Raw genomic sequence first — 144179 nt, 5'->3', positions numbered from 1 at the left:
TAGTTACTACTGACTCATAGGCCCAGCATGATGTTAGTTGGCACTTTACTCCTGGAGGTGACATCTTTCAGGTGAGACATAAAATCAAAGTCCTCCTGATCGCTTGCAGTCATTACAAATCTCATATGGCCATATACACATACTAGTACTGGGTAAGAAAGGAAAGAGATGTAGGTAGAAATGGAGACTGATAAACAAAAGAAAGGATGTGGGAGAAATACAGAGATAAATAATGAAGTGGAGAAAAGAACAATGGTATCCCAAAAATGTCATCAGGCAAATTATGTAGGCCACCAACATTTGATTTAACTGGTATCCCATTGGGATCCCAGGTTGCAGATTGACTTGTTCACCAGTCCCATGACTATGACTGTTTACTTATTATAAGTGCCAAATTAGTCGACAATTAACACCTTAACTTTTGTCAGTTCAAACCATTCCTTGCCCTTCTTTGACTTTTGTGATCCTGAACTCTAATTTTTGCAAAGTATTTGAGTAAAACTTTTGCTGAATAAACTGACGGCAGTTCTAGTTATGCCAACATTTGAGTCCTATGCACAAAGTGACTACTCACTCTCCCAAATGTTAATTAATTGCTGCTTTGATCAGCAGGAGAAGTATTTAAGAACATAGAACATTAAGGTCTTGTGGCACACTGAGCAATCAAAACATAGCCATATTTGAGCTTTGGGGTGTGATAATGGGGGGTGGGGGTAGCTCCCTTTTATGAACACCCAGCCATCCAGCAGTTATCAAATCCCTCTTAGTAGCTGTTCTCTAATTGCTCTACCTGTAAAGGGTTAAAAGTCTCATTGCTATGCATAGGTTAAAGGAAGTGAGTGGGCAACTGGTCAAAAGAGCCCAGGGGAAGGCTAGAACTTTTTAAAATTGAAACAAGATTCCCCTTTTGGCTGATAGTGGTTGTTCTCCCGGAGAGAAGCCACAAAGCAGTTATGCTGTGAGAAGCTTGGGCCAGGTATGAAAAAAATCAGTATCATACTTAGAAACTACTCATTTAAAACCCCAGATATGTAAGTGGATCAGGAAGTGCCTAGGAAGATGTGATTAAGTTTATTCCTTTTATTTCTTTATGACTTGTGCATTCCTCTGTGCTAACCCCCAGGTGCTTTTTCGTTTTACTTGTAACCTTTAAGCTGGACCTCAAGAAAGCTATTCTTGATGCTTAATCCTTGTAGTGTGTTTTTTTTTAAATCCAGCAAATGCCTAAATTCCCAGACTTTTTTTTAATGAAATTTACCCTTTTTTTTTAAGAACAGAATTGGATTTGTGTATCTTAAGAGGTTTGTGCACATCTTTTATTAGCTGGTGGCAACAGCTGATTTCTTTTTTCTCTGCTCTTCCCTGGAGGGGAGGTGAAAGGACTTGAGGGTACTCCACAGGAAGGAATTCCCAAGTGCGCCTTCCTGAGCTCTCAAAGGGGTTCTTCACTTGGGTGATGGCAGCATCTACCAATCCAAGGTCAGAGAATAGCTGTAACCTTGGGAGTTTAATACAAGCCTGGAGTGGCCAATATTAATTTTTAGAATCCTTGCGGGCCCCCACCTTCTGCACCCGAAGTGCCAAAGTGGGGAATCAGCCCTTACGGGGATATTTACACCATCTATCATCTAAATCAGCTGATGAGGACTTTGCATTTAGAGATGCCGGGGCTGTCTAGGGGAGCTTCATTTCCCTTTTTCTCACAAGGATGCTCCTACCACCTTCACTCACTTGTTTCTACACAGGAGGCTGTTTGCTGCTGCTGCTACTACCAGCCCCATGGCTTTTGGCTGCAGCAGACACCATGGACATGGAGTTACCATGTGTAACTGGACTATTCATGGGACCCTGTTCTGTATTTTTATAACTATGTCCCACTAACTAACAACACACTTCTTGGTGTCACGTGCCCAGTGGCCCCTGGCTTTGGCTAAGCCAATTAATATTGTATTCTGTTTGGATAGGATTGCTGAAAGCACTTTACTACACATACTGGTACAGTGGAAGCTGAATTATCCGAATGTAAGGAGGGAAATGACATTTGCTCTGAATCAGGAATTTGGGTAAACGGAAAGCAATTTATAGGCATTGAAAACTTCATCACACAAGTCCTTATGTGCAGACGTCCGGTAGTAGTGTATAATGACTTAATATGCTGCAGACTTTAAGTAAAAAGAGTTTGGATTCCATCCATTATGGAGAAAGGTAACAGATTTGAATCTTTTACCAGGTTCAGTTCTACCCTCGGTTATCCTAACCAAGCCTGAGGACGGGCTCTTTTCCTGCTTTACTGGAAAAAACTGGGTGATGCAGAGCAGATTTTACACAGTATGCTTTGTGATACATCACCCTTTTCTATCACCTTGAGCTTAACCATTTCACAGAAGGAACTGGATATCCTCCAAAGTTATAAGATTAGACATTTTTGGCATTTCATTAGATGTGTTGCAAGCTCTGCATTGCATCTCAGCAAATGTTCAACTGAGGCTCTCAAACGTCAAAAAACTAGTCATCAGACCTCTGCACCTTGCTATGCTTTTCTCCATGGGCTATTTAGACAGTAATATTTCATTGGAGGATAGATAGGTGGAGTTTAAACTCTACTGGAGTTTATCCCTCTCACGCTTGTGTTGAACAGGAAATTCTTCGTGGTCATTGTAAAAATGGAACCCAAAGTTTCGAAAGGGACATCAACTTGAAAACCGTCTGTCTATTCATAGGAGTGCGCATGGGGCGTGCCCAGGCACACCCTAATCAGGGCCGCCCCAAGCACAAAAGAGAAAAAAGGAGGCTGGACTGCCAGCGATGCGGTTTGGGGGAGGCCCGGATCAGCCCGGCCCGGCCCCCTTCTCCGTCCCCGCTCTCGCCTGGTGGTGGTGGTGCTGCGCGCCCCGGGATCTGTGCTGCCGCTCCATGGCCGGTGGCAGCCAAGCTCTCACCTCTTCCCCACAGCATGCTGCGGACTCGCCCCTCCTCCTCTCCCTCTCTCCCCCTGCCTCCAGTCAGCGCTGTGCTGGGCCGAGAGAGGAGGAAGTGGAAAAGAGGGGACAGGGCCTTGGGAAAGGGGTGGAATCGGGGTATCCCCCCTCCAGCCCCCTGCTGTGAACCGCTCAGGGCAGGGGGCTGGGAGCACTCCCACCTCCCCAGCCCTGACCTCTGCACACCCCTGCCCTGACTCCTGCAACCCACAGGCACACACGCAGCCCTCTGCCCTGACTCCTGCACACCACCTCATACTCCCCAGCCCTGACTCCTGCACCTCCACACATACCCAGCCCTCCACACCCCATGTCCTGACTCCTGCACCCCCCCCCACATCCCCACCCCGAGCACTAAACGGGGAGCTTCTGTGCCCTCCCACCCACATATCCACCTGCACCCACCTGAATGAGAGCTGACCCAGGTAAGCAGTCCACACCCCAGCCTCCTGCCCTAACCCTGAGCCCCCTTCCTCATTCTAGCTCCTGGCCAGACCCTGCACCCCAGCCTGCTCCTGCACCCTAACTCCCTCCCAGACCCTGCATCCCCAACCCTGTACTCAGTGCAGAGACAAAGAGAATGGGCTAGAACCAGGGAGAGGGTAGGTACCCGATCTAGGTGGGCAAGAGTGGGGGGGGATCCTGTTTACCCTGCTCCCCAGCCCTGCTGCACTTGCAGTTTACCCCCAGCCCCTCCCTTGCTCCAGGGACCAAGTTCCTGCTCCACTGTGCTTTTGCCCCTGGCCTCTGCCTTGCTCCAGTCAGCAGGGACTAATCCTCCCCACATGCCCCACTGTGCTTCTCTTGCCCCTGGCACCTGCCTTGCTCCAGCTGAGGACCAATCCTTCCCCCCGTCCCCACCATGCTCAGCTGTTAGGGTGGATAAAAATCAATGACTTTAAAAAAAATCAAAAATATATGATTTTTTTTAATTTAAATTGGATTTTTGAGGAAAAAACATATCTAAAGGTAGTTTTAATTAAGATACATTATATCTTATCATGGAATAGGGATTATAAATTCTAATTCTATAGTATGAGACAATATATTAATGTAATGTTTAAGAAAAGTTTTGTAAATGAGTTCTAATAGTTCATGGATTAGGGACCCAGTTTTATGGGGTCCCACAAGCTTCTGTATAGATTATTTAGGTTAATCTTTCTATCTACCCACTGGGACTCAGTGCTCAGTCTAGAAGACACCATCAGAAATGCTTAGTTTTGCAGTTGTATTATGTTGTATTATGCAATAAGCACCCAATTGCATAATATAGATGTTGTAGAAATGTATAGAAAGCCCGCGTTCGCTCACAGCATGCATCCCCACTACTGCAGCGCCGCATTACCATTGGTCCTGCCCTGCCCTTCAGACTACTATTCTAGAAAATTCTTTGACCTATATAAGCGGTCGCATCAGGCGTGCCCAGCACAGTGTCTACAGTGTTTGTAATCTTTATCGCGTGTACTATACTGAAATAGCATAACAAGCCCGTGGCTTTATGTTTTAATTCAATCATATGATACCCCCTTTTAATTTTAAGGGGGATCGGTTCGTTGTTAATATAAGAAAAGGAGCAGACAAATGGAATTATAGTGAATGTGCTGACAGTAGTGCAAATACCTCAGACTCCTTGGTTAAGAACTTACATGAAGATAATGCCGCCACCAGTTCCAGTGCGTGCAATAAACTGAGTAATGATCAACAGAAACAGACTTTGTCTCTTAGTTCAGGTCAATGTAGTTTCTATTCAAAGCCATCAAACATTCCATTTGATGACCTGGTCTGTGATATTCCAAAAAAATAGATTAGAATGCCAGTCTCAATTATCTACAGGTCCTTATCAGCCTAGATTGAGTACGTTTCCTAGAAGTAAAATAGGGAATAAACAAAAGTTTTCAGTCCAATTGGTATAAAAAGTATAGGTGGTTAGAATATAGCCCATCAAAGGACGCAGAATTTTGCTTTTACTGCCGTTTCGTCTCTGCTAATGATGCAGCAAACAAAGGTCACACTGATCCAGCATTTATTGTTAAGGGATTCAGAAACTGGCATAGGGCTAACGAATGTTTTAAAAACCACCAACTGTCAAAATCTCATGTGTTTAGCTGTTCTTCATGGTCAAGTTTTAATGAAGGGAAATCTATTGATGTATTGTTGGATGAGGGCAAGCAGGCTTATGAGTCTAAACAAGAAGAAGAATGGTGCCATAACCGAAGTGTAATGGAGCGACTGATTGACATTGTTTTGTGTTTGGCGAAAGGTGGGAGACCATTCAGGGGTCACAGTGAAAAAGCTCACTGTTTTGAGAAAGGTTTATTTCAAAATCTTGTCAATATGCTCCAAAAATATGATCCCATAATGGCAAAGCATGTGCAACAATCTCCTCAAAATGCTACCTATCTGAGTAATTGCATCCAAAATGATTTAATTGTAGCCTTGCACAACGTTGTGCAACAAAAGATTGTGTCTTCACTAAATAGAAAAATGGTCTCAATAATTGCCAACGACACTATTGACTGGACACCATGAACGGATGTCCATTGTGGTGCGGTATTTTGACAATGAAAAACATAGTCCAGTTGAATGTTTTGTGTCTGTTCAGATACTATTAACAGTTTCATGGATGCTACTCTGAAACCTATTAGCAGTTTGATGCTCAGTCTATTTTTGACCAGTTAAATGATGTCCTTGGCATTCTTAAAATTGACTGGTCATCAGTGATGTCTGTCTGTGTTGATGGTGCATCTACTATGTCTGGATGTATTGTGGGAGATCAAATGAAATATAGAGAAAGAAACAGTGAAATACTCTATGTACACTGCTATGCACATTGTTTGAACCTCGTCCTAGAAGATGCATGCATTGCCAGTAAACAAAACAGAACTGTCTTTGATTTTTTTCATGTTATTCAGACTCTTTATACCTTCATGGAGGGGAATCCTGTGCGACATGCAGTAATGGAGAAGATTTCACAAGAAGTAGGATCTCAGTTGAAGACTTTGAAGTCTCTGTCAAACACAAGATGGGCATGCAAAGCAGAAGCAGAGGCTGCTGTAAAACAAAACTAGTCCATCATTTTACAAGCTTTACAAGAGATTATCAAAACAACTTGCTTTGCTGACTCTAAAATAAAAGCCGGGGCTTATCCATGAACTAAATTCATTCAAGTTCATCTTTGCCCTTCGCATGATGCACCCTATTCTCCAGATGGTGGTAAAAGTGAGTAAGGCTCTTCAAGCTCCAGATCTCAATTTACTTACTGCAGTGACAGGGGTGAAAAGCTTGTGTAACTCTGGCTGCGATGAGAAGTGGCCCAGAATATGTTCAATCTATTTTCAATGACAGTGTGAAAATGTGTGTAGAGAATGATATCAATTCCTTCAGTTAAGAAGAGAAAAACGTCCACTTGTATAGATGACGTGTTGAGTCCCAGCATCACTTGATACAAAAGAGGAGCAAGAGAGAATAACTTCATTTTACCCACTCCTAGACTCAATGATTACCAGCATCGACCAGCGATTTGAACAGGAGACTTGTAAAATTGTGACTGCAATGGGAAAACTGCTGAGCTTAGACATTGGCAGGGACGATATAAGAATCATTGTCAACAAATTTGAAGTGTCCTTGGATGAGTTGGAAGTTGAAATCAGATTGCTTGGGGGTTATGACGGACCTGTTCCTAAAGGTAGCACTACGAACACCACCAGAGAGTGGCTTGCTTGGCTAAAGGAATCGAATCAGTCTTCCATGTTCCATGCCTTTTACAAATCTATTCAATGCTTTGCAGTGTTACCTGTTACAAGCTATTCGTGTGAAAGAGCCTTTTTGAAACTAGCACATGTAAAAAACAAACTAAGAAGTACAATGTCCCAATAGCACCTCGACTCACTCATGATTTTGTACATTGAACAAGAATTGGCTTCATCTGTTAATTACAATGATGTGATTGAGGAATTTAAGTCCATATATTTTCTCTACTCATCTTCCATTTAAAGATGTATAGAGTATTGGTAGTTTTAAAAATTTTTACATAGGTGAGGTTTTTCGTAGGAGTGGGTGGGTGAGATTCTGTGACCTGTGCTGTGCAGGAGGTCGGACTAGATGATCAGAACACCTGGTGAGTGATGTCTCATTCTCTAGGACAGGAAGATGAAGAAACCTTAATCTGTTTTGGTTAGTTTGGGTTAGCTCATTATCTGGTTAAAGATACAATCAATTTTCATGATCTTTATATCCACCTGGTTATCACTACAGCAAAAATTTCCTATTTTGTCTCATTTTTTAAGTTTGTATTTTTAAAGTAAAGTTTAGTTGTTAATTTAAAAAACATTAAGTTTAGTTAAGTTTTAGTTTCTTTAGTTTGATGAATAAAAATAATGTCCTTTTATGATTGAGTATTCAATAAATGTTTGCCTTTAAATAAATAAATAAATAAAATTCCCTGGGTGCACAGCCTAATGGAATGTGCTGTGCATGCCTATGTGTCTATTCAAGAGTCACAATACTCATACCACAAGGCATTCATCACAGTTGTGTTTGTGGTCAAAGTTAGATGAAACTGGATTAGCTCTTTTCATTAGAGGGACAAAAAGGGTGAGGTTATAACTTTTATTCTCACCAACTTCTGTTAGTGAGAGAAACAAGCTTTTAAGCTTACACAGGTTTTTCATGTTTTCCCTCATGGTGTCACTAGAGAGCAGACTAGGGCCTCTAAATGTAACTTTCATACAAATAATTTAATACCATCAGCTACTGTTTAATGACCAATACACAAATTCAGAACTTGAAACCTTTGAGTGAATAAGATCTTATCAAATTTGATAACAGACAATACATCTTATCTCCCACCCCTAGCCTCTCCACCCCCAAATATATGTTTCTCACTTTGGAAATGGAAAGTTATGACGACTAAGTACTGGAAAAAACATCCATTGTTTTAGTTTGCTGAGTACTCAGTGAAATCCCAAGCCCAGACTAGGGTCTAGCGGTGTGTGAGTTACAGCGCACACACTGAAGGGTTGTACAGTAATTGCTCTGTGTACACTTTGCTAGGACTAATTTAAAGGTACCTACAAAAAGAAAAGGAGTACTTATGGCACCTTGGAGACTAAGAAATTTATTTGAGCATAAGCTTTCGTGAGCTACAGCTCACTTCATCGGATGAATCACTGAATGCATCCGATGAAGTGAGCTGTAGCTCACAAAAGCTTATGCTCTAATAAATTTGTTAGTCTCTAAGGTGCCATAAGTACTCCTTTTCTTTCTGTGGATACAGACTAACACGGCTGCTACTCTAAAAGGTACCTAGTTTGCATTAGTGTAGTCTGTACAGGGCCACGTAGACAAGCCTTAAATCTCTCAGTGTGTTCAGAGACCAGAATGGATATGAAATGGATGCAACCTAAAAGAATCTTCTGGGTACTGACATACTAAGGAATTTACACCCCACTTTATTTCAGAGTTGCTGTGCCCACATGCAGTGATAAGCCACTGCAGGCACAACTGTGCCCCAGAGCCAGAGTTCCTTGAGACAGCTTGCAAAGGTTGACTCACCACTAAAATACCTCCTTCTGGTCAGGCATTTCATAAGGACAGTCTCCCTATCTGGCATCCCTTGCTGACAGTCACTCCAGCAGTCTCTCTTCCTGGGACTCAGCCTCCAGTCAGAGCACACTTTACTTTACCCCTTTCAGAATAATAGGAAGTCCAAAATAAATCAGTCTAATGTCCTCACAAGAGAGTCTTCAGCCCCATCTCTGAGCCCTATGGTCCTCATAACCTTCTCTTAGGGCTTTCCAACTATCCTTATCCCCCTCTCTGCCAGGGGCCAGGGCTCTGAGGGCTCCATCCTAAGAGGAATCACAAAATGAAAAGCATACAAAGAACCCCATTACCGCCTTCCTCAGGCTCAGGCTTGACCTCATATACTTCTGTGTTCCTCTGTTCCTCCACTGTGCACCTCCCCAAGGAACCTCAGTGTTCCCTCTCTGGTAGTCCAAATCCTGCCCTTCTATCAGGGCTCACTAGTAAGACCAGTTTCACTCCCAGTAGCTGCTGTCTTGCTTTCCCAGCCTCTTACCAGACTTCTCCCCTCAGGAATTGATTGAAGGACCCACTCTGTCCCCTAGACTTTCTCCTCACAACATCTGATGTCTGAAAGACTAACTGTAAAATTCCTCAAACTCTACCCGCAACCCCCTTTTTGAACTTCCTTTCTTTATAATCACTACCTATCTGGGCTTAATCTCTAATTAAACCTGGAGAACTCTCCCCACATCCCAAGAGCTACAAGGTAACCTAATTGGTTTGGGGAGGGATAGCTTAGTGATTTGAGCATTGGCCTGCTAAACCCAGGATTCTGAGTTCAATCCTTGAGGGGGCCATTTAGGGATCTGGGGCAAAAATTGGGGATTGGTCCTGCTTTGGGCAGGGGGTTGGACTAGATGACCTCCTTAGGTCCCTTCCAACCCTATGATTTTAGGAAATATGCTACTGTCTACACTAGCAGCCAGTGGGTGGGAAATGCTCCCACCACAATTTTTCTCCAGAACAATGTCAGACATTTCTCTTAAGTGGAGGTTGCCAAGGGTGTTTCCATGTGAACAGAGAGGCAGCCTGCTCTTTTCCTAAACTGGTTCCATTTCACCCCACCAGAGTCCCCCACTCCTTCTCTGCAGAGCGGGAAAGTGAAAAGGAGGCTGACAGTGAAGTGAAATGTGGGCAGAGCCTGTATAACAGAATTCTACAAAAGTCCCCACATGAGAGAGGGAAGGAGGCCTTTTTTAGTGATGCATTTGTGTTTTTCAGAATAAAAATGTGCCTCTCTCCATGTAATATTGCACTGACAGAACTCAGAGGGCTCCCAGCAAATGTAAACTGTTCCATTTGTTCCCAGACATCAGCACCACCATAACATTGCTGTGCATTGGAAGAAGATGCTGCTTACTGATTCACAAATGATCATGCTTAGCAGCTAAGGTTTCCATCTCTGAAATACCCCCCCCCCGGCACCTCCACACCAGGCAAGTCCACCGCAACCTCTACCCACAATCACAAGGCAACTCCATAAACCCTCCATCCCCCCCTCCGTCTTCAACAGCCACTAGTATCTGGAAAAATAACACATATAGACAAGATTGGTAACATTGCACATCTCCTCACTTTCGTGTGACTCAAAGCCTCTCTCACACACACACGGTTCACTTGCGTGTTGGTGCGCAGACAGCTGCTGCATTTGCAACAGTTTTGATTTGTTATCCCTTACACTGTGGAAGTGGGAACCCTGCAGCATCTTTAGCTGGACACAGAAACTTTTAACATTATTAGCCCAGTGTATTATGATAATAATGCAAATCTTTAGACCCACATAATTTAATCTGCCAGGGTTTTTTATTTTTTTTTTATTTTTCTGGCAACTGGCAAATCCATTTTAAAAAAATGGCCAGACCAGTCAATACCAGCCAGGTGGAAACCCTATAAGGTTATATATAATAATCCCTCTCTCTTAGGCAGTATAAGCCTTGTGTTTGAACATGGGTACAATACCAAGTGTACACATAAGGCTCTGGGAAAAGAGAACTGAAGAACAGTGACAACTGAAAGTTCACTCTTCTTTGTCCGGGGTGAAAACTGTGAGAGCTTGTCTACATGGGGATGCCCAGGAAAATTAACTCAAGGTGTGAAGTTTTAAAGCTCTTTAAACCCCTGTGTGGACTCTTTTGCTCAGAAGTAAAATGGCCTTAGATTGCTGTAGTGAACTATTCACTTCCAACTGTTTGCTCAGGCACCTCCTGAGATCAAAGCCCTGCCTGTGAAAATGAGAACATAGTGAAGAATTTAATAAGTACATGAGCTTATTCACTTATCCTGGGAAATCCTTGGCCAAATACAAACAACCATGGTTCTCTTCTCACTTACATAGCTAGAATCAAGAGCAGCTCCACGGAAGTCAATGACATTGCCCCAATGGAGTAACCAGGAGAACCTGACCCTACAGTAAAGTTGATCGAAAAATAGGACACATTTTTTAAAGAGGAGCTTCTCTGCTCATATAATAAGTAAATACATTTAACATTTTCATCCATATTATTCCCATTTACACATGGAAAACTGATGCACAAAGCCCTATGTTACCCAGGGAGCGAAGAAAACGCAGATCTCCTAACACCCAGTCTGATGCTTTATCCATTGGCGCACATTGCCTCTTGATGCCAACACAGGCAGCATGACTGATCAACGTACAGTAGTCTGACACACCTTTAGTTCAAACTTGATTTGCTTGTAATTATGGTCAAATTATCAAGTCCCTAATTTCAGGGCACAGTCTGACAACTTACTGCACTACTGCAGCGAGATATTTTTAGATGTCTTTAGCCCAATCCTGTACCACTTACTCTGCTGCAGGATCAGGCCTGTGTTGTGCAGACTGGATATAACTAATCCAAAGCAGTTTCTGGGCAGCTAGTATTTGCTTGTTAAATTCTGCTCACTTATGTTTGATGAACTATCAAAGGCAACCACTCATCTATCCTAGATAATGCTCAATACCTCTGTAAAGTCCAGTTGTTTAACCTTGACCATTGTTCTGATGTTGACTCATTTTCTTTTAGATTGTCCTCTACAAATAAACCTTGCTGTCAGCTGTGTTTGTTGTTTTAGGGCCCCCAGGAAAAATTTACAGGCATATAAAACACTTCTCTTGTTGAAGAAAGTATGTTGGCCTCCGATGAATTATAAGGGTTTTATCTCTGATGTGCAATAGTATATTTTATCATCAATAAAATAAAAAAAATACAGCTGCTAAAAACACACAATATTTCGTGGATGGGCCAGATTCTCCATTGATGTAAGCAAGCTCTTTACTATAGAGTTAGAATTGCACCTGCTTACATTGGCAGTGAATTTGCCCACTGTTGTCTACTTGTAAAAGCATATACAGATTGAACAGGGAAAATCAGTTACTGTTACTGTATAAAGGGTATATAGTTTACATGAGCAAAGCTGCACAATTGTGATTCCTTTACATAGTTTAAGGGTGCTAGGATCCTGGATATCCATCTACTCTGTAGTCGGCCGGTCTACTAAGAAGGAAGAATGAGCTCTTCCCTGGAAAGCCAAGTGTGCATGCTGCTGCTATGTATTGTACACTGGGACCTAAATAGCCAAAGAGATTTAGGAGCCTAAGTCATTCAGGCAATTTTGAATATTTTGCCCACAATATGAAATGGGAGACCATTAGCAAAACTCCATCAACTTCAGTGAGAGCAAGGGAACCCCCTAAGGCCCAGATTCAGCAAACCATCTCTATTCAGCTAAGCACTTAAGCATGTGCTCAATTTCCATTAACATCAATGAGACTTAAGCATGTGCTTCAGTGTTTTGCTGAAATGAGGCTTTCATTTGTGATATACTGAAGCCAGAGCCACTGCAATTAGGTACTGTGCTGAAAACACTGTCCCTGTGGTTGCCAGTACAAAGTCAGTGTTTGCCAACAGTACCCACAGTGGAATCTGAGATACCCAGGGTTTCCCCAGTGTTTAGACTAGATACAACTGCTGTAAATGAAAACCCAGAAGGGTTTTAGAGTTGTCATAAATATAAAGGGAAGGGTAAACACCTTTTAAAATCCCTCCTGGCCAGAGGAAAAACCCTTGCACCTGTAAAGGGTTAAAAAGCTAGGATAACCTCACTGGCACCTGACCACAATGACCAATGAGGAGACAAGATACTTTCAAAGCTGGCGGGGAGGGGAAACAAAGGGTCTGGGTGATGCTTTTGCCGGGGACAGAACAGGAAGGGAGTCTTAGAATATAGTAAGTAATCTAGCTAGATATGCATTAGATTATGATTTCTTTAAATGGCTGAGAAAATAAGCTGTGCTGAATAGAATGGATATTCCTGTTTTTGTGTCTTTTTGTAACTTAAGGTTTTGCCTAGAGGGATTCTCTATGTTTTGAATCTAATTACTCTGTAAGGTATTTACCATCCTGATTTTACAGAGGTGATTCTTTTTACTGTCTCTTCTATTAAAATTCTTCTAAGAAAACTGAATGCTTTTTCATTGTTCTTAAGATCCAAGGGTTTGGGTCTGTGGTCACCTATGCAAATTGGTGAGGTTTTTTTTTTAACCAAACCTTCCCCAGAAAGGGGGGAGCAAGGTTTTGGTGAGGATTTTGGGGGGAAAGACGTCTCCAAACAGCTTTTTCCTAATAAAAAAACCCGGTTAGACGTTTGGTGGTGGCAACGAAAGTCCAAGGGCAAAAGGTAAAATAGTTTGTACCTTGGGAAAGTTTTAACCTAAGCTGGTAAAAGTAAGCTTAGGAGGTTTTCATGCAGGTCCCCACATCTGTACCCTAGAGTTCAGAGTGGGGAAGGAACCTTGATAAGAGTAGTTTCTGTTTCTAAAGGAAATTAATGATAAAATCAGCACTGTTTAATAAAAGTAGCAAACAAAACACCTATACCTGGAACAAATTTTTTTTATAATAATGATCCACCAGTGCCAGGTGTGATGACAGGCTTCACTCTGAAACATCCACCACTGTATTTCACTAAGGAGGAGGTGGGGTGAAAGTGAGGCAATTCGTCAATAGCTCACACAAGTGAGATGAAACCTGCTACTGTTGAAATGAATGGCAAAATTCTCATTGATTGTAATGGGGCCAGGATGCCACTCATTGTCTTTTGGGATCTCTTGTTGCCATATTTAATTTTTCAAAGTTTTCCCCTTTTCCTTTTGGATGCAAGAGTGCTGAATCATAGAATCTCAGGGTTGGAAGGGACCTCAGGAGATCATCTAGTCCAACCCGCTGCTCAAAGCAGGACCAATCCCCAACTAAATCATCCCAGCCAGGGCTTTGTCAAGCCAGGCCTTAAAGACCTCTAAGGAAGGAGATTCCACCACCTCTCTAGGTAACCCATTCCAGTGCGTCACCACCCTCCTAGTGAAAAAGTTTTTCCTAATATCAACCTAAACCTCCCCCACTGCAACTTGAGATCATTACTCCTTTTTCTGTCACCTGCAACCACTGAAACAGTCTAGAGCCATCCTCTCTGGAACCCCCTTTCAGGTAGTTGAAAGCAGCTATCAAATCCCCCTCATTCTTCTCTTCTACAGACTAAATAATCTCAGTTCCTTCAGTCTCTCTCATAAGTCATGTGTTCCAGTCCCCTAATCATTTTTGTTGTCCTCCGCTGGATTCTTTCCAATTTTTCCACATCCTTCTTGTAGTGTGGGGCCCAAAACTGGACACAGTACTCCAGATGAGGCTTCAGCAATGCTAATAGAGGGGAATGATCACATCCCTCGATCTGCTGGCAATGCCCCTATATATACAGCCCAAAATGCTCTTAGCCTTCTTGGCAACAAGGGCACACTGTTGACTCATATCCAGCTCTTGTCCACTGTAATCCCTAGGTCCTTTTGTGCAGAACTGCTGCCTAACTACTCGGTCCCTAGTCTGTAGCAGTGCATGGGATTCTTCCGTCCTAAGTGCAGGACTCTGCACTTGTCCTTGTGAACCTCATAGATTTCTTTTGGCTCAATCCTCTAGTTTGTCTAGGTCCCTCTGTATCCTATCCCTACCCTCCATCATATCTACCACTCCTCCCAGTTTAGTGTCATCTGCAAACTTGCTGAGGGTGCAATCCACACCATCCTCCAGATCATTAATGAATGAATTTTTCTGGGAGGGAGGAGCTGTGATTAGTGCTAATCTATATCCAAGTTTGCTTAAGAATATTTACACAACATACTTATAGAACACTAAAATATTTACACACATATTTACACAATAGCCAAGAGGCAGGCTGGCCTGCTAGCTAATTCATAATCTGCTGGTAAATGCATTAAAAAGCTTACAGAATGCTTTTAACATAAATTATATATTTCTACTGTAATTTTTCTTCTAATAAGTGCTAATATTCAAACACATCTAACACATAGTAGAACTTACCTTAAACACCATGTAAAGTTCCAGCTTTTCTCATGCATTCATGTCCTAAGTAGCACTTCTGGGGCCAGCTAAGTCAGATACGTAAATCTGTTTCTTAAAGCATGGTCAGGAATAATATACTGACAGATAGGAGTCTGTAGAACTTAGAAAACTGTCTCCTAGGCCACAGCTTCAAAGTATTACAGATTCTCCACTTGAGCAGAAAGAGATCCACAGTTTGGTAACATTTATTCCTTATTTGGAGGATCTTTATTCCTCCTGTATATCATGCCAAGGGCAAGGGCTGAAGCTCTAGACCCGCCACTCAAGCCATAGCTTCAGCCCCACCACCAAGGTGTGGTGACTTCACCACTAGCTTGCCCCCCCCCCGAATGATCCTCTGCGCTCCCCTTGGAAGGCATGCCCCACAGTTTGTAAACCTCTGGTTTAGATAATATTTTGGCTCTGAACCTGATGCTTTCTCATTTTGATTCTTCTGTCTTCATTTTATTAATTTAATGCCTGAAAAGGATACTGCAATGACAATACTCTAAAGCAGTGGTCCCCAAACTTTTCAGAGTCACCCCCCTGTCCAGGACTCCTGTGGGGGCGCAGAGCGCCATGGACAAGGGTAAGAGGGCTGAAGCTGGGGGTGGGTCTCAAGCCTGGAGTGGGGCCGGGGCTGTGGCCAGGCTGGAGCAGAGCTGGAACCGGAGCAGAGCTCGGTGGTTCTCCCTCCGTGCACCCCATGGGGCTGGCCCTGGCCCCACAGTGCCCCCCAGAACGTTCCTCCATGCCTGCCTCAGAGGGGCACGCCCCATAGTTTGGGGACCTCTGCTCTAAAATGACGTTGTCTATGGACAGAGCAGGTATAACATAAGAAGCAGTTGTGCAAACTTCCCCACACTGCCTTGCCAACGTGTTCAAATCCTGACCTGAAGGAACTACTACTGTGGACGAAAATTGACCCATAGGTAAGACACCATGCCTATGTTTGCGTTAACTGAGGCTTTATCTTTTGCTCTTGGAAAAGAACATGAGTTCTCAACCTGGGGAGGCTGCAAAAGGGGTGAGGCAGTCATGACCACCACCCTGTCTTTCCCTGATTGCTAAATGCAAAGGACATTTCTGTTAGATTGAGAGGAGCCATGCAAAGGAAGGTTGCTTCAGTATGAAAAGGCTGAGAATTGCTGCAATCGAATATAATCAGGGAAAGTTGTGAATAAATAATTGCTGTGCTTTCATGGTGAATAATTCCAATTTGCCAAAGCTAAGGTCCTTTCCCTTTTTTTCTAATTTGTCAATGTATCCCTTCTAAATATCAACAAGAAGAGAGTTTACAAAAGGGAAATATTCCAACCTAACTTCTTTCCATGCTATACCCCAGCCTGGAAACCAGACCCAGGCATAAAACACTCTCTCTGAGATGAATGCAGACATTCTCTGCTGATGTAAATTGGAGCAACTCCCTTAGGTGGTGTTGCATCCATTTACGTCAGCAGAGAATTAGCCCCAAATATCTATCTATATCTATATCTATCTAAGAGAATTAGCCCCAAATATCGAGAGAGAGAGAGAGAGAGAGAACTAAAACCAGCGCTGTCTTGACCTAGTCAATGTGATGTGCTTTGACATGACACAGAATGGATAAGTGACAAAGAAATCAGTGCTAATATTCTTGTTCTTTTCTACCATTCTATCCAGGTCAAAGCAGAAATCATAGGAACATAATTAAGCTTAGCATGCTATCCTGGTATCAACTAAGATCAGTTATCTAACCAGGTTATCATGCTGAGTAGGTTTTACAAGATCTTTACAGGTTTCCTTAGTTTGTAGTTGCTTAATTTACCTATGTCACAAAACAAACTGCAGAAAATGACAGACTAAGATTAAATCAGACATATGCATACTCCACTAGCCCCCTTTCCATTTCCTCCTCGGAGTACCCTTTAGCTGTGAAACATTAGACATGAAAACCCATGTCACTTATTTAAAAGTGCTAATTATACTAATCATGGGCATGCCCTACTCTGATAAGGGGAATTAGACAACAGCAGCAAATCGCCCTGGCTACTTGTTTCTTTCAGCACTTGTGTGGGTGGACTCTGAGTTTGTTGCTTACATTTTCTATTACAGATTGCAGCTCAGCTGTTTTATGATTACCATTGTCAGTTCTGAGGGTAATTTTATTGGCCAGATGCAGGAAGGAAGCTGCATTAAGCCAATCTCTCTAAGTGTAGCATGTAAGTAAATCTTGTTAATTGATAAACGTTTGAATATCTGGATTGTGAGCAGAAAACCCTTGGAAATGCTTTAAAGCAGGAGCTTTTTAAAGCACTCTCTTTTTTTCCCCCGAACCTCTTCTTTGCCCCTGAAAACACATTTGATCTGACATTCTCTCGTTGAGTATGATTATTTTTCAACCTGTTCTGTATGGTTAAGCTGCCATGTGTTTTCTATACATTTTTAAAATGGTTGTAAGGGTGCTGAAGCAGTAGAAAGTTATTTTAGGTTGTTAAGAGTAACATTTGTGGTGCGTTTTAACAAAGTCTAAAACTGCTTTGCTTTCTCTCCTTAGAAATCTGCCAGGCACACTTGGTGCTTTCTTTCACCATATCATATATGAGGGAGAGAAAACACCCTCCCATGCTGCCGTGATTTGATGCCAGTGCCACTGGTGTAAGTGGCAGTAAAGCAATTGAAGGTCCCCACATTGAGTTCTCCTTGGTGGGGGTGGGAGTGGTGGAATGGCATGTCTGAGGAATAGCCAAGGTATTTCTTCAACCTGCTGCACTCTCCAAAGGAGCTGTGGCAGTGATAGATTCAAGCTGGGCAGCCCTCAAGCTACTCTAACCTGCTCCAACAGCTGATCTGGCCTCCCCCAGTTCTAGCTTCCTCTGTCAGAGCATGACTGGCCTATGGAAGGTTGTGCAGAGTGGTCACCTGCATCCCACATAGAGATAGCTACACTGCATCAGTGCTAGCTTCTCTTATGCTTTTTCGTTTGCTGTTAACCAGATTTGGGAGGAGGCTCCAAGTTCACTACAGTTATGCCACAGACTGGAGTAACTTTTTTGAAATTATAATTCTCCTCCATGACAGGAATGGTGCTTTGACCAGAGCTGCTGCTGCTCCTATCCTCATTCCAAGGGTTGCAGCCACTCTACTCAGCTAGCTGCTCGTTTGGATGGAAATAGATGAACAGCTTAATAATGGATGTCACCAACCAGCACCAAGTTCCTTTCACTGATGGCACTGCAGAAACTAGCAGACATGGAAGCTGGGTTGTAACTCTGGCTCTGCTAAGAGCTGCATGAGCTTGGGCATGCCACTTTACTGATGGGGTTTACGTCAGTAAGCCATGGGGTTGGTTCTGCTTTGAGCAGGGGGGTTGGACTAGATGACCTCCTGAGGTCTCTTCCAACCCTAATCTTCTATTATTCTATGTGGGGGGGGGATAATATTTATCTTGCTCACGGGGGTGTTGAGAAGCAAACCTTCATGAAGTGCTTTGAGAAACATAGAAGAGGCTGGGTAAGTGTACGCTGTGATTTTATTGACTGGAATGCCTCAGTGAGGCAGCCTTCAACCAGCCATTGCTACAAATGTTACTTGAGCCTGTATATTCAGCTACACCTGGAAAATATAGTTGAATGTGCTCACCTCTTTGTCCTGGAAAGAAGTGCTGTGGACAAGTAAATAGCAATTCCCCAACCTGTCATATCTTCTTCCCTAACCCCATCTCCCAACAGTATGAGTTTTGGGACAGGCTGGGCAAACACTTAAGAAAGTGCATCAACTTGAGAAACAACAAATGCCATTGTTGTCAGCTCGAAAGAATGAAGAGAAGTGACACGGCATAGGCAGAGAGTGCACATTTTAGAAAAGTGTGGGAATTAATGGAACATATAAATATCTCCACAGAGAATGTGTCACTGTTACCTCACAAAGATCATCTGCTTCTGACAGCGTGATGCACCATTGACATTCTAGGATCCAGGAACACACGAATCTGGCATGCAGGGAGATGCAAAGCTGGCTGAAATATCTCAATATTTTGAGAAAAGGCAAAGATTCTTTGCCACAATTCTTTGACCAACTCTGTTGACCTATAATCATAATTTAAATCACAATTCAGCAAAATACTTAAGTACTAACTTCAAGCATGTGAACTGAGTCCCCAGTACATTGTAAGATACTTTACTGATTTTTAAAAGCATAGCTATTTGGGACAGCACTTAAGTATATGCTTAAGTCTCTTGCTTAACTGTTGTCCTGCATAGGGATAGACTCACATTATGTGTCTTAGCACCTTCCCAGATGGGTGCATCTAAAACAAGTATTATTCTTCAAACTATGATCTTAACAAAGCATTTGACAATCAGTCCAACAACATCTTCCTTAAAGTGTCTTCTGAAAGGCAGCCAAAGTTTGTCTACACAGGGAAATTTACTGGCATAATTATACCTCTGTAGTTATACTTGTTTAAATCTCCACATGGAGTTATTCCCTTATTCCAGAATTATGCTAGTAAATTTCCCTCTGTAGACAAGACCTTCAGAGTGTGATCCTGAGAAGGGCAGAATTAAATAGGGGGTTGAAGGTGCTCAAGAAGCCTTTTAATAATGGTATTAGCACTTGTCACAAAGCAATACAGCAATTACACCAACAATTCTTTAAAAAGAAAAGGAGTATTTGTGGCACCTTAGAGACTAACAAATTTATTAGAGCATAAGCTTTCGTGAGCTACAGCTCACTTCATCGGATGCATCGATGAAGTGAGCTGTAGCTCACGAAAGCTATGCTCAAATAAATTTGTTAGTCTCTAAGGTGCCACAATACTCCTTTTCTTTTGCGAATACAGACTAACACGGCTGCTACTCTGAAACCAACAATTCTTTAGATAGTAGTAGCTGTAATAATACTTAGTAGATGGCTAAGAATTTATCTTGTAGTTTATATTGTAACCAAGTATTAATAGCCACAATCTTAACAAAAAACAGCTCCATAAAAGTGACCCTTCATAAAGAGTGTGTGTGTGTGTGTGTCTTTATAATTATTTGCAGTGTTGTTGTAGCCTTGTTGGTCCCAGGATATTAGAGAGACAAGGTGGGGGAGGTTTCAGAGTAGCAGCCGTGTTAGTCGTATTCGCAAAAAGAAAGGAGTACTTGTGGCACCTTACAGACTAACAAATTTTAGTAACCCACCCAGCAATATTGTTAATCTATTCAACTATACTCTTAGCCCAGCAGAAGGTGGGGGAGATAATATCTTGTGTTGGACCAACTTTTGTTGGCAAAAGAGAAGCTTTCAAGCCACAGAGCTAGTAAGCTTTATAATTGGGTTATTACATCCCCCATGTATATCTTTTATGAGACTGTCACCAAGCAGACTGTCCCTCCAGCGCCAAAATACACACTGCCACGGTCAGTTTCTTTCATGGAGGCTTATTTTCTTAATAGAAGCAAGTAAACAAACAGAAACACTGTATTTTAATTCAGTCCTTACTTTCAAGTTTCAGTTCCACCCCTCTTCAGGGCCTTGGCAGCTTCCCAGTTCTGTTCCCTCTCTAGGTCAGTAGCCTCAGGGCTGTTTACCTGAGCACCTAGCCCCCTTGCCCTGGCAGGCCCACAACAGTGTCAGGTTGGGCCAACCTGTCTCAGTCAAACCCCATTTTTTCCTGCCTACTAGCAGCTCTTTATAGGCCAGGTATAGCCCAGCCCCCTTGAATTGGCTGCATTAGATGTGCCTGCTCTGATTAGGATAGCTGGGCCTAGACTAGTTACAGAGACCAGCTACCCTGAGGCAGATAATTTGGCAGTACGTCTCTGATGCTTATTCTCACTACTGAAAAATCAGCTTGTAATAGGACTGTAAAAATGTTACAGTTTCAAGACTCTGCTGATGGAGGAGAATGTCCCTGCTGTTATGATTGAAACAGCACATATACATTTAAACAGGGAAGCTTTGGTTGCTGGAATTACTGCTGTTCTGTATAGGTTCTTATACCATCCTCATCACTGCAAGATCTGAGCCCTTTCCGGCCATGCATCTCTCATTTGTGATTCTGCCTCCATTGAAGTCATACGAGTTTTGCCTTGGATTTCAGAGGGTGCAGGATGGCTTGAGCCCTTTACCATAAATAGTACTTGTTCCTTGTACACTGGCCAACCCCTGATTTAGGTTATCATGCCATTTGATAAGCAGGAAAAATAGTGATAACACATTCCAGAATGGTACATGTGAATAGATAACACCACTCTTGGATCACACAGACGTTTCCGTAAGTCAGAGGGCATTGTGGTTATGGAGACCATTTTTAGGCTGTATGTCTATTTTTTCTAAAGGTTTACACGTAAAACGTCTATCAGGATTTCACAGACTGGAATACAGCAGGTTCAGATGGAATTTAAATGTGGTCCCTGGCAACGTTTACCGCCAAACGCTCCATGAGAGAATTGTGGAAGCATTGTGTAACTGTTCAGAAATGCTGAAGAAGAGATCAAAGTCCTGGATGTAAAGAAAAGTTATTTACAAACACAACCACTACTAGTTCTTCCAAGATCAAATGCAAGTCTGCTCACTTAGGGTTATAGATTTGCAACATGCACTCCCCTCTTGCCTCCATACCTATACAGATTTAACAAATAATGAATTTGGCAGGTAGCTTTCAGTATTAGTAAGCACTCTGGAGAGAGAAGGGTTCAGCACATTTATTAACTGCATGAGTGCTCAGTGCTGACTAAGTCCGTTCAGATTTCTGGGAGACATCCTCATACCTGCTCCAGACACTGTATGCTGGGTAAAGGGGCATAAAGAGGACCTAATAGTCCCAGTTCTGGCTGGGAATGAAGGCAAAGACAAATGAAAGGCAGCCTTCCAAGGACCCCTTATAAGCCCTGATGTTGGGGGTGTGTCAGGGCCTGGAGGGGCATAACAGACAGTGCTTCCGAGATTCTGGCAGTGCTGCAGTCCATAGAGCAGCCTATGGGCCTGTCTAAATTATGCTGGGTGCTGCTTCAGAGCAGGCAAGGATCAGAATGTTGCAAAAGAGGACATAGTCTGGGCTGTGAATTCTGAACTGTGCCTTGGTTAGGTGCAGCACACACCTGACCTGTACTTTGCATTGAGCCTGCACAGAGAATTAACAGAGCATTGTAGACACACACACACACACACACACACACACACACACATTAATGTCATGATATCTATCCTTACATTCAATATACTGCCTCTTGTGTTAGTGTCTAACTATAAGTTGTTCAAATGTGAGACTTTGCTTTAAATATAATATATTGAAATATAAATATAATATATGGGAAATATATTGTAAGCTACATTGAATTCCATTTTTTTTACAGTAATACATACAAAAGCCCTATTTTATATTAATAGGTAGATCAGTACAAATCAAACAAATGCTGATCAGCGAAAATGTTGTGCTTGTGTAACACTGACAGACCCCAGTTGGCAGTGGGCGGGATCAAACCTGGGACCTGTGGAGCTAAATACATGAGCCTCAAGGACCGTGGACCTTAGAGATTAATGAGTCTGCTACCACCTTAGCTAAGTGGCCTTGCTGCCACTAGAGGGTACAGACATCCAGGAGGTGAGTGGGTTACACTTGTTGTCCCCTCTGTATTTACAGAGACACTGTCATATTAAGCAGACACACTGCTGGAAACAAGAGGCAGGGATGATGTTAAAATACAAATTAAAAAAAAATTTTTTTAAATGAAAGGTTCTTTGCAGTATTTATATTGTTTTCTTTTTGTGCTGCACTCAGCTTGGACAATGAAATTGGACTGGTGGATTTTCCCTTCATTTGATAGCTTTTCCTAGTCAGTTTTGCTCACTGTAAGATTGTCATGCTCTAACAATATGTTGTTGATTAAATTCAAAGCTTCAGTGGAGTTTTTAAAATCGGCACTCTTTCCCTGTTAGTTATAACAACTTTTGTAGAACCAGTCTCAAATTCTGGACACTTCACAAAACATAAAAGAGGTCATTTTATGCAGAAATTTAGGATCTCATCCAATGTGACATAAAAGCCAACAGAAAGACTGCCACTAACTTCAACTGGCTTTGGGTCAGGCTCTTAACCTCTAACACCAACAGCTTACCGATAGAGCCATTACAAACCAGAAGGAAATAACTTGCCAATTTATCAACAATACAGTATCTCAGCCCAGATGCTCCAGAAATGCATTAGGAAAAAATAGTAGGGTTTGTCATGGGACCAGAAGATTACAGCTGTTAATTACTATTCCCCCCAAACATGAAGACACTTCAAATCATATTAGGCTGTCCATTCATGAATTTGGGACGTTAAAACTAGTACAACCAAAAAGTAACATGTTGATATCTATACTACGTGCTAGTAATGGACACAACACGATTTAACCTCATTCTAATTAAAATATCTTTACTGATTTGCAGACAGCAGATCAAGGTTGCATATGCAGAAGGAAACAGCGCCAGGGGCACAATTACAAACACTTGCCAGAGACAGAAAAAAGGGGAGGGATGGCATAAAAATTGACTGGGATTCTTGTTCAAGTTCTGGAAAAAAAAAAAAAAAAAAAATCAGAGATCAGGATGTTCCTGTAAACGTTTATCCAAGAATAATTTGTCATGGGCTTCAACCAAAGCCAGGCAATTTAGAATAGACAGCAGGAAAATCTTTATAACAACTATTAAAAAAAAAAAAGCAGCATCACCAGGAGTATGCAAAGCTGGATTTGCAGTTCAAAAGGGTAGGTTGGGTTGACAAAATAATCAGCCTCACTGCAGCCAATAATATACTTGTGCTTGGAGTTACCTGAACTTCTCTATAAGAACTCAGGCCCTCTCTCTTTAGGGTGATGAAAGGGACAGGCCACTGGCCTAGAAGTCAGACAGACTGAAATCTGTTATCTCAGATACAGTGATAATGTGGCCCATATCACACATATGCGGCAGACTTAAGCTAGTCACTTCACCTCTATGCTTCAGTTTTCCCAGCAGTTCCACAGATTGTAAAGCTTGTTCACTTTGTGATGTGCTATGAGATCTATGGCTGAAGAATGCTATATACAGTGCCGAGAATTATTTCAGCTGTTGGTGCTCAGCTATTCAATAAGAGGCAAGTTAGCAGACAATTTCTGTTAGTAACTATGCTACATAAGTGCCTGATCTTCTGGGGTTATGAGCTCTTTCCTCTCCAGCTGAAGCCAAGGTACTGAGGATGCTTCCCACTTTACAGGATTGGGCCCCTAGGCACAACGCAGAGAGAAAGACATAGGGAATTAACCAAGTTACAGGGCACAATGGAAATGAGTATTGTTGGCAAGAAAAAAGTCCAGCAAACAAACTAATTACATGCAGGAATAGCTTTAATAAGTCACATAGCTGTAAAATATTAGTAGCTGCATAACAATACACAAAATTTAATTTTATTATGAAACAACAAGCATGTCTTTGGTAAGCCAGTCAGTCTCTCCCCAAATACGTACATATCTGAAAAAAATCATGTGTTTGTTCCTTAGTACCTACCCTAACTTTGTGAAAGATTTCACTATATTTCTGAAAACATTTTTCCTTGAAGTATATACACACACTGTAGGCAAAACAGGATTTTTGTTTCAGGCTAATACATAATCTGAGAATATTTAAAAAACAATATATATTCAGGGATAACAAAGATGATTTCTGCCTCTATTAAACACATTCCAGTATTTTGATCTTATTTGTAAACTTTTTTGTTCAAAACCTGGACTACTGTGTAATGGCTAACACTGGACATTCCATTTGCTTAAAAAGACACATTCAAAAAACTCTCTCTTCCCAGTCAATGATTAAAATGACCCAATTGAGTTATCAGAGAGAAACTATGGGCCTTAAATAAACCCTTCAGGACGTTTATTCTTCTTGGATTTCTAGCGAATGCCTATGAGCAGACTGTTTTCACTTTACATGAGAATATTCTGTGAGAGAAAGTCCATGCTCTTATTACATCATGCAGTGATGCGAGTCCAGCCATTCAAGGTATACTCACATAACAGAACACTTGCCTTTCAGTTTATCCTTCTTTTTCTGCTGCTTGGATTTCTTCCCATCCACCTGTAGACTGACAGTTCTTCTCTTCTCCAGATTCAAGAGTTCTTGGAAGAGCTCCTGTACATTGTAGTTCATTTTAGCCGATGTCTCCATGAAGGAACACTTCCACTTGCTAGCTAAGGCTTCCCCTTCACTGGCATCCAGTTCCCTCTGGGTCTCATCACTCTTGTTACCAACCAACATTATTGGAATCTTTTGGATATCCCCTTTGATCTGACAAATCTGATCATAGATTGGCTGAAGTTCTTCCATGGACTGCCTGCTGGTGACAGAGTACACCAAGATGAAAGCATGACCTTTGGAGATAGACAACCTCTGCATAGCAGGGAACTGATGGCTGCCAGTGGTGTCTGTAATCTGAAGGGTGCAGATGTTCTTATCACAGCTGATCACCTGTCTGTAAGTGTCCTCAATGGTAGGGATGTAGGTTTCCCTGAAAGTTCCCCTTACAAACCGAAGGACCAAGGAGCTTTTACCAACCCCTGCAGCTCCAAACACAACCACCCTGTAATCATTGCTTTGTTCTGGCATGTTCGCTCTGATGTGACCCAAAAAGTGAGGAAGGTCTGAATTGCAAATGCCCAGTTTTCTTGAGTTTACATGCCCTTATGCAGAGATGGCCTGCAGAGAGGAAAAACAAAGGAAAAAAAAAAAAAAAAAAAAAAAAAAACAACCCCTCATCATTCACAGTACACAAGAGAAAAGGAGTACTTGTGGCACCTTAGAAACTAACAAATTTATTAGAGCATAAGCTTTCGTGAGCTACAGCTCACTTCATCGGATGCATTTGGTGGAAAAAACAGAGAGAGATTTATATACACACACACACAGAGAACATGAAACAATGGGTTTATCATACACACTGTAAGGAGAGTGATCACTTAAGATAAGCCATCACCAACAGCAGGGGGAGAAAGGAGGAAAACCTTTCATGGTGACAAGCAGGTAGGCTAATTCCAGCAGTTAAGAATATCAGAGGAACAGTGGGGGGTGGGGTGGGAGGGAGAAATACCATGGGGAAATAGTTTTACTTTGTGTAATGACTCATCCATTCCCAGTCTCTATTCAAGCCTAAGTTAATTGTATCCAGTTTGCAAATTAATTCCAATTCAGCAGTCTCTCGTTGGAGTCTGTTTTTGAAGCTTTTTTGTTGAAGTATAGCCACTCTTAGGTCTGTGATCGAGTGACCAGAGAGATTGAAGTGTTCTCCAACTGGTTTTTGAATGTTATAATTCTTGACGTCTGATTTGTGTCCATTCATTCTTTTACGTAGAGACTGTCCAGTTTGGCCAATGTACATGGCAGAGGGGCATTGCTGGCACATGATGGCATATATCACATTGGTAGATGCGCAGGTGAACGAGCCTCTGATAGTGTGGCTGATGTGATTAGGCCCTATGATGGTATCCCCTGAATAGATATGTGGACAGTGTTGGCAACGGGCTTTGTTGCAAGGATAGGTTCCTGGGTTAGTGGTTCTGTTGTGTGGTTGCTGGTGAGTATTTGCTTCAGATTGGGGGGCTGTCTGTAAGCAAGGACTGGTCTGTCTCCCAAGATCTGAGAGAGCGATGGCTCGTCCTTCAGGATAGGTTGATTCCATCTGACCATCAACCTCAGCCTAGACCAGTCCACACAAGAGATCCACTTCCTGGACACTACGGTGCTAATAAGCGATGGTCACATAAACACCACCCTATATCGGAAACCTACTGACCGCTATTCCTACCTACATGCCTCTAGCTTTCATCCAGATCATACCACTCGATCCATTGTCTACAGCCAAGCGCTACGATACAACTGCATTTGCTCCAACCCCTCAGACAGAGACAAACACCTACAAGATCTCTGTCAAGCGTTCTTACAACTACAATACCCACCTGCTGAAGTGAAGAAACAATGGGCAGAGCCAGAAGAGTACCCAGAAGTCACCTACTACAGGACAGGCCCAACAAAGAAAACAACAGAACGCCACTAGCCATCACCTTCAGCCCCCAACTAAAACCTCTCCATCGCATCATCAAGGATCTACAACCTATCCTGAAGGACGAGCCATCGCTCTCTCAGATCTTGGGAGACAGACCAGTCCTTGCTTACAGACAGCCCCCCAATCTGAAGCAAATACTCACCAGCAACCACACAACAGAACCACTAACCCAGGAACCTATCCTTGCAACAAAGCCCGTTGCCAACTCTGTCCACATATCTATTCAGGGGATACCATCATAGGGCCTAATCACATCAGCCACACTATCAGAGGCTCGTTCACCTGCGCATCTACCAATGTGATATATGCCATCATGTGCCAGCAATGCCCCTCTGCCATGTACATTGGCCAAACTGGACAGTCTCTACGTAAAAGAATGAATGGACACAAATCAGACGTCAAGAATTATAACATTCAAAAACCAGTTGGAGAACACTTCAATCTCTCTGGTCACTCGATCACAGACCTAAGAGTGGCTATACTTCAACAAAAAGCTTCAAAAACAGACTCCAACGAGAGACTGCTGAATTGGAATTAATTTGCAAACTGGATACAATTAACTTAGGCTTGAATAGAGACTGGGAATGGATGAGTCATTACACAAAGTAAAACTATTTCCCCATGGTATTTCTCCCTCCCACCCATTCCCCACTGTTCCTCTGATATTCTTAACTGCTGGAATTAGCCTACCTGCTTGTCACCATGAAAGGTTTTCCTCCTTTCTCCCCCTGCTGTTGGTGATGGCTTATCTTAAGTGATCACTCTCCTTACAGTGTGTATGATAAACCCATTGTTTCATGTTCTCTGTGTGTGTGTATATAAATCTCTCCTCTGTTTTTTCACCAAATGCATCCGATGAAGTGAGCTGTAGCTCACGAAAGCTTATGCTCTAATAAATTTGTTAGTCTCTAAGGTGCCACAAGTACTCCTTTTTTTTTGCGAATACAGACTAACACGGCTGCTACTCTGAAACCAGTACACAAGAGGTTTTGCTATGCCGATAAATACACCCCCTCCTCCCATCCTTCATCTCTCTGCTGTATTACAAAGCCAAGCCAAACCAAATCCCCTGGGCACACGTCCCATACACAGCATCATATTGAAAGCGAAAACTGTAATTCACCTGTGGCCACCAGCTCCAATATCTGGAGAAACGAGATTAAACTCACCCAACAGAGCTGAGATCAGGCAACTTCTCTCATTAAAGTTCTTCTGTGCCCAAGCAACAGAGCCCCGCAGCACTTAGCTCCCTTGCAGCTGGTGCAGAGGCTCTGCTCAGCAAACGCTTTGGAATCACCTCCTGCTGCCTACACCAATCCCAGCGACAGGCTCCCTCACTTCCCATCTTTTGTCGGATGCTAATCCGGGGGGGGGGGGAGAAGGGGGGTTGTTTTTCTCTCTCTAGTTTTTGTGCACTCTCCCAAACTGGCTCTTGCAGAGCAACAGGGACCACAACCTGGCCACCACTAAAGCTGCATCACCTCGAATGATCGATCTAAGCTAATGCAATATTTCAGCTGGTACAAACAGTGAGGCATGCAGGCATGACAGTCACACACTAGGATCATCTATAACCAGGAGTGGCTGCACCATCAGTCCCCTTCAGAAAAAAGGGATAAGGTGGATCTTCCTGGATCCTGCTGATTTTTGCATCCACGCCCCCCTCAATTGGACCATCAGGATAAAAAAATAATCTGCCCCAGAAAGCCTGGACCCCATACATCCTGACACAACAGACTCCCAAAGCCCAAATCCAGCAACTGGACTCTGCTGGATCCTGCCACATTTTGGCTCCTACCTTCAAATTCTACTGAATAAATAGAGAACAAGTATAGAGGTACCTCTTACACCAAAAAGAAATTCCAGACTCTGATACACCACAGAGAAATAGTAGGACAGATACTGAGAGGTGGCACCTGGTTTCTATTAGATCTAGCCAATTTTTGTCCCCAATCATGATAATGCCACTGGTCAAGTATATCAGCAGAACTTCTGTTTGGGTTTTATTCTGGTGGAATCATTTAAAGCTACAGAGGTGAATTGTGATATTAAAAGGAAAAAATACAGCCTTCACCCCCACCCAGTACCCAGTCAAGCCACCAAGCCTTGATATTTTCCAGTTTAGGCTCTGGTGCTTTGATTTTGTTGCTGTTAAGGAAATAATGCCCTATTTAGTTAGGGGGCGGGGCTGGTTGAAGATGCATAGTTCACAACTTGCATGGCTGATCATTTATGGGACATCACAGACTGGAGGATGTTTTCAGCAGTCTGTTTATTTAGAATACATAGACCTAATTTTGTTGCTGTTTCAATGGTATGTTACAGTGTTCTACAGAGTTGTGAAATGTGCATCTCCACCCCCTTTTTGGCAATGCTGTTGCACTAGGATAGGTAAGGATCCAGATTATGCTGGTGATATAGGGGGAAGGTGCATATATATGGTAAGTGTAAGTAGAAAGACTGGAGAGTATGAAGCCAAAAATTATCCAGATTTACAAAGAGACTAGTGCCAAAGCAGAGGATTGCAGTTTCCTTGAAGGAGGATATCTTGGGAGGAATAGTAAAAGCTACACCTGCTCTCTGTTTTGATGGTACAATTTCTGGGTATGAAGCCAAAAGTTGTCAGGATGTGGCTGGATCCCCAGATCCAAGTTTTTGCATCAAGGTCTGGACTTGTTAAAGGTACAGAAGAAGCAATGATATGTTCTCTACTTACATGGTAGATTTGGGGCCCAAATTGGCAGGATCCAGGTGGGTTTTGCAGAGCAGTTGCACCAGGATGTGTCCTGGTCTGGGTGTTTTGGTGGCAGGAAAATATCTATTTTGGTAATACATTTGGGGGTGTGGCTGCAAATATCAGGACCTAGCCAGCTCCATCTTTCACCTGCTTACCTGCCACATTCGAGCCCCAAACATGCACCACTCTCACCCCCTCCACTCCCCAACAGTAGAGCAGACACAACAAGTGCTCCCAGCTCCAGGCAGGCCGCTTCCTCTCATGCAAGTCACACCAGTACTGTTCAGCTATCAAGCTCCATATGCAGGAGAAAGTGGTAGCCCCAGGCCCTCCCAAAGCCAGGAGGCAGCAAGCAACAGTACCACTGCTGGCTTTTTGATGAGTAATAAGATTATTTCAGCGCAGCTGAAGACAGCACAGGGCTTTAGCAACAGCCAATGAGAGCACCCCCCTTCCGCATCCAAGCCTCAGCAAAGAATAAATACGTATATGAATCTTTACCTCATTTTTTGCTCTTCCAAAAAGCTGGCTAGTGCGGGGGGCAGCCCACACCCACCGGCAGCCTGGTGTAGAGCTGGCACTCAATGGAAATACAAATTCCACTGTTGTACTTGTGCCTGATGGAGAGCAGAAGCTGGGAAGCACCACTGCACGGAGGGAGAGAGCAAGCTTAGCTCCCCCTGTGTAGCAGCCCTAAAGCTAGCCTCCAAATCTGTCCTTGCTGGGCGACCTGCCCCACCCTGGCAGCTGGGCCACTCTGGCACACCTGCCCCAGCAGCTGCCTGGCTGTATTTCCAAGGCGATGGAGCTGCACAAACTCGCTCCTGCTTGCAGTCACCCGTATTTCATTCAGTTTTTTCAGGAGTGGAACATCCCATTCATGCTGCTGGAGTGGAATAATAATAGTTAAAGGAGACGAGTCTTCCATGGGAGGGTTATTATCTTGTCTGAGGAAAACAACCTGGGTTTATTAGATCATTTTTCCAAAGCCAAACACAGAGTTTAGTGCTGGTAGAAGCAGTTCTGTATAATGCAAATACTAGCAGGGCTTTCTCTGAGGCAGGCTATTGTCTCTGCTAGGCTCAAGTCAGGTGTTTTGACATTAAAGCGTTTCTCGGCCAGATCCAAAACCAATATTGTTATTCATTTCTTATTTGCACCAAAGTATTTATCCCAGTGGTGGCTAGATCTTTCCCAAATTCTCTTTACACCTTTTATCATCCCGAAAAAAATCAGTTTACTCCCAAGTAAAAATCATTTTAAAAAATTAAGCCAACACTCGAATTGTAGGTATAAGTACTACACGGCTAACTGTGAGTACTTCTATCCCTTCTATTCCACTCCCTCAAACTGAAATCACCTGCTATTAAGATTGGAGATGCCCTCCTCCTTTGACGGCACTGTAAGTAACGTTCAGCCAGAAACTTCCTGACATTCTGCACAGATATCTTGTTCAAGACAAGCAGTCCAAGACTATCTCTAGTAGATCAGCAGTTCAAGGAAGCTATGCTGCCTTATTAGGGGAGCTCAGGTGTTCTTTCTCCTTATAGTTCCAGCCTCATTGCCTGAGACAGGGTGATTTAACCTTCTGTTATCCAGCAGGACCAGTTTTCCAACCCATCACATGCAGCTGTGCTGATCTTCATTATAAAAAGGCTTTTCTGCGCACTTTTTTATACTAACAAATAACAGTGGGAGAAGATTTTTCTATAATTTAGTTGTGCAGTGTGGCACTGCTTCTTTTTTCTAACATCCTGACCTATGGTTATTTATTTGTATTTAAAAAGCAGACAAATTAATTGCATGTCGTCTTCTTGGCTATTTGCTAAAATCTCTGAGTATGTATTGCATAGGGCAGGTGTACATTTGCTTTCGCTAAAAATAGGATTCCTATGTTAACATCTATTGTATTGTCCCCACCGAATGGAGGTTGTTTCCATAGAACTATTCCAATTCAATTTCGTCTTCTTTTCTCATATGTGTAAGAGAAAGGAAATTCCTAATTTTGTTTCAGGATAAATTTTCATATGGAGTTTTTCTTATTTAGATTAGCAAAAGGACCTATCAAAGTGCTAGTTCACAGGTGCCTTGTTACAAATTCTAAAAAATCAAGACTACGCTTTCTCATTGTTAGTGGAGACATTCCCTGTCAGAACAATGGAAACTACATCTGTGTAGCTGAGTGTCTGTGCTCCCTGTGACAGTTTGGATGATATGTCTGTGGCCAATTACCTCTCTTTTATAACTGGCATATAACATTTGCTTTTAACGACTCTGCCAGCAATCCCACATGGAGCTGCAGCATGGAAAATCCCAAGGGAAGGACAGGAACAAAGAAGAGGTGTTGCTTATTTAAAAATGACATGTTCTCTAGCAAGGGCAGCCATTTCATTACCAGAACCAGAGGAGTCAACAGGAGGGACCTGGCCTCCCTGAAGGACCTGGAGCAAACCCCAAGATTCACAAAACAGGGACACAAGATTCCCAAGACTAAGTGGGGATTGTGTTCAGGAGTCTGTTGTTTTGCCTAAGTCTATAACTGGTGCCATCTAAGAGTAAAGCATGAGTGTGTTTAAGAAGCTCCTCTGCAAAGCCTGTGTTCCTCGCTTTAATGGTCACGTGGTTCCCAAAGAGTTAGACTATACACCGGAGTGCACTCAAGGGTGGACTGCTGAAGAGAGCATGCATAAACTATTGGGGGGACTCAGAAGGGCTGAGACACTACTTCAAGTGTAGTTGGCTGTATGGCAAGGGCCTACTACCAAAACACGAGGCCTAGAGAGTGTGCTGAGTAACTCAGAGCTAGGATTCAGAGTCGCAGCCGTGTTAGTCTGTATTCACAAAAAGAAAAGGAGTACTTGTGGCACCTTAGAGACCAACAAATTTATTTCCCCATGTTTATCCCCACCCCCCCACTGTTTCTCAGATGTTCTTGTCAACTGCTGGAAATGGCCCACCTTGATTATCACTACAAAAGGTTCCCCTTCCCCACCACCGCTCTGCTGTTGGTAATAGCGCACCTTACCTGATCACTCTCATTACAGCGTGTATGGTAACACCCATTGTTTCATGTTCTCTGTGTATATAAATCTCCCCACTGTATTTTCCACTGAATGCATCCGATGAAGTGAGCTGTAGCTCACGAAAGCTTATGCTCAAATAAATTTGTTAGTCTCTAAGGTGCTACGAGTATTCCTTTTCTTTTTTCAGAGCTAGGAGCAGCAATTAGGGGCCATCCAGGCCCGGGGAGTTTAGGAGGACATGATTCCAACGGTTAGATCTGACACAACAGACTGGTGACCACCCACAAGGGGAGACCCATCCAGCCTATTACACCCACATTTTCAACCCATTTTTGATCAGAAGTCTGTGGTTTCCATCCTTGTATGAGTAACATTACTAGACTCTGACTTTGGCTGCTTCAGTACCTGCTGCCACCTATTTCAGTGTGTATGCGTATATCTAACCTACAATGGCGCTTGAATGTCCTAAACCTGTCAGGCTGCAGTTTGTTTTTGGAGGGGTTTCCTGGCCAATTAAAGCAGACTGAAGGGACTGTGGGTGATGACAGTGCAGTGGGCACTGCCAAAGCCCATTGTTAATACTTGACTCTTATTTAGCAGCTTTTCATCCACACATCTCAAAGTACAGACCGTAATCCCTGCTACAGTTGGGGAAATTGAGGCACCAGGAGGGGAAGTGACTTGCCTAAAGTCACACAGCAGATCAGTGGCAGAGCCGGGAATGGAACCCAAGCCTCCTCAGTCTCCTCTTCATCCACAGCAGGATGAAGACCCTTCACTAGGCAAAAAGGGAGCCTAGAATGTCCGTCACAAGAGTCTGAGTACATTACTGTTATGCACGCCAGGGTTGGGATCTGCTGCCATCGAGACAATACATATGCACTGTATATGGAACTGATTGACTATAATGTCTCCTAAACTGACCCTTGAACTGTCAATGGAAAGCTTTTCTTAACAAATGTCATAACCAGGTATTTATAAGATAGAGTCTGAGGTGTCACTTTAAGATCAACCAAACAATGTGTTTCCAAAACTCTGCAAGGACATTATTATCGTGCTCCATAAACAACTGTTCATAGCCTAACTTTCCATTTCTCACCTCCCCCAAACTACACAAATGGCCCTTACTCTCTTAGACATCAAACCAGTAGGCATCTGGATTTTTTCCACTTTAAAATATACTAAGTATATGACACGCCTCTGTCTGCACCTTCAAGCACATCTTGTCTATGTCTAACATCAGCTCTCCAAGGAAGGGACTGTCTTAACATGTGTCTTGTACGTACATGCTTAACAGATAATGAATCCTCTATTAGCAAATGGTGTACAGGATATCAAATAACCTGTGGTTTAAAAAGGGCCAGTTTTACTTATTACACTTTAGTCTTATCAGTGAGACATTATTGAGCACTGATGAAGTGTGACTAACACAGCTAGTACAAGTACACCTCTTGATGACTTGGGAGAAGGAAACATACTTTGGTTTACCTGATACAGCTGCTCCTTGCAGGCCACAAGGTTCCTAGTTGCCGAAAATGTTGGATATACTCACAAGTCCCTCCACCAGCTGCAGGACTCTGCTAATTAGTTAAGTCTACAGAATGAGGTCATTATTGCTGCTCCAGCCCCTATAAACTGGTGGTGAAATGTTGTAGAGTAGGGTGGGTTGCCCTTTTAAAGACATGTGGAGCCTGGGGGCAGTAAACCCTGGCCTAAGGAGAGGCTCAGAAGGCACGTGTTGGGAATCAGTGGGTCCACCTAAGCAGCAGCAAATGATTGGCTTGGATTCCCAGCTAGAAGACATCAGTGAGCACCCAGCCCCATAAGAAAGAAATACCTCCGTAAGTGTTAGAAGGTTGTAAGAGGGTAGGCAGGTCCAGTGACACCCTTGAGATTAAGGAGGGTTATGAGCCATGAGCTACTGAGGTGTAGAGGACCCAGCAGTATCATTCCAGGTCAGGACGCTCACTTTTTGGGGAGGGAGGCTTTTATGTAGCAGAAGAATAAAGAGCTTGTATTGAGGGCTAAATGGAGTTAGGTGTGGCTAACTGTTGTGTCCCCCACAGACCTGCCAGCCTATGGGTGCCATCCATAGCAGCATAAAGCCCCAGTTCTAGGGAGGGGGGATTCCCCCAATGCAAGACCTGCTAATGATAAGTGAGGACTACCTTTCAAGCTCTGACGTGAGGGATGCTGTAATAATTGGGCCTATAAATTTACCCTAATTGTGAGCCCAAGTATGAAAAGCGAGTGAAGTTTATAAAATGCCAAAATAACCTAAAAAGATATCTTCTGGTGGGAAAAACTGCAAAAAGAAAACAAAAAAAAGTAGGTTAGTCCAAACAAAAAGTCTATTGCTATAATGGCCAGTTCACCTCGAGTGGTCCCTTGAAATATGTCAGGGGTGGCCAACTTGAGCCTGAGAAGGAATCAGAATTTACCAATGTACATTGCCAAAGAGCCACAGTAATACATCAGCTCCCAGTGCCTCCTACCAGCTGGCAGCCCTACCAATTGGTGCCTTCCCCTTCCTCCTGCACAGCTGTTTCATGGCATGCAGGAGGCTCTGTGGGGGAGGGGGAGGAGCGCGGGCATGGCAGGCTCAGAGGAGAGGGTGAAGTGGGGGCAGGGCCTGTGGCGGAGTCAGGGTTTGAGCAGTGAGCACCCCTGGCACATTGGAAAGTTGGCCCCTGTAGCTCCAGCCCCAGAGTCAGTACCTATGTCTTCCACATGCATTTGAAGAATAAAGCCTTAAATATTGCATTTCACAAAATGTTAAATGAAAAATTAATTCACCTTGGCTTTGATCGGAACAAGGGCATAGATCCATAGATTTTTAAGGCCAAAAGGGACCATTAGATCATCCAGTCTGACCTCCTATGTATCACAGGCCATAGAATTATATCCACTTACACCAGTATTGGGCTTGGGTGAAGCATATCTTCTAGGAAGGATCCAATCTTGATCTGACGACTTTAGGAGATGGAGAATCTACCATTTCATTTCCCTTGACTGGAAGTGGATTGGAAAATATATTCTGCACCCCCAAAAAACATAATGGAAAATGACAAAGTGTCAATGTGGCAAGAGGCGTCTGGCGGAGCCTTACCAGGATCAATTTTAGGTGTAGGTTAAAAATTTCTAAAGTGCCTAAGGAACTTATGCATCTAAGGGTATATTGACACTACAGATGCTACAGCTATAGCATAGTCACTTGTCACACAGAGAACATGAAACAAGGGTTTATCATACACGCTGTAAGGAGAGTGATCATGATCATAGAGTGTATATGATAAAACCCATTGTTTCATGTTCTCTGTGTGTGTATATAAATCCCACTGTATTTTCCACCAAATGCATCCGATGAAGTGAGCTGTAGCTCACGAAAGCTTATGCTCAAATAAATTTGTTAGTCTCTAAGGTGCCACAAGTACTCCTTTTCTTTTTGCAAATACATACTAACACGGCTGCTACTCTGAAACCAGTTTTATTGTGTGCTCCCCTTCAGTAAAAAAGCTGATTCCCCTTCCCCACAGTTCTGCATGGATCTGTTCCAGCTGCTTGATAGTTTGTCTACCAGCGAACTTGACTAAAAATGTGAGTGTTTCAAAGCTCATTAGAGGATTTAGCCATGCAGCTCCCATTCATTCAAGGGATGGATATGGCTAAATTCCCTCAGCAGCTTTGAAACATCTCACCCTGAAGTCTTCCTTTATCCCATATCACAAGCTTTTGGAGGCTGCATATCTTTTCAGGCTCCGTAATAAAATGGCCAGAATATTTATTACAAGAGTGCCGGGGGGCCAATGCAGAATGGCCGTTGTGTTAGATGCTGTACAACCACAGAATAAGATGTGGTTTCCTGCCCCAGGAGCTTACAATCTAACCAGATGTTGGCTAGAGGTATAACAGTGGAATGGTCTGCAAGTGATATGTTAGTGCCACAACTTTGGTTGTTCCTGTCATTTTAGACATTTAAATCTTTCAGGTGAGCTTTTTTAGGAGGGGATTAGAATTGGAAAGACAAAAGGAGGGAGGAGTTTGGAGCAACAGCACAGGGGAGAGAATATTCAGAGTGAAAGCTGCAGAAAAGTAGGGTGACCAGATATCCCATTTTTAAAGGGACAGTCCAGTTTTTTGGGACTTTTTCTTATGTAGGCACCTATTACCTATTCTCTCCCCCTCCCACCCTGCCCAGGGTCCCATTTCTTCACAGTTGCTATCTGGTAATCCTTCAGAAAAGGGTCTGACAACACATTAGTGTCCATCAGTCTCTGCTTAAACTGCTTCTACAGCTGCTTTGCTAGCTTTAGTCTCTGGCTGGTTCCACCCTGCAGATTCTTTCCCATAGGTCACATGGCTGGAGGGAGAGAGATAGGTGCCACACTATGGCCCCAGATATTGTAAATACGTTTCATTTTGGCACAAAGTCACACCCACTGACTCTCACTGATTTAAATGAGAGCCGAATGGGGCACACATTTATGCTTTCCACACCAGGGTTCCTTGATGGGCCCAGCATGGTTGCCTATTACACAGGGACTCCCAAGCAGCACCTGTTCCCATTTTGTCTAGGAGCTCTTGAAAAAGAGTTCATTTCTAGCCACAGAGAAGGAGGTTTTGCCACCAGCTGTGCCTGACTAATTCAAACAAAAACCAATTCTCTTTGCAGTTGTGGCAAACAGAGCTGACTCAGCCAATGACTCAGAGATGGGAGGAATGGATACAGCAGACTGCTAGCAGATGTGCCTCAGGTCTCATTATCTGAGCTAATTCTGTAGGAGGAGGGTTGTTATTAGTGCTACAGAACCTCTCATTCCTTCCTGCAGCTACGGTTGGGGTTCCCCTCACCATGCAGGTGCTGCTGACTAACTGGCATAACCATTCTGCCAGGTGGGGTAGGCAGAAAAACAGGACTGGCTCAAACCCCACAAGTAACTGGGGAAACCTGAATCCTTGGGCACCTTTAAGAGGCACTACTTCACCACTCACAGGCAGAGTCTGTGGCTAACAAAATACACTTCTATTAAAAGAAGAAAACCGCATTAATTTGGGAAAACACTGTAACAATGACTTGAAAGTACACAACCTATCAGTAAAATACCTGCCCCATAGTATCTTGGGCATTGCAAAGAAGGGTTCCCATTAAGACTGGGAGAGTTCCATGAAGCTGTATCTCGTGGAAGCAACAATGGAGTGCATTGCTGTTGAGGAGCTTGGGCCTTTTGCCTAACACAAAGGTTGCCAATCAATATTGGCTAATAGCTAGGGACTAAATTACAAAATGGCTGAGGCTTACTCAATAAGGAACTGAGAGGCCATAGCAGCAGTTCCTTACTAGATTTGGGGGAGGTGAGTTACACACAGCTCAAAGGAGAAACTTTGAATTCAAAGAGTTTCAGCAGGTTTGTGAGATTCTAGGGATCCACACCACCGTATACACCCACAGTCTGATGTGGTGATGGAAAGATTTAATCAGACTCCAGGGATTGAGCCAGCTACTTTTGTAGAACAGCACCAAAGGGAACGGGACTGACGTATCCCAATCCTTTGATGATTTATAGAACAGTAGTCAGAGTACAAAGTGTACTGCAGCAGTCCTCTGGTCTGGACATCAGCTTTGTGTGGGATATGTTGTTTATGGTGTCGCCTTTTTAGGCTCCAGCAAGGTCATGAGTGAAGCTGAGATGGTAGGGAAGGGGGGTTATGGATTGGGCTAAATGTCATTGAAACTGGGGGGTGTAACCACCTCCCTTCATTTAAAATAGTTGTAAGAAACAGTTAAGCTCCTTTGTATAACCAGGTAGTTGAAACAATAGCAGCCTCCACCCCGAAGATGGGCACATGTAATCACCCACAACAAGGCACGTGCCAGGCAGAGGGGCTTCACTAGCTCTTGTTTTGTGAAGGTGTGTCAGTGAGAGAGAGGAAGAAAAACCAGAGAAGCAGCAGAAAACCAAGAACCCAGTCAGCACAAGTGCTGGGAATGTGGCCCTGGAGAGTGAGCTTCTGGGCAAAGTAGTGGCTGGAAAGGGTCTTGGAACTATGACCAAGAAAACTGTCATCTTGTTTGATGCCTGCTGTGTTCAGAGTAACAGGCCTTTACGTACATTTGTTGTAATAAATAGGATAGCATCAAAGAAATACCTGACTCAGTTACCAATATCTCCACAAGACCCTACATTTTTGGAAAAAGAAAAGGAGTACTTGTGGCACCTTAGAGACTAACAAATTTATTAGAGCATAAGCTTTCGTGAGCTACAGCTCACTTCATCGGATGCATTTGGTGGAAAAAACAGAGGAGAGATTTATATACACACACACAGAGAACATGAAACAATGGGTTTATCATACACACTGTAAGGAGAGTGATCACTTAAGATAAGCCATCACCCACAGCAGGGGGGGGAAAGGAGGAAAACCTTCCATGGTGACAAGCAGGTAGGCTAATTCCAGCAGTTAACAAGAATATCAGAGGAACAGTGGGGGGTGGGGTGGGGTGGGGGGGAGAAATACCATGGGGAAATAGTTTTACTTTGTGTAATGACTCATCCATTCCCAGTCTCTATTCAAGCCTAAGTTAATTGTATCCAGTTTGCAAATTAATTCCAATTCAGCAGTCTCTCGTTGGAGTCTGTTTTTGAAGCTTTTTGTTGAAGGATAGCCACTCTTAGGTCTGTGATCAAGTGACCAGAGAGATTGAAGTGTTCTCCAACTGGTTTTGAATGTTATAATTCTTGACGTCTGATTTGTGTCCATTCATTCTTTTACGTAGAGACTGTCCAGTTTGGCCAATGTACATGGCAGAGGGGCATTGCTGGCACATGATGGCATATATCACATTGGTAGATGCGCAGGTGAACGAGCCTCTGATAGTGTGGCTGATGTGATTAGGCCCTATGATGGTATCCCCTGAATAGATATGTGGACAGAGTTGGCAACGGGCTTTGTTGCAAGGATAGGTTCCTGGGTTAGTGGTTCTGTTGTGTGGTGTGTGGTTGCTGGTGAGTATTTGCTTCAGATTGGGGGGCTGTCTGTAAGCAAGGACTGGTCTATCTCCCAAGATCTGAGAGAGTGATGGCTCGTCCTTCAGGATAGGTTGTAGATCCTTGATGATGCGTTGGAGAGGTTTTAGTTGGGGGCTGAAGGTGATGGCTAGTGGCGTTCTGTTGTTTTCTTTGTTGGGCCTGTCCTGTAGTAGGTGACTTCTGGGTACTCTTCTGGCTCTGTCAATCTGTTTCTTCACTTCAGCAGGTGGGTATTGTAGTTGTAGGAATGCATGATAGAGATCTTGTAGGTGTTTGTCTCTGTCTGAGGGGTTGGAGCAAATGCGGTTATATCGTAGTGCTTGGCTGTAGACAATGGATCGAGTGGTATGATCTGGATGAAAGCTAGAGGCATGTAGGTAGGAATAGCGGTCAGTAGGTTTCCGATATAGGGTGGTGTTTATGTGACCATCGCTTATTAGCACCGTAGTGTCCAGGAAGTGGATCTCTTGTGTGGACTGGTCCAGGCTGAGGTTGATGGTGGGATGGAAATTGTTGAAATCATGGTGGAATTCCTCAAGAGCTTCTTTTCCATGGGTCCAGATGATGAAGATGTCATCAATGTAGCGCAAGTAGAGTAGGGGCATTAGGGGACGAGAGCTGAGGAAGCGTTGTTCTAAGTCAGCCATAAAAATGTTGGCATACTGTGGGGCCATGCGGGTACCCATCGCAGTGCCGCTGATTTGAAGGTATACATTGTCACCAAATGTGAAATAGTTATGGGTCAGGACAAAGTCACAAAGTTCAGCCACCAGGTTAGCCGTGACAGTATCGGGGATACTGTTCCTGACGGCTTGTAGTCCATTGTTCCTCTGATATTCTTGTTAACTGCTGGAATTAGCCTACCTGCTTGTCACCATGGAAGGTTTTCCTTTCCCCCCCTGCTGTGGGTGATGGCTTATCTTAAGTGATCACTCTCCTTACAGTGTGTATGATAAACCCATTGTTTCATGTTCTCTGTGTGTGTGTATATAAATCTCTCCTCTGTTTTTTCCACCAAATGCATCCGATGAAGTGAGCTGTAGCTCACGAAAGCTTATGCTCTAATAAATTTGTTAGTCTCTAAGGTGCCACAAGTACTCCTTTTCTTTTTGCGAATACAGACTAACACGGCTGCTACTCTGAAACCTACATTTTGGCTAACCACTTGGGTCAAAAGGGCAACATTTTAGGGCCACATCACCACAGCCATGGTAGGTAGGTGATTAATCAAACAGCTGATAGCACAGCTGTCTTGTCCAATCAGACAATTCTGACAGCATTAGCTTCAGCATTTGTATCATCAGGACAGGTTCTGGGCTTTTTTAATGATAAAAATTCTGTAGTTAGCCTTCCACAGGAGTGGCACCACCCACCAGAAACAGATGTTTCACTTCATAGCCAAGCTTTCATTTTATTGTATCAGATAATATTGTATGTACAGGTGTCTATGACTCTTCTAGAGATGTGTGATTCATGGTGCACAATGATTTCCTATAAACAGAGTACCAACACTGACAATAGGGGCCCAATTGTGCCTTACTTATATCAGGAACTGCATCTGATACAGAATTTAGTCATGGAAGGTTGTTTTATAAAAAGAGATCAGCAGCTGATTTCCACCTAAGACAGTATGTCAATGTAATATAAGATTAACTCTGAGGATTGAAAGCAGTTATTTAGGGTCATACAAGGGTATATAACTAGGAGAAATGGGATGATACTAAGCATGGAACACTCTGCTCTGCATCGAGCATGAATGAGGTGACCTAATGAGTCTTTTCTAGAACTGAGCGAAAATGAGATTTCTATCCCCTGGGAAATTCCAACATTTCAGCATTTATTTTCACCCCAAATTGGGATAGAAAGTTGAAATTTTGAATTATATGGAAATTCTGAAAAAAAAAATAGATTCAGAAATTTCTTTAGACATTTTCAATTGAAACTGAACATTTTGACATTCTCAACATCAAAATGTTTAGTTCTGGTTTATTAACCTGACTTGAAATGCTTTGAGTCAGTTCAACACTAATCTGCATTCCAAATAGCATGCATTGCTTTGTGGGAGTTGTAGTTTGGGAGCCTGATGCCCCCATTAACCACAATAGGCCAGATTATTTGGCTAGTCTACAATGTAATGCACCCTGAGTCATGTAACTCCCATGACGCATCATTCAGTTTAGCCTGAGAAAAATCTACAGTGCATTAGGGGAGATGTAGTGCTTCAGGGAGTCCAGTCCATAGGAGACAATGGGGGCCCAAATTACAGCTCTCTTAAGGCAATGCGTTAATAGTGGAATACAGTTTGATGTTTTGTTGAACTGATTCAAAATAAAACCTTTTGGCTAGTTCAAAAAAAAATTCCAATTTGGGTTGAACAGACCTGAAATGAAATATTTTCTGACAATTTTCGAGACAGAAAAATAGAAAAACATCAGCAAAAAAATCAAAAATTTCCTGTGTAAAACATTGATGTTGTGGAATATGTTGTGCATTTTCGTTTGGAACTCATTCATATGGAAAATTCCCAACTGGCTCTCATAGTTTCTGCTCTAATTTCTAAAATTCTAGGGCAGGAAATTTAAAATGAGCATATGGAGGGAACAGATTTGGGAGGAATGCTCTGCCTCACAGGAGAAAGCCAGCCGAGAGAGCAGACCAAGCTGTGTCCAAGCAGTATCAGGGGGCAGTTAGCAAAAGATATCGGGTTTATGGAAGTTGGGCTTGCAGATCAAAAGTTTATATCTAGCACTTAAACGAGGCAAAATTGCCTACAGGTGGTGCATAAGAAAAGGTTACTGAAGAGGGGAATAATTTACCCATAACCAGCTGAAAGCCCCTTTTTCCCACCCACATTCCTCGGAGATTACAGGCAACCCAGCAGTGGGCTGGCTTTCCTGTCAGATGAAAAAAGTGCAGACAGGCCTGGCACTTGTGCATCTGGGGGGGGGGGGTGCTGCTGCTGCACAGAGGCAGGGTGCTAGCACAATTTTTATAGTGGGGGTGCTGATGAGGGAAATCACATATTTGGTGTTTGTTATAACTACTTCAAGATGGGGGGGGTGCAGCAGCACCCCAGGAACCCTAGTTCCAGCCCGACTTCCCAGAAGCAGAAGGGGCCTGGCTGGAGTCTAGGCTACAGGACCCACCCACTAGGAGCCTGACCACCAGAGAAGAGGACAGGGTGCTGGAACAATGTGTATAGTAGGGGTGCTGAGAGCCACTGAACAAACTGTACCCCCTCTATATGAGGGAAACCACTTCAAGCCACGGGGCCCCCCAGCACTGCTAGTTCGAGCACCTATGGAAGACTATTGTTTAAACACCTGGCAACCCCTTTAAAGCTGGTTTGGGCAAGGGTTAAGCATGCAGCACAGAACTGGAAAAGAGACTTGTGCAAGAAAGAGGGAGGAACCAGGGTGTTTCAGAACTTGGATAATGGTCACTGATGGTCTCTGAGAGGGAAAATGACCTGTGGGGGGCGGAAGGGCTTCTCCTCTTAGAAACAACCAAAAGGAGGTAAAATATTGCTATAGCCACCAACTCAGTTTCTGTAAAAATGTACACAGATAGAAGACATTCATGCTGAATATAAAACTTCTAGAGGGATTTGGCCAAGGTCGGCTCTTACTCCAAACAGCCAGGGGTCACTACTGCTGGAAAATATAAACCAAGGCTCTCCCTTTTTGCACTGGGTTGATGGGTGAAATTTGGCAGACATCTTGTACGTAGCCTTTTCCTACAGGCACCTCGGCATTTCCAGCTAAGCCCTCTGTTCCTTGTAAGGTCTTCTCCAATACTTTACCTATGCAAGCTTCAATGATCCCCCTCCTCCCCCGCCCAAAACCCATTTCCCAGTCTTTCCAGCAATGACCTAAAACCTCATCAAATCTACATTAATACAAATAAAAAAGCCCAAGATCAAAGGGAATCAAGAGGACGCTTAAGGGGTAATCTTCTTTTGTCCTGTGTCTAGCAGCGTCATGGCTAACCTAAGTTGTAAGCTCCCTGAGAGGAGACCTGATTCTGTGCTCTCACCAGGGGAGAATTTGAGTAACTGCATTAAGGACAATGGGAACTGCATATTTCTGAAATACTAGCCTCTTATATAGATGTGAGGGGGGAGGGGGCCTGTCATGTGCAGTGCCTGTGCTGGAGGAATCCTTCCCCAGCTTGAACCAGAGCTTTTGTGGCCCCTTTATGCAGCTCTGGTCCTCTTCTCCAGCGTAAAAAGGCCAGACCAGGGGTGAGAATCTTACCTGTTGTGGAGAACAAGGGAGTTGTGGAGTATTTTTAAAAAAATAAATAGCATATGCCCCTCAGGTTACCTGTGCGATATTCTGCTGGCTGAACAGCTAGAGTTAAATCAAAGGGGCTGTTAAAGGGACCAAGCAGGAAAGACAAACCAATGATGCAGATAAGAGTCCTTAAGGAAACAATAGGGAAGCTGTTATTGGGGAATACCCCTACCTGACTCTATCCGGTTAAGAACAGTTTACTCTTCCCAAGGCTAACGTTAATGCCAAAGGGAATCCTAAACCGTGGAGATGTTGGCCCCAGGAATGAGCAGGGACAGCCTGGGAGTGTCAGTGTCAGGCAGTGCAAGGTGACACAGAGACAGAGGTATGCTGAGAGCATGCTAGCCTGCGAGAGATGAAATGTACCAAAGCTTGACTAAGGTGGAAAATACGTATATAGATTGCTCTTGGTTTTACCCTTGCTTGGCTATGCTATGTACCTGGGGGTGAAAGAACATTTTGTTTTTAAGACACTTGTTTTGTTTCAAACTTATCATGGTCACAGGCTCCTGCAGGGAACCCTTAGGGTTGCCAAACCCAGTTGGGCCTCTCAGGTTGCCACAATTTTTTAAAGGGAGGGCCTATGGGCCAGAGATTGAGTCTCAGAGTTTCTGAACCTTGTAGCCCCACCAAGAGTGAGGTGCTAGCTGCCAGGCCTGTAACTTGAGGGGTGCACTCAAGAGGGGGTGGGAGGGTTGTCTAGGGCGCAGCTTGTGTAGTAACCATGGCACAATGGATTTCCAGTCCTAACTTTAGGCTCCTACTTAGTAAACTCCTGGTCTCTGTTAAGCACATAGCCCTGCTCTACACTAGGCGTTGAGGTCGAATTTAACAGCGTTAAATCGATGTAACCCTGCACCCGTCCACATGACAAAGCCCTTTTTTCGACTTAAGGTGTTCTTAAAATCGATTTCCTTACTTCACCCCCAAGGGGATTAGCGCTGAAATCGGTTTTGCTGGGTCGAATTTGGGGTACTGTGGACACAATTAGATGGTATTGGCCTCCAGGAGCTATCCCAGAATGCTCCATTGTGACCGCTCTCGACAGCACTCTCAACTCAGATGCACTGACCAGGTAGACAAGAAAAGGCCCGCGAACTTTTGAATTTCAATTTTCTGTTTGGCCAGTGTGGCAAGCTGCAGGTGACCATGCAGAGCTCATCTGCAGAGGTGACCATGATGGAGTCCCAGAATTGCAAAAGAGCTCCAGCATGGACCGAACGGGAGGTACGGGATCTGATCGCTGTATGGGGAGAGGAATCCGTGCTATCAGAACTACGTTCCAGTTTTTGAAATGCCAAAACATTTGTGAAAATCTCCCAGGGCATGAAGGACAGAGGCCATAACAGGGACCCGAAGCAGTGCCGCATGAAACTTAAGGAGCTGAGGCAAGCCTACCAGAAAACCAGAGAGGCGAACGGCCGCTCTGGGTCAGAGCCCCAAACATGCCGCTTCTATGATGAGCTGCATGCCATTTTAGGAGGTTCAGCCACCACTACCCCAGCCGTGTTGTTTGACTCCTTCAATGGAGACGGAGGCAACACGGAAGCAGGTTTTGGGGACGAGGAAGACTACGATGAGGAGGCTGTAGATAGCTCACAGCAAACAAGCAGGGAGAAACTGGTTTTCCCGACAGCCAGGAACTGTTTCTCACCCTGGACCTGGAGCCAGTACCCCCTGAACCCACCCAAGGCTGCCTCCCGGACCCACCAGGTGGAGAAGGGACCTCTGCTGAGTGTACCTTTTAAAATACTACACAAGGTTTAAAAGCCAGCACGTTTAATGATTAATTTGCCCTGGCATTCGTGGCTCCTGGATATACTCCCAAAGCCTTTGCAAAAGGTTTCTGGGGAGGGCAGCCTTATTCCATCCACCATGGTAGGACACTTTACCACTCCGGGCCAGTAGAACGTACTCGGGAATCATTGTAGAACAAAGCATTGCAGTGTATGTTTGCTGGCATTCAAACATCATCTGTTCTTTCTCTCTCTGTGTTATCCTCAGGAGCGTGATATCATTCATGGTCACCCGGTTGAAATAGGGTGCTTTTCTTAAGGGGACATTCAAAGGTGCCCGTTCTGCTGGGCTGTTTGCCTATGGCTGAACAGAAATGTTTCCCGCTGTTAGCCATGCGGGGGGTGGGAGGGGGAGACAGGCAAAATGCGACCTTGTAACAAAAGCACATGTGCTATATATATAATGTTAACAGCAAGATTTACGTGAAAGAGTGAACCATTGTTCTATAAAATGTGTCTTTTCAAATACCACTGTCCCTTTTTTGTTCCCCTCCACCAGCTGCATGTGTTTCAAGGATCATAGGATCTCTTCTTCGCAGAGGCTAGCAAACATTAGAAGGCGAAAAAAAGAAAAAAAAAAACAAAAAAAAAATAAAAAAAAAAAACACACCGTGGATGAAATGGTCTCTGAGCATGCTGTCCTCCCACAACTGACGAGCACAGACACGAAGCATGGAGGCAGACAATGTCAGAGTGCAGGAAAGCGCAAAAGACCGGGAGGGGAGAGGTGGTGGGCGGAAGAGAGGGCTGAAACGGAAAGGGGCGGCAGCGTGATGAGAGGAGGCAGGATTCAATGCTGGGCTGCTGGAGGATCAAACATATCTCCAACGTATGGTTGAGCTGCAGGAAAGGCAGCAGGAGCATAGACCGCTGCTACAGCCCCTGTGTAACAACCGCCCTCCTCCCCAAGTTCCATAGCCTCCTCACCCAGATGCCCAAGAACGCAGCGAGGGGCCTCCGGCCACCCAGCTGCACCCTAGAGGATTGCCCAAGTAACAGAAGGCTGGCATTCAATAAGTTTTAAACTTTTAAAGTGCTGTGTGGCCTTGTCCTTCCCTCCTCCACCACCCCTCTTGGGCTACCCTGATAATTATCCCCCTATTTGTGTGATGAATTAATAAAGAATGCATGAATGTGAAGCAACAATGACTTTATTGCCTCTGCAAGCAGTGATCGAAGGGAGGTGGGGAGAGTGATTAGCTTACAGGGAAGTAGAGTGAACCAAGGGGCAGGGGATTTCATCAAGAAACAAACAGAACTTTCACACCGTAGCCTGGCCAGTCATGAAACTGGTTTTCAAAGCTTCTCCGATGCGCACCGCACCCTCCTGTGCTCTTCTAACAGCCCTGGTGTCTGGCTGTGCGTAACCAACAGCCAGGCGATTTGCCTCAACCTCCCACCCCACCATAAATGTCTCCCCCTTACTCTCATAGATATTGTGGAGCGCACAGCAAGCAGTAATTACAGTGGGAATATTGGTTTCGCTGAGGTCTAACCGAGTCAGTAAACTGCACCAGCACGCTTTTAAATGTCCAAATGCACATTCTACCACCATTCTGCACTTGCTCAGCCTGTAGTTGAACAGCTCCTGCCTACGCTCCAGGCTGCCTATGAATGGCTTCATGAGCCATGGCATTAAGGGGTAGGCTAGGTCCCCAAGGATAACTATAGGCATTTCAACATCCCCAACAGTTATTTTATGGTCTGGGAAGAAAGTCCCTTCCTGCAGCTTTTGAAACAGATCAGAGTTCCTGAAGATGCGAGCGTCATGTACCTTTCCTGACCATCCCACGTTGATGTTGGTGAAATGTCCCTTGTGATCCAGCAATGCTTGCAGCACTATTGAAAAGTACCCCTTGCGGTTTATGTACTCACGGGCTTGGTACTCCGGTGCCAAGATAGGGAAATGGGTTCCGTCTATGGCCCCATCACAGTTAGGGAATCCCATTGCAGTAAAGCCATCTACTATGACCTGCACATTTCCCAGGGTCACTACCCTTGATATCAGCAGATCTTTGATTGCGTTGGCTACTTGCATCAACAGCAGCCCCCACAGTAGATTTGCCCACTCCAAATTGATTCCCGACTGATTGGTAGCTGTCTGGCGTTGCAAGCTTCCACAGGGCTATTGCCACTCGCTTCTCAACTATGAGGGCTGCTCTCATCTTGGTATTCTTGCGCCTCAGGGCAGGGGAAAGCAAGCCACAAAGTTCCAGGAAAGTGCCCTTACATATGCGAAAGTTTCGCAGCCACTGGGAATCGTCCCAGACCTGCAACACTATGCGGTCCCACCAGTCTGTGCTTGTTTCCCGAGCCCAGAATCGGCATTCCACCGCATGAACCTGCCCCATTAGCACCATGATGCCCACATGGGCAGGGCCTGTGCTTTGAGAGAAGTCTGTGTCCATGTACTCATCACTCTCATCACCACGCTGATGTTGCCTAATCACCCAGTTTCGCTTTGCCAGGTTCTGGTGCTGCATATACTGCTGGATAATGCGTGTGGTGTTTAATGTGCTCCTAATTGCCAAAGTGATCTGAGCGGGCTCCATGCTTGCCGTGGTATGGCATCTGCACAGAAAAAAGGCACGGAACGATTGTCTGCTGTTGCCCTGACGGAGGGAGGGATGACTGATGACATGGCTTACAGGGTTGGCTTACAGGGAATTAAAATCAACAAAGGGGGTGGCTTTGCGAGAAACTGAATGGCCGCCTTAAGGATAGAACTCAAAACTGGGTTTAGCAGGCCGTCGATTTCACAGGGAGGGAGGAGAAAATGAATACAACACAAATCTGGTCTATTTCTTGTTTTGAGCCACTTCATCTATCTTTATACATCATGCTGGCAGCAGACTATGCAGCACGATCGCTAGCCATCGTCACCTCTTGGGTGCTCGGCCGAAGACAGTGCAGTATGACTACTGGCCATCGACTTCTGCTGGTTGCAAATTAAAAGACAGTGCACTGTCGGTAGGACTCAATTGCCATGAGACAAAACAAGGGAAATGACCTGGCTGAGTCACTCCCATGTTTGCCCAGGCGCCCGGTTTTAAAGAGCACCCAGGACTACGTTGACGACGGCTACCAGTCATATTGCACTGTCTGCTGCCAAAAGGCAATAAACTGCTGCTGTGTAGCAATGCAGTACCATGTCTGCCAGCACCCAGGAGGTATATGGGACGGTTAGCTGAGCGGGCTCCATGCTTGCCATGGTATGGCGTCTGCACAGGTAACAAGAAAAAAGGCGCAGAACGATTGTCTGCCCTTGCTTTTATGGAGGGAGGAGGGAACAGGGGCCTGATGATATGTACCCAGATCCACCCGCGACAATGTTTTAGCCCCATCAGGCACTAGGATTTCTACCCAGAATTCAAACGGTGGAGACTGCAGGAACTGTGGGATAGCTACCCACAGTGCAAAACTCCGGAAGTCGACTGTTGCCTCGGTACTGTGGACACAGTCCACCGACTACATGCACTTAGAGCATTTGTGTGGGGACACACACACTCGACTGTATAAAATCACTTTCTACAAAACTGACTTCTATAAATTCAACCTAATTTCGTAGTGTAGACATACCCTTATAGACACCCACTACATTATTTATGCTGCTGCTAATAAAATGGTGCTAAAACTTTAAAGCCAGCTCTGTCACATTCTGGAAGCAGAAGTACTGTAATATGGTACAGTCTCAGTCACTGATAAATACTAGGTCTGATTCTGAGTTCAACTGTGCAGCTTGTCCCCAGACCACCTGATTAGATCCTTGGCAACACACAGAGGTGGGACTAAGATCAGAATCCAGCCGAAAGTCTGAGGAACCACATCAGGAATTTTCAGAGGGGCCTTAGATAGTTAGATGCCTAATTCCCTTGGTCTCAGAGTAGCAGCCATGGTAGTTTGTATCCGCAAAAGAAAAGGAGGACTTGTGGCACCTTAGTGACTAACACATTTATTTGAGCATAAGCTTTCGTGAGCTACAGCTCATTTCATCGGATGCATTCAGTGGAAAATGCATCTGATGAAGTGAGCTGTAGCTCACGAAAGCTTATGCTCAAATAAATGTGTTAGTCTCTAAGGTGCCACAAGTCCTCCTTTTCTAATTCCCTTGGGCTACCTTGAAAATCCCAGCCCCCCAAAGTAATAAATAAATAAAAATCAGAGGGGAAAAGAGTATATTATATCAAGACAACAGTCAATCAATCATAAAACCCAGGTTATTGTTCTGTGTGGAAAAAAAAAGGGATGGGAATTAGTTCTGGCAAACTGTACCTCTCTTACAATAGTAAAACTTACGCACTACAATCATGCTGAATGAATCACAACTATCTGGAGATTGTGTGTTGTTCAGGACATTTTCTTCCTGTTATTAGTCATCTCTCAAAAAGAAATTTTCTCAGCTCACTGGAGTTAACGTGACAGTATTACACACAGCATAACCACACAATCCGTAGGAGGTTAGACTGCGAACAAATAAAATACCTCACATTGCAAATGTCAGGGGTGGGGGCACTGCTTTTGTAACAAGGTTCCCTGCAGAGTTGCACAATGAAATGTAACTGGAGTTAATAGCATTAGAGAGAGAGGCTGACTCCTTATTTATTCCATTCAGATCTGTGCTGGAATATCAGCTGAGATCCTTTTTCGTTTCCCAGGGTGCAGCTCAGAGCATTAACAAAGGTGTATTTCAAAGTAGAAGCTCACTGAGGCTGGGATAGTCTGGTGCTTTAGTCAAACACAAGCAACTGGGATCAATACAGAGGTGACTGGATGAAATTCTATGGCGTGGGTTAGGCAGGAGGTCAGACAAAATGATCATAGAATAGGAAACCCATTCCCAGTTCAGTTCCAGCTAATAGTTCAGAGTGACTGGAAGCAGTAACCATTTCTATTGGCTATTCAGTATCCTGACTGAAGGGAGCTAGTTGCCTCAGCAAATCTCATTACGACTGTCACTAATTAGCACTTTGGCTAGCATCTGCATAGAGAAATCAAGGATTAAGTAGAACTGGAGAATGAACTCTCCTCTCATCCTGCCAGAAGATCCTTTCAGCTCAGGGGGAGAGAGATATGCTGGCAGGAGAGAGTAGGGAAGCTTGTGTGGATACTGCACACAATAATTATTCTGCAAATAAATAGTATCTTTCAGTATGGAAAAATGGAAGGGAATGAGCATGTCATTTCATGGTAGTGATTAACTATTTCTTCCCCATACTCAGACCCTGCATTAACTCACATTAAGCAGCAGCAATTTTCCCTTTTAGGTAAGAGAAAACAAATTGCCAGCCTGACCTTGTTCACACAAAAGGTGAGTCCATATGGACTAGACTGCATGTCAACTTGTACATCATGCTTGGGACTCTATGGGAGGTTCAACAGGCACATTTGCATCCAACCACGGAAAGGAGCACTTTGTTCTCTCATAGGAGCTATACATTCACCTGCATCCAATGAAGTGGGTTTTAGCCAACGAAAGCTTATGCCCAAATAAATGTGTTAGTCTCTAAGGTGCCACAAGTACTCCTAGTTTTTTATACATTCACCTGACATTCATTCCATGGGAGTAGACATTACCTCTCATTCCAGGAAGCTTAGAAACCAAACCACCAAATAGCTAGTAGTGTGTGATCTTAGAGCCTGAAGAGAAGGGGACATCTGGCTAGAGTGCCCAAGTTCAGACTGGTTTCAGAGTAGCAGCCGTGTTATAAAATTTGTTAGTCTCTAAGGTGCCACAAGTACTCCTTTTCTTTTTGCAAGTTCAGACTAGAAATAAGGCACAATTTATTTATTTATTTTTAAAACAGTGATGGTAATTAACCACTGAAACAACTTACCAAGGGTCCAGTGGATTCTCCTTCCCTAGCGATTTTTAAATAAAGAAAAGATTTGATTTTTTTTTAAATGCCTGGTCTAATTCAAACATGAATTCAGGGAAGTCTTATGACCTGTGTTATACAAAGAGGAGACTGGATGATCACAATAGTCCCTTTTAGCCTTATAATCTATACTCCAGAAGGCCTACTGGCCATATTGACATCATGAGGAACATGCAGGGAAAGGCCCTAGCTCTATTCTTAAAGTGAACACTAAAAGGGAAGAGATGCGCTCTCTCGCGCTCTCTCACACACGCACAGTTACAAAATAAACTGATCGGCACATGGATCTCCAGACATTTGTAAATTATAGAGAAACAATAAGATTTATGGGAGAAACTTACCTCCATTTCAGCAGATGGCAGCAAATAACTGCCACAAATTGGTGAATCACTCAAGTTACGTTGGAAGGGTGGGCGGGGGAAGAGGGAGGGAGAGAGATGTGTGCAACTAGCTCCAGGCTGTGAATTTTAAGAACCCAATGTTTTTGAAGTATGGGAGCTTGGCTTTAGGGAACACAGTCCATGTTAAAGGGGGACCCGTACCTCAAATCAAGTTGGAAGCTAACAAACCCAATCCTACAAACACTTTCACATGCACAGAGGCCTACAGACGTCAATGGAGCTATTCACATACCTAAAGTTAAGCAGGTGCATAAGTGTTTGCAAGATCAAGGCCGACAATACAAATGATCAAAGGCATAATGGTCGCTTTGGTTCCCTGCCTACATACTGTAGCCCGGCAGTGCATCTCTGAGGCAGACTCACACAGGCACAGTGTACTGGACACTTTACTGACATAAGCAAGTCTTATTTTTTCTAGGTGGATTATAGTATGAATATATTCTAAACAAAAAAGGATAAAAACTTTCACAAGACCCAAAAGACTATTGTTGATTCTGTAATTCTTACTTCGTTTGACACAAAAGTTATGCTTTAAAATGGCAATGACCCATATGTAATAAAGGTGTAGATTATTTTTTAAAAAAAAATCAGAGCAGCATTTATATTCTGAAGTACCTAAATATTTATAGAATAAGCTATTTGTAATGTAAACCAAAAAATAGAAATGGTCCTGAACTAGGCATTAGGACTAAGGAATAAACCTGAATTTTGGATTTAATGCCAAGAACACCTACAGCAGAGGAAAAGAGTTCTAGGCTCACAGTTCATTTAATAAGATTTCCATATGGTTAAGATATTTGCTAATCTATAGATTCCTAAACATACAGGGTTCACTAGCTGAGCAAATTCCTGATGGTCATAATGAGATTTGCTGAGGCAACTAGCTCCCTTCACTTAGGATACTGAATAGCCAATAGAGATTAATTATAGAATATTCGACACCTATCCCAGAAAATAAGTAGTAAAAAAGGATCCATGTACCTAACACTCCTGCTCTGCCCACCCACAAAAAATAAAGCTACCACATTAAAGAAAGTTAACAAATGTTGGGCCAACTTGTCTTCTCCTGCAATAAAACCAGCAGGAAGAGGCTTTGGGCTGGAAATCTCTGCAGAAGTCCCCTCAGAGATCCTTCCATGGTTAGGGGTTTGTCCACCATCATGAAAAATCTGCAGGGCCCCCACCCCGAAAGCTGGCTGATTCCACCCAGTATCTCGAGGCACCAACAGCTGGTGTCCAAACCCCTGAGTTTGTGGGGGGGGACCCTAAGCTGTAGTATCTTTGGCAGGTGTTTCTATGGGCTGAGGGGTAGAATAATGGACAAGAGACTATCCAATGCCCCTGCTCAGGGAAGACCAATTATAAACACTGATCATTTTTAAAGTGAGCTGTTTAAGATGTAGCTCCTCCTGGAAATTGTTGAGGAGCCCTGTATCTTGTATTTCAGTTCAGGTTTGTCTTAAAGATGATGGCATAGCAGTTACTCCTAGGCCTCCTTGCGAGCAGGTTACAAACTTCTGTTGGCCCAGCCAGCCTGGTGGTTTAAGCTGAACTGAAGTTTCTCCCCACTTCTCATCCTAAATCACACACACACAAAAGTTTGGAGATTTTTACTTCGATTTAAAAAGGAAAGAGGAAGACTTGGTGATTGATGAGACACTACCAGGTCAAATTTGGCTCAAAATTTTAAAAAAGTGGTGTAAATATCTTTTTTTCAAACCCCAAAACCAATCTGAAGGTCACATTCTCTTTACAATGGATGCTTTAAAATAAAACAATAATAATAATTCCCCATTAATGTTGTAAACCTGAGCACTGTTATGCTAGTGTGGAAGAGACATGGGTCTAGTGCAGTGGTTTTCAACTTGTGGTCCGCTGACCCCTGGGGATCCGCAGACTGTGTCTAAGATCTCCAATGGGGTCCACACTTCCATTAGGAATTTTTTAGAGGTCTGCAAATGAACAAAATATTAAAAACCATTGGTCTAGTGCATGAAAAACTGAAAGTGAAATTGACTACAAAAAAAACAGGTGATAAAACTTTGCAATACATAGTAATTTTTTTCTGCTGACCATTTCAAAGCAATCCCAAAGCTGGGTAAATTTACTTCCCTGTGCCTCCGTTTCTAACCCAATAAAACTGAGGTAAGTGACATGCCCAGGGTCACAGAACAAGTCAGTAGTACAGTCAGGAAGAAAACCCAGGCTTCTTAGTTGTTCTGTCCATTAGAGACCTTGCTTTCCCAGTTAATGAACCCAACTAGTTTATTTTCATTGTCCATGCTGGGAGAAATGCAGAAACTAAAACAGAATTAGATTTTTAAAGGCCTTCCCATTTTAATAATCCAAAGTGTTATTTGTGATGTAGGTTAGGACATTTTTTTTGTTTTTTTTTAATAAAGTAAAAGTAACTTTACAGTGTTCCTTAAAAAGAAAAATATCTTTGTATAGATTCAGAGAAGTTAGAGAAGTAAAATACCTATTGGATGATCCAGTCAGTCATTCCCTAAAGCACATTTTTTAGTGGTTTATTACCCGTGTCTAAAAATGTCAGTAGCACTAAGTGCCATTGAAAGCCAAGGGGCATTTGCAATTTTTACTTTTCAGATCTGTTTTTCATTTGCTGCTGTATGCTGAGAGCTCTAAATCCAGCCAATAACGATATGAATTTCCCTTGGAGAAACAGATGGTCGCTAGACATTTCACCAGCTCTAGGATTCTCTCAAAGGGCCTGCTACTGGTACAGTTCTGCTGGATATGCAAACATCAGTAACCACCACTTTACTTCAATATGCAACAGATTAAGAACAGCTCCACAGCCCAGCTTACTGTTAGTTGCTGATCTTTGCCAAATTTCTCATGTGAAGGTGCATACAGAAACAGAAGAGCGAAGACAAAGGTTCTACATCCCATAGATGCCTGTGAAGAAGGCACCATTCATGTACCCTGTGAAGTTCCCCCATTTCCAGTGCCCTTCAGCCACTGGTCAGTGAGAAAGCAGAGATTCAATAGGCCAGGAAGGTAAGGAAGAGTCTCAAATATGTTGAATGAGCACCTAGATAATCAAAAGTATCTCAATGGGAGTGTGCGCGCGCACGCACTCCCCTGTGTCTGAAATAAAAAGCCCACAAGTTGCTCTGTGGATGGATAATGGACCGAATGTTTGGCTTACCACCCGGAACCGAACACACACACACACACACAGAGAATGGGATGATAATAAAATACAGGACAATGGACAGAACAGGTGGTGGAATTGCTCAAGTAAATTCCTGTAAAATCTATTAGGTAAACAGAAACCCACTGCCACATTTTTAGAATTAAAATATAACCATGCAGCTCACACTGGTGCATTGTTTTCTTTAAACATTTCAAAGGGCTCTATATTAAGACATCACATATCTCTACATCGCCACTGCAGCCCATGAGAAGGCACTTCTCCACACACAACCAGAACATAGGGTTTATAGTTAACCAAGAATCATAACCATTTCTTCCTGAAGGTGTGTCCCCTTTTCTACTCACTGACCCAATGTGCTGCCTTATAATTTCTAGAGCAGAAATCCCCCCAACACTGGAAGACTTAGTTTTTCAAGGACATTGTTCAGCAGAGAAAAGGGGATTCGTCCCAGAGGAAGAATCTGGGATAAGCCTCAAGAAGCTGCGTAGTGTTTGAGATACTGATGAAAATCCATGGCACTGAATGGCCTTTCTGACTATGGCCCTTCTCATTCCAAACTGAGCTTGGATGAACCTGAGGTGTCACAACACAACGCAGGAATGCTTTCATGCAAGATTACCTTTCAGCACACTCACCTACCGAACAACAAAGAAGATTATAGTCATGGCAGCACAGATCAAGGTGATGACCATCAAGTACTTGAACCTGATATTCAGCTCCTGGGTACACAGACAGCATTAAAACACACACCCACACACACAAATAAGACTTGTACACGTCCTCCAAGAGTGACAGCCAATGTTCTTCATTCCCTTACACATCTGAATTCCGCCCAGATGCATGGAGAAGTGGTTTAAGTGTTTGAGATTATTATTGCTTTCCATTACATTTCCTTTTATGAAATGATACAGGATAGAGTGAGGCTGAATTACTAAGTGAATGTGCAGGAGGCAGCACTTCAACTTAATCAAAAGGTTTCATTAAAACAGCAACAAATTTGACAGCCCCAAGCTTTCATGCTTAGCTGGTTACACTCTCACCATGCTTACAGTGTGAGACTGGACAGAATTTTGACTTACATAGTCAGGGACAAAAGAGGCACTTTAGGAATAAGAGTGAAATTTTTAAGTGTGCCTAAGTGACTTAGGAACCAGACTTAAGACACCTAAATCATTGAGTTGCTTTTGAAAATTGTAGCTCAAATTATGATGCATTTCTAAATGGGGAATTAGACTTACCCAACATTTGCCCCCTTTTTTAATAAAGACTTTCCACCATATCTTCCTATAACCAAAGGATGGCAAGACGCAGAATCCTTTATGACATCCACTATGGACCTTGCTATAGTCATTGACTTTCCCTGCACAACACTGAGATACCCCAGAGAAGGGCAACAGAGAAAACCTAGCACTAGATTACAATTGGACAGAGGTAGTATTTGGCTCGTTGTCCATACACTGTACCCTGGCTCCGTTAATTCTTCCTCTTTAGTTAACAAAGAGCTTGGTCAGGTCTTCTGTACTTGTGCTAGGCACGCTCTTAACCCAATCTTTCAGTTAAATCAGTAGGCCTTTTTGTTTGGACTAATTCAGATTTTTTGGCTCACTTTTGCATCTTTTTGAATCAACATTTGTTGTTATAGGTTATTGTGACATTTTATAAACTTTCATTCAGTTGAGCTCCCAATCCGGGTAAATTTGGAGCCCAATTACCACATGTGCTGCATATGATTTTTATTGGAGTAAATAACATATTCCAAGTGAGAGAATCACCTAAGATCAAGATTCTACCTGTGATAATATCTACTAGGAAATGTTCAATAAAGGCTTAAATATTTTTGGGAAATAATCCATCATTAATAATACCACAATGGACATTTTGAGCATGTTCAGAAATCTAGAGGGGAGATTCCTTTTCTCCCCTACAGCAGAAACCAATTGGGAGCAGACCTGCAATCAAATCAGTGGAGCTATGTTGATGTATACCAGCTTAGGATCTGGTCCAGATTCCAGTCTCCCTAGTAAAAGTTATTATCAGAACCGAACCCAACCACCCACCCACCATCTACAGGTAGTTGACAGTATTTGACAAGGGTTTTCCAACCTGATACTGAATCCTGCAAGTCTTCTTCACGGGTGGGAGACATAATGGCTTTCCATGGAAGTTCTGAAACACTTTAAACACCAGGAAGCACAGAAACAGAAGTAGAGGCAGAAACAGATGCCTGCTACTGTAATGAATGCCATTAGCTGAGCATACCAGTTAAAGGAAATGACAGAGTGGTATTTACAGAAACAATCATCCAGGTAAAAAGAAAAGGAGTACTTGTGGAACCTTAGAGACTAACAAATTACTCGTACAGATACAGACAGACATCATCTTCCTCTCCAAATGCAAACAGATGGACATCATACCGAAAGGACTGAAGGTAAAAAATCCATTACAATCTACATACCACACAGACTATGCTGACAGCTTGTGCCACACACTCTCAAAGAAACTGCGTAACCACCTGATCAACATCCTCTACAGCAAACAGGGAAAGATTAAGAATGAGCTCTCAAAACTGGATACTCTCAATGAATGAGCCTTCCACACAAACTTCCTCGTGGCTGGACTTTACAAAAACCAGACAAGCCATTTACAACACACACTTTGCTTCTCTATAAAAGAAAAAGGACATTAAGCTATCTAAACTACTATATGCCACAAGGGGCCACAACAGTGGTTCCCGTAACCCACCCAGCAATATTGTTAATCTAAATTTGTTAGTCTCTAAGGTGCCACAAGTACTCCTTTTCTTTTTGCGAATACAGACTAACATGGCTGTTACTCTGAAACCAATCATCCAGGTAATTAGTCTGCTTTCAGCTATCCTAATTCAGGCTTCTAGTGTGTATTGAATGGAAGCTTCAGACTGCAGCTTCCATCTGAGTGAGGGTGTATGCTTCACGGTTCCCTCCCCAGATCAGTCCCAGAGCTGATGCTTTGTTGTTCCCCCCAAGCACTTGACATGGTGTTAATGAGGGATAAAATATTAAAACTTCTGCAGGCTAAAAAGGCTAAGCTGGAATTGTCACTTCTGCTTCACTGGCATGAAAAGGCAGGGCTTAGCTGAGAAGTAATCACCAACCAATCTTAGGCGACTCCTGCAAGAGGACTGGGATGCTGGAGAAGTGGAACTAATCATGTTACCTTATCTCAGACTGGAATAAAAATTAAGGCAGCTGAAAGAACTTCCAGCATGACCAGGCAACTTTAAACAGAAAAATCATATAAATTCTGTAAAAAGAAAAGGAGTACTTGTGGCACCTTAGAGACTAACAAATTTATTAGAGCATAAGCTTTCGTGAGCTACAGCTCACTTCATCGGATGCATTTGGTGGAAAAAGCAGAGGAGAGATTTATATACACACACACACAGAGAACATGAAACAATGGGTTTATCATACACACTGTCACTGTGTATGATAAACCCATTGTTTCATGTTCTCTGTGTGTGTGTATATAAATCTCTCCTCTGCTTTTTCCACCAAATGCATCCGATGAAGTGAGCTGTAGCTCACGAAAGCTTATGCTCTAATAAATTTGTTAGTCTCTAAGGTGCCACAAGTACTCCTTTTCTTTTTGCGAATACAGACTAACACGGCTGCTACTCTGAAACCTGTGATTATGCAAGGCAATAAATTCTGTAGGATCATGCTCCTGATCAACAATGAGATGAACTGCCCCGGAGGAAAAAACAAAACAAACAAACAAAAAACCCTTATAGTCAGATCAGGAGAGGGAACAGCATAACCGGTGCAATTTAGACAGGATTTGCTCTAGAATCACTGTAATACCCAAACCCTAATTCCAGATGTGCCATTTTCCAGACTTCCTACAGCTTGAAGCAGGTGCTAATTTTTCTAGTTACTTCCCTTATATTACATCAGTCTCAGAATTCATCCTTACAGCAAAATCTACATGCTGCACTAATATTTGACAGAATGTCACTCTACAGAACCATAACACTGTTCATTCAGGAGGACACTCTAGATCATCCACAATATTAAAATAATTAGAAACCAACTATCGGTCCCATTTTATCCAAGATAGGATGCTTTTCATCAGTTAAATAAGAACTTGGAGAAAAATTGTTACTTAAAATATTTCTAGTTTCTGCCACAAGAAACACTTGGTACTAATAGATGGAAGGATACAGGCAGCTTCATGCCAACATCTGTAGTCCAGACACCGTAGAATGGATTTTTCAGTTGTACCTCTCTGAAAACAGGAGAGAATCCATGATAGTCATAGATCACATCAGTATAAAGATGAAAATAGAGCAGATGCAAGTTCTTAAGCATTATTCTTTGCAGCTTGGAAAAACCTAACAGTGAGGATGGAGTGGAGGTAAAGATATCTAGGCATGGCCCAATATCTAAACAAATACTTTGCCTCAGTCTTTAATAAGGCTAAAGAGGATCTTGGGGATAATGGTAGCATGACAAATGGGAATGAGGATATAGAGGTAGATATTACCATATCTGAGGTAGAAGCAAAACTGAAACAGCTTAATGGGACTAAATTGGGGGGCCCAGATAATCTTCATCCAAGAATATTAAAGGAATTGGCACCTGAAATTGCAAGCCTATTAGCAAGAATTTTTAATGAATTTGTAAACTCAGGAGTAGTACCGAATGATTGGAGAATTGCTAATATAGTTCCTATTTTTAAGAAAGGAAAAAAAAGTGATCCGGGTAACTACAAGCCAGTTAGTTTGACATCTGTAGTATGCAAGGTCCTGGAAAAAATTTTGAAGGAGAAATTAGTTAAGGATATTGAAGTCAATGGTAAATGGGACAAAATACAACATGGTTTTACAAAAGGTAGATCGTGCCAAACCAACCTAATCTCCTTTTTTGAAAAGGTAACAGATTTTTTAGATAAAGGAAATGCAGTGGATCTAATTTACCTAGATTTCAGTAAAGCATTTGATACCGTGCCACATGGGGAATTATTAGTTAAATTGGAGAAGATGGGGATCAATATGAACATCAAAAGGTGGATAAGGAATTGGTTAAAGGGGAGACTGCAACGGGTCCTACTGAAAGGCGAACTGTCAGGTTGGAGGGAGGTTACCAGGGGAGTTCCTCAGGGATCGGTTTTGGGACCAATCTTATTTAATCTTTTTATTACTGACCTTGGCACAAAAAGTGGGAGTGTGCTAATAAAGTTTGCAGACAATACAAAGCTGGGAGGTATTGCCAATTCGGAGAAGGATCGGGATATTATACAGGAGGATCTGGATGACCTTGTAAACTGGAGTAATAGTAATAGGATGAAATTTAATAGTGAGAAGTGTAAGGTTATGCATTTAGGGATTAATAACAAGATTTTAGTTATAAGTTGGGGATGCATCAATTAGAAGTAACGGAAGAGGAGAAGGACCTTGAAGTATTGGTTGATCATAGGATGACTATGAGCTGCCAATGTGATATGGCTGTGAAAAAAGCTAATGCGGTTTTGGGATGCATCAGGAGAGGCATTTCCAGTAGGGATAAGGAGGTTTTAGTACCGTTATACAAGGCACTAGTGAGACCTCACCTAGATTACTGTGTGCAGTTCTGGTCTCCCATGTTTAAAAGGATGAATTCAAACTGGAGCAGGTACAGAGAAGGGCTACTAGGATGATCCGAGGAATGGAAAACTTGTCTTATAAAAGGAACTTAAGGAGCTTGGCTTGTTTAGCCTAACTAAAAGAAGGTTGAGGGGAGATATGATTGCTCTCTATAAATATATCAGAGGGATAAATACAGGAGAGGGAGAGGAATTATTTAAGCTCAGCACCAATGTGGACACAAGAACAAATGGGTATAAACTGGCCACCAGGAAGTTTAGACTTGAAATCAGACGAAGGTTTTAACCATCAGAGGAGTGAAGTTTTGGAATAACCTTCCAAGGGAAGCAGTGGGGGCAAAAGATCTATCTGGTTTTAAGATTGTACTTGATAAGTTTATGGAGGAGATGGTATGATGGGATAATGGGATTTTGGTAAGTAATTGATCTTTAAATATTCAGGGTAAATAGGCCAAATCCCTGAGATGGGATATTAGATGGATGGGATCTGAGTTAGCCAGGAAAGAATTTTCTGTAGTATCTGGCTGGTGAATCTTGCCCATATGCTCAGGGTTTAGCTGATTGCCATATTTGGGGTCGGGAAGGAATTTTCCTCCAGGGCAGATTGGAAAGGCCCTGGAGGTTTTTCGCCTTCCTCTGTAGCATGGGGCATGGTTGACTTGAGGGAGGCTTCTCTGCTCCTTGAAGTCTTTGAACCATGATTTAAGGACTTCAATAGCTCAGACATGGGTGAGGTTTTTCATAGGAGTGGGTGGGTGAGATTCTGTGGCCTGCTTTGTGCAGGAGGTCGGACTAGATGATCAGAATGGTCCCTTCTGACCTTAGTATCTATGAATCTATAACCTGAGTAATGTTATTTTCAAATAAGTGGGGAGAGGGATAGGAAGTGTGAAGGAGGGATATACTTGTCCATGTTTCCTAATAATATCCATTTTCGGAAGAGCAGAGTATTTTAAATCAGAGCATGATCACGTTATCACTACAGAGGCCAGTTGGAAGATAGTGTCTCATTTACCTCTTATAAATGACAAAGATGAAGACGCAGAAGGAGCCAACAGCTATTGGCCCAACCCACTTCCAGTACCCGAGAGCCACGTTTGGTCATTTTGATCCTAAGCAAACAAGGATGGGGAAAAAATAATCAAAGGTATTCTTTCCATGCCAGGTACAGCAAAGAACCAAAGTTAGAGGCATAAACTTCATTACAAAAACATGGAGAATTGCACAAGGCAGATTATTCTGAGGTTTTTTATTATTATTATTATTATTTGAAACAAACAGAATAATGACTTCGAAATGACATGTAGCACAATGACAGGTTCCAGGATACTGCACAACACGCAGGATGACACAGGCCTGGTTAAACTCTCCCTGCTGTGCGTTGCTGTGTTTGGATCCAAGTGCTGGATCCGATCCCACAACCCATTGAGACTGAGCAGTGACCATACGCTGTCTCTAACCTCTCAGGTCAATGCAAAAATCCCTCTCTCTAGTATCCTCACCAAGGAGGGAGGCCTTTGGGTTTTGGCCAGTCCTTTCTAGGGATCCCTCTTGCTGCTTAGCCTTCAGGTTCTGGTCTCTCCCCTCCATTGAAATGGCCAGTCCAAAAACCACTCTTTTAGAAGTCGCAGCCCCCTTTGTCAGGTGACCACCATCTTTCACTTCAAGTCCTTTGTTTGGTGATCCTTTTCTTGGCTCCTAGCTCTCATGGAAGGATGGAGTTGTCTGGGCAGTACCCAACTCATCATCCAAGGGTGCTTGTGTTCAGTAGGAGACCCTCCAGGTTAATTACCCTTGGACACTTGGTATTGTTTGCTCTCTGTCAACACCTCTTGAAATGTCAATCCAAAATGGAGGCAAAAAGACCACAGGGAAGGCACAGTACAGTCTTACAACCAAAACAAAATGGAGTTTGTAGTTTGATATAGGCTCCCAAAACAAACTGAGTTTGTAGTTTGATATAGATACATTCAGGCATAAACTGAATTGTCACATAGGACTCTTCTGTTGCATTTTCCTTTCATTTCCTCTATTTATTTGTTGTCCCCTTGTAAAATAGTCTCTTACCATGTATTTATAGAGTGCCTAGCACCATGGAGCCAAAATCCCAACTGGGGCTCCTGAACACCAATGTAATACAATAAACAATAATCATCACTCAACATCCAGGTGGTCCTTTATATTGCCAAAAAGTGAGCCTTTACCAGGCACCAAATTGCAACTTAATCCAAATGGGGGGGGGGGGGGGAAGAAGACCCAGCACTACTATATTTAAAAAGATACTTTTTTACAAAATGGGAAATTATAAAATAAGGCAAACCTTTAGATTTTCCAGATCTCTTGCTTTATTAACCCCTGTCCAAGTATGGCTAGTTACCAGATTGTGCGAGAATCACCTTCATGTACTTCTATATGTATCAGCTTCAAATCCTGCCCAAATGGATGGCAAGTTTTGGAATAATTTCACACCCTGGATGTTGCAAGAAGCACATGTGCATGAATTTGACTGACAGCAAAACTGATTTTAGTGCAAGTCTTCACAATTTATCTATATAAAAGACATATTACTCTATAGTCACACCTACCTTCATACACACTCCACAAAAGATTATCCAAAATGACAGAAGCATGGCATAGAAGATTCCTTGTTGAATATCTTCAAAGAGCAACATCAAAGTCCAGTCAAATCTAATGGAAAACCACCTCTACTGGGATGTTTATGAATATCATGGAGATTCCAAGAGCAAAGATGACTTTGGAGAAGCAGAAACAGAGTTAAACAGAGTTTCTTTTGGATTTCAAAGAAAAAAATCCCAGCTACGCTTGAGGAGGCTGGTGTGGACATAGAGTAGCATGTTTGAGCAGCATCTTCACATTTCTACACCAGTCACAAACTCCACTGTCACCCAATTCTTAGATTTTTTTGTTAAGAAGTCACTTGTCTCCATAGTTTTTCTATCGTAAACGAGGCTTTCCAAATCAAGTCTTAAGCTATTTTTAATATAACCTCATATATGTGTAGTTCCTTTTACTAAAGCTCACCGCTCTATCTGTATCAAGTGAGATGAATCAACTACTTACCCAGAGGCTTGTCAACAAGGCCAATTAGTTTAGTGACTATGAAACAGGGCTAGGATGAGTTAGGTCTGAAGGTCAATGGGATTTGAAAGAGTCATGAAGAGGTAGAGTCTGGAATTTGGGAGAAGGGAAGATATTTACACTTTGCTGCCAAAGCATATCCTTGTTAACACTTCCCCCCGCCTTCATGGCGGCACTGGTATCTGTTTTGTCTTCCGACAAATACCACGACTAAAGGCTCACATGGTGACTGGCAAGTAAGGCATCGCTATTAAAAATCTGTGCCTAGGAGTAGGAGTCTAAATGAAAATAAAATGCTACTTTATGCAGAGGACTGAGAGGTAGTCAAATCCTGATGGGGTAAATCTCGCTTCCCCTCTAGTTATACAGGCTTTGACTGGGGAGCAGCGTTTAGACTGAAGTCCATTGTGTTCACTGGGTCATCAGAGAGAATTACTCTGCTACTCACTTTTCCAGCAGGACAGGAGCACGTGTCAGCACTGTGATCCGTCTCCAATACCAAACCAGGGTGATGAAGATGATGGGTGTGAAGGTTTTCATTGCAAACCACACCTTGGTAAAATATTTGTTCTGATGGATACCCTGAGGGAAGACAAGTTTAAGTGTGGAAACTGTACAATATTTCACACTTTTCCCTACCTGCAGTCTATATAGCAGACTGTCTCTGTGCAGTTTCCTTTGCAGGCCCTGGCAAAGAGCTATTTATATGTTTTAAAGCAAACAGTGCTTGTAAAATACCCTATTTAATACCCCCAGCTACAAGCCAGAGAGTAGCAGAGCAAACTTCACCACACAGCCCTAGCAGTGAGCCTCAGCTCTAATCTTGAGGAAAGCTTAATTCCTGCCCTCTCTGTCTTTTTCTTTCGCATGACTTGGCTAGGTAGCATCAACTACAAATTTATATCTAAGTTTGATAGCCAGAACATTGCCACAGCAGTGAGCTGGTGAATGTCCTTCAGGCTCCTGGCAAAAGAACAAAGGCAACACTCACATGTGATATGCTCCATCGTTTGTGCCTGGTGACCACAGTCACATACCGGTGTTTGCCTCATTTTTCATTTAAAGAGGGTTTGTCCACATCTCCCAGGAGATATCCTGATGCAATTCAATCTGCACCAGTCTTTCTGAAGAAACAAAACCCGATAGTTTCTCAGCAGGGTCAGTGATGAGCAGTTTGTTTTGAGCGGTCAAAATGCTCCATTGACTCTCCATTGAGCCTCAGCAGCGAAGTTGGCTGCAAGTGCAAGTCTTGATACTATTCCATAGAGGGTTGCAGGATTTTAATCTCATTTTTGGGAGTTCTGCAGGTCATCATGCAGTAGGATCCCTGCAGTTGCATTGACATGGTTAAACAACCGAGATGTCTGAGCAGCTCTTCTAATCTGTGGAGGCTGGATGTGTGATAGGACTGGGAGCCAGTCAACTGGAGTCGATCTGAACATCCATGACACTATGCGCATAGCATTATTAAGTTGAGCGTTAAGAGTTCTTGGTCTACTGATCTAGCCATTAAGGTGTACCTTAAAGCGGTGGTCCCCAGTCATTGCTGCCAAGAGGTAGATCATTTGCGGCAGTTGAATGACGTGAGAGATCTTGAGGAGGAGGCCCTGTCTCCAGACAGTGTCGTATGCCAAGGACAGATCAACAAGGGTGATCCCTGTCTTCAACTTAAGTTGGAATACTTCCTCAATGTGGCCAGTAAGTGAAGCTACTTGGTCACAGCAGTTCCTCTTCAGGCAAAATCCTGCCTGCTCCACTGGGAAGATGTCTTCGATAATGTCAGAAAGATAGTGAAGCAGCACCTGTTCCATGAGCTTGCTGATGGCTGAGAGGAGAGAGATGGGTGGTAGCTGGCTGCCTCCTCTGGGGTTTCCCAGGCTTCAGCAGGGCAGCCACAATTGCCAGCTTGTTGGCTCTTCTCCAGTTCTATGTACAGCGTAAAAACACTGCCAGTCATTCCCATCCCCATCTCCCCAGGTTCTTGAGAAACTCTGGAGAATGCCATCAACCCCTGCAGCTTTCTGGAGTTCAGAGTGAACTCTAACATGTTTTAAACAAAAACTTTTCTGGTTCTGTGTGCCACAAAGGTGGTGCTAGACAACTCAATGAATTAGGAATAGGAACTAGGGTATTTTACTTCTAAATCATCAATTACATTTTGTGCAGATTGGCAATGACTAGAAGTTGCCCTGTGAGGCACAGATGAAATAAAATTGATTGTCCCAGTCCACTTGTGGTAGCGCTTAAGATATTTGATGTCGTTTACTGAAGGTAGGCGATAAAAATGTCACACACACTTACCATCAGGCAAACATCCTTTATTTCTCCATTGCCCACATTAATTCCCTGACTTTTGTTCACAGAGAGTCTAATGTTGATGAGGTAGAATAAGTGAGCCACAGTTCCAAGTGATGCAACAGATACATACACAGGGATGGTGGGGGCTTTCAGAAAACCCAGTTTTCCCTGGGACTGGTAAGAGAGACTCGGACAGAATGGGCAGGCTGTGTCTCAGGGGCTTGTTGGCTTTCTAAGAGCATGTGCATGGTTCATGACTTATTCTCAGTGGGTGAAGTTTTGTGTCTCAACCAAGGAGGTCAGACCAGATGATCATGGTCTCTTCTGGCCTGAAAAGTCTATGCAAAGCAAGTCCTGTGGGAAATCTGCTGACCAGCTCCAAGCTGCACAGAAGAGCTGCAGTGACAGCTTAAAGTTGGTCAGAGAAGTGAGGTGAGTTACCTGTAGTCAAACAGGAGGTCGGTAGCAAAGCCAGGAATTGAACTCCCTTACCCTAAGTCCTAGTGCAGGGCCTTAATCATAAGCCCAACCTTCCTCTATTAATAAAGTCAGTTCACACTAGAATTAGAGTCATTATTTCCATCTCTGCAGAACCAAACTGTACACTACATGCTGCTTGCCTCTGAACAATAGCGCTTCACACTCAGAGAGCTCTTCAAATGAAAAGTGCAAGTCATATTAACAGCACAGATTCATGTTGTCTCAGTCTCCTGGTGAGCTGGATATTGCATTCATTTTACCGAAGTATCCATTTACAGATTAGAATAATCGCTAGACAAGATCATCCCTTTTTGGTCCCTGACATGTAAAATGGAAGAGCAGAAGCTGCCACACAGACTGTGCAATTTTGAGGCTAATTGTCTGGAGCTGCCCCTTGCTAGCATGGCATGATCGAGAAAAGAGGGCATGTCAGTGTTACCCTGATCGCCCAGCTTTGAACACTCCCACTTTCTGATATACTTGCACTGGAGGCTAAGATGTCCACTGTAACGTTTTACGTGCATACAACACCGTCAGCCTGAAGGAACACGACAGAGCATCCCTGAACCAATGCTACTGATGGAGGAGAGAGCGTGAGACAGCTGAGCTGATACACATAACACTATAGAACACAGAGTTTAGACTGTAAACTCCTCAGGGCAGAGACCATTTCATGCCATATGTTTGTATAGGGACTAGCAAAATGAGGCTTCTAGGTGCTACTGTAATACAATTAATATTAACCAAGCACATCAAGCAGTAATAGCTCTCCCAGGCTGTCTACTTTTCTCCTCTACAATCATTCTGAAATTCTGAATTGTGCCAGGAGTGCTTCTGTTCAGGACTGTTAAAGCTTTATTGTCACCTGAAGTAGGAAAAAAAATGCTTAAAATGTTATTTAAAATCCATTTAAAAATCCTAAGCCTGCCACAGGTAGATATTTTGATCAAGCAGCATGGGGACAGTTAGTAAATGATTTAGTGATGGCATTATCCATCTTGAACATGACGTCCAGCTGCATGGTGACCATCATGAACTGGAGCCAGGGGTTCATCTCCCTGTTGGGGAGGGGAAAGCGAAAGGCAAACACATATCACCAATGTCATTTCCTCCTCAAGATCTCAGATCTTCTCACACTGGCTGGGTCCCCAGGGCATTAGCCATTTGGATTGGTGGTGGGGTTTTTGAACATCTATGCATTTTATTGACACATAAGGCACAAGTGAGGCACTCAGAGCTAAAATGAAACACAAACCACATTCATAAAATTGAAAATCCATGGCACAATGACTAACTGCTTTTTGGGCAGATATTCACCACTGACTCCTCCTCAGGTGTGCATGTGGGACCAGCTCTGTGCCAGGGAATCTCTTCCAGCAGGTCTTTAAAAAGAAGATGTTCCCTAGTAACCCTTCTGCTTATGCAGGAGCAAGTATAAGTGAAAAGCAACATCTACTTGTGCCAGAGGGACACTCTCTCTAAGCTCCCCTCTGAAGATATTGCTCCAAGCATGAGGTCCTCAGCTGGGATCCTGGCTGCAGTAACCTGTAGAACAAGCCTGTTCACCCTCTGGATGGAGACTCTGATAACTGGACAGATGTGTTCCAGTCATCATATAATTACACATACTGGTACTACCCAGTGGCACCCAACTCTACATCCTTCTGTTTCTTGCTCTGGTAAAGAGGTCTCGTGTACACTTGAGTTCTTTGCCAAAAGTTTCCCACCATTGCTACCATTGGTTCAGCTTTAGCAATGGAAGACAGCAACTATGGGAGCAAAAGTGTAGACAGGACTCTGCATGGCTACATCTTCCTGTTTGTCTAGAGTTGCTTGGCGCAGGGCTAGACAACTTGGGAGAGCCTGGCCTACATGAACACTCCCATCCCATCTACATTCATGTTCACAAGAGTGGAAATTCTTGGCAAAAATTCTAAGATGAAAAAGGCCTTATTGGGTCTGATTTTGACCTCACATTGGTGTAGATCAGGAGCCACTCCCATGAAGTCAAGGAAATTAAAACAGGTATAAACTAGATCAGAATCTGGCCCAGGTACATTTATGATGAGACATCTATAATATGCATTCTTTGTGGCTCCCAGACACCTAGAGCAATAGACAAGGCTCACTCTAGAAGACACGACAGGCAGAGGCAGCACTACCCCTTTGGGGGTCCTTCACAGGAACATCCCCCCCACACACACACATAATAAATAAACAAACAAAAAGCAAATAGGGGGCCCACTTTGAGCTGCTCAGGGCCCTAAGCAATTGCTTAGTCTGCTTATGCCTAACGCCAGCTCTGATTACAGGGTCCCCATTCAGCAGGTAGTTAGGCACATGGGTAATTCCACGGACATTGTGGTATCAGGGCCCAACCCCTTCTTTTCATTAAGGATAATGCAGCAGTAATGAAGCCAGAGTAGAAATGATTTTACACTTCTTGGTTTTACACTTACCACAAGCTGTTTTGATGGGGTTTAGCTGACCAGTAGGACCTGGCCAAGCTGTGCTAAAACCACCGGTCTAGTTCAGATTGCTGCTTTAATAAATAGGTTTAACATTGAGTCCATCCCCACTAGTAGTTAAACCAAGATGAAAACAGGGTTTAGCTGCTTCAGGCAATATGGTTTTACTAGCTGGAAGGCCATCAGCAGGACTCTGCACGAGTAGGAGGGGAAGTGGGGTCACCCTTTGTGACAGCTATGAGCTACTGACAGATTAAAGCCAGAGTAGAAATACTGGCCAGAATAAATGATAAAACTTTAAATCCTGCCTCGTAAAATCAGTGAAGCACAAGCTGGTTTCAAACTTTCTTGCCAGAAGATTGGCAAGGTTCCTTATCAACAGAAGCTGCCATTGATCAACTTAGTCCTCTAGTTTCCAGCAGAGATCATGGATTTGTTGTTGCTTTTGTCCTCTAAGCATCCACCCACACAGCGATTCCCCCCATCCCCCCAAAAATATATAAGGGCATCAGCAACCTGCAATTGGCAGGGTAGATAGGAGTGAGGGCTGAATGTATAATGTCCATGTCACTTCAGCTAGATCCTCTCCTTTTATACCATTACCTCTCCTTTCTTAGAGCTAAAAAGGGACTACTGCATTCCTAGCACCATATTGTTCCCAATAAAGGAGATTGCACAAGCCACACGTAATGGACATGAAACTAAGGAAGCTCTGAAATCCTGTTGAGCAACATTCTAGTTGCAAAACTTTCCAGTAACTGTTGCAAAACTGGCATTGAGTAAAAAGATTTCACCTCAAATCCATCATCTGTGGAAACCAAACATCACACTGCTATTTCCCGCCTTGTCCCCGGCTCCTTATAAAGGCCTGAGACAGAATATTGGTGTCTGCTGTATTTAATATTAATGGCTACAGCAAGAGGCATTAACTCAATATTCTGGAAACCTTCATTAGGGCAGAGAGAGAGAGAGGGACAAAGCCAACAGAATAACATGTAACAACCAACAGGTCTCATGCTCAGAGCTGGGGTGCGCATTGCAGTGAGGGAGCGAGGGGAATAAGATTGGGGGCTCTTATTAGGAAGGAAGTTATGTTTTTTTAAAGGGACATATGCCCTGATACACCAAGGTCTAACCTAAAACTCTGAGCATGCAGATACTCCATGCCATGAAGCAATGACACGAGCCATAAAGCCCCACAACAGCATTTCCCCTGCTGCTGGTGAAGCAGCTAAGCTAGGACCAGGCTCTGTGTTTGGCCGCATTCTATCAACTGACCCAGCACTGAGCTGACATGTTCTGTTTTGTAAACACTCACTGCTCAATAGCTTGTTCGGGTTTTCTTCACTCAACAAGCAGTTTATGAATCAAAAATCAAAAATGTCCCAATTTTTATGATCTATGAAGACACAACAAATGGCAGTCATTTAAAGGACTACACAGTAAGTGGACAGTTGCCCTAAGTAAATGATGTTATCTCCACTCTTTGATAGTATACTGTCAGCACCGCCAATGCAATTTTAAAGTCTGCCCAGCTGTCAATCACTGCCACTCCCTGCAGTGGATGTGATGGGGCCAATTTACCAGGTCATTAAAATAATGCAGGGTGACCCCAATTACTACATGTGTTCCCCTTCAATGCCAAATTGCACATCTGGCCAGGAAGTGATCATGTGGTGAAAAAATGGGACTAGGAGAGCCAGGTGCCATTATCTCCTTTGCAACAGAATCCCTGTGTGATCTTGGGCAAGTCAATCAGATTGATTAAGGAAGCAATTTTTCTCTGCTGCTGTGAGAATATGCTTAGCAGCTTCCATGACCTGGGAAAGGAGCTCTTCAAAAAGCCCAGAGGGGAAAAACAGTCACAAAACCCCAAGTGTCACTCTACCAAAATTCCTCCCAAGTCTCTTCCATTCTCCTCCCACACTGTCAGGAACCCACCTCAGGAAGCAGACCTCCTTCTACTGTAACTTGTACTGAGCTTCCTCTTGGTGGAGTTCCTAAAATGAAATCTGAGAGAGACTTTAAAGAGAAAAAACCCACCATCACAATTACAGATAAACATGATTATTCTGCTGGAGCAGTTCCCAGAAGTTTTTGTTATTATTATTTGTTTAACTAAAGATTAGGTTACTTCCTGCAACTGCTCAGAGAGAAGTTAAATATTTTAGTTTCAGAGTTCTTATTCAATTTTCCCTTCCTCTCCAAGCAGATACTGAAACTAGGAAGTACCACCTTTTTCCCTTCTGACCCTTCTTTCCTGGTAGCCACTAGAATCCACAAAGAAATCTGGGGAAGATGCATGTTCATGGAAGCAATTCAGCAACACATAACTGAACAGGACAGAGGGAAGGAGAAAGTTTGCACCTTTAACACTTATCCATCAGACCTCCCACTAGAAAAGCGATGACTTGGGAAATCAGCAAGATCCCTCCAACAATGCACAGCTGTGTAGTGCTCATGTTTTCTATAACTGCCCCAGCCATACTTGGCCCCCTTCGCCAGCAAAACTGAGGGCTTGAAAAGTGCTGTGGGGATGGGAAGGAGACAGGCTCAGCACTGGCTGCTGAGGCAACTGGATCTGCCTCCCCTCTTCTGAGAGCTGTGATTTAGATTGGTGCTTGGCTGCTTTAAAAGGAGAAGGAATGCAAAAGTGAATCACATGATGCTATCTTCCCCCTCCTCACCTTTCAATTCATGCAGCAGCTATTTATGGCAGTCTCATAGAGCCTCTTCAGCTGTGGGGAGAGCCAAAACTGCCCATTCAGCAGGTGCTTCTTTTAGTTCTTGAGTCACAGAACCATAGGCTAGCTCTATACTACAAACTCTTGCTGGCACAGAGGTTGGTCAGAGGTGTGATGCGTGATCCCTGGCCAACATAGCTGTGCGGGCAAAAGCCCCACTGTAGATGCAGTTGGGCTGGTAAACACTATATCCACACTAGGAGTGCTTTGCAAGCTCAGTATACTGGGATAGCTGTACAGGCAATGTGCTCTTAGTACATATCTGGCGATAGAAGTTGGAGGTGGAAGGGCTAGTCAGATCCACAGGCTGGGGTTAGTGTAGGATTGTCCCCTACAATATATGCTTCAGGCAATTTTAAAGTGACATTGAATCTGGAAGAACATGCAAGCAAACCTACAGGCAACTGTAAAAACACAAGGCCAGGGAACCCATAGGGGGCATTTAGATTTCTGTGCTGTATTTAGCCTATCAAGGCTCCCATCTGTTATAGGAGTACTCTGTATGCATATTAGAGCTAGGAGATTTCATAAACACGGCCTGTTGCATACTGGAAGAATCCATGCGCTTTCCCAAGGTTTTGTGAAAGTTATGAGAGCACGAGCCAGGGCCCAGAATAGCTTCATGGTCAGGGCACTCTCCTGGGATGGTGGAAATCCAGGCTCAGATCCCTGCTCTTCCTAATTCAGAGCAGGGACTTGAACTTGGTTCTCCCATATCCCAAGTGGGATACACAGTCCGTCTCTCTCAGTGAATGCTTAATTATTTATAGCAAGTGGAACAGCTCCAGCAGGAGAGGCAGAGAGACCCAGCCCAGAACAGCAGCAGCCTGGAGAGCAGGGCATTCACCTTCACTGTGGGAGAGTGGCAGAGTAGGGACACACATTTGGCTCTCCCATGTCAGAGGTGAATACTCTCACCCCCAGGTTACTGGCTATTCTGGGGGGGGGGGGTCTCACTCTCTGGTTTTGACCAGAAATTTCTGGGCCTGAGAAACCTTCCTGATGACAGTTTAATCCAAAAGGATATGCTCCCGCCAAAAGTGTTTGTTTTGACAAAACATTTCCAACGAAGAACTCTTTTATTGAAAAGTTCCTGAATACATATGGTACCAGCACTCAGGAATATGCTGAATAGTTTCTGGGTTTTGTAGGCCCAGTAGAACTTCTTGTGCACTGCAAATGGCTTCCTCTAGATTTTAAACTGATGTAAAATGCAGTCAGTTTCACGCCCCATACCTATCCTCTACCAATTTTTGTGGTTTTACAGTCACCTTTTCCTACTCAAAAAACAGTTTCTCTGTCCTGTTGCTGTGTGTAAGAACCTCACAAACAACAGGGGAAATAAACAAGCTAACAAACAAAACAACCACAAACAGTATTCTTAGATGTTCCATATCAGACTAAGTAAAACAATTGTCCAGACATGACTAATTAAATTGATACTCTCCCTCTTTAACCATCCCTGCTTTTCCGGACTACTTCACCTCTGCAGTGTCAACCTGTCTGAATGTGCGCGCCCTAATCTTCAGAGAAGGGAAGCAAATGCAAACTGCATCAGTTTCTATCTACTACCTAGCCAGCAGTTTAAACCAGCTTCACAAACAGCCGTAAGAGACTTTTTAGTTGGTCTTTGTTTTTAAATGTTAATTGCAAACATCTGTTAGAAAAATGACATGGCTTGTAATAAGCCAAATGTCTAAAACTTTGTTCTACAGTTAGCACCGTCTCCCATTAAGCCACTCATTGTCATGCAACATACTCTCCATAGTCTTTTTAGCTGGATAAATGAATATTCTCAGCTCTTTTCACATCTGTCATTCTTGTTAAATATATGCTCCCAGTTTATTTTTCTTAATCCAATAGTCTTTATTTTTAATGGTTTGATGCCTCGTTTCGGTATTCTACCTAATCCATTATCCCAGTTTTCCATTTAATCCTAATGCATAAAGTCATGTGGCCCCTTTTATTGCACTATAAATACAACAGTAACATTTTCTTATCAAGAAAGTGTTCCCCACTGTTGGCAATGGATAAAGTGAAGAGTGATTGTTAAAAGTGTTATGGGGCACTAGCTTAATATGGTTTCATCAACCAAGTGCAGAAGTTACAAAAGAGGTTTGATTAAAGCTTACCAAAAAGCATCACTGTAATTTCATATTCCAACACAGGCAGGGGTGCAGAGGGGGAGCTGGGCCTCATCCTGTCTTTTCTGAGCACCCAGGATTCCCACTGAAGACAAGGGAAGTCTGGGTGCATAAGAAATGCAGGGTTGGGGTCCTATAATGAATGTGGGCCAGATGTAGGGTATCCCAGATGCCTGCAACTCATTGTAGTGGTGCATTAGTGTATAGCTAGTTTTGTAAATTAAGTCACACTACAAATGTGGTGAACTGCACCTAGAATCGTGACAAAACTCAAGGTCCGTGGGATCAAGACAGATAAGTAAAATGTATAAGCCTGCTTGGAAGCACAATGGCTACTACTCATGGCGTAAGTACAAACAAGACTCCACCTCCTTTCCAGGTGCTTCGAGAAGCACAAGTCTCACAGCACAGTTCAGTGCCTCCTGCTATCTTGCCGGTATTGAACAAACTATGGTCTTACGTCTGAAGCTACGTTAACATTTAAAATGCTACAGTATGCAACAAAATGCAACAACTGCAGTGCCACCGCTGAACCGCTCTACTACAGAGTAGACCCTCACTACAGCGACAGGAGGGGTTCTCCAGTTGCTGTAGTTAATCCACATCCCCGAGAGGTAGTAGCAAGATTGACAGAAGACAACTACCAGTGATCCAGCTGCACTGGAGTTTAGGTTGGCTTAACTACATCTCAGAGGTGTGGATTTTTTCCACACCCTTGAGAGATGTAGCTATGGCGATGGAAGTTTCCAGCATAAAGCAGTCCTAACTGACACACTGCCATGAAGTACCCTAAGAAACTTCAATACAGAAGTTTGTACCCTGGTGCTAGTCATTCCTATATAGCCTGTTAATTAGGATAGTGTTAAAACTATTTACCTTCTTCTGTTGAATAAAGGTGGCAGCATGTACTTAGAAAGCTCTGCAGATTTGCTTGCTTTTTTAAAGTGATCATAGAGCAGCACTCTTGCTCATGCTCCATGCTGTTTGATGGCATAGGAAGGGTTCAGAACAGCGTATGTGAGACTGAAATCATGTAACATGAGCATGGTGCCTCGCTGTGTTTGTGCCGTGGGGAGAGCATTTCTAATCACTGTAACCGCCAAGTACCTCCTGCAAGTAAAACTGCCAAGGGCACCTCATGCTTCATTTCCTGCTGGCAAGGAGCAGGCTTGGGAGTGTTTGGGGACACTAGTATGAAAGGGAGGGTACTACTGCAAGAAAGCCTAATCAGGGAGGTAGGTTTTGGTTTTAGCTCTGAACAATTTCCGACCAAGGTAACTCGCTCTTTCTGACAGTTTCCCATAAGTTCAACAGTCCGTTCAAATCATTTCACTGAATACATTAGCTTTCCCTTCACAGAACACCCCTTGGCAGATGCACATGCCAAACTAGTTAGGAAAGTTGGTTTGAAGTACAAGGAAACAGAAGGGGGATTCCAGTTAGCTGTAAGGTCCGATGCCAAATACCTGTGATATTGAGACCAGCTCCGCTTCAGTTCCCATTGACTTCAAAAAGCACTGGATCTGGCCTGGTGTAAGTAAGACCTAAGTTACTTTGATAACGTAACTGCTTCTAAAGTGAGGGATTAAAGAGAGAAGGAGCTCAGCCACTGAAGTACTGCTTTTCAGCATCTCATCACATTTGAAGTGACAAATTGCTTACATTAGCCATCTTGCCTCATAACGAGTTATGCAAAAAAATTCCAGCTTCCAAAAAATCATTGTATTTCTTATGAAAATGCAAAACTGATTAGAAGGCCAAAAAGATATCACCAAGAACTAAGTGGCTTGGTGGGAAATTCAGGTCTCCAGTAAAGTGCAGTTCTGCCCCACTGGTCTATCCACTGTAGTTCAGCAGACAAACCATAAAAAGACACCCCAAAAAAAGGCTACAATTTCTTCTCACCCAATGAACCAACAACAAACCCACAATATTGTACATTTTATTTAAATTAACAAAACTACATTTTTCCAGGTTGCTTAAAGCATTTTGTAAAAAGGGAACATACAACAAACAATTTACTAAGACCCAGGGGCTATTTCTGGTGTGCAAGTGGCACTTAGTAGTTTAGCAAATATAAAAAGATATCTACACCATAACAGACTTGTTAGTGTTGGACACACGAGATTTGGTTTTGAAGCTGCAATGAGTCTTTTGTAAATCAATCTTTACAACATGCAATGTTACACTATGCTATAAAAGAAATCAGGATGAATTTATTCTAGGTACATAGATATTACATAAAAAAACCCTAAAGTTAAAGTAACTTAAGGTTGCAGAGTCAAGCTCTCAAAAGTTGTGAAAAGCCAGAATTGAGGTTGGAAGTGTTCTACCCCCTTGGGAATGTGTGTGTTATGTTACAGTCTTTAATTATATGCTTATCTATATTTTCTCCAAAGGACCTCATCTCATTGTGAGCATATATTTATTCAATATCTTCTTTTATTCTCCTAAACGTGGATCCAGGCTTTATTTGACAAAGCCCATCCAAACTCTGCACTGGATACAAAATTAATAATTTCCTCCTAGTGCTCTCAGAATGCTTCAAATTAACACGTTCACACACACACACACACACACACACACACACACACACACACACACACACACCTACCTCTCACAGAGGTAGCATTGACCCATTTACAGATGGGGAACTGAGGCACAGAAATTATGGAAAAAATTGTCAAAGTGTCCATTAATTTTTGGTACCGAATTTGAGAAGCCCAGAGCCTTGTTTTTAAGAGATTTAGCATTTTCATAGCACTTTATAATCTATGCTCAAAGCAGAGCACCACTCGATTTCAGTTGGAGCGCTTAGCACTTCTGAAAATTCGGTCCTAGGTATCTCAAGGTGAGCAGCCAGAAAATGAAACACACACATTTAGTGATGGGGATGCTACAGACAGCAGTGTCCTTCACTACACATCCCTGACTTATCCCCACAGCAGGTCCATCCTCTGCACTGGATAAGACAGAGGGGGCCTATGAGGAGCAGGAAATAGTGCGAGGTCATTCATTAAAAATACGTCATAATGTGTATGCCCAAAAGGGTCATATTAAGGTTACACAGGCAAGCTTAATACTGGCATTTCCTAACTGAGTGCTTGACTTTGCAACCTTAGCACTACTGTAGTTTGTGTGTGTGTGATTTACCAGGCTTTAAAAAAAAAAAAAAGCCAACTGAAAAATGATTGTGCCCTCCTCTGTCCATGGCAACTGCGAGCTGCAGGCTGACCATATTTCCCAAAGAGAAAACGGGACACCCCAGCCATTCGCCTGAAGTGACCCCCTCTCCCCATGCAAGGCTGTCCCTTGTCACTGGAACCCTGCCAGGGCCCCACTGGCTATCAGCTCCAGAGTCCTGCAGCCCCTCGGGCTGAAGCAGAGAATGTCACAGAGGTCTCTGGAAGTCACGGATTCTGTGACTTCCACGACCTCAGTGACGAACAGCCTTATGCACGAGTCATCAGCATTTTTGGAACCTTTAGATTCACAGCACAAACCTCTATTACTTGAGCAATGGATAGCAGTAGACTGTCATCCTCTGCATGGACCAAGCTCTACAGAGGGATGAGACACAAAGTTTGCCAGAAGTTTCAAAAGATATTTGCGAACAGCAGAAATGAGACACTCCGGAATCCATCTTAGGCTCTGGAATAGCATGCACTCGAGTGGGCACAGACTCTTCTGCCCATCTCTCTCAGCCTCTCCCCTTCTGCCACAGTCCCCTCTAACCCATGCCTGTCTTAGTTTTCCTCTCTTGCTCACCACAGCTCTAGCTCTTCCTCCTACTCTCCCACACACCCCCAATCCACATGTATCCTAGTCCACTCCCTCTCCCTCCAGGTCTGGATCATCCCCTCTGCATTTGAAATCAGGCCGTTTCCTCCTCCACACTGCCTGGGCATTAGGAGGGAGAACACAGGACTTAATACCTTGTGCAGCACTACAGCATCCTGCAGCAGCCAAGAACAGCAATTGCAGTCTTCTGCAGGACATTGCCAGAGCTAAGCTCCCCAAAGAGTCTAAGAACTGGTCGGGAAGTTTGGCCAAGTTACGAGACACCGAAAAAATTGGTTCTCACATGTTCAGTGCCGATTTGGCAGCTAAGTTCTCCAGATATTCCATCTCTACTGAGTATGTTCCATGCTAGCACTGCAGGCATCGAGTAGGAGTTGCCCTACAACTGCTCCTCCCAGCTGCTGCAGGATCCTGTGCCCAGTGCCACAGCAACAGTCTCTCCTGTGTCCTCAGTGATCCCTCTCCTCACACCCAGGCATCATGGATGAGAAGGAGCCATCACTGGAATGCAGAGGAATGAGGAATGGAGGAAGGAGGGGTGGGGAGAGAAGGGGGTTCAGGAGCCCAATGGGTGTGGAGCAGGTAGGAGGATACAAGGAAGTTGGGGGACACAAGGGCAGAAAGATCTATAACCACTCTAGTATACTCCCCTCCAGGACTTGGAAAAGAATCCAGGAGTCCAGAGTTTTACATTCCTCTGTCAGCAAATAGCTGTGAAACCCATTAGTAAAGTGTGCATCTCTCCCGTCTTTAGTGCCTAGTTCACACACCAGGTAACAGCCTACTACTGCTACCAGTCACTGTTAGCTTAAGTGGCAGTGGTCTGTGCTACCGATCTAAAGGTTTGAACCCTGCTAGTGACCCAACTGGGGGGAAGAGGGAAAAGGGTATCAATATGGTTAGATACAGAATATAATTTTGCATTTTCTGTGCGTTTATGAGGAAATTGCACACCAAAGAAAACAAAATACTAAATACCTCCTCTTAAGTGAGCACTGTCCATTTTGTGCATTGAATGAGGCAGGAGTCCTGTGTAAAAACCCCAGTAATTAAAGACTATCGTCCTGCATATACACAAGTATTCAAATTAAGGTTCCACTGGCAACATTAATCCTGGCTTTTAACTCTTGAAGGTTTCACTCTGCACCTTTAGTGTTCGTTTAGCGTGTCTGCATAAAATAGACTACATATCCTGCCCTCCCCCAGAGATAATATACCATATTAAAGAGAGTTTACAGAGGTTCTATTTTAGTGCCACCACTCAGTGAACACACTATAAATACTGGGTATTTGTAGAGTTACTTCTGATGTGTCCTCAAGGAGGCTGTTGTCTCAATCTGTGTTTTGTACTTCATTGTGTTTGTCCCAAGTGAGGTGTTCCAGGAGTTACTCCTGAGCCTCCTTGCGAGCCAGCTTATAAATCTCGGTTGGCCCATCCACATGGGTGATGGTGGTCGTGAGCTGAAGCTCCTCCCCACTACTTACTCCCAGGTCACCTGAAATACAAAGCTATGTTTCAGCTTGATGTACAAAGAAGGACCTGGGAACTAGAGAGTGACTGCCAGGTTAAATTTCCCTAGAGTTTGGGTTTTGGAAAGAATAAGCTTTTCTAAAACTGAGGACTGAGAAGGGTTTCCATGTAGTCAGATTCAATTGAAGAGAAGAATATTCCCTTGCAGTGGTTTCAGTCCAAATAAACAAACACTGTTACATGAGCTAATGCTGAACAGCCACTGTGCTACTGATATTCCAAGGAAACCAACCGTAAACTCAGTAAACAAAACTATTTAGTTCCTTGTCTTTCACTTCCTCCACCACAGCTACACAATGCTGTCCCCAGGCTATTTCAAGTTAGTATTCATATGCAATTAAGAGCCACACCAAAGCCCAGTTTACCATTTGATTGATCTTCACCATAATTCTTGTGTGATGGAGCATATAGGAACATAAGAGCAAAGACGTAAAGGTTCCACATCCCGTAGATGCCAGTGAAGAAGGCACTGTTCACTTGTATTGTGAAGTCCCCCCATTTCCAATGGCCTTCAGTCACCTGTCCACGAGAAAGCAGAGATTCAATAGGGACAGATAGGTAAAGAGAATTCTCCTATAATGAGTAAGCACCTACAAAGCAAATATGTTTCTAAGAGCAGCTACATAGAAATCTGAAATTAAGACAGAATGAAGTACATGGACAATTCATGTCCAGCCAAACACATCAAAGTAAAGCCTATACTAAAAAGTCTCTTCCCCTGCTGCCAGTCTATAAGGAATGGCACATGCAACAAGATTCATATTAGAAACTTTATTCATCTTTGGTTTTTTAAAAACTAACAAAATTTAATCTCAGAACATTCAAGTTAGATCATTCCAGTCATACAAGACTTCAGTGAGAGGATAATCATTCGAGCAGTACCTGGGAGACTAGCTATGTCTGAAAACTTTAGAGGGTCTATAAATAAACCTTTTAAAGAAGAAAACAGCATGAATAATGCAAAGATCTAATGGCATTCAACATGTCTCACTGCTTCTGTCTTACGGCAGAGACCTATGGCTGATAGCACTAGTTCCAGATATAAAGAGAAAGATAGGAGACTCTATGGAGAGTTAAGAAAACAGTCATTTAATATTAATCTTTTGAAAACAATGAAATGCATGAGCTGTGCACCTTAAGACTGACTTCCATTTTAAAAGCCAAATTAACAAGTCATTTGGGGCCATAGCCTACCATCGACTTTAAAGCAGAAAACAAGGTGCTCTGCTTTAAAGAAAGAGAGACAGTGGCAGAACGTAGTCTTTAAACAAACAAAAATACCAAATTTGATGAAAGTAGCCAGACAAAATGATTTGCCAGATTTGAGGTAGACCTTCAAGCCAATTGCTTCAATTGAACAGATTTTTAGATCAGAGTTATCTTCCCATGCCAATCAGACTACAGCATTGTTTTTATATGCAAAGGGAACACAGCGACTAGATTCTCTAACATAGTATATCTGAGGGTACTTCTGTGCACGACTCAATAGTAGTAGTAAAACTGGCAAGAAAATAAAATCCCTTTGTGTGAAAAATTTCACCTTTTTGAAAAAGTTATCACAAGCAGAGATGAAACATCTAAAATATTTTCACCGGAAAGGATTTCAAGAAAAATTCCATTTGCTTCTCCCAAAACCAAATCTTTCAGCTGCCCATCATCAATTTTGCTTTCTGCCTGCAGTGAAGCTGACCCACTCCTCCCAATTCCTGTAGCCAAAGAACTGGGGCTCACAGTCCCCCCCTCCCAGTGCCTAGCTGGGGAGCTGTCTTTTCAGTTTCCCCTACAGAAAAGAAGCCCCCCCCCCCAGCAAAACTGAAATTGTCCTACAACTGACATTTTCCTTGGGAAAAGAGTATTACTCTTTAGAAAATTCAGACCAAAAAGTTTCAGAACAGCTCTACTTTCAAAGTAGAAAGGAGTTTGACTATTTTATAATTTGTAAGGGTGTATCCATTGTATTTCTGCAACTAAAGCCTGCATGTCTATGTACAATTGCAATTGCCGCCTTACACCTGAGGCCAATAAAACATCTTAACAATGGAAAGTCATCTTGGGCGGCTGTAGTCCTGGGAACTGATCAGGAGAGTGAAGGGGTTTATTCTCAGAGGAATATTGTGGGGTAGACCTTCAAGAGGGTGCAAGGTGTTTTACCTGTGCAACTTAAAACATAGCCCAATACCCTATAGTTTATTATACTTGTATATCTAAATCTATAGGCTAAATCCATGTTCAGAGGGAAGAGAGCATGCTCTCGCTTTCTCTCTCCTGTTAGTCTCTAAGGTGCCACAAGTACTCCTTTTCTTTTTGCCCTGACTCAGACACTCAGTATGAAAAATTTCAGCCCAGTTAACTTTTGGCAAACTTAATAAACAACTGACAACTGGGTCTTATAATGGGAAAGATCAGGCAGCCTTAACAATAAGGAGACGCTAACAGCCCAGCCTACAATCTATGCATTCCTGTGTCCTCTGAACTAGGATATAACCAATCTCTTGGCTACTTAGGAATTTGGATACTGCACTCTCTCATACCCAGTTTGGTTTCAGCACACTCACCTGACTGACAATGAAGAAGATAGTCATTGCTGCACAGGCCAGAGTGATGAGCATCAAGAACTTGAATCTAAAAATCAGCCCCTATTTAGAGAGAGGACACTGGTCATCGTAACGGAACAGACAATCCCATTTCAATTTTTGGCTTCTAGAAGATGGAAGTTGGAAAAAAGATTAGTCCAAAACCACAAAACCCACAATCACCCACTCGCTCCTTTGTCCTACACTGATGACAGCCAGTACTCTCTGTTCCCCACACGTCTGCATTCCTGCCAGTTACATTGAGTGGGGTGTAGAGGTCTTGACTGCTTTCCATTACATTTTCTCCTGTGAAATTAAACTGATTTACTTAGAGCTAATGTGAAGGAGGCACTTGAGTTTAAGCAAAAAGGTTTCATTAAATTAACATTACATTTGATAGACTGTGGCTTCCTTGATAAATCAGATATGTTCTAGAAAGAAAGTATGTATCTGTGATGAGGGTTTGTTAGGTTATACCAGGAGTGATCTACTTTATAAATGTTTTCTGTTTCTGTAAGTGTAACGAGTTCATGTGAGGAGAGTGCAAACTTTCCCTGTATAATTTCCTTTGGCCGAGAATTTAAGGTGACTAAATGAATGTTGGATTGTAGATTAAAGACATCAAACAAATTACATAAATTTACATGGTTTGGAGGGACTTATCACAGACTGTTTGCTTTTTAAAATCTGTTTTGAATTTAACAAAGACGTATTTTAGTTATGTTAGTTTTGAATCACACCGACTCGGGCACCTTGGGGGAGTGAGGACATTTTAGAAGTTAGTTTGTGCACAGCTGCCATTGTGCAGCAGATGGGCTCAGGTGGCAAGACTGAAGGCCTCAGGGCAAGGACTGTCTTTTTGTTAAGTGTTTGCACAGTGCCTAGAACAGTAGAGCCCTAAGCTCTATTGCAACACAAATTCATAATACCTGTGCCATGCTTTTAACTCAAGGAAAAAGATGAAAGAAGAGCTAAGACTTCTTTCAGGGAAGACTTCGGGGAAATGTCTGCAAAAATCCAGATTTTCTTATTGGAACAAATAATGTACCTTTTAACGAGTCACAAACGACCTGATTAGACACAGAATTTGACTCATCAGAGCATTTTCTACCAAAGTTTTATGGACACAAATCTTTATCACCAAGAAAACAAAACAGACATTCTTGGCTTGACTGCAACTCTATCTTGGCTCCTCCTTCTGCTCCGCAACAGCAATTAAAGAGGAATGAGTACAGCTCTGACCAGAGGCCAGCGTGGCCTAAGGAGAGGATGGCAAGCCAGGAACTCTGGATTTTTAATCCTGTTCTGATGCAGATTCTCGAGTGGTTTGGGCAAGTCACATGAGCACCCTGCATCATTTTCCTCATCTGTAATAATAGTGCTTTACATCAGTAGATCTCAAAAGGTTTTACCACCTAGCCACACCACTCTGAAGAGAAAAACAGAGTGGATTGGGAGTAAATGCCTACGAGTACACTGGGCAGATTAGTGTTTGTCAAGTACTTTGAAGACTGACAGCTTTAGGTGGGGGATAAACATCAGAACGAAGAAAAGTTGATTGCCTTTTTGTGAACTGACATTAGGATGGTTTTGGCAGCATGAGAAAGCTGGTAAAATACGAAGTTTTCTAAATGATGGAAAAAAGCTAATGAGGGTGGATACAGTTTTTCTGTTACATCAGTAGTCTTTTTGGAATACTAAAGCAACGAGCGCATGGACACCTTTAATCCAACAAGGGTTTTCTAACCTCATAATGAAGCCTGCGAGCCTTGCTCATTGCTGGGAGGCTGGATTGTTTCCCACTAATGTTTCTGAACACTTGAAACACCATGAAACACAAAAACAGGAAGTAGAGGCAAAGGCAGATTCCTGCAACTATAATAAATGCCATCTGAGCAGTAAAGTTAAAGGAAACAGCTACTTGACAAAGCAGGAGATTGAAGAAATTATTATCCAGGTAATTAGAACTTTACAAAAGTAAACTAATTATCGCAATAATCCTAATTCAGGCTTCTAGTGTGTATTAAATAGAAGCTTCTGTCTGAGTGTGGGTGTATGCTTCACGGTCCCTTCCCCAGCTCAGTCCCAGAGCCAACGCTCCGGTTGTTCCCCAAGCACTTAACATGGTGTTAACGAGGGATAAAATATTAAAACTCCTGCAAGCTAAAAAGGCTAAACTGGAATTGTCACTTCTCTCCGTTGGTAAAAAGAGACAGCACAGAAGACGAGAAGTAATAACCAACCAACATGCGATCTAGGTGACTCCTGTAAGAGGACTGGGATGCTGAGGAAGTGAAACTAATCACATTACCTTATCTTAGCCTGGTAATAAAAATTAAAAGCAGCTGGAGGCACTTCCAGCGTGACCAGGCAAATTTAAAAAGCAATTTGTATAAATGCCGTAGGACCATGCTTCCAAGTGTCAGCAATTAAATGAACTGCCCCAGAGAAAAAACGGCTCTAGTTCAGACCAGGAGAAGGAACAGCATAAAGGGTGCAGTTTAGACAGGGTTCAGAGAGAACAGGATTTTTTCTAGAATCACTAACACTTTAACTCAAGATGTGCCATTTCCTAGACTTTCTGCAGCTTGAGGCAGCTGCTAGTTTTTCTAATCATTTCCATTATCTCAATACTAATCTCAGAATTCATTCTTGCAGCAAAACCTACAGGTTGCACTAATATTTTATAGCAGTGTCCCCCCATAGAGCCATAAAGTTGTTCATTATAATGGGACTCTGGATCTTCTACTATATTCGAGTCAGAAACCAATTTCCTAGTCCCATCTTACCAAAGTGAACAGGCTTTTCATCAGGTTCAATAAGTACTTTGAGAAAGTGAAATTTTTAGTTACTAAAATGTATTTCTCACTCCAAAAACTAACACAAAATAAAAGCTACTGCATAAAAAACAGATAGAAGGATACAGCCAGCTCCGTGCCAACATCTGTGGTCCAGATACTGTAGAATGGATTTTTCAGTTGTACCCCTCTAAAAAATAGGAGAGAATTCAGGGCAATCAGAATTCATGTGCAAAGAGTCAAAGATACAGTAAAATACACATTCCTATACAGCTAACTTAACAGTTTGGAAAAATGAGTAATGTTATTTTGCAATTTGGGAGTGTGTTTGAAGGTGGGTGGGGAAACTTCAGTTTACATTCCAGTGGATGTAATATTACAAAAACTGTTCCAACACAACGTCACGGTACTATAAAAGCCAAAAGGAAAAGCCTTTTTGTCTCTTTGAAAGAAAAATGGTGAAGCACATGGTTGGACAGTTGCGGTCAGCAACAGGGGGTCCAAAGTGACTTGTATCAGCTATGCAAGTCATAGCATTTTTAAAATATGCATTGTTTATGGTGTCAAGCACACTGGCTGAGAAGGAATTCTTGGCACTGCACAGTATTAAACCTCCTTTTCAATTATGCAGAATTATAACGATTCCACATTGCTTCAAAAAAGCGTTCATTGGAAGTGGATAGGGTACAGCTAATAATCTTCCCCATGTAAGTGTTAAGACAGGAAAAAGGGATGAAACTTTCTTATACAACAATATAAGAGACTGGGCTAACTTTTATGTCTTGATGACATGTACCAATGAAGCGATACTGTAAGGAATTGTGTTTTAGCCCACAATGGTACAGAGCTGGATAAGATCCTCATTAAAAAAAAAATAAGTAAATAAATAAACAAACAACAGGACTAGGTCTACTGCATTTTCATCCCCAAGCTCACTCACTGTTCCAATGCAGCTTTCTCAGATTACTCAATATACCCTTTGAACTACAAGTCAAAAAAAAATTTTTTTGTCCTGTGACAGTTAATATTTCCATGCTTTGTGAATTTATGTGTAGGCAGGCAAAGAGCTATCTTTTATTCTCTCTCTCTCTCACTCACTCGCTCCCACTTTCAGTCATTTTCCAGTAAGAAGTCTACTTTTAAGTAATGCAATCTGATCTGGAAGGGAAAACTTAAATTGGGGAAATTGCTACTGGGCTGTCTAAGAAATTGACCTCTGGGCCTGGAGGAAATTGAGTTATAAGGGGGCTAATGACTTGAATACCTAGTCTGAGGAAAAGGGACTTGCCATTCCTTTCCCCAAGGAGCCCAGAAAGGTGGCTGGTGAATACCAGTGTTGGTGTGGGGAGACACAAATGGCCTGAAGAGTTCTAAGCCTTTGTACCAACTTTTCAATCCTTGCCTCAATAAAGCTGTTAGAAAAAGGCCAACCAACATGGACCCAGTGTAAAGATCAATTGTATCCAAATAATTCCCCTTGTAAAAAGAGCGCAGCACCTGAGATCAGAGCACAATCGTATTATCACTACAGAGTGTAAGAGGAAAAAAATGTCTCCGTTACCTCTCACACATGTCAAAGATGAAAAGGCAGAAGGCACCAACAGCTATGGGCCCAACCTGTTTCCAGTACCCAGAAAAATGATTTCGTTCATTTTGATCCTAATGAATCAAGCCATGATAAAAGAAAGTTAATTTATGGAAGGGGGGAAAAAAAAGTGACTGAATTATGTACACACAGTGAGGCTGATAGCAAAGGACATTCCTAAGTCAAGAAAGAGGTTACTTACTAGGTGCTGTTTTGTGTCAGCTCTGTGCATATCCATGGTGGGATATGGCATCCCAGATTTCGAGCTGCATAACTTCACGGGGAAGCCATGTTCATTGGGGATATATGAAAGAGCTTGTGAGAGCAAGACATCATTGCCCTATCCCAGAGGTGGGCAAACTATGGACCAGGGGCCAGATCCAGCCCATCAGGGCTTTGGATCCAGCCCGCAAGATTATCACCCCCATGGTGCCGTGGACCCCACGTCACTGCTGGAAGCGGCCAGCACCACGTCCCTGCGGCCCCTGTGGGGGTGGAGTAGAGGGCTCTGTGCACTGCCCTCACCTCCAGGCACCGTCCCCGCAGCTCCCATTGGTTGGGAACAGGAAACTGTAGCCAATGGGAGTTTTGGGGGAGATACCCACAGGGGAGGGCAGTGCGCGGAGCCCTCTGCCCCCATCCCCCCACAGCAGCTGCAGGGAAGTGGTGCCGGCCACTTCCGGGAGTGGCGCGGGGCCAGGGAGCCTGTCTTAGCCCTGCTGAGTGCCACTGCCACCCCAGAACCACTCTAAGTAAGCGGCACCCTGCACCTCAACCCCCTGCCCTGAGCCCCCTTGTACACCCCAACCCCTGCCGAGCCCCCTTGTACATCCTGCACCCCTGCCACACCCCTTCTGCACCCATGCCCTGAGCCCCTTCCTGCATACTGCATCCCAACCCCCTGCCCCAGACCTACAGTCATGGCCCTGCATGCAATTTCCCCACCCCGATGTGGCCCTTGGGCCAAAACGTTTGCTCACCCCTGCCCTGCCCTACCCTAATATGGGAATGCAGTCCCGCCCCATCCCTTCTCCCCCCCCCAACAACTGCCTCTGTTCCTTCTCCCAAACCCAGTCCTGATGTCATACTGACTTCCGAGTAGAGGGGAAGGTGGGCAAGTAGTGGGAATGCACAGAGGTGACTCCCAAAGAAGAATTACTGATAAGTAACCTCTCAGCTTTGAGGGCATCTGTACATTTCTATTTGTGGGAGATTAGCAAGCACGTGTCCATCTGGAGGAAAGCAGGCGAGGAGTTCTGCTTAAACTTGGGACTTGTCTATGCGGTACATTAACAGGCAATAGGGATCTTTAAGTGCCCATTAGTGTCCACATGAGCCAGTTAGTGTGTGACATGCTGGTGTGATTTAGAATTTACACCCCACTGGTGTGGGCTAAAGCACCATGTAGCCAAGCCCATAGACTAACACTGTTCTGCCAGTCTGGGCACTGGAGCACTATGCTATTTCCAAGGAAGAGATCTGATGAAAAATGTGCACAACACTCCAAGTTGTTGCTTTGCAAATATCCAGTTTCCACCAGAGGAACTTGTCTAAGGCAACCACTGATGCTGCATTTGCTCGTAGGGAGAAGGTTTTTAAACCAGGAGATGCTCGTTTCTTAGCTGTGTACACCTAAACCAGTGTGAAAGTCTGGTTGGTAACAGTTTCTCCCTAGCATTTATTCACATATGCTACAAATAACTTATCGGATTTCTAAAGGGAACGAGATACTCTTTACTCTATAGTCACACCCACCATCTCCTCCCACAAAATTATCCAAAATGACAGAAGCATGGCATAGAATTCCTTGTCGAATATCTCCAAAGAGCAACATCCAAGTCCAGTCAAATCCAATGGAAAACCACTCTACTGGGATGTTTATGAACGTCATGGAAATCCCAAGAGCAAAGATTACCCTGGAGAAGCAGACACAGAACAGAATCCCTTTATTTCAAAGAAAGGGCCAAGAGGACTAGGCCAAAGGAGCTCAAACTTCATGAAGAAGTAGTGGTGTCCTCCTTTTTGCCACGATACCTTCCTGTTGGCCCATCCACATAGCAGTACTGTCATCCTGTCTCCACAGAGACACCGTTAACGAAGGGTGACTCAGTAACTGGCAAGAAATGTATCCATTTCAAACAAAGCCCATGCTTAGGAGTTAAAATGGAAAACCAGTTGCTGTTTTCAAAGGACTGGTTGGACAGTCAAATTCTTATGGTGCTAATCCTACACATGCACCCACAGGCAGAGGGAACCCTGATGCAGCAGCCTAGGGCATTTCTGCCACATTAGGAGATCAGAATTTGGGGAGTTGATGCAGAGGATACAGGCGTTGTCTGCTACCCAGCCCTTCAAGGGCTTCCCATGCACCTCCAAAAAGTTTTGGGAGGCAAATTCTGTGGCTCCATGATTGCTGTGAGAGAATGGCAGAAGGGTCTAGTCACGCACACACAGGAGGAATGTATCAGCTGTACAGACTATTGCAGAACAAAGACTGCAACAGAGGTTGAAGAGGAGCTCTGCTGCCACATTGGCTTGGCAAAGGGTGAGGAAGGAAGGAAATTGGATCCAGAGGGATGGCAATCTAGCACATGACCAGTTTACCCAGGCTTTGCACGAGGCATACATTGTGGCCTAAATCTTATGCGTTGTCTGGATCACAGTGAGTTACTTGTCTACTCACTTTTCCAGCAGGACAGGACGCGTGTCATCATTGTGATCCGTCTCCAATACCAAACCATGATGATGAAGATGCTGGGTGTGAGAAAGGTTTTCATTGCAAACCACACCTTTGTAAAACCTCCATTTTGATGGATACCCTGAGGATACAAGTTTAAACGTGGGAGCTGTACAATATTTCACTTTCCTTATTTACAGACAAGATCAGATTTGCATTATCCTGTTATAGTCACAGGGCCTGACAGAAATTCCAATAGTCTGAACTACAGCCACTTAACATTAAAGAGTATTGCTTGTGAAATGCACAGCTGAAGTCTTTGACAAAATGGAAAGAGCTGTACACCGCTGTTTAATATGTCCTGACCATTCAATCCAAGTAGAATTTTTAGGACTCCTGATAACTAATGCAAATATTGCACCACTTTTTTTTTATCAATTTCTGGTTATTTGGAAATCTACTATTTTAGTACCAAAGAGAAAAGGAGTACTTGTGGTACCTTGGAGATTAACAAATTTATTTGAGCATAAGCTTTCGTGAGCTACAGCTCACTTCATCAAATGCATTCAGTGGAAAATACAGTGGGGAGATTTATATAAATTTGTTAGTTTCTAAGGTGCCACAAGTACTCCTTTTCTTTTTGCGAATACAGACTAACATGGCTGCTACTCTGAAACCTATCATTTTAGTACTGGTTTAATAGGTATATTTTTTCATACAATTTAATCGATAAAAGTTGCCACGCATTTAAACAAAATTAATTTATTCAAACATGAAAATTAGTAAACTTAATATTAAATGAGGAATGGGGAGGGATGAGGACATACATGATGGTAACCCCAATAAATACTGAGAGCTAATCGGCAAATTGATCATTGCTCCAGAAATAGCTCCGATCAAAAGCCAAAACTGAGAGCAGAGACCAGTTCTACTGCATTAAATGGTGGTAAACAGGAAAACCATTTTTAGGCTTTCGGCACCTTGATGGACAAAATTATCCAAGACTGAAATGAGGCAGAGACAAGGACACTTAACACATTTGTTGAAATCAAAGGTGACAGGATTAAAAGAGTTTCCTTTTCAAGTGCTATTATTCCAGGTCTCCTATTTTCTCTCATCCCTTATTTCAAGTTCTATGCCTAGAGTGGCCATGTAATAGGAGGCATATTTTGCCAGTTTAATTAAACTCTGATCCAAAGCCAGACTTTATGCAATAGAAAAATGTTAGTCAGGCACAGTAAAATTGACTGCTTCTGGAGTCAATCAAGGAAGCAATTACCAGCAACCAGAATAGCAGTGAATTATCCTACAAGCGAAGTCAGCATGATGGGAAAGGGGATAATAGCTAGAAGAGAATAGTCAAAGAAGAGATCCAGTGGGAAAAGGGGTTGCAATGACAGTGGGAGTTATACAAGTTGACTGACCTTAGAAAATACGTCGCTATACTCTTACTAGGGAATAGAGCAATTGTGGTTTTGTACAGAACAGAGAAATGGGAAGGAGTTTTGCCATCAGTCATGGGTTACTTTACCACAGTAAAATCATAAGCCCAATAAAGGTTGGATTCTACAGGTATCTTCCCACCTTTGACACAGTGAGTCTACATTAAACACCTGCTCTAGAGGAGACGAGAGCCCAGAACAAAGATAGAAATGAAATATGCACACTTACCACCAGGCGAACATCCTTTATTTCCCCAATTCCCACATTAATTAGTTTCCTTTCATTCACAGGGAGTCGAATGTTGAGGAGGTAGAATTTGTGAGCCACAGTTCCAATTTCCATGAAAGGGAGCACATCACAGTCATAGTATCGGCCTTCATGCTCTATGGTCTAGTGGAATAGCAGAGAGAGGGAAAATGCAAAGGGGTCAGCTTTGTTCACTTTTATTTGGACTTCTAAGATGATAAATCAATAGTTGTATAGCAATAACTAGTCCTTCCAGGGACTCTAATTTGGAGATGTACAGACTTCTTGTTTCATCATATCCCAACCTTTCCCCTTTTAGGGAACCAGGAAGTAAATACTAATAAATATAAAAAGAAAGCAAATCCACATGGAGAACCAGTTCATTATGTATCAACCAATTTTCTCTGAAAATATAAATTGATGAACATATTTTAGCCCTTTTCTTCCTGAACAGTAACAATTTGCTTCAATACTATAACTATTACCGGTTTTAATCTGTGGCCAAAAAGAAGTTCATAGGTGTCACTATGCTATATGCTATGGCTACTCAGAATTTCCTGTGGTAGCAAGGGTAGGTTACAAATCGTCTTGGTCTGGCTTTTCTTAACAAATTTAAAGGAGACTCTCTGTTAGCAGAACAGGGCCTGATACATGGTTGAACATTTCCAATTCCATCTAGTAGAGTTTATAGGTGCATATTAAACTAGCCAGTTAATTGCAGCATTAGTCAGTAATATCGGTACTGTTAAATTATTCCGATTGTTTCATAGCGCAGATCACTACAATCCAATCAAGTGTACTTAGGTATGTTCATTTTAAAAGTTATTTTATTGTGTAGAAGTTTTAGAATGTAAGTCATGCATTTTTAATGTTCAATTTTCATATAGAAAGACTTACAAATAAATACAGGTAGTGAATATAATGAGTAATAGAAATTGTATTTAGACCCCTAGACCTAAAGTCTGTAATTGATATTGATTGCATTAAGCATTTAGACAATAAAATGTAAGCAGGAAGTAGTTATGCAGCATCTAATATTCAAATATCAGATGCTAAGCAGGGATAATAGGTCTGTAATCAATTAACCAGCATGGTTTGTCAAACTGCCAGCAAAACCCTATTAATAGATCAATTGTTGCTTAATATTTATCAGGGTAAATTGATTTAAAAAAACAAAACCAAAAATACTATGCTTTTCACTTTGTCACTTAAATTATGCTTAAAATAATTGATTTTAATTAATCTTTCCATTTGTACTTCAGTTAATTTTCTAAAGAAAGGTACATTTTCATTGGTTGATAACCATTAAAATGTATTTATTTACAATTAGATAGAGCCTTTACATTAGACTGGTACTTTTTGCTAGCGAGAAGGGTACACTATAACTATATACATTTGTTTAAGCAATTATATCGGTTGATATTTTCAGATTTTTAGTATGTTAGAAAATGGTGAATGATATATTCCTTATTTACTGGACAATTAAAGTTTTACTCAATGTGCTTTTATTAAACAAAACAACCTTAAATGTTTCGGATACATAATCTCTTATCATAAGATGTTTCACATTTACAACGAAATGATTTATTAAAGGAACAGAGGGATTAACTGCAATACATTAATTAAAACTTTCAGGTGAGCCCGAAAAATTTCAAATATGCTTAAGTAAAAGTGACTTGAGCTTAATTTCCTACTCACCTGAGGGCTGCTCTATACTAGAAAGTTAGGCCAACCAAGATACATTGTTTATGGGTGTGTAAAAGTCACACCTGAGAGAGACATAGTTAAGATGACCTAAGCCACACAGTGTAGACAGCACTAGATGGAAGAATTCTTCAGATGACCTAGCTGCTACCTCTCAGAGAGGTGGATTTACTTCAGCAACAGAACCCTCCCTTCTGTCACTGTAGTGTCTCCACTGCCATGGTACAGTGTTTCTAGTGTAGACATACCTACCCTTGGTCTCATTTTCAAGAGAGTTTTTTCAACTTAAACTAGGAGATCTGATCCCCTTCCTTCTTATTCACAGCCTGGAAGAAAGAGACAAGTTTTCCTATTTAACTCCCACTTGATTTTTCAACCTCACATGAATTAGTTCAAATGAAGAAAATACTCCGTGCCTGCAGAAGAGGCTATTGCTGTCAAAAGCTGGTTTAGAACTTCAACAAACTATGGTTCCAAGTGCTTGGCTACTGATTTAAAATCAGTTAAGTGGTGTGACTTTCCTTTTAAAAAAGATCAGCTGCAAATATTCACTGCTTGAATGGTTCGTCTCCAACCCTTCAATTTGTTATGGTTGGCATGATTGATGGGTGAATATTTAGATATCCATGTCATAGTAATATGATCTTCAGCAGTTAGGCATCTACCCTGGTTGAGAATATTGGCAGGAAAATTAGGTGGAGTAAGTGCTTGATCCATCTGCTTCTTTACTGCCTGCAATCTTTTTTTTCAATGTCTCTAAGTACTTTCCAAATTTCAACAGCATCAGCAATACAGCAGCACTCTTTCTTCAGTTTGCCCAAGGATATGGAAATAAATGGAATATACGGAATTCTACCACTTACATTTTCCCTTAAGTTCGATGTTGCCTACTTTGGCTGTGATAGTTCCATCTATTTTGTCATGCTTTTCTTCACAAATTGTCATCAGAATGGGCCAGTTCTTAAACAGCTTCAGACAGTCAACCAAGGAATTCCATCATGCATGTTGGGGGAGAACTAGTTTGGATCCTCCTGCTCTCATCAGTGAAGCTGAGGCAAAGTGGTTGTTATGGAAGTATCTTGTAATTTCAACATGATTTTCCTTTATTCCTAGATTTGTACTTGACTAAAAGATGCCTTAAATGAGCATTGCACCCATACGTCAAGTTTCAGGTTCCCTTCATTATCTTCTAGAATTCTTATCTTTCTATGTTTGCAGCATTGACAGTGACAAAGCTACACGCTTGAATTTTCTTCAGTTTGTTACAGCTTAATGAGAAACTAGATGGGCTCATTGAATGATCCTGATGAAATGATATATGGTGTCTCCTGGAATCAGAGGCCAGGTCCCAATGCCCTTGATGACTTTGCCTTGCACCCAGTAATGCAGCCCGAGTCCACCACAGGATCATGTCCTTATTACAGTACATGACCTATTTGTGCCACATTTATGAAAAACTACCTCAAAAGTTAGAATTGGAGAAAAGATCCTTTTTCATATAGAAAAGCAGACTTTAACTCAGAGTTTTAGATAGAAGCTCCATCAGGGATTCAGCATATTTATTATTTAAATGTTTTAAGAGCTTATTAGTTTAGCCTTAAAACTATTTTGTATTAAATTCAGATTTCATTTTAAAACAGATTTAAAATATATTTTTTAACAAAACAAGATGTTTGATTTTTAAATGCATAAATAAATAAAATGACCCTGATATTTAATCACTTTACTTAAATACAGTTATTTTATGCATTATTCCAGCTTGTATATGCAAGATGGCCATTAAATATAAAACTCAATACAATCTCTCAACCATCTCATAATCTCTGCCCCGCAGTCATTCTTTACCCTTCTCCTTAACTTCTCGCTCTCCTCTGGCTCTTTCCTCTCAAAAAAAGCATACTTTAGGCTCTCCCATCCTCAAAAGATATCCTTGACCCCACTTGCCTCTCCAACTACTGCTGCTCATCCCCCTTCATCCTCAAGCTCATCGATCAGATATCCTGTCTACAAGCCCTGCAGGGAGTCTCTTCCAATTCCATTCTAAACCCTCTCCAATACAGCTTCCACCACTTGCACTCCACTGAAATAGCTCTCAATTCTCTAATGACCTCTTCCTACCCGAATTAGGACAGATTCTCCATTCTCAGTCTCCTTGACCCGTTGGCCACCTTCAAGAGGAGGAGCATGGTTGACAATGCTGAAGTTCTTGTCCTGGCTTTTGTGACTCTCTCCCTTCAAGGTTCTCCCTCCCTCTGATCAGCCTTCTGCATGTCATTTGAAAGATCCTTTTCCAACTTCAGGAGGAGGGAGGGCAGGTCCCACAGGGTTTTGCTCAGGTCTTCTCCCTCTACATCTTGCCTCTTGACAATCTCACTCATTCACAAATAGAAGTTCCACCATCATTTCTCTGCTGATGATCTCTCTATTTTAGAGAGTAAAATCTTAGCCGGTCTTTCAAACATTTCCTCATGGACTTCCAGCTGGCAGCTTAAGCTCAACATGACCAACACAGAGGTAAGCACTCTAGACAGACACAGATCCTCACATCCAAGCTAAGCTTGATCAGTTCTTCCTGCATAATATCTTGAAGATACAGCCTCTCCATCTGCATATCTAAGATTCTTGTCCAGATCTTCAACACCCTCTCCCCTGCATTTGTCAAGGCTAATCTTGCCCCACTTATATCCATTCAAAACATTGCTGCAAAGGTCATTTTCCTGACTCTTTATTTTGTCCAAATCACCCAGTATTTGTATCCCTCGCTGGCTCCTCCTCTTCCATGCATCAAATGTAAGAGTACTTGTCTTCACTTTCAAGACCTACCCCCACATTCACTTCGTGCTGAGATATTGACTTCCCTAGTCAATTCTGCCAATGGCCAGCTTTTGATGCCCATGTGTTCAGTTTTCAAATGAGCACCTTCATGATTTCTCCCCACACTGCTTCTTATTCCCGAAATAGTTCCCTGCAAACACCTACAAAGTTACCTCATTGATCTCTTTCAAATACTTATTTCAAATACGCTCTCCTTTGCCATCAAACCTACTCATACCCATAACCCCAAAACCACCACCCAACTTGACAATGGACAGTCAGCTGGTACACTGACACCACTGCCCATTATGCTAATACTATCATTATTTCCTGGAGCTCCTCCATCCATCTGTTATATCTACCAATTGTTTCTTGTCTTATATGGCTGTGAACTCTGAGGCAGGGATTATCATTTTGTTCTGTGTCTGTACAACACCCAGCACAGCGGGCCCCTGGTCCCTAACAGGACTCGTGCACGAATATAACCACCACCACGGATGTGATTTGCTGCTGGAAATACCATTTCCAACTCCTCACCAGGAGCACAAAAGAACTGGAATCACAGTTATCTTCCCCCAATACTAGAATTACAAAATGGAGAGTTACCTTTCCTTCTCCTTCCCACTTCCCCCATTTATTACTCACCTCAGGTACCCACTCAAGCAACCCATCAAGTCACAATTGTTAGCCCAGTGTTCACAACTCTTTAACACCTTATTGCAGTAGGGATTCCCCCCCCCCCCCAAAATTTTGTTCATGACACTTTTTCCTTCCAGAACATGCAGTGATTTAAAAATATATATACTTCTTAAAGTAGACCTGTAATGCTTTAAAAAAAACAAAAAAAAACCAAACAACCCAATTTAGACTCCAGGATTAATGACTACTTGGGATCTCAGTTTCATTCCTCAGAGAGAACACACATAGTGTCACTCTTGCCTTGGAGTCTTTGAAGTCTGTTTTATTGGCAGCATTTCCCTCTGCACCTCACATCCACTTACTGTACATGCTACAGAAACCTGGTAATGCTGAAAGCTGCAACTGAACATAATTCTAACAAAGAGCTCATAGAATCCAGCAACACCTACTTTTGGAGAGGCAAAAGAACATTTTAGCTTTCGGGTCTCGATCGCATGTGCCATTTCTTTCCATTCACTGAACATGTCATCACGATAGGCCAAGGACACATCAAGTGTAACTTCTGCATTGTCTTCTGCAAGAGTAACAACCAAGCTTATTATGAAAGGAACAGTATGTAACAAAAAAAGGTGTGAGAATAAATATTTCAGAACATATAAGGATAAACTGATTTACATATGGGGATGGAAATCCCTCCATTCAACTCATATGGATATTTACCCTCTACAGCAGGGGTCTCAAACACGCATGCGGCCCGCCGAGTTATTTCCTGCGGCCCATCATAGGTGCAGACTCCACCGGGCAGCCAAGCTCCCCTCACCCCCTGCCCCCCTGAGCGTGCTGCATCCCCGCTTCTCCGCCTACCTCTCCGCACTTCCTGCTGCCAAATAACTGTTTGGTAGCGCTTAGGACTTTCCAGGAGTGGGGGGTGGGGGGAAAGGAGCGGGAATGTGGCATGCTCGGGGGGAGAAAGCGGAGAAGAGGCAGGGCCAGGGTGGGGATTTGGGGGAGGGGTGAAGTGGGGGTGGGGCGGCTTTAACCAAAGTAATTCTAAAAGTAAAGGCGTGTTTTGTCATTTGAGTGAGGTGCATTACTGAGTGTTTATATTTTATTAAAACCCCCTCTTTGCATAACAGTTTTAAAAAAAGTTAATACATTGACTTTTAATAGCATACTATATTACTCTTCATTTTTGACCATACTTTCGTATCGTTGTATGAAAAGGTTTCAGTGATGACCCTCGGACTAACGTACTAGACCTCATATGGCCCTCGTGGTGATTTGAGTTGGAGATCCCTGCTCTATAGCATGTTTATCTATTCTCCAGTAGGAATCCTAGAAGTCCAAGGTGACCAATCTTTATTGGTCATGAGTGTTGGGTATTCTTTTCTATGCTTGCTAACTTGTAGTCTTATGTAACACGGCTCCTAGGGCACACGCACATGATCTGGCACCCTATGTCAAGGCTCTGCTGCCTCATGACTCACTTCACCATGGCTACAATTGAATTTGTATTATAGCTACCAATGAAATCAGAACTCTCACTCAGTAATGGGCCCTACCCCACCTCATGTACTTTTATTAAGTATAGTAAGATAGAACATGTTAAAAAACCTTAATGGACATTCTCTTCTGCTTTTCTCCCACTCATTCTTTTCCTGTCCATTTTCACCATTTCTAATGTCTTTCTCAGAAGAGAGTCTTTCTTCACTGCACAGTTTGAAGCAGATGCAGAAAATGGTGGACAGGCCTGGAGCAGTAGTAGTTCAAAGTACAGGTTGCCACAAACAGCATCTGCTTTGAAATTCCCTAGAAGTGGAAGGTGGCATGGTTGCGAACAGACCAGAATCTCACCATGTGATAAGTTGCCACATGCATTCCATCTAGTCTACTCAACTGAAAATGTTTAGAAAGGCCATTTACATACAAACTATGAACAGATATATGTTTTACAAAAGGGATCTCGAAACAAAATCCACCTAATCCCACCGCACTTATACAGTTCACATGGGTGCAGATTGACAAGTAACTCTGTACCCAACTTATTCTTTTGAATCTCTGCCCAAACCATGGATGCTGTACTCTTTTGAGCAACTGGCCTTTACAGTTTACAAGGGATGATATTTCAAATCTACAATAGAATAAGAACAGATTCTTGAAGCTCTGCTTGGCCTACGCATGTGTCATCGTTTTCAGAGTTATGTTTTTGTTGGGATTATGTAATGGTATACTCATACAGAAAGCTGGGAAGGGGTGTGGATGGGTTTGTGGTTTAGACTTGATATTTATAGTGTGTTTGGAGGTGGCTCTCTCAAAACTTTAATGTGGACACCAACACGGTTTTTCTGAGCTGTTTTTGTCACATGTGTGATCTGTGTCTTCCAGATCGATCATGAATTCTGATACCCCAGAACCATCTTTGCAATAGTTAGGCTTCCTTGAAATATGAATACATGAGCTCAGGTCCACTGTTTTAGCATTTCAGCAAATAATGGCTAAATAGTCCAGTCAAACTTGGCCCCAAAAGTCCACCCACACACCCCATTTTACAAACCATAAAATGGGAATATTCAGGATTTCAATTCCAGTGGGAACAGTTTTTAAAAACCACTTCATTTTTGCAAACTAAAACACTGCTGCACTATCACCGGTCACGAAAACCAGAAAGCAAAAATTAAACTAGTATATTTTTGTCCAAGCCAAGAGAAATGCAAAGAAGAAAGTAAAATCTAGAATATATTTGATTTTTCAAATGTTCAGAGTTTTATTAAGCAGTAGTATGGGATTACTCCACCCATTAGAGATGCAACCTGACTGAAGTGTCCCTTCAAATTGACAAAAACAGAAAGGTTCTTACGTACCAATACAGCATAAAGAGATTTGGATTCCCCACCTGGGTGCATTTGGGCGGGGGGGGGAGGGTTAAAAATTATTTGATATACACACACACACACAATTCTGCTAAATACTTTAAACCATGAAAGGTTTGTAACTCCTACTTGTATTGGCTATACTAACCCTCTTAGACAGTTAACTGTTTTCATACTTTTTGTTCAGCTGGGTAACATTGCTGATGTTGCAGATTTAAAAAAACAAAAAACCAAAAACCAACAAGGACCACGTATATAGTTAACGTACTGTAGTAAGGTGTGGAAATTGGAGCAAAAAGCAGACACCCCACTATGTTTGGCCGCAAGACAAGGGAGTGGTTTTAAAACTGGATGTCAGATACAGATCATCGGAGGAACGAACAAAGACTCCCCATCAACATATTACTCGCTTCTTGTAGCGCCCATACACAGTATGTGCTCTCTTTACAGAAGTAAGGCACAACATTTATCCTGAGGAGCTTATACTTTAAGTTAAGTTAGAGAGGTGAAATGAGAATGGTGCATGGGAAAAGGGTGCAACATACAAATAAAGTAGTCAAAATTGTGCTTCTTGAGTTAGTTGGTATAAATTGGCTGCCTATGAGGAATTTAGCATGGCAAAAAATTGGGTCTTCAAGGATGGATTTAAATATGAGGGTAGGGACCTTGCAGATGGAAGTCACAAGAAATATTAAGACCTCTAAACGAAAGTCTCACCCAAATGGCCCCCTCATATTCCATTAAGGGCTCATCTTCCAGCGGTCTTTTATCTTCTCTACTCCTGGCTTTTGGGTGCCTCCACTCCAGATCACATGGAGTGCTCTTTGAGCTCAGACAGCTGCAGGATGGGAACAGAGCCCATTCAAGATAGCACAAGGTACTTTTGGGGATGAGAGTAAGGATTCCATCCCCCAAAACATAAATCAGAACCAGGATAATAGGCAACACCTTCAAGGCTTTGGAGAGGCAGCCACACATCCTTCCTATAAAGGGAATTAAAGAGTCATGTACGGGCAGGGAAAGGTAGAGAGGAGTGTGAAGAGAGGGTAGTATCTTCTCCATACTTAAGGTATAGAAAAAGCAGGAGAGATTTCGGATTCAGGGGGGAGGGAGAGAGAGAGAGAGTGTGAGTGTAAATGAGGAAGAGCAGCACCTCGCTGTCTCCGGGTGCCCATAAATATATTTAGCTTGTCAAAATATCAATGTTCAGGGAATTAGTTATTCAGTTCCTCCATGTTGCATAGAATTCTCCAGTTTTCAGAACCATGTATGGCTGCAAAAAAACTGCAGTAGATGGGGTTACACACAAACATGGTATCTACCACCTCCTTTGGTGTCAAAACATGAGACTGGCCAGGCACCTATTACAGGCTACTGTATATAGTTAAGATTCAGATTAAGCATGTGTAGTTGTGAGGGTTTCCCCTCCACTTCCCCCACTGCGTGCTCAGACTAGATGAACCTTCCATAGATGCAAAGGACACTTGTGCACAGAAAAGGTGGTTATGCAATTCCATTGTAAACGTAACAGGATGCTGTATGGATAACAGAGCCATGGCTGGAGAAAATTCCTGATTTCACATCCTCATTAGCACCTCAGTTGTCAATACCAAGATGTGGTGAATAATAATCTGACCTGCCCCACTGGATTATTTTGAAACTCTCTAAATGAGAAAATAAACTTGTTTATACAGTAGGCAGTGTGCCAAGGATGACTGTATCCTAGTATCCACTTTCTCCTAAGGCTTCCAGCCAGTCACAGGATTTCTCCATGACAGTTTCATGGACATCCATAAGATAACTGACTTCACAATTACAAGAATCCTAAAGAAAGACGATTTAGCTCTCCTTGCATTCCTCACATCACATCTCAATGTGTCTGGATTTTGAGGCTAGAGATTCAAACGCTAGGAGCTTTCACCCAATTCTCTTTAAACTGTTATTAGTACTGTGTGTGTATGTGTGTGTCTCTAAAAATAGGGAAGTCATTTCACACAATGACAGGTCTGTGTCAGCTGCATACTAATAGAGCAACCTGGAAAGACACTTGCAACTAGAAAAAATTGTCAGTTTTGGCATTAGCAGATGGCTAGCAAAGGATGGAAGTACAAGCCAGCCACCCTACAAAGAGCAAAGGGCCAGCTCATACAAATCTCAGTAGGAGCATGCAGGGCTAGACGACCTATGGTGTGATTACCATCACCGCTTGTTTTTCTGAAGATTTTTTCCTTCATGCTGACAGTACTGAAAACTTAAGTCATTCACATCTATTAGGATTTTTTAAGATTCACTTAAAATGCGTCTCCCCACCCCCACTTTTTTTAATTTATTAGGCTAAAAAAGTGTTTTACGTCCTTCACAAAACAGTTAGGGAATGTTGTAGGTAAAGTCACGCCATTGATTTACTACGTAATAAAATGCTGCCACTAGCTCCTGCTTATAAAGCACATTTCATATACCGATTTCAAGTGTTTTCCTCATGTTATATATGTTGAAACTGAAGCAGATGTCAAGTGACTTGGCCAAGTTTATAGCAAGAGTTGGGCATAAAACCAAGTCCAAGTTCACTAACTGTGAATAAAAGTAAATCCATTCTTTGAATAAGAGGTTAAATATAAAGTAGTCTGAGGAGGAATGCTAACGTTCATTACTGCTGATCTGGAAGACTGGACCATTGTGCACTGATAATGTACAACAGGTGAAGCTTGATAAACAAGAAAGTCCTATGTCCAAGAAGGTAAAGCAGACAAATACTGTGTCCAGTGATACAGCACATTCTCTTCCATGAAGCATTCAGCTATAACCAATGTGGTGATGGTGGCAAGATGTTCAGACAATTATTTCTATTACTTAAGACTAGACAGGACTGAGGATTGGAAATTTAAGTTGAAGGACTTAAGTTATGAGAACAACTGATAGAATCTAATGCAAACCTATTAAGCAAGCAAAAGAGTATTTATGCTGTTGTTGGAAGTGTACCCAAATTGGAATATTACCTGCTGAATGCAAAGTTACTGCCGAAGAATCAAAGGCCAGAATGCATGAAAGTTTAAACGAGCATAAGTGCAGGCAATGGCCTGCTAGGTGCTGGGCTAAGTTGAGGCATGTGTACTGTAGGTCAGTCAAGAAACAGTTGGTTTGAAACCAGGTGCTTTATGGTGGAATGAGCACTGATGAGCTGAGTGGCATTTTACCCATTCCCAAAAAGTTTCCAGCGTTCTTTAACTCAATGACAGGAATAAGATCTAATTGCACAGTAATAGAGTAACACTTCAGGTTTCAAAAGAAGCCTTTTATGCTGACTCTAAGCAAGCGATTTCTTGTGGTCAGAAACCTGATCACCACCAGTGCTCCCCCCTAATTCTACTTCACTTTCAAGGTTGATGCCAGCCAGCTAAATGTCAGATTACTGCATACAAACATTCCCTCAGAGAGTGCCATCCATCGTCCTGGTAACTAAGCTCTTTCAACAGCTGTGTTATTGATGGAGACTGGCCAATGTTACTCACACAGAGCATTTGTTTCATACAGCTTATATGAATGAGACTTACTGCACTGAGATAAGACTGGAATTCTATTTGCAGTACCTGCTTGACCAATTAAATGAAATATGCATGGCACATTTCAATAGCCAAATACAGACCATTTTAACCACTTCAGCAGTTCAGACTTCTTTGGCAGATTTCTCCATGCTCCCCATCTTTTGCAGAACAGGCAAACTGAACAAGAGGATTTGTTGTTTTCAATATTTGAGTAAACATTGCATTAAATAGGAATAGCCAGTTTAGATCCAGAAATTAGCCATTTTTAGAGAAAAGCCAAGCTCAGGCAGCTTTCAATGAGAGTTGAAAGACATAGAAAAAGGCAGTTTGCTCTTAAGTATCTGGATCCTTATCAAAGACCTAATCACGTTCTAAAGATGTGCATAAAGGTGTTCTTCCTTTCTTCTGAAGGGTCTAATACCATTCAGCATTCCTACAGGTATATTTTAGGGCTACCCAATTTGTGTTGCTTTGAGAAAAACAAACCATCTTACAGAGTCCACTTGGGGCCACAGTGCCATGACTAGCATTTCATTCTACCAAAGGAAAGCCCCTATTTAGTCAATGACCAAGTGCTAAAGTTGTTGGACTGACATACATCCCCGACTTGTGGCATTCTAAACAGTCAGTGATGCATAGTGAGCAAGCAGAGTAACACTAATTAAACTGTGGTAGAACTATGACAGTCTCCCATTATCCTTGCCCTGTGGCTCAAATGGCAAAATTTAGAACTCAAACTGGTCAGAGGAAAAGCCTACATCAAAAACAACATGAGTCACTGCAACTTTGTCACTGGAGCCCTGCCCCCTCTATCCCCCAGGCAAATATTGTATACATACTCCCTCCCAGAACCCTAATATCAGATTCCTCAAAATAATCCAACTCAGCGAAGTATTGCAAATACACTTTTGTTCAGCTCAAACAGCTTACAGACACCTAATGAACAGAGGTCCTCGCTTTTGCAGTGAAAAGTGAAAACCAGTTCAAGCAAGCACCAGAAAGTTACAGGGTCGCTGTCGAGTACAGATGAATATCCCTCTTATCCTTTCTCTGGTTTTCTGACTGTGCCTATGCAGATTTCAGTAGCCTTGAAAAGCTAATTTATAAATGCAAAGGATATGTGCTCACTAGAAGAAAAAAATGTAGATTTAATACAGTTGATTTTAGCTTTGTTAGGAGTACTGCTGATTAATTTATAACAACATTACATAATAATTTGGGACATGGATCTTAAGGGAGTGACTTCCAAACAGTATCATAATGGAGATCAACCATGCATTTTACCATTGCAAAGTCTTTCAGAATGAGCTTTTGCAGGTGGGACCAGCCCATGTTCTCATCCAAAAGCGTAAGGCTACTACATCCACTAACAGCAAGGAGAGGATAGATTCATGTTCGCTCAACAAGAGCAAGACTAAAACAGGAATGATCTCAAGGTGATGTTCGATCATACGAAAGAGTCCACTCCATATTTATGCTCTCAAACTGAGGTTTGGAGGGTGAGGAGGGGTAAAGAAAAAGGCCATTTCTGATGGCAGATCAGATCAGAATTATGCTTCAGCATTCTTTGTTGGGAGGAGGAGAGTTCCTTATGCTAGCTTTCCTTCCTTTATGGAGCTGTCCCCTCCCCACAATTTCTTTTTCAATGAGGAGCCTCCCTAGCTCACACAAAATTTTAATAACCGACTATTCTTTCCATTGACCATTCCAGCACTAGCACGCTGCTTTATAGCCCACCTAGTAAAATACTGCACGTCAGATTAAAATAGCACTATCTGGTTAGCATCACGAAAGTTTATGCTCAAATAAATTTGTTAGTCTCCAAGGTGTCACAAGTACTCCTTTTTTTTTTGCGAATACAGACTTACATGGCTGCTACTCTGTAACCTAGCATAGTTTCTGGAACTTTTTTAATTTTCTCCCATGCAGAGGGAGATCGTGGATCCCAGCTAGCAACCTTTGTTTTATGGTTCAAGTCCTAGTTCCACCAAGTCAGTGGATTGTTGCCATTGGACTTCAATGGGAGCGGTATTAAAGCATAAAATAGTTTGTTACATAGTAGCATCTGGCAAAGGGGGATTTGGAGAAGACATTGCTCTTACCAATCGTGACTCTCTTTTGTATGGTTGGGGGATATTTTGATTTTTCCATGATTTTATACACAGTAAATAATCCATAAATTGACAGAGCCTTGGGACATTAAAATTCTCCTTAAGATGATGGTTTCAAAAGGGAACAGCATTTATAGGTTCTCAGTTTGTATGTAGCTCAACTTTGTCTACACAGACAATTAAAAATACATTTTAAGAGAAATTAAAAACAAAAACCCCACACACTATGATCAACATTTTCTTGAACTGATCAAACATTTGGGGGGATACAGCGAGTGACATACTTATCTCATTATTTTTCTTGAACGCAATGTCCAGCTGCAGGATAACAAGTATGAACTGGAACCAGGGACTCATCTCCTTGGTGGGGAGGGGGATGTGAACAGCAAACACAATGTCATTGGCTTCTATTTGTCTGCTCATTGCCTCGTCAAGATCTCGGATCCTCTCACACTGGTTGGGTCCCCAGGGCATTAGCCATTTCGTTTTGTGGTGGTTTTTCCGGACATCCACACATTTTATTGACATGTAGGGCACAGCCGAAGTGGGACTTGGAGCTGAAATTGAAACAAGCCACATTTTTAGAATTTTTAACATGTTACATGACTAACAGTTTATAAAACCAGATTATCCTCTCAACCCCACAGAAAAGTACAGGAGACCAGTTACAACAGAGCAGTCATTGCTATTAGCCTTTTAAAAATACTTTAGAAATCCTTTCAACGTATGCAAGAAGCAACACAGTAGTTAAGTAAAGAAATTTCTAGGTGAGAAAGTTTTAGCCTTGTTCCACTGACTAGGCATGCCAGTGGCATTTTGCATCACATGATGGAGTAGCCACTGTGACCATGAGGGACACTTTTAAAGGAGGCCAACCGGAAGTGAGGTGCAGAATGTAGTACATCTATCCACTGGATCAGGCAGTGTTGTCCAACTTATGGCCCTTCAGAGTGACTAAAGGAAATGTGGACTGAAAAAGACATTTCTGTGAACTGTGCGCTGTGATTTTACTAGATCAATTGCTACATGGCATAGTGGAAGAACTTACAGATGTTAATGTGCCACCTATGCATTTCCAACTTCTTTGAGAAAGAGGCAATTACAGATTTTCAAAACCTAGCCTCTTTTCTTGTGCTTGTAATTATTTGAGACTCAAAAAAACTAGCGGAGGGTCATATTAGACATTAGACAACAATATATCTAATTTGTGGGTTCAGTCACGTTATGTCACTTGCACATCTAGGTACTCGTCCAAGGAGATTTCTAACATAAGAAGGGAGGCCAGGATGAGGCATCATAGAAAACAAAAAGCCACACGCATCCCAGCTTACTTTATCTAGCTAGAAAACATATCACTCCTAGCTCTTAAATACAAAGCCCTTCCTTGCCTTTAGCCTTATTTCTGCAGAGAGAAATCTCAATGCAAGTTGTTTTTAAATTGCATCAGCATGATTTAGCCAGCTGAATGCAGAGAGCTTGAGACGAGACACCATTGGGCTCCATCCACCCCAGTTGGTTAAGCCATGTTAACACATTTTAAACTGAATTAAGCTTCAAAACAGCGCTTATGGTAACATTACTACTTGTGGATTAACTAATGACTTCCATTCATGGCAGCAGATCTCTAGGAGACACCATCACTCACAGAAATTTTGATAGATGGGCTTTACAAACCAAGAGTAAGAGGCTTTATTGCGCTTTTGTAGCTTGCTAGAAATGCCACCTTAAAAATCTCTGGGCTGTGAAGCTCCCAGTCTTCGTAGTCACTAATTCAAGATTCTGCAGTTGTGCCATACTTGCATCCTGTGCAGCTGGGGCCAGAGATCACCGTGGCCCCTGAACAAGATTTCACAATGCCTTTTCACAAGAGTTAGCAACTTGGATGCCTTTTCATTGGGTGCTACAGAGTTGTAGCAACAACAGATGAGGCTTCCCCTCAACTTTGACTCTGCCCATCAAGTGAAACCTTGGGGAACAGCAGCAAAGTGGTAGAGGAAAGAGTCTGCAGGACTGCCAAGGTTGACACATTGGGTTCAGATAAATGCATGACCTCATACTCATGATGTGCATTTAGGGGGGAGAATGCTCCTCCCAGAAAGTTACCAAAGTAAGTGGCCTGTGCATTAGAGTTCTGCAAAATGTGGGGGTAGAGCTCTCAGTCTGCCGAGCTACACTATACCATTGCGCAACCTTCAGACTGTAGTAGCCACCCATCAACCTCTGTCTGCTGGATATTCTCCTATATGCTGCGGGGTGGACCGGGGGGAAGAGATCTACACATCTTCAAATTAGGCATCCAGATATGTTCCTACAGTGTGGAAACTCCCTGCAGAATTGTGCTTTTTGGTAAGAACTCCCTGCCCAACCCAAGGCAGAAACACCGCATTAGGCTTGCGGCATTTAAGACCTTACATCGAATCACAGCACTGGAAGGAACCTCGAGAAGTCATCTCGGCCAGTCCCCTGCACTCAAGGCAGGGCTCAGCATTATCTAGACCAGAGGTGGGCAAACTTTTTGGCGTGAAGGCCACATCGGGGTTCCAAAACTGCATGGAGGGCCAGGTAAGGAAGGCTGTGCCTCCCCAAACAGCCTGGCCCCCCACCCCCTATCTGCGCCCTCCCACTTTCCACCCCAACTGCCCCCTCAGAACTACCAACCCATCCAACCCCCCTGCTCCTTGTCTCCTGACCACCCCTCCTGGGGTCCCCTGCCCCTAACCACCCTCCCCAGGCCCCCCCATTCAACCCCTCCCCCCGCTCCCTGTCACCTTACCACGCCGCTCAGAGCACCAGGACTGGCAGCCATGCCGCCAGGCCGGAGCCAGTCACACAGACACACCGCCCTGCAGGAGCTCGCAGCCCCATTGCCCAGAGCGCTGGTGGCACAGTGAGTGAAGCTGCGGGGGTGGAGGGACGGGGGGGGGGAACGACACGACAGCAGGGGAAGAGGCCGGGGACTAGCCTCCCAGCCGGGAGCTCAAGGATTGTCCCGTGGGCTGGATGTGGCAGGCCGTAGTTTGCCCACCTCTGACAGATGTTTGTCTAACCTGCTCTTAAAAATCTCCATGATGGAGATTCCACAACCTCCCTAGGCAATTTATTCCAGTGCTTAAGAGGTTTTCTAGACTCTTAAATCATTTTTGTTGCTTTTCTCTGGATTTTCTCCAATTTGTCCACATCTTTCCTGACATGTATGGTGTCCATTTCTGGGCACCACACTCCAGCTGAGCCTACACAGCATGGATTAGAGCAGAAGAATTATTTTTCATGTCTTGCTTACAACACTCCTACATCATCCCAGAATGATGTTTGCTTTTTTTGTTTGCGCACAAGTTTTATACTGTTGACTCATCTTTAGCTTGTGATCCACTATGACCCCACTATGATCCCTTTCTGCAGTACTCCTTCCTAGGCAATCATTTCCCCATTTTGTGTGTGTGTGTGTGTGCGCGCGCGCGCGCGCGCAACTGATTGTTCTTCCTAAGTGGAGTACTTTGCATTTGTCCTTAATGAATTTTATTCTATTTACATCTCAGATCATTTCTCCGTTTGTCCAGATCATTTTGAATTTTAATCCTATCCTCCAAAGCACTCGCAACTCCTCCCAGCTTGGTATCATTTGCAAACTTTGCAAGAGTACTCTCTGTACCATTTCTAAATCATTGATGAAGATATTAAATAGAACTGGATCCAGAACTGATCCCTGTGAAACCCTCCTATATGCCTCTCCAGCTTAACTGTGAACCACTCACAACTATTCTCTGGGAATGGTTTTCCAACCAGTTACGCACCTACCTTATAACAGCTCTATATAGGCTGTATTTCCCTAGTTTGTTTATGCCCAAGAACGTAGAGGTCAGAAGAATATAGCCTCTCTCTCACTTTTGTGAAGAGGTGTGGCAGCAGATTAGCTGAATGGAGATAAGAATGCACAGAAATTGCCTCTTCAAGTTCGGTTGGTATGAGAGGCAGAGCCCTACCAAATGAAGATCAGTGTATTGCCAATAAAAATACTGTTTCTTTAAAGACTTCTATTAGGAGAAGTTTCTCAAAGTGTACAGTCCCCATGTTCAGTTAGCATATTAATACGTTACCCAAGAGGCTTATATTCCAACAAATATTTATCCTTCATGGCCGAGTTGCCGCTTAATCTTGCAGCAAAGTTAAAAAGTGCTCAATTAGGTAAGCAGACATAGGAGTCTGACTTCACAGTGGGATCAAAATAAGATTAGCTGGTGGAAAGGGAATAAATGGATTCAGCTCCAGGTACCTTCAAAATAACAGAGATGAACTGAATATTATTGGTCACGGCAATTTACTTTGCACACATTCCCTTTCAATGTGTCCCAATGAGCAAGTCCCTGTTTAAAGCATGTACTCATATCAGTAACTGATAAATAACCTTATCATGAACCTTATGCAGATGAGGACAATGACCTGCTCTGATTAACTGAATCAAAGCATGTTGCTAGGGTAAAACTGTATTTCTCTTGCTGCTGGATCAAGACTTTAAAAAAAATGCAAGTTGGATAGTACAATGAGTGTCTGAAGCTACTGTCCCATCGGGAAGACGTCCATGAATTTAACAGTTTCTAGCACTGAAATTCAGTGCTGCTGTATTCATCATCCTCCCTCCCCTTGCCCTAGCCCCCAGAACAGATCTGATTTCCCTATGTGTGAGTGAGTAAGTCACAGACCCGTTACATTACACAGCTATAATCAGTTCAGAGAACACACAATTACAACTTGGATAAAGAGCTCAAGTGTAGATGGGACCTAACCCTGTTATGCAGGCAGGGCTATATTCGGTCTACACTACAAGATTTACCTGTGTTGCAATCAGATTATTTTATGTAATTAGTGTAGAGAAGATTTGGACAAAACAAAGATTTGTATTCATACCCAATGGCTTTGTCTACATTATGCTGTTTTTCCATGAAAATTTCCCACCATTGCTATCAGCTTAGTGGTCGCAATGGTAGGGAACACTATTGTAGACGGACCAGCAGTTATCAGCCACTTTGTAGTCTAAAACTTGTTCAGAGACTGTTTAGACAACAGTGACTAAGGGCGTGTCTCCACTTGCAATTTAAAGCGGGGAAAAGTCCTTTTTGCGCAAACACCTTGGGAGCAGCTACACTTGCTAATGACTTTTTGCAGAGAAACTCAGAAGTTTCACTGCAAAAAAAAATCACAGCCAGGAGAGGCAGTGAGATACAAGTGAAGACATGTTCTTCCCGTTTACACAGCTTTTAGCCTCCGGGGGGGGGGGGATCTCCCACAGTGCCTAGGGGACCAGCAGCTCTGACACCAGGTAAACAGACATCCACCCCTCCCCCTGTAAAGCCCCAGAGAACTTTGAAACTCCCCGTCCTATTTTCTTGGCAAGTGCTCACTTATCTGGCCAGATGACAATGCCTGCTCCATGGAGCAAACGATCTCCTGCTTGGAGCAATACTGAGCTACTGGAGCTGATCAGTGTTTGGGGGAAAAGGCGGCTGTGCAGGGACCCAGGATGCCTGGCCATTACACCCCCCTCCTCCCACAAGATCCATCATCAAACTGGAGAGAGCTGCACTGTGGGATAGCTGCCCTAGAGTGCTGCTCTCATCAGGGATAGAAGTGCTGCTAATGTAAACACTCTGACGCCTCAGAATTGAGTACACAAAACCAGCGCTTTACTTTCACCAGTTCCCTATCACAGCGCAAAAATTCTGCAAGCATAGACATCACCTAAGACATCTGATCACTAGTGCTCTCACCATTGCCTAGGTTCTGCAGCCCAGGTGAAACCTAATACCACCCACTGGCTCCTCACACAAAGCAAAAGTTGGTGCAATAAGGTACTCTAAAGTTCCTTGCTCTTCCAGTTGCACTGGTAACAGCTGAGGAGAAATGTTTTGTATGGAGATTTATTTTATTGTGTTAAGTCAGAATACCACCAGGACACTTGGGATTCATGGCAGTTTTAGCAGCTCTCTTTGAATGCTTCAAAAATATGCTGTTCTGTGCCCCTGCTGCTCATCTTTTGAGGACATGTGGAGAAGTAAAGAGAAATTTATGAGACATCTGGATTCTGAAGCTGACTGGCAGCACTTCAGAGATCAGCAAGTTTTACTCCATGGCACAAACTATGTTTTATCCCAGTGGAATGACTAGTGTCTAATCTAGACTGCTACCTACTTCAAAGCAAAGGTGGGCCAGAGAAGTGACTGAAAGCAAGTACTTGGGGTCCTAGTCTCCTCTCCCTTAAACTCGTTTTGCACAAGTGAACCTCCACGGTCTTTAATAGTTACTCCCTTGGACTTAAAAAGGTAAATAAAAAGAGATGAAACCCCAAAAAAATCCTTCAGTACTGGATGCACGAATCAAAGAATTTGATGGTGTTTGGGGTTTTTAAAGTTCTTTCTTCTCTTAGAAATAAAGGTTTTGTTTTAACATTGCTTCTACTATGCAAACAATGATAATTCTTGTGTGAAAGTAGTTCTGCCATGTTTCTAATGTCACCTGGGAAATAAATATTTTAAAGCTACACATATGCATCAGAGAACTCACAAACCCTGGAGCTGAGTAGAACTGGAAGCATTCTGATTCTAAATCTAGCAATCATGATTTTGAGAGGGTTCTAAATATGACAGAGTTCTCCTATTCCAAACTGAGTGTTCATATTCCTGCAGTCTTGTGTGATACACAGTAGGAATTATTTTCCAGAGTGGGAAGTGGCAGTAGAAAAATTGAACCAGGAAAAAAGAAGTTTTGTGCTTTTCACAGCATTTGGGCATTTCATGAAGCATGCAATCACTTCCAGATTGTCTTTAGAAGCACCAAACAAACATTCTCTACATACAAAGCAGAAAAATGTCAGGGAAACTATCCCATCTGTGGCATTTAAAAAGGAGAAGAGAGGACCAGCTAACATTAAACGAAAACATTCTTGCTGCTTTTACTTAAACCAAAGTCTAAAAAGCCAGGGCTCTGGTATCAATTGGTTATGGAAATTGTGGCATCACAAAAACGTTTTATTATTTTCTTAAATGAAAACAATCTTTTTCCTCTTTACAACCAACTGCCATTAGTATTTAAAAAAAAATAAAATCAAAAATACCCCCCAAAAGAATCTTACAATATATGCCACACTGTCTCTAGATACAGGACGTTTAGAGTACAATCAGGTTATTATGACCAGAAGGGAAAGCGTTTGCATTGGCCCCAATCCAGGAAAGCATCTGAAACACGTTGAACTTTACATTTGATTTCAGTGGGATGCAAGGACAGTCTTAAATAGTGATTACCTAAATTAGGGTCATGGGTTCTGAGATGCAAAACATCTCAGTTTAATAAATGTTTGCCCTACTATACAAGGAGTAAAAGTGTGGTGCGCATTTATCTGGTCTCCCACCAGTTCTCTTTTAATGGTCATTACAATTAGTAACTGAGCTACAATGACTAGTCTCTCAAAAGAGTGAGGCAATCAAGACATTCCTTAAATGTTATATTCCTTTCCCCCCCCATTAAAAACCCACAACCAATATTTTAAAAAGAAGTGACATCAGCTTGCATTCTGGTTCATCCAGTAGAGCTCTCTGGCATTTTCTAAAATATCAGAACACTTGGTAAGTGCTGGAAGTCATAATAGGTCTAAAATATTATGACAAGTATTTACAGTATAAGACTGTCTAGATATGCATAACAAAAACTAAAAAGAGTCACTACAAACCAGAACACACTTCGCGATTCTTCATAGCAACCAATTCAATATAGTTTGATCTCTCAATAACGTCCACTAGATCATTCCTACCACAGTGCTAGTTTAACAACGGTTTCAGAGTAGCAGCCGTGTTAGTCTGTATTCGCAAAAAGAAAAGGAGTACTTGTGGCACCTTAGAGACTAACAAATTTATTTGAGCATAAGCTTTCGTGAGCTACAGCTCACTTCATCGGATGCATTTCCTGTAGCTCACGAAAGCTTATGCTCAAATAAATTTGTTAGTCTCTAAGGTGCCACAAGTACTCCTTTTCTTTTAGTTTAACAACGGATATTCAGCTTTCTGAAACATTACGAGTGATGTAGCATTAATACAAGATACTCGGTATTGCATTTATTTCAATTATCCATTTTTTTTGAAATCAGAGCTAGAGCTGGTCAGAGAAGTATTTTCTGAAAAATAAATGTTCTTTTGATTTTTGTTTCATTGAAACGCCAGAACGTTTTGAAAAGTGAATAATTTTCCATGTACAAAAAATTAAAAATTTCCCCAAACTAACCTTTTTGTGTACTAAAACAAACAGCTTTCCTCAGAATGATTACACATGATGTCAACAAGTGCCCTGGTGATATGAAAATATAAATGGAAACTTCATCTAAAATTACTTGAAAGGGAAAGATTCAAAAACCCCTTCCAACCATTTACGTATTTTCACTCTATCCCCTAGAGAGGGAGAGAAAAAAAAATAGCATGCAGAATGCCAGTGATCCACACCAAAACATCTACAGGAAGAAAACGACATAGTAAGTATGGTAATTTAAATATGAAAGAAGGGCTAGAGTCAATGCAGACTCTAAGCTGCTACAGAATTCTGTTTTCATGCTATCACCACTAGCTCTCAACAACCAGTAAAGAACTTGCTGGTAATGCTTTCTGGTATGTTGATTTACTCACAAAGTAATAAAACCCACATGCAGATTGCAGCAGTTCCAATTACAGAGCAAGGTGTAGGAATTCACAGGACAAAATCCTGGTCAGTCTGATTTTATAATTAGTTGGAACACACATGCCAGCAAGCTCAAACACAGACAAAATGGCTCAAGAATCAGACAGACAGACATCACATATATACAGATTTTATTAAAGCTAATGTTTAAAAATCAAATTTACACAGATTAAGAGAGAAGATACTGTACACCTGAGGTCAGGCTTATACACAGGTCTACTTGAACAATTTTTAAAAAGTTAGTACTGCCCTTTGGTCTATTTGGTTGAGCTGATTTGTAAAATGAGAGTTTAGATTTAGACAAAGTTATTATAACTGACAAGAACAAGGCCTAGTCTACACTAGAAAAATCAGATCACAACTATAAATCGCTCAGGGGTGTGAAAAGACCACATTGATCTAGCTAGTTAAGCCACATAAATCCCCATGCAGACAGTGCTAGGTCAAGGAAGACTTCTTCCATCAACCTAAAAAGAAAAGGAGTACTTGGGGCACCTTAGAGACTAACAAATTTATTTGAGCATAAGCTTTCGTGAGCTACAGCTCACTTCATCGGATGCATCAACCTAGCTACTGCCTCTTGGAGAGATCGATTACCTATGCCAACAGGAGACCCCTGTAGGTAGTACTTACACTTAAGCCCTACAGTGGTGCAGCTGTGCTGCTGTAGTGCTTTAAGTGTAGACAAGCCCCAAAGTGCTCATTAGGGCAAGAAATGTGGGTTATTCCAAGAGCAGGCTGGACAGTTGAAGCTCAAAGGGAAATTTTCTGGGGCAGGGGGCTACTACCATCACAATTTTATTTCAAAAAATTATCTGCAGGTTCTTGGATGAACCGAGAAACAGAGTAACATAGCCAATACATGCAGTACTGTAACCGGGCGGGGCAAACGGGGCAGCCACCCATGGCGCAAAGTCATGGGGGCAGAAAAATGCTGGGGTGTAATGATGCTGCTTCTGGTGGGACCCAACTGAGAGTGCCAATTCAGGACAAACTGCTTAAAGCAGGGCAGTTACAGCCCAAGGTTGGGGTTTTCCACCGCTAAGGCAAACCAAACAGCCAGCCAGAGAGGACTTTGGTTTTACCCCACTGGCTAACCACAAGTCACACAAGCATTCCCTTAGACACTCCAGTATCACCACCAGTGCCACTCGTTATAGGGATAAATGGTTATGAAAACCAATATCCCAGTAAAAGAAAAAACAGTTTCTCTCGATTCCAAAAGGACCAAGCCCCAGACCAAGGGGTCAATATACAAGTTAGATCTTTCCCACAAATCATGCTGTTGCCAATCCTTTAGAATCTAAAAATCTAAAGGTTTATTCATAAAAGGAAAAAGATAGATGAGAGCTAGAATTGGTTAAATGGAATTAATTATATACAGTAATAGCAAAGTTCTTGGTTCAGGCTTGTAGCAGTGATGGAATAAACTGCAGGTTCAAATCAAGTCTGCAGTACATCCACAGCTGGGATGGGTCATCAATCCTTGTGTAGAGCTTCCTTTTGTAGCAAAATCCCTCCAGAGGTAAAAGCTGGATTGAAGATAATATGGAGATGAGGCATCAATCCTCTGCCATGTGGTCTCCTTTCTTTCTTTGTCCCAAAAACAAGCTGCCTATCACATGGCATGGAAAAACCTCAGAGTTCTGTCCATAGGCATGTCCCTGAATGCTTTGCCGAGTCACAAGATGTGTCTGCAAAAAGAAAAGGAGGACTTGTGGCATCCTTAGAGGCTAACAAATTTATTTGAGCATAAGCTTTCATGAGCTACAGCTCACTTCATCGGGTGTAGCTCACAAAAGCTTATGCTCAAATAAATTTGTTAGTCTCTAAGGTGCCACAAGTCCTCCCTTTCTTTTTGCAAATACAGACTAACAGGGCTTCTACTCTGAAAGGTGTCAGAGTAGCAGCCGTGTTAGTCTGTATTCGCAAAAAGAAAAGGAGTACCGGTGGCACCTTAGAGACTAACAAATTTATTAGAGCATAAGCTTTCGTGAGCTACAGCTCACTTCATCGGATGCATGCATCCGATGAAGTGAGCTGTAGCTCACGAAAGCTTATGCTCTAAATTTGTTAGTCTCTAAGGTGCCACCGGTACTCCTTTTCTTTTTCTGAAAGGTGTGTCTGCCTTCTTTCAATGGGTCAATTGTATAGCTGATGGTTCTTAATGGGCCATCAAGCAGGCTAGGCAGAGCTGACACCAACTTGTCTGGTGTGTCACCCAGAAGCATAGCACAAGTTTGAACTACAGACAGTATAGAGCTAATACTTATAACTTTAAATACAAAAATGATACATGCACACAGATAACAATCCTAACCAGCAAACCATAACCTTGTCCTAGACACCTTATTTGACCCCCCTTTATACAAGATTTGGTGCCACTACAGGACCTTGGTTGCAACAATGATCTATACGGTTCCAGTTCATATCAATAACATCACATGGGGAAAAAACCCAAACAGATATGCTTGCTGTCCCTGGGCGCTAAAATGTCTAGTTACAGCTCTGAATGGGTTTCATCTGGGAAGGTTATTAAAGGCAGTTAGCTACAGAACAGATCACACAACTTTTTATCTTTTTGTCACAAAGATCCCTTTTGTTGTCTTTGCCCTCCACTATAAAAACCATACAGACCTGACTAAGTCGTGCCCAGATGGCCCTTTATGCCACTGTAGCACCATCAAGGCAGTGGATCTCCTCAGACATATACTGCCCCTCTATAATAGTCCCTGAACTGCATTCCATCTAGTCACTGCTTCCACAGGCCCCACTAGGGAGGCATGAAAGCAAAGTATAGGCTACCACAGCCTCAGCAAAACAAATCCCTGATAATTCTATGGTTAAAGCCAAGAAATAGGTTTTAAAAGGCAACTTTGTGTCCATGATTATGTAACAGATTTGTGTCTTTGGTTTTTTCCATCCCCCACCACCCCATTAAACATGCACCTTAGCAGTAGAGTGTTAAATTCCTTTAGCCCCACAAGACAGTAATCTAGCACTGATGACTAACAAAACACCAGCAGCTTTGCATGAAGAGTTTGAATTCTAGTTTTGTTTTTTTAAAGAAAAAGAAAAAGCCAGATGTTTCAGACAAGCTCTCCTGGAGCTTTTATACACATTGTAAGGTCTTTGATTTAAAGCAGGCATTTCTGAATTAAGAGGGATCATGATTTCTACTTTAATGTTTCCTGCTTTGATGCAACTCATTATGGCTTTAAATATATGTTTTCATTGCTGGCTGATTATGATTTTAGATACTTGGCCTGCAACCTCAGATATCTCCCCAGCCAAAGAAAAGAATCTATATTTCTTGTCAGGAATTGTACACCAAACAAGCATTGCCACTTGGCTTACATTACTTGTTTGGCTCAGATCCCATTAAATTGGAGAAAGCGTTGAACCAAGTGGAGAAAACGCTTTGAGAAACTGCGGCCAAGTCAACTAACAGTATTACAAAGTGCTATGCAAAACAACTCTACCATCAAGAGATTTCAGTTAAGTATTGGTGCCAAGCATGCTGTTTTTAACCATGCCATTTACATGCTTGCATTTGGTTCAGTTGTACGTGTGCCTTGGTATTTAAGTAGAAAGGTCATTAAAAATGACATTTCTGAGCATAATACAGTTTGGTATTGCTAGCCTGAGTTCTACAATTGCTGTTGTAAAAACAAATGCAGTAATTCCTGTTTAGATAATTTACTAGAGGTAACCAAGTACAAGGACTTTTAATCAGGAAGTGTGTCATAGAATTGGGATCTTTTCAGAAATTCTTTAGTGTAGGTCAGTAGTTCTCAACCAGAGATACCGCATACCCCGAGGGTACACAGAGGTCTTCCATGGGGACATGAACTCATCTAGATACTTGACTAGTTTTACAACAGACTACATAAAAAGCACTAGCTAAGTCAGTACAAACTGAAATTTCATATGATTAGTTATTTATACTGCTCTATACTCTACACACTGAAATACAAGTACAATATTTATATTCCAATTGATTTATAATTGTATGGTAAAAATGAGACAGTAAACAATTTTCAGTAATAGTGTGCTTTGACACTTTTGTATTTTTAGGTCTGATTGTTAATACAAGAAAAGGAGCAGACAAACTGAATTTAATGACTGTGCTAATAGTAGTGCAAATACCTCAGACTCCTTGGTTAAGAACTTATATGAAGATAATGCCGCCACCAGTTCCAGTGCATGCAATAATCTGAGTAATGATCAACAGAAACAGACTGTCTCTTAGGCCATGTCAACTCTACGAATACTCCGATTTTACAGAAGTTTTGGGGACAGCCTGTATAAAGTCAAGTGCATGCGTCCACACTAAGCACATTAATTTGGCAGCGGGCATCCACAGTACCTTGACAAGCATTGACATTCCGAGCAGTGCAGTGTGGGTAGCTATCCCACAGTTCCCACAGCCCATTGGAATTCTGGGCTGAGCTCCCAATGCCTGATGGGGCCAAAAATTTGTTGCGGGTGGTTATGGGTAAACGTCAGTCAACCCTCCCTCCGTGAAAGCAACAGCAGACAATCATTTCGTGCTCTTTTTTCTGGATTGCCCAAGCAGATGCCATAGCACAGCAAGCATGGAACCCGTTCAGCTCACTGCAGCAGTTATGACCATTATAAACAGTTCGTGCATTATTGTGCAGTTTATCCAGAACCAGCACCTGAAAAAAACAGGCGAGGCGTGGCGACGGAAGCATGGTGATGAGGACACGAACACAGTTTTCTCTAAAACCGCAATCCCCAGCAATTTGGGGATCATGGTGTTAATGGGGCAGGCTCATGCTGTGGAATGCTGATTCTGGGCCCGGGAAACAAGCACAGAGTGGTGGGACTGCATAGGGTTGCGGGTCTGGGATGATTCCTAGTGGCTGCAAACTTCTCACATGCGTAAGGGAACTTTCAAGGAACTTTGTGGCTTGCTTTCCCCTGCCCTGAAGCACAAGAATGCCAAGATGAGAGCAGCCCTCACAGTTCACAAGCGAGCGGCAATAGCCCTGTGGAAGCTTGCAATGCCAGACAGCTACCGGTCAGTTGGTAATCAATTTGGAGTGGGCAAATCTACTGTGGTGCAAGTAGCCAAATGCAATCATTGAGCTGCTGCTATCTAAGGTAGTGACTCTGGGAAATGTGCAGGTCATACTAGATGGCTTTGGTGCAATGGGATTCCCTAAATAGCGGAAGGGATAGCTCAGTGATTTGAGCATTGGCCTGCTAAACCCAGGGTTGTGAGTTCAATCCTTGAGGGGGCCATTTAGGGATTGGGGGCAAAAATTGGGGATTGGCCCTGCTTTGAGCAGGGGGTTGGACTAGATGATCTCCTGAGGTCCCTTACAACTCTGATATTCTATGATTCTAACTGTGGTGGGGCTATAGATGGACCACATATCCCTATCTTGGGACCGGACCACCAGGGCAGCCAGTACATAAACGGCAAGGGGTACTTTTCAGTGGTGCTACAAGCACTGGTGGATCACAAGGGACGTTTCACCAACATCAACGTGGGATGGCCAGGAAAGGTTCATGATGCTTGTGTCATCAGGAACTCTGGTCTGTTTAAATGGCTGCAGGAAGGGATTTACTTCCCAGACCAGAAAATAACTGTTGGGGATGTTGAAATGCCTATAGTTACCCTTGGGGACTCAGCCTACCCCTTAAAGCCCTGGCTCATGAAGCTGTACACAGGCACCTGGACAATAGTAAGGAGCTGTTCAACTATAGGCTGAGCAAATGCAGAATGGTGGTAGAGCGTGCATTTGGATGTTTAAAGGGTTGCTGGTGCAGTTTACTGACTCACTCAGACCTCAGCGAAACCAATATTCGCACTGTTATTGCTGCTTGCCGTGTGCTCCACAATTTCTATGAGAGTTAAGGGGAGACGTTTATGGCGGGGTGGGAGGTTGAGGCAGATTGCCTGGCTGCTGGTTACGCACAGCCAGACACCAGGGCTGTTAGAAGAGCACAGGAGGGTGCGGGTGCACAGCAGAGAAAGTTAAAGCCGAAGAGAAGAGGGCGTGAGGAAGGAAGGCTTTGAAAACCAGTTTCATGACTAGACAGGGTACTGTGTGACACTGTTTGTTTCTCCTTGATGAAAACCCACCCCCTTGGTTGCCTCTAAACTCCATGTAAGCCACCTGCCCTCCCACTTCGATCACATCTTGCTTGCAAAGGAAATAAAGTCACTATCATTTAAAAAACATGTATTCTTTATTAATGGATTATAAAAATAAGGAGAACTCACAAGGTAGCCTGGGTGGGGTGTGGGAGGAGGGAAGGAAAAGGCCACTTTAAAACTTCTTGAATGACAGCCTTTGGGAGAAGGGAGGGTGGTTAAACAGGGGCTGCCGCAGCAGTCTGTGATCCTGCTGCTGTTCATGAACCTCCACCAAATGGCGGAGCATGTCCATTTGATCCTGCAGTAGCCCCAGCGTTGCCTCATGCCTCCTCTGATCTTCCTGCAGCCATTTCTCCTGACATTCATCAGCCACTTTCCTGTACTCTGCTATTGTGTACCTCCACACGTTCTGCTGAGCTCGGTCAGTGTCGGACGACAGCATGAGCTCAGAACATTTCATTGTGTGTGTTTTTCGCCGTCTTATCTGAGCTAGCCTTTGGGACAGAGGCTTGAAACATTTGCAGCTGCTGGAGGAAAAAAAAAGGAGTGAAGTATTTAAAGATACATTTTACAGAACAATAGCTATACTCTTTCACAGTGAACACCACTATTCACATTACATAGCACATGTGATATTGGTACAAGGTTGCATTTTGCATCTTATATCGAGTGCTGCGGCTTTGATATTAGAGATCACATACGCAGTGCTAGGCAACAGAATTTGGCTTGCAGGTGGCCATGGTAAGCCATAATTTTTTGGCTTCTGCAACCTTCATAACAGCAGCGCCTCTCCCATACCAAGCAAAGCACGTTGAGTTGGCCATTTAGTGCTGTAGTTTTCCTGTTAAAATGCATCAGCAGAAACCAAACTAACCCTCCCCCCCACCCAATCCAATTCTCTGGGATGATCGCTTTACCCCTCCCCCACCACATGGCTGCTAGCCAAACGAACAGCTCAGCGCCAATGCCCCCCACCCACCATGTGGCTAACTGCAGGGAGGATTTCTTTTCAGCCCCAGGCAAACAGCCACCGCTGAATGTCCCCTTTAATTAAACTCCCCTATTTCAACCAACCAGGTTACCGTGAACGACATCACTCTGAGGATAACAGAGAAAAGAAAAGGTGTTGCTTGAATGCCAGCAAACACCAGAACCATACGCTGCCAGGCTTTGTCATGCAATGATACCAGATTACTTGCTACTAGCATGGAGTGGTAAAGTGTTCTGTCATAGAATAAGGCTGCTCTCCCCAGAAACCTTCTGGAAAGGCTTTTAGAGTACCTCCATGAAGCTCTCCTGGAGATGTCCTGGAGGATTTCCGCTCCATCCCCAGACACATTAACAGACTTTTCCAGTAGCTGTACTGGCCACGAATGCATCCCAAGTCCTCAGGGCTACTTAAATCATTAAAAAATGCTTCCTTTTATATAGTGTATTATATTTAATAAAAAGGTACACTCACCAGATGTCCCTTCTCCAGCTTCATTGGGTTGGGAGGATATTTCAGTCAGGGTGATAAAAAGATCCTGGCTGTTGGAGAGAACAGTGTGCTCCTCAAACTCGTCGTCCTCCTCCTCCTCATCTTCCCCATCTGCAAAATCCTCAGCCATGGCGGAGAGTACGCCATTGTTGGAGTCCATGGACGGGGGGGGGGTAGTGGTGGCAGCCCCCCAGAATTGCATGCAGCTCAGTGTAGAAGCATCATGTCTGGGGCTCTGTCCCACAGTGTCCGTTAGATTCTTTGGTTTCTGAGCTGTAGCTCACAAAAGCTTATGCTCAAATAAAATTTGTTAGTCTAAGGTGCCACAAGTACTCTTTCTTTTTGAGCTCCTTAAGTTTCACACAGGACTGTGTTGTGTCCTGCTGTAGCCTCTGTTCCTCATGGCCTCAGATTTTTGAAATGTTTTGACATTTTGTCTTTTGGAACATAGTTCTGATAGCACAGATTCCTCCCCATACAGCAATCAGATCCAGTACCTCCCGTTCGGTCCATGCTGGAGCTCTTTTGCAATTCTGGGACTGCATGGTCACCTGTGCTGATGAGTTCTGCATGGCCAAACAGGAAATGAGATTCAAAAGTTCCGGGGCTTTTCCTGTACACCTGGCAAGTGCATCCATGTTAAGAGTGTTGTCCAGAGCGGTCACAATGGTGCACTATGGGATAGCTCCAGAGACCAATACCTTTGCATTGTGTCCACACTAACCCTAAATCAAAAACGGCAATGTCTATTTCAGCACTAATCCCCTCGTTGGGAAAGAGTACAGAAAATCAGTTTTAAGAGCCCTTTATGTCCAAAAAAAAAAAAAAAAAAAAAAAAAGCTGTTGTGTGGAAGGGTGCAGGGTTAATTCAATTTAACGCTGCTAAATCCAACAAACTCATAGTGTAGACAAGGCCTAAGCAAGTAGTTTTTAAGGGAGGAGTAACTTTGGGAGTAGACAAGACAAAAAAAAACAAAACAAAAAAACCAAAACCAGATTCCTGAAAATGGTACGGTAGTCTGGAAAGGTTGAAAGCCACTGGCGTAGGCAAGGTTTAACAGAAAATACCTCTAACAGGGGTCCCCAAACTTTTTTGGTTCTCCCCCCCCCAGGAGCCAAGGGCCACAGTCAGGGCTGGAGTTGTGGCTGGAGCCATAGCCAGGAGCACATGGGGCAGGGCCAGAGTGGAGCCTGAAGGCAGAGCAGAGCTGGGCAGCACTTCCTCCCTAACCTGTGTGTGGGCTGTCCTGGGCCCCACTGGGCCTCCCCCCCCGAAAAGTTTGTGACACTCCCCCACCCCAGATGGCAGGGCTGCACAGTCTGAGGGCCACTGCTCTACTACCACCACTAATCACCTCCAGAGTTTGCCACATTGGAAGCCCAACTGGGAAACTGGCACCTGCAAGTTTAAGCAGACATTGTGCTAAACACACTTGTGCTGAGCAGTCTAATCAACATGGTGCTGAAAACAGCTTCTGGAGCCAGAAAGCCAGCTATGCTAGAGTTCCCACTGTTGCTAATGCTGGCTGACCTGAATGGTATTAGTAGAATTTTTGAATGAAAAATCCTTCCTCTAGCCACGTCGAGACAGCAACTCATAGCATTCGCTTCTTGGGGGGTAAGGCTGAATCTCTAAGGCGTGAGTGTGCATGCAATATTGGTGATGCATAAGGAGCAACTAATGGTCACCTCCAAGTCTCCTTACCACCAAGGTTTTAGATATCCCCCTCGCCCCCGTTTTGTGATGGTGTAACTGAGATCACTTGGCAAAGGATCCCCCTGTTCTTTGTCAATAGCTTTCAGCTCAGACCTGACAGACTTGTTACACTACTAAACACACATCTTGCAGGGCATTTATGCATAAGGGATATCATGAGGTGTCTACAGAAAGTTTGTAACTTATCAAGACTCAAATCATTACAAGAGGCATGTACAAGTCACATTTAAAGGAACAATGTATTTATATTGGAAGTTTGCTTTATGGACTGTAGTAGAGCTTAAATCACCAAGTAGTAATGGGCCTCAGGGATGGCCCATCCAGGCAGGAGGGAGTCGTCACTCCTCCCTAATCAGCCAGTGAGGTAAAGCAAGGCTCAACTGACCAAGCTTGCTCCCTCCCAGAACTATTAATGGAAAACCATCAAAGACATCATCAATCAAAACATGTTTGTGGTGGGCAGAGGGGCTGAGAAGGGGTCATTATTGCAGACAGAGCTTCACCCTGGCTGTGAACAGAAACAAAAAGTAATACTGGAAAGTCTTTGAGTACAGGAAAGGGCACTCTGGCTCCATTCACTGAGGAAACCTCTTAGGAAGAGCAAGTGAGCTCTCATGAACATTTTGGATCTGGGTTACTGAGAAGCCAACCTTCTTGGCAATAGAAGGGGATTTTTTTTTTAAATTAATACTGCCCCCTCTGCCAGTTCAGTCTAATAGATAGGAAAGGAAACTATTGATAAGTGTGTATTATGATTTTAATTTGTATTGTATGGCTTTTCCACCACTCTTATTTCTAATTAACTCTTAAATAAACCTACTTTGTTTTTACTCACAAGTGGTGTGTGGTTTACAGGAGTGTTATTTTCAGGAAAAACTTGTAAACTGGGGTATGTTGCATTTTTGGGTACAAAGGATCTGGGATTAGCTAGTAGCTGGATATCACAGGAATCAAAGGGATTCATGGATTAGGCTTCACCCATTGTTAACCTGCAAGGTGAAGGAAGGGCTGGCATAGCCCAATGGAGACAGCTTGAGTCCTGATTCAAGCAGTGACTATTTGCCATTTCTCACACTATGTTCAAAGACACAAGGGGGAGGAGGTAATACAATAGCAAACACAGTATTTTAATCAACCGACATGTTCATGAAAGAGACAAGCTTTCAAGCTACAGGTGACCTGAAGACCATCTCTGTGTAGCTCAAAAGCTTGTTCCTCTCACCCACAGAATTTGGTCCAATAAGAGAGATTACTTCACCCACCTGGCCTCTCAGATATCCTGGAACCAACATGGTACAACACCACCACTGTTCAAAGCTTGTTACTATCCATATTGTAACAAGTTTGTCTGGAAGGTATTTACTGACAAACTCTGGTCATCTCTGTCTGACTAAGTAGGGGGTCAGATTGTTCTACCTCTGCAACAAGCAACTGTAAAGATTCCTATCTCACAAAAAAAAAAAAAAGCCATAAGCCTCGGGAAAGAATATTCCAGTTTACATGGAGTTAGCCAGACTATGCAGCAGCCTGCACAACAGCCTGCCAGGGAAGCACTATACCCTTTGATATTTTTAGTTGATAGTCATAGAATATCAGGGTTGGAAGGGACCCCAGAAGGTCATCTAGTCCAACCCCCTGCTCAAAGCAGGACCAAGTCCCAGTAAAATCATCCCAGCCAGGGCTTTGTCAAGCCTGACCTTAAAAACCTCTAAGGAAGGAGATTCTACCACCTCCCTAGGTAACGCATTCCAGTGTTTCACCACCCTCTTAGTGAAAAAGTTTTTCCTAATATGCAATCTAAACCTCCCCCATTGCAACTTGAGACCATTACTCCTCGTTCTGTCATCTGCTACCATTGAGAACAGTCTAGAGCCATCCTCTTTGAAACCCCCTTTCAGGTAGTTGAAAGCAGCTATCAAATCCCCCCTCATTCTTCTCTTCTGCAGACTAAACAATCCCAGCTCCCTCAGCCTCTCCTCATAAGTCATGGCTCTAGACCCTAATCATTTTCGTTGCCCTTCGTTGTACTCTTTCCAATTTATCCACATCCTTCCTGTAGTGTGGGGCCCAAAACTGGACACAGTACTCCAGATGAGGCCTCACCAGTGTCGAATAGAGGGGAACGATCACGTCCCTCGATCTGCTCGCTATGCCCCTACTTATACATCCCAAAATGCCATTGGCCTTCTTGGCAACAAGGGCACACTGCTGACTCATATCCAGCTTCTCGTCCACTGTCACCCCTAGGTCCTTTTCCGCAGAACTGCTGCCGAGCCATTCGGTCCCTAGTCTGTAGCGGTGCATTGGATTCTTCCATCCTAAGTGCAGGACCCTGCACTTATCCTTATTGAACCTCATTAGATTTCTTTTGGCCCAATCCTCCAATTTGTCTAGGTCCTTCTGTATCCTACTCCCCTCCAGCGTATCTACCACTCCTCCCAGTTTAGTATCATCCGCAAATTTGCTGAGAGTGCAATCCACACCATCCTCCAGATCATTTATGAAGATATTGAACAAAACGGGCCCCAGGACCGACCCCTGGGGCACTCCACTTGACACCGGCTGCCAACTAGACATGGAGCCATTGATCACTACCCGTTGAGCCCGACAATCTAGCCAGCTTTCTACCCACCTTATAGTGCATTCATCCAGCCCATACTTCCTTAACTTGCTGACAAGAATGCTGTGGGAGACCGTGTCAAAAGCTTTGCTAAAGTCAAGAAACAATACATCCACTGCTTTCCCTTCATCCACAGAACCAGTAATCTCATCATAAAAGGCGATTAGATTAGTCAGGCATGACCTTCCCTTGGTGAATCCATGCTGACTGTTCCTGATCACTTTCCCTCCTCTAAGTGCTTCAGGATTGATTCTTTGAGGACCTGCTCCATGATTTTTCCAGGGACTGAGGTGAGGCTGACCGGCCTGTAGTTCCCAGGATCCTCCTTCTTCCCTTTTTAAAGATGGGCACTACATTAGCCTTTTTCCAGTCATCCGGGACTTCCCCGTTCGCCACGAGTTTTCAAAGATAATGGCCAAGGGCTCTGCAATCACAGCCGCCAATTCCTTCAGCACTCTCGGATGCAATTCGTCCGGCCCCATGGACTTGTGCACGTCCAGCTTTTCTAAATAGTCCCTAACCACCTCTATCTCTACAGAGGGCTGGCCATCTCTTCCCCATTTTGTGTTGCCCAGCACAGCAGTCTGGGAGCTGACCTTGTTAGTGAAAACAGAAGCAAAAAAAGCATTGAGTACATTAGCTTTTTCCACATCCTCTGTCACTAGCTTGCCTCCCTCATTCAGTAAGGGGCCCACACTTTCCTTGGCTTTCTTCTTGTTGCCAACATACCTGAAGAAACCCTTCTTGTTACTCTTGACATCTCTTGCTAGCTGCAGCTCCAGGTGCGATTTGGCCCTCCTGATATCTTTCCTACATGCCCGAGCAATATTTTTATACTCTTCCCTGGTCATATGTCCAACCTTCCACTTCTTGTAAGCTTCTTTTTTATGTTTAAGATCCGCTAGGATTTCACCATTAAGCCAAGCTGGTCGCCTGCCATATTTACTATTCTTTCGACTCATCGGGATGGTTTGTCCCTGTAACCTCAACAGGGATTCCTTGAAATACAGCCAGCTCTCCTGGACCCTTCCCTTTCATGTTAGTCCCCCAGGGGATCCTGGCCATCTGTTCCCTGAGGGAGTCAAAGTCTGCTTTCCTGAAGTCCAGGGTCCGTATCCTGCTGCTTACCTTTCTTCCCTGCGTCAGGATCCTGAACTCAACCAACTCATGGTCACTGCCTCCCAGATTCCCATCCACTTTGCTTCCCCCACTAATTCTACCCGGTTTGTGAGCAGCAGGTCAAGAAAAGCGCTCCCCCTAGTTGGCTCCCCTAGCACTTGCACCAGGAAATTGTCCCCTACGCTTTCCAAAAACTTCCTGGATTGTCTATGCACCGCTGTATTGCTCTCCCAGCAGATATCAGGAAAATTAAAGTCACCCATGAGAATCAGGGCATGCGATCTAGTAGCTTCCGTGAGTTGCCGGAAGAAAGCCTCATCATAAAGGCATGTATGTGCCTTTTTAGACACCTCCTAAGAGAACTTGAGTTACTGTACAAGGTAAGTAAGCTCTTCAAGTAGTATCCCTATGGGTGTTCCATCACAGGAGATTCCCAAGCAGTGCCTCAATTACAGAAGAGGGTGCAGAAATGATTGATTCAGTACAGACTAGAACAGCATCACCAAAAACCACATCAGCTCTGGAAGCAGGCATGATAGCTTTGGGCTGGGAAAAATGTACATCTAGAGACCAGGCTGCTCTGTAGACATACAAGCTAGATATGCTTTTCAGTAGGACAAGAGAGAGACTAGCCCTAGTGGAATGGAGCCTTGCATGGACACCTCAGAATCAGATTAGGTGTCAAACCCCAGGTCCAATAAGGGGCAAGTGGTGCTAGTACTGCTAGCTGAGTGGGTGCCAGGGGCTGGGGAAGAGACCCAATAATCGCATCAGTACAGTGGTCACGTCTTGTTTGGCTGGTGAGATGGTACCAGCTGGAATAAGAAACTGGCGACTGGTTTGCTACTGGAGGGTTGGTAGATTCTGGAAGGCAAGTTAGTAGCAGCAGGGAGCATCTTTCATTACCCTGAGGCAAAAGTGACTCAGATTCTTCCAGGATCCAAAGATCCTCCAAGCAAGAGCCTGGATGGTACAGGATAAGTACTCTCAAGAGTTAGTATGTCAGGTGGTACTGGAGACAGTGCTGAAGTGTGACCTTGATGCCCTTTCTGCTGGCAGCAGAAGGTGGTACTGACAAGGATTTCAGCTTAACCCTTAGAGCCCTTGTGCTTTGGAGTTACTTGAGCCTGGTGCCAGCTGCGGTGCTGCTGTAAGCTGTTCAACAGATGGCTTCTCAGTACACGGGTGGTTTTTCTAGCCAGTGCCAAGCGTCTCTGTACCAGAGGAGACAGGGGCCCCCAGTAGTACCGTTAGGGGGAACACAATGCTCCTGAAATCTACACCAAGAGGGTGACTTTCCACTTCTTATCCTGTTCTGAGGAATGGGCTCTTTTTTGATGGTCTGTGGCAAGGGTTGGCAACCTGCAGCTCTGGAGCTGTTTGAAGGAGTGCAAGGTGCAGGCTGTGGCCAGGAGGTGCTTATCTCAGGCAGCTCCTGGCCAGCAACTGGCGTGTCTCTGTGCATCCCTTAGTGGTGAGGGGAGCAGCGGGTCTCCATACGCTGCCCATGCCTGCAGGCACCGCCCCTGCCAAAGGTTCCCGGCCAATGGGTGCTGTGAGGACTGTGTTGGGGGTGGGGGCAGCATATGCTCCCACACCAGGGGCATACAGACATGCCTGCAGCCAGCTGCTTTCAGTAGGCAGCCTGCTTGAGCTCTGCTGTGCCACCAGCCGGGAGTCCCCTGTAGTAAGGGCCTCCTGGCCGGAACCTGCACCTCACACCTCCCACCCCAACCCCGTGTCCCAGGTCAGAACCCCCTCCTGCACCCAAAGTCCCTCCCAGACCACACACACCCCAATTCCCTGCCTGGAGCCCCCTCCTGTTTATATTCAAATTCAAACAGCTCATTACCAAGGCAACTGAGGAACCAACTGCAAGAGGTTAGTCTTTAGTCCTGCTTGAAAATGAAAATCATGGCATATTCACTGAACATTGAGCAACTCTAAAGATGTCCAACAGCAGAAATCACTTAAAAGTATTGGTGAGTAGTAATAACTTTAATATGTTCAATTAGTTGCTAGATTCTAACTCTACAAGTAGCTTAGCTGATGTGGCTCTCGAAATATTTTGGTCAAAGAAAAAAAAAACCCTAAAAACAAAAAAAACGGCTGCTCTTCTTTGAAAGGTTGCCGACCCTGGTCTGGGGGAACCACAGGGTCTTTGCTTACTGTAGCAGTAGCGACAGTCACAAGGGGTCTCTGGGCACCTGAATCAGATGTACAGAGGGTGACAGACAACGTGAGTTTTAGGGAATGTTCCATTAACAGGAGTTTAACCTGTTCTCCCTCTGTTTTTTAGATCTGCTTTTAAATCCTAAACAGATCTTACACTTGGGGGGATAAAAAAGTTCTCCCAAGCAGTGGAGGCAGCTTGAGCATCCAGCACTGTGGGGATAAGACCTATAACATGGTTTAAAAACATGGGTCTTGGGCATAACCCGTTACTCAAGGCTGTGGGTTGAGGCCCAAGAAAAAACAAAGTCCCTTATCAGGCATACGAATGAAGAGGAGGAGGATATCCCTCCCCTCAACTAACCTCCTCCCCTAAAAACTACAAACTGTGCTAAAGAAAACAAAAATTAGTAAAAATAAAAAAAATTAAATAAGAAAAATGTGAGAAGTAGCAAGCCACATGGCTAGCTAACAGACACAGTGACACCCCCCTCAAGCCACAGATGTTTGAAAAGAAACTCGAGTGGCAGCGTCCCCACCCCTCGATATTCTCATTCTCTGATATTTAGGGTGCAGTTGCAGACCATGGACACTGCTGAAAAAAATAAATCAAATCTCCAATCAAGAATACAAAGGGGTGCACGTATCCTGCGGTCAAGCATGCATAGCACACTACTCAAAGAAGAAATTAAAGCTGTTCCAGTTATGAGGGGCCACTGGATTAGTCTACCTTCTGCACCAGTTCTTGCCTTCACCTTTAAGGCCATGTATAAGCCTGGCCAGTCTACATCTGTGCTTATCCTTTCCTTGTTAGCTGCACTGTTTTCCTAAGGAGGACTTGCAAGTTAAAAAGGGAATGGGCCAGAAACCAGGCTTTGGCTCTTTTTGTTGCTTTATACATTATATAGAAGGCCTGAAGGCAGTGAAGGAATTTTTTTTTTTTTTTTTTTTTTTTTTTATAAACACACTCCTCATTTTACATCATAAAGCAGGAAAAAAAAAGTATATAGCACAAGCCTGAAGTAAATTGATGGTTTTGGATTTGTTTTAAGATATACATTCAATATTAAAGGTCTTGTCCTCTAATTCAAGTCTGTCTAGCTTGGACATCTCAAGGATGCAAAAATTAAAAAGTTGAGGAGAGGATTTTTTGAGCGGTTTTTAAAACTCAACTTGCAGCTGTTTTACTAAATTGATTTTAAAATATTTGGCTAAACAGATGCAAATCCCTATGTGGCTTGTAAGCCAAATTTGGGCCCAAGTTAACATAAGCAAGTTGCAAATCAATTTAAGTGAGTCAGAAGAGTTTTCCTCCATGGGAAATTCCCAAACAAATAATTCAATTTCAAAACAGAAAAGTAGAAATTTCTAAGTTGCCCACAGAAGGGAAATTCCAGGAGAAAAAAAAAAAAAAACAAACACCACCACTTAATGTTCTATTTAGAAAATTTCAAAACTAAAATTCTACCTCGCTGGCTGATGTGGAGATAGGAGCTCTGGAGCATGGTTTCCAAACTGCTGGGATTCTGGTAGTCCAGGGAGCCAGACTCAGGAGCTGAAGAGCCTGGCAGCCCTGAGAGAGTCCCAGCTCCATGACAGCTTGGTGAGCCTGCAGTTTTCCACTGGAAATTCATCAAAATTGACATTCGCATGGAACACTTCAATTTAGATGAATCTGCATTTTCCAGTGAAAAAAAGTCCCACTGGAAAACATCTGATCAGCTGTAGCCTGGGCACAAAGCCATCATCACTTTCAAACTTTGATTGAAGTGAAATAAGGTGTTAACAAAAATGACTGATTAATCATGGAGAAGATGAAGCTTCAGCAAAAAGCTTCCTCACCTCCAACTCTCCAATTAAGAATTGAGGGAACAATGTACCTCCTCGAAGAACCTCAGCCAGTTCTCCAAGACCAAGAGAGGCTATATTTAAACACTCACTTTACTTCTAAAAAAGTTAAAAAAAAAACCAAGCAGAAAATTAGGACACCCCCAAAAAAAACAACAACAACAAAAAAAAAAAACACCATGCCTTTCAGGGCTTTATACATCATAAAGTAAAATAAGGCACAAACCACATTTTCTGAAAATAATTTCAGAGTAAAATTTAAGCGCCCCTTTCATTAACTTTGTTCCACTTTAAAAACTATTTGTTATGCCTCCCTTTGAATTTGAAGAGTCTCCTCCTTGAAATCATTACTACTACAAAGTCTCCACAAAGCAGGTCAGCATTAGGGCTTGCCTACACCTACTGGAGAATCGATGCTGTGGCAATAGATGTACTGACAGTCAATTTAGTGGGTCTAATGAAGACCTGCTAAAATCAACTGCCAATCGCTCTCCTGTTGACTCCTGAAGTCCACCCGATTGAGAAGAGTAAGGGGAGTTGACAGAAGAGAGTCTCTCATCGACATTGCATAGTATGGACCCTGTGGTAAATAGATCCAAGTTATGTCGATTTGAGTTATGCCATTCATGTAACCCAAATTGTGTAGCTTAGGTAGACTTTTCCCTTTAGCATAGGCAAGGCCTCAGAGTCCTCAATTCAGTTCTGAAGGTCCTGGGTTCAAATCCTGGTATTAGCCAAGGAGCTATTCTACACTGGCAATGCTAAAATGCTGTGGCAGCAGCACTTTAACACGGCTTGTGTGGTTGCAGCACAGGGGGAGAGCTCTAACACTCAAAAAAATATACCCATCCAGTGTAGCTACTGGCAAGAGCCACGCTGGTAGCTATATCGCTGCTGCACAGTTTACACTGGTGCTTTACAGTGCTGAAACTTGCTGTGCTCGGGGGGTTTTTTCACACCCCTGAGCAAGAAAGTAGCAGCGCTGTAAATTGCCAGTGTAGACAAGCCTTAAGATGGTGGCTGTCACAATAACTTCTCTGCTGTAGCAAGTGCAGAGAATTAACTACTGATAAATAAATCTAACAATCTTCCCCACTGATATTCACCAAGCACCCTGTTTCTTCTCCAACAAGAAGCAGAGAGCCACACACTCCCTGAATACCCACCTGTCCCATGAAGTGTTCCAAGAGACCACACTCCCACCCTGTTTGTCCGGTGCTCTGCTATATTCAGGGCTCTGTTTAATTTAAGATGAATTGCATTTTGCAGTACTAATTACATCTATAGCAGTACATAGATTAACTGTAGTATAGAGGAGAGGTAATCTAAGGGGCCCTTGTTTTAAAACATTTCTTATATGGGGGGGTTCACCCAAAATGTAAAATGGTCACATCTATCCCATTCTACTAGGAAGGATATTTGTGAGATGTATTCTGTACCTTCTTTTCTGAAGCACCTACAGCATTTCAAAAACTACTAACCCTTGATCTCACACTATAAACAAGCCCTGTAGAAAATCTCAGTTGCATTGTTCTACATTGATTAAAGCTTGAAGCCTCGTGACCTCGTGCGGTATTAACTTCTCCCATGCACCAAGAGCATTCTGCTTTTCTACTCAATTACCCCTTCTGTGCAGAGCCACCACTACACAGTGAGCATGTACAATGGACTTCTGCTTCATTACACTAACCAGCAGCAGGATTGGAATAAACAAGCTAATTTATCAGGACCACGCTAGCTTTCACTATTCTGAAAAGTTTGTTGGGGGTGGATTTTTAAATTATTCATAGCAATACCAAAGTGAGGTAAAAAAATCTAACCTCAGATAGCCAAGGCATTGCTACTGGCATAAACATGTATATATTGATCAGACTCCTGGGGGATTTTTTAAGTACAGTTACAATTTCTCAAGACTAAGTGAAAATCCCCTTCCAATCACCAACAGCAGCACTTCTTTGAAGAAAGTTATTGTACAAGAGATCCCAATTCCTTGTATATATACACAAGGTATTATTTATTTTTGCATTATGGTAGGGCCTAGAGACTCCTCTCCTCCTCCCACAATGGATCTTGGGGCTCCTTTGTGCTGGGGACAGTTTAAAAAAAAAAAAAAAAAGGAAAAATCCTTATTCTGAAGGGACTACAATCTAAAAGAAAATAAAGGGTGGGGTGGGAAGGGAAAGGAAAGAAGCCCAGATGAGCTGTCTTGCCCAAGACTGCATAGCAAACCAGTGGTACATCAAGTAACAGAGCCCAGATGCCCCGACTCCTAGACCAGTGCCACATCCATTGGACAATCATGCCTCTAATTGTAATTAGAAGAGTATATTTTGCCACTTTTTACTCCTATTAGAGCCAACGTTAAGTGAATAGATTCATTCCACTTGAGCACAAAGATCAGAATTGTTAATTAAGTTGGATGCTTAAAGCATGAAAATGGATCTAAGACCAGTGCAATTATATGGCCACAGAAGTTAAGGCTATGCAGGAAAAGGCACACTCCTGTGCTGGAGATGTGAGTGTCATAGCCATGTTTTGATAGCAACTCCATGCAGCAACAGTAACTCCATAATTACAACTGTAACTTGGTTTTCCATAAATGACAGGTTTCAGAGTAGCAGCCGTGTTAGAATACCCCTGGTTGGGGTTCCAGGTTACAGACTATCTGCTACCCAAGATCCATAAGCCTGGAAATCCTGGATGCCCCATCATCTCAGGCATTGGCACCTTGACAGCAGGATTGCCTGGCTATGTAGACTCCCTCCTCAGTCCCTACGCTACCAGCACTCCCAGCTATCTTCGAGACACCACTGACTTCCTGAGGAAACTACATCCATCGGTGATCTTCCTGAAAACACCATCCTAGCCACTATGGATGTAGAAGCCCTCTACACCAACATTCCACACAAAGATGGACTACAAGCCGTCAGGAACAGTATCCCCGATAATGTCACGGCTAACCTGGTGGCTGAACTTTGTCCTCACCCATAACTATTTCACATTTGGGGACAATGTATACCTTCAAGTCAGTGGCACTGCTATGGGTACCCGCATGGCCCCACAGCATGCCAACATTTTTATGGCTGGCTTAGAACTCTTCCTCAGCTCTCATCCCCTAATGCCCCTACTCTACTTGCCCTACATTGATGACGACATCTTCGTCATCTGGATCCATGGAAAAGAAGCCCTTGAGGAATTCCACCATGATTTCAAAAATTTCCATCCCACTATCAACCTCAGCCTGGACCAGTCCACACAAGAGATCCACTTCCTGGACACTATGGTGCTAATAAGTGATGGTCACAAAACACCACCCTATACAAGAAACCTACTGACTGCTAGGCCTACCTACATGCCTCCAGCTTTCATCCAGACCACACCACACAATCCATTGTCTACAGCCAAGCTCTACGATATAACCGCATTTGCTCCAACCCTCAGACAGAGACAAACACCTACAAGATGTCTATCAAGTGTTCTTACAACTACAATACCCACCACCTGAAGTGAAGAAACAGATGGACAGAGCCAGAAGAGTACCCAGAAGTTACCTACTACAGGACAGGCCTGGCCCAACGAAGAAAATAACAGAACGTCACTAGCCATCACCTTCAGCCCCCAACTAAAACCTCTCCAATGCATCATCAAGGATCTACAACCTACCCTGAAGGACAACCCATCACTCTCACAGATCTTGGGAGACAGGCCAGTCCTTGCTTACAGACAGCCCCCCAACCTAAAACAAATACTCACCAGCAACCACACACCATACAACAGAACCACTAACCCAGGAACCTATCCTTGCAACAAAGCCTGTTGTCCCCTGAATAGATATGTGGTCACAGTTGGCATTATCAGCCACACTATCAGAGGCTCATTCACCTGCGCTTCTACCAATGTGATAATGCCATCATGTGTCAGCAATGCCTCTCTGCCATGTACCTTGGCTAAATTGGACAGTCTCTATATAAAAGAATAAATGGATGCAAATCAGATGTCAAGAATTACAACGTTCAAAAACCAGTTGGAGAACACTTCGATCTCTGGTCACTAGATTACAGACCTAAACGTTGCAGTTCAACTTCAAAAACTGACTCCAAACGAGAGACTGCTGAATTGGAATTAATTTGCAAACTGGATATAATTAATTTAGGCTTGAATGAAGACTGGGAGTGGATCGGTCATTACACAAAGTACAATTATTTCCCCATGTTTATTCCCCCACTGTTCTTCAGATGTTCTTGTCAACTGCTGGAAATGGCCCACCTTGATTAATCACTACAAAAGGTTCCCCCAACCCCCACCCTTGGCTCTCCTGCTGGTAATAGTTCACCTTAAGTGATCACTCGTTTCAGTGTGTATGGTAACACCCATTGTTTCATGTTCTCTGTGTATATAAATCTCCCCACTGTATTTTCCACTGAATACATCCGATTAAGTAAGCTGTAGCTCATGAAAGCTTATACTCAAATAATGCGTTGGTCTCTAAGGTGCCACAAGTTCCTCTTTTTGTTTTCCATTGTAAACCTGAGTTGGGGCTTTCTGCTAGATATTTCGTCTCCTGCCCGTACCCAAGAGACACTTGACAAGATTGATCAGTGCCCTAATGACTCTACTAGTTTAACATCAATATAGTAAGGTTGATCAGTCTCCCAGCATGGCCCATCTAACTGCAACACAAGATCTGCTTACAAGATTCTCTCTCAGAACTATCACCACCTATGATAGGTTCATCATTAAGACACTGTCTATTGGATGTAGAGAATGCACTTATTGTTGGCTTTATACATTATATGACTGATTGGTATGGTTCAGTTCCAAACAGGACCAGATATGCACTGTCCCAAGAAAAGTAACAAGAATATATCATTCAAAATTTGTAAAAAGTGACTGGGGGTGGGAGGGGGAAATAAATTAGGGGCATACACTCTTGTAACTGGTGTGGAAGGGAGTCCATGCAAAACAGGAAAGAAAGAAAAAAAAAAAAAAAAAAAAAGCAAGTGGCACGAGCAGAGGGAAAAACAGCTCCACACTATCATTGCCCTGGAACATTGCCACATGGGGACTAGATGCAGTTATGCAAGAACTCAGATGTACAACTGCAGCCATAGATGGTAAGAGGGAGAAGTTGTCTAGGCAATCAGCCATTCTGCACAGCATGTTCTCCTTCAGAGAAGTAAGTGTTTAGAGGTTTTTTGGGGTATCCTAAGTTACTGCTCACAGATCAGTAGTAATAACTACTCCTAACGTGTTTGCAAACCAAACAAAAGTTAGACCGGTGGCATAGGAGCCTTTTGTACTGTTTCTGACAGAAGGCGTTTCCGAGGGCCTTTCACAGGAAATACAGAAGGGCCAAGATCTTTGGGAAAGGATATTGCTGCCAGTCCCAAATCCCAGAGTAAGCAATATGGTAGAGTGGCAGCACAAGAAGAGTCTGGGTGTACTTACACCTAGTGGCGCATTGAAGAGCGGGCAGGTACTTCACTGCTCCATTTCCATGGTTTCACAAGGTACTGAATTCTTACTGTGCTCCTCATATAAACTAAATTAACAAAACCAAAATATGAAACTTTCCACAGATGTGAAAACAGGATTTAGCTTTTAAAGCACCTTGAAAAGAATCACCTCTGCAGGAAGCATTTCATGAATTGGAATGTGGATTCACAATGAAATTTAAGCAGAGCGTGTTCAGACACTGCATTTAAGTACACAGATAGTTATCATTTTACCGACAAGACCAAGCAATTTGAGTTCTTTAAGTGCACAAACATGCACCCAAGATATTTTATTAACTTAAAAATACTAGAATTAAATTTTCCAATTACAAAGCAAGTTGAATCTTCATCCAAGCTCTCATGTGTCAGTTTTCAGGTCAAACCAAACAAGTGTTTCCTGCTATACCCAGTCAAGTTAGTAAATCCCTGAAAATGGAGATCTGTAACTGCAGTGGTGACCCACCTAACATTTCCTCGCTGCTTCTCTCCAATACATGGATACTGACATTAATTACGCACTTTGAAATCAACAGCTTAGATTCTCCCAGACATGTGGTTGGCTGTATGAGTATTTTACACATGCCTGAACTAGTGCTAAGGAAACATTGGAATGCATGAGTGCACGCCTTTCCCTCTTCAGAGGCATTCCTGAGTTAACAGAAGAGACTTGTAATTTAACTGCAAGAGGACAAATGCTATTTGCCAGGGAAAGACTTCCTGTTTAGTCTAGAGAAGAGAGAGAGAGAGAGAGAGAAAACACACACCACTTGCTAAATCTTCAGATAAAATTTAGAAATAAAAAGTCTGTTATACTTAAAACCAGACACAATTAAGAGGGAAAACCGTGCAGTTGTTTTCACTTTACATAAACTATGAAGCACAGAATTTCTGTCACCCAGACCTTTGAGGTTAATTGCATCTTGAAAGAGCTGTAGTTACAAGAGGATCTAAAATATTATCTTCTGGAGTTTACTGCCTGCTCCTCGAACCTTGAAGGACAGAAGTTTGTGTCTGGGAATTGTCAACTTCTGGCACGTTTGCCCATTCAGCTACAGTAACAGCTCTTAAAAGAGGAATTGAGTAAACCTACACTAAATAGACATGACCTTTCATTTCTGTTTTTTCCAATCAACTCCCAGAATCCCTGCCAAGATTTCAGGCTGAAGGACTCTTTCAATACACAAGAGAGTATCTATATGTGTCCACAGTACAGCATGGACCTATTCAGCACAACTTGTCATAGCTTTGGAGTGTCACACAATAAAAGAAAATCAGGAATATAAAAATGTTTTGTGCTGGAATTCACAACCATTTTACTTTGGGGGGGGTCTTCCCATGTACCCACGCAAACAAGCACGGTGTTCTTTCAGGAGCAATGTTCGGTCCTAAAAATTTAATCAAATCAGAGCAAAAGAAAAAACGAAACCCTAGAAAACTCAGGGGTAAGTAACAGAAGCAGACACTTAGATAATGAACTGGAATTGTTGATAACTGCTCAACCATTTATCTAAATGGCTCATTATCTAACTGGTTAAGACCTGCAAGTAATTGTTTTGATTGACGCACATGGACTTTTCAGAGTTTGCTCAGCCTTGACCAAGTACAACCAAGCAGCGATGCTCGGCGTTTTCAAAAGTCTCTCCTCCCAGAAACTTTATACACTAGAACGAAAAGCTCAATTTCTCTTGTATAAAAATAGTCACCTGCAAAACAACCAGATGCTTTCAAGCCTCAGCAGTACTCCCACTCTTTGGCCTCCTTTTTAACTACAAAAAAGACGAGTTCTTAACTCAAGTCGTCACTAGGATTTTTGTTAAGACAGTTTGTAGTCGTCACATGAATTAACAAATTAATAACTATGGGGAATCCTAGATCTTAGGACAACTTCCCAATAACTCTTGCACGTCCTATGCTCTTCATTGCAGCCATACGTTGGTCTTCACATGGTCTTCTACATGACTGGGGGAGGGGGATAAAAACAAAAACACTGAAGCACAGGTCAAATCATACTGACATATAGATGTGGAATTACAGCAGATGCTAAGCCACAGTGGAGCCAGGACAATGGGAGGCTATCCCTACTCCAAATATTTAAAATAGAGCAATCCAGTCTCAGTTAAGGAGTACTGAGTCTAAAATTACATATCTACACAGATTATCACAATCATGTCGTAATGCCCAGGTATGGTCTAAGCCCCCCTGCATAATATGCTGCCATAGCACCAGCAGTGCAAGTGGAATTCTTTAAGGACACAACTAATGTTCTAAGACCACAAATACATACAATTTATTGTAAAACAAGAAACAAAATTACGAGTTTTCCTTTTTTTTTTAAACGGAAGTTTACTGCATATATATTATTTCCCATCCACCCCAGGTGTGTGGGTGTGTAACTGTCAACAATTCTCCATATTGACTATGGTGAAGATTGCTTGAGATTAGTAATTGGTTATTTTTCTGGGTTTTTTTTTTGTTTTGTTTTTAATTAAAGACTCCTCAATCCTGAATTGGCCCTTCAGTAGAAGACACAGAAGACCAATTTTAATAACTACTCAAACCCAATGATTGTTTGAGCTGCTGGGGGAGGGGGCATATCCACACTTTGCTAGATAACACCATACCTGAAAGCGGGGGGGGAGAAAGAGAAGCAAAGCTTCTGTGAAGAAAGAACACTCCCAATTAGACCAATGCTGGAGTTCAATGCTCACCACCTTGGAAGATGCATATGGTCAGATTTACGCTTGTGCAGAAACCAGAGCAAAGATGGGAGAGGAAGTTGTGGCTTATACTGACCCTGGAGCTGCCTAGAGCCAGTTTGGCCCCAGCTGCTAGTTAGTGCAACTCAAGACTTCCATGGCTTGGTGGCAGTTATGGGGACAGATCACCCTGGCCACACCACTCCCAATCCTAACCACCACCTGTGCCAGAGTAAGCACAGTGTCAGCAGGCAGGGCTTAGACCCGGGGGGGAGGTGTTGACCTTCCTCTGCAGTATGAGGCATGGATCACTTGCAGGTTTAAACTAGTGTAAATGGTGGATTCTCTAACTTGAAGTCTTTAAACCATGATCTCAGTAACTCAGCCAGAGGTTAGGGGTCTATTATGGGAGTGGATGAGTGAGGTTCTGTGGGCTGTGATGTGCAGGAGGTTGGACTACCTGATCACAATGGCCCCTTCCGGCCTTAAAGATTATGAGGGCTTCCTGGCACCAATGAAATCAAGTCCCGACAACCCTAGTTTCTCATACTCAGTCATTGCTGCTGACCTTAGTGGTTGACTGGCTTCACAAAGTGTCCCTGTTTGTTAACACTGGCTAGGCTATGAGGTCTGGCATATTGCATACCCACCCTTCACTTCTGATGTGTAAACAGCTGTCTCCTGATTTACAGGACAGTCTTCTCTTCATCTCCTTCATGTCCCACATTTTCAGTTACAATTACACATGTACAATATTAGGAGAGTGAACTACACAGATCAATGAACTATTGCTACAAAGCTTACTCCTTACTTCATTCAGACATACAATTCCATGTGAATACTGATAAAAGCCCTGCTTCCTAAACAGCATGTCTTCAGCCTTATTACACTTTAGGTATTGATACCATTTAGTGTCCAAAACTATGTAGACAGCCAGTGCTAACATAGAATGTCACTTAGCCATTGTTCTGAAACATGACCTAATTTCCTGATAAGTGAGAGGTGTTTTAGCTTTGTAGCTGTGCTCCGGTTGTACATGTATTTAGACCTGGATAGACTAAAAATAAATCAAGGATTTTTTTTTTTTATGCTAGACTTAATTAAAGCAGACCAAAGTCACCATTTGCATCTTCAGCTCCCATACCTGCCTGTATTGTAGTAATTTCATGTAGAAGACCAAGGTTCTGATATGTGAAGTTACCATTCCTGTCAAAGCCATGAAGAGTTTATTGACTAATCTATGGCCATTGCTCATCTTTTTAAGTCTCAGGCCACTTTGTAAAACAAAAATCCTGCCATGGACCCACTTTTCCCCAAAACGCCACTCAGAGAATTTCCATTGTATGAACTAAATAGGCGATTTGTGTGGATCACGGATGCTCCATGGATCATAGTTTGAAAGACACTGGGCCACTGTTGGGGGAGGAAGAGCTCAGATGATTTCTTGCTGAATATTGAAGTAACATTTTAGTGCAGGTGGTCCAGTGTAAACTTTGCACCATGAGCACATCATCAACATGCCAGATCTGGAGGACAACACCCAGTTTACATATACACATTTACCTGTAAAAAAAATTTGCACATACAGTATTTGCTTATACTTGCAATTGTTAATAGAATATTAGAAACTGAATTCACCAGCAAGCTACCTAGACAATAATTAACTGGATGAGGAGGAAAGAGAACCCTTTAACTCTTTACATGTATCCAAAGGTTGGAAACCCCTCAAAATGAAGAAATTGTGGGGGTGGTCCAACTTCACTTATATTTGCAGCTTCCTTGATAGAAGGATTAAAAGCTCACTAACAATAATTACCTTATGCTCAAATTTGTTAGTCTCTAAGGTGCCACAAGTACTCCTTTTCTTTTTGCGAGTAAATACCTTGGGCTTTCCCCCCCCCCCCGCCCCACACACAAGATTCACTGGTTTAACTAAAGATATTATGTGGCATTGAGGTAGTTTTAACTGGTGTAGCTTTGTTTTCAGAGCAGTCCCTGACAAATTGCATCCTCAGTTATGAGGAGAAGGTCCTTGTGCAATGCCCTTTAGGATTTTTGTGTGCCAACTTTGAACATCACCACTTCACCATCCCATTTCAGCAGGATCTCTTTTTCAACAAAGTAGTTGTGTCCACAACTTGCAAGTGGCATGGTAGATACAAGAGTGAAAACTGAACTTGTAGGATCCAAGTCATTTTGGCTCTAATGAGCATTCTTGCGTTTTTCACACCTGTTCCACAACTAAAATGAGGAATACTGCTGTCCAGTCACCCTATTTTCAAATGAAAATTGGAAATAAGGATGTTAATGGATTCAAGTATTATTAAGACACACACAAAAAAGGACCATTAGGAGCATCAAAAGTCAGACCTTCTTGCATAACACAGGCCACAGAATTTCACAGAATGATTGAGGCATCTAGCCCAATAACATGCTTAAACCAGAGCAGAGCTTTTAAGAGGTATGCAAGTCTGGATCTTTAGCCCTTTCTCTGTAACGTTACCCTTTTATGATTCAAGTACACAGGACTGAAATACCCAGATCTTCCTAGGTCTGCCACAGACTCCCTTCCCTGTGTGATTGACCTTGCCCAGATCAATAAGGGTCTATGCCTCACTTCTACCCAAGCTGTAAAAATCCTCACGGGGTGCCGCAGGTTACATTTGTAGGACACTTGAATTTCTAGAACACTTGCATTTGAAAAGGAGTACTTGTGGCACCTTAGAGACTAACAAATTTATTTGAGCATAAGCTTTCGTGAGCTTATGCTCTAATAAATTTGTTAGTCTCTAAGGTGCCACAAGTACTCCTTTTCTTTTTGCGAATACAGACTAACACGACTGCTACTCTGAAACTTGCATTTGAGAATCCTCAAGGTGTTCTTGCATACCATGACATAATGGATCTGCTCTTAGGGGTGTAGACAGATCATTGGTTCATAGGCTATAAAAGCAAATCAGACAGAGTGATAAAGGTCAGGTATGGTAATAGCCCTGCTTTATTCCTAAAAGGAAAGATGTACAGATTTTAATTATGGCTGGTCACAAATTTGACAGCAAACCACTCATGAGCAAATTGCGTCTGTTAGATAATCTTAGCCAGTGCCATCACTCACATCAGATATCTGAGTAACCGTTCACAGAGATGTAGTGGACAAATACCTGTCTAGTTTGTGGGATAATCTCCACCTAATAGAAAGGGACAAAAGAGAAGATTTTAGGGAATTCTATAGTTCACCTGGTTTGGGGCAAAGTCTTTCCTAGGAGATGCTGCTCTTGCTACCACCTCCTCCATTTATCAAGACACAGATAATATTTGTCTGGATGCTGTACTGGCTATGCAAGGAACTGACACCTGAGATAGTAAAACCACCCACAAAACTGCTTTCTGGCACTATTCATGTCTCCAGGACTGTCCAAACTCTGGGATCTCCCTCAGCAATTCTCCCCCTCCCTCCGCACCCCACCCCCCAACAAAATCACAGCCATCACAGACAGAATAAGCTAGACAATCCACACTGAATGAGAATATGGGGAGGGGGAAGAGAGGGAAAGAGGATTACAAGTTATGTCAGTACTTCCATAAAGATTCTGTAGTGAAAAAAACTTGTCCCTACAAGGCAAAAAAAAAAAAAAAAAAAAAATCTGTGGCTCTAAAGTTTTACCCTGGAGAGTTTGCATGGGTGCGGGAAAGATTGGTGCTGCTGAAGAGTATGGACCAGCTAGCTACCACCAGAAAGGGAATTTTGGGAAGTGGCTAGACTCTGAGAAGCTGCAGTCACAGGCACTTCATCAACAAAGGGAGCAAGATCCAGTTTATGGGACTTCTGTGGAGCCCCATCACAGCAGCCTCCCTAGTTCTAGGGATTTGAAAGTGAGGAAGCACTGGCCAAGACAGCATCTCTTACCCACAGGCCAATCCATATCTGGGAAGGGAGCATTTCCAAGCCCAAAAGCAATAACCAGAGAACATTCCACAAGCAACAACAACCTCCCCCCCCCCAGTCTCAAGCATCTTGAAGCAAGATCAGAGGAGGCTCCCCCCTCCCCCTCTCTGGGCTAGGAGAAGGGGATGGGTGAGGAAAACCCTTTAAAGCACAAAGCCAGGAGCAGAACTTACGGCCATGCCCACCCAAAAGTCTCTCCCACTCACTCCAGCTTTGCTGAAGCTCACATCACCCTTCCCCCCCCCGTTATGTTAGGAACGCCTCCCCCCCAAGCCCCACACAGGCTGAAATGCAACCTAAACCAGGCGATTGCTGGAGAATAAACAGTGATCCAAATACAAAACACCGCAAATTAGAGACAAAAACGTTCCTTTCCTCTGCTAGAGCAGCTCTCATTGATTTTTTTTTTGGGTTATTGAAGGAGATTAGATTTCCTCCTGCAGGCGGGTCAAAGAGAGAAAAGGGTTGAAGGTAAGGGGGGGGGGGGAACAAAACAAAACTTTGTAACCCAACACTTCCATGCACGATCAGTCGCCATGCTTAAGATTTTTTCCCCCTTCCTCGTTCTTTGAGCAGACACTGAAACTAGGCCAAAAAAAAAAAAAAAAAAAAAAAAAAAAAAACTTTTCTCTGCCCCTTCTTTTCTTGTAGCCACTAGAGTGAAATGTGCACAAAGAGACCCGTGGAGCTATGTTTTCTTAACTACAATAGCAGGACTAATTAGATCATAGAAGCAAGGCAGTGATACAGTAACAAGTAGCTAAACAACAAGACAGAGCGAAGGAGAAAGTTTGCACCTTGAACACTTACCAATCAGACCTCCCACTAGAAAGGCGATGACTTGGAAAATCAGTAAGATCCCTCCAACAATGCACAGCTTTTTAGTGCTCATGTTTTCTATAATTGCCCAGCCATTTTTGCAGAGATTTCCGTCCCCCCCCCCCCTTCTCTCTCGCTGCAAAACTTAAGGCTCTGAAAGTGCTGCAGGGATGGAAAGGAGACAGACTCAACACAGATTGCCCAGGCACACCCGGATCTGGCTCCCCCTCTGCTGAGAGCTGTGATTGTGGCCGGCTCTGGGCTGCATGTGGCTGCTTTAAAGGAGCAGGAAAGCGAATCACATGATACCTACCTCCTCCTCTCCACCCCCCCTTTTCCCTCCCTGATCCATTCAGCCGCAGCAGACATTGGTGTCAGTCTCATGCAGCAGTAGCAGCTTCTTCAGCTGCGGGAAAAGCCAGAGGTGCCCATTCAAGGGTTGCTTGTTTCGGTTTTTGAATAGCACAAACATAGAAGTTGGAGGTAGAGGGGCTAGTCCAGTCCAGGTGTGTCCCCTTAAGAGCGTTCTCTAGGGCCTTGCCCAGTGCAGTTTTAAGGGTGAGGTTTGAACTAGCCTAGTAGGGTTTTTTTCATAATGCATAACAAACGCTAAGTGCATTCAGTGCTAAGCATTATCCATTGTTTTAATAACATTATGTTCTCTTTTATCACCTGTCAAAAGGAGGATTTCAAAGCACAATGTAGGGTAAATAAAGGATGCCCCAGTGGATAAGGACTTTAACACATCACTGAAAGGACTTAATACGCTGCTGAAACAGTCACCCTGGGGCAAGATGCAGACTTCCTTTAAGGGTAAACATTAACACCACAAATGAACAGATTTAAGAATTTTAATTTTATTAAGATGATGTTAAAATAAAAAGAAAATGGTACAGAGTT

The 144179-nt window shown here is 42.9% G+C and overlaps 2 protein-coding genes and 1 pseudogene across 13 annotated transcripts; all 3 read right to left on the bottom strand.

Moving 5' to 3' along the window:
* Window positions 1–24270: 24270 nt before the first annotated feature.
* On the bottom strand, window positions 24271–35693 carry DIRAS3 (DIRAS family GTPase 3). Of its 12 annotated transcripts, XM_043490985.1 has the most exons (3): window positions 31094–31281; window positions 30235–30619; window positions 24271–25633 (listed from the first exon to the last, which is right to left on the bottom strand). In XM_043490985.1, exon 3 carries the CDS (start codon window positions 25541–25543, stop codon window positions 24947–24949), a length of 597 nt encoding a protein of 198 aa, XP_043346920.1. In that variant the 5' UTR covers window positions 25544–25633; window positions 30235–30619; window positions 31094–31281; the 3' UTR covers window positions 24271–24946. The 12 variants fall into 12 exon arrangements, with proteins under 12 accessions (XP_043346920.1, XP_043346923.1, XP_043346924.1 ...); XM_043490988.1 differs by lacking the exons at window positions 30235–30619; window positions 31094–31281 and adding an exon at window positions 35670–35693; XM_043490989.1 differs by lacking the exons at window positions 30235–30619; window positions 31094–31281 and adding an exon at window positions 35132–35197.
* Window positions 35694–53705: 18012 nt separating this feature from the next.
* LOC119860523 lies at window positions 53706–67104 on the bottom strand (annotated as a pseudogene).
* Window positions 67105–77979: 10875 nt separating this feature from the next.
* Window positions 77980–143561, bottom strand: WLS (Wnt ligand secretion mediator). Its single transcript, XM_038414322.2, is given in 15 exon segments — window positions 77980–79485; window positions 79886–80039; window positions 82076–82156; window positions 83841–83984; window positions 85018–85081; window positions 86453–86550; window positions 86679–86750; window positions 88232–88280; window positions 88282–88392; window positions 89160–89178; window positions 89181–89295; window positions 90825–90986; window positions 96449–96573; window positions 104807–105079; window positions 143271–143561. Coding segments are annotated over 15 exon segments (1659 nt in total). The 5' UTR covers window positions 143353–143561; the 3' UTR covers window positions 77980–79375.
* Window positions 143562–144179: the final 618 nt, after the last annotated feature.

This window comes from Dermochelys coriacea, chromosome 8 (assembly GCF_009764565.3).
Source record: "Dermochelys coriacea isolate rDerCor1 chromosome 8, rDerCor1.pri.v4, whole genome shotgun sequence".
Lineage (NCBI taxonomy): Eukaryota > Metazoa > Chordata > Testudines > Dermochelyidae > Dermochelys > Dermochelys coriacea.
This window is presented reverse-complemented; position numbering and strand designations above follow the sequence as displayed.

Excerpts from the sequence above, each read along its gene's own strand:
- DIRAS3 (XM_043490988.1), bottom strand. The coding sequence starts at position 25,543 with ATGCCAGAACAAAGCAATGATTACAGGGTGGTTGTGTTTGGAGCTGCA.